General features: G+C 45.5%; 1 protein-coding gene across 5 annotated transcripts; it reads right to left on the bottom strand.

The window, feature by feature from the left end:
- Positions 1 to 53657: 53657 nt before the first annotated feature.
- On the bottom strand, positions 53658 to 139213 carry st3gal5 (ST3 beta-galactoside alpha-2,3-sialyltransferase 5). 5 transcript variants are annotated; one of them, XM_038793306.1, is made up of 8 exons: positions 138853 to 139213; positions 125589 to 125683; positions 112542 to 112665; positions 108976 to 109096; positions 92250 to 92592; positions 74729 to 74915; positions 72187 to 72345; positions 53658 to 55718 (listed from the first exon to the last, which is right to left on the bottom strand). In XM_038793306.1, exons 5-8 carry the CDS (start codon positions 92525 to 92527, stop codon positions 55443 to 55445), a joined length of 900 nt encoding a protein of 299 aa, XP_038649234.1. In that variant the 5' UTR covers positions 92528 to 92592; positions 108976 to 109096; positions 112542 to 112665; positions 125589 to 125683; positions 138853 to 139213; the 3' UTR covers positions 53658 to 55442. The 5 variants fall into 5 exon arrangements, with proteins under 5 accessions (XP_038649234.1, XP_038649236.1, XP_038649233.1 ...); XM_038793308.1 differs by lacking the exon at positions 138853 to 139213 and adding an exon at positions 136668 to 136795; XM_038793305.1 differs by lacking the exon at positions 125589 to 125683.
- Between the last annotated feature and the right edge of the window lie 4966 nt (positions 139214 to 144179).

Here is a 144179-nt window from a genome sequence, read left to right as displayed (position 1 = left end):
GGGGAGCACCGGGGGCGTGTTGTGAGTTGCCCGGCCCTCCCGCGATTCTCCCACCCGGCGTGAGGAGCGGAGAATTCCACCAATCTTTTATTGCCTCTACCGATTACAATTGAGAGAAACTTAAATCTAGCTCAATAAAGTCTTGCCAGCAAAAGACTTAAAGAGAAGTAATTTATGAAACAATTTTAACTTTCAAAAATAATACAGAAATGGTTTCTTGCTTAAAGCAAAACAGCTTGCGCAAACTTCAAGAGTTAGAACATAGAACATAGAACGATGCAGCGCAGTACAGGCCCTTCGGCCCTCGATGTTGCACCGACATGGAAAAAAAACTAAAGGCCATCTAACCTACACTATGCCCTTATCATCCATATGCTTATCCAATAAATTTTTTAATGCCCTCAATGTTGGCGGGTTCACTACTGTTGCAGGTAGGGCATTCCACGGCCTCACCACTCTTTGCATAAAAAACCCACCTCTGACCTCTGTCCTATATCTATTACCCCTCAATTTGAGGCTATGTCCCCTCGTGCTAGCCACCTCCATCCGCGGGAGAAGGCTCTCGCTGTCCACCCTATCTAACCCTCTGATCATTTTGTATGCCTCTATTAAGTCACCTCTTAACCTTCTTCTCTCTAACGAAAACAACCTCAAGTCCATCAGCCTTTCCTCATAAGATTTTCCCTCCATACCAGGCAACATCCTGGTAAATCTCCTCTGCACCCATTCCAAAGCTTCCACGTCCTTCCTATAATGAGGCGACCAGAACTGTACGCAATACTCCAAATGCGGCCGTACTAGAGTTTTGTACAACTGCAACATGACCTCATGGCTCCGGAACTCAATCCCTCTACCAATAAAGGCCAACACACCATAGGCCTTCTTCACAACCCTATCAACCTGGGTGGCAACTTTCAGGGATCTATGTACATGAACACCGAGATCCCTCTGCTCATCCACACTACCAAGAATTTTACCATTAGCCAAATATTCCGCATTCCTGTTATTCTTTCCAAAGTGAATCACCTCACACTTCTCCACATTAAACTCCATTTGCCACCTCTCAGCCCAGCTCTGCAGCTAAAGTGGAAAAGTGAAAATACGAAAATAAAGATAGCAAGTAGTTGGATCAAAGTATAGAGTGATCCTGGATAGAAAATGGCTGTGCAGACCCTCATGTTTAAGGAGAGTGTTATCAGACTGGAGCCATCTGTCCATACCTTTATGTCGCCCTAATTGGTTTGGGTGAGTTTCAAATACATTTGATTGGATGGTTAACTGTCAATCCTCAATGTGTAACATAAGTTTTAAATGTGTCACATTTAAATATTTGTGTGTGCTATGGAATGTGATTTTGTGCTGTAATCAAGTCTGGTTTTTACTGGTTTTCTGCTGACTTTCACTTTATCTATATTCCAAATAATGGTGGTTTCATATTGCTATGGTGCTTATTTCGACCTTGATCTTGATTACTGGTACAGCTCATTTCTTAATATGAAACTTACTTTGAAATCTGTTCATTAGAACAATAGTCCGTTCATATTGTCAGTAAAAACGTTGTTTTTATCTTAGATTAGTTTGTGGATGTGTCAGGCTTTGTATCTCTGTTTAAGGTATGTGTTTTGTCATGACCTAAGGTTATGAATACTGAAATCCTTATTTTAAAATGGGTATTAAAGACTGGGCTTTAATATTTACGTTAAAATGGCCTTTTACCTATCAGAAATAGCTGATTTCCTTCATTGTTCTAATCCTAAACTAAGGCGGCACGGTGGCACTGTGGTTAGCTTTGCTGCCTCACAACGCCAAGGACCACGGTGCGATTCTGATCTTGGCTGACTGTCTGTGTGGAGTTTACACATTCTCCCCATGTCAGTGTGGGTTTCCTCCGAGTGCTCCGGTTTCTTCCCACTGTTCAAAGATGTGCAGGTTAGGTGGATTGGCTATGATAAAATTGCCCCTTAGTGTCCAACAGTTAGGTGGGGGTGACAGGGTTATGGAGATATAATGGGGGAGTGAGCCTGGGTGGGGTGTTCTTTCAGAGGCTCAGTGCTGATTCGATGGGCCAAATGGCCTCCTTCTGCACTGCAGGGATTCTATGATATTTTCCAGCATTTGATCCTCAGCCTTGTGTGCTATGGTGTTTCAAGTGCTCATCTAAATACTTCTCAAATGTTGTGAGGGTTCCTCCCTCTACTATCCTTTCAGGCAATGAGTTCTAGATTCCTCACACTCTCTGGGTGAAAAGGTTTTTCCTAAAATTCTCTCTAAGTATCCTGCTCCTTACCATAAATCTATACCCTCCATTATTGACCCCTCTACTAAGGGGGACAGTTTATTTCTATCTACCCTATCTATATCCCTTATAATTTTGTACAGCTCCATGAGGTCCCCCCTCAGCATTCTCTCCTCTAAGGGCGGCAGTAGCACAGTAGTTAGCATTGCAGCCTCACACCACCAGGGACCCAGGTTTAATTCCTCCCACAGACCAAAAATGTGCAGGTTAGGTGGATTGGCCATGCTAAAATTGTGCCTTAGTGTTCAAAAGATGTTACAGTGTTATGGGAATAGGGTGGAGACTGGGCCTAGGTAGGGTGCTCTTTCAGAGAGCCGGGGCAGACTTGATGGGCCAAATGGCCTCCTTTCTGCACTGCAGCGATTCTATGATTCTATGAAACCAATCCCAGCCTATCTAGCCTCTCTTCATAGCTGAAATGCTGCAGCCCAGGCAACATCCTGGTGAATCCACCTGCACCCTTTCTAGTGCAATCACATCCTTCCTAAAGTGTGAGTATAGTCATGTACAGTATTGTCATGTTTGACCGACCTGTTAGAGTTTTTTGAAGATATTACTAGATAGCGGAGAATCCATGGATGTCGTTTATTTGGATTTCGATAAGGTCTCACACAAGAGATTAATAAACAAAATTAGAGAACATAGGTTTGGGGGTAATATATTGGCATGGATTGAGAATTGGTTAACGGACAAAAACAGAGTGCAAGAATAAACAGGTCATTCTCAGGTTGGCCGGCTGTGACTAGTGGATCAGTGCTTAGGCCCCAGCTAGTCATTATTTCTATCAATGATTTGGATGTGGCAACCAAGTATAATATTTCCAAATTTGCAGGTGACACAAAGCTTGATGGGAATGTGTGTTTTGAGGAGGATGCAGAGAGGCTTCAAGGAGATTTTGACAGGCTAAGTGAGTGAGCAAGAACATAGCAGATGGAATATAATGTAGAAAAATGTGAACATTAAAAGAAAAAAAAGGAATGCAGAGTATTTCTAAAATGGTGAGAGGAAGTGTTGATGTCCAAAGGGACCCGGGTGCCTTTGTTCATGAGTCACTGAAAGTTAAAATGCAGCTGCAGCAATTACGAAGACACTTGGCATGTTGGTCTTTATTGCCAGAGGATTTGGGGACAGGAGCAAAGAAGTCTTGCTGCAATAGACCTTGGTGAGACCACACCTGGAACATTGTGTGCAGTTTGGTCACCTTATCAAAGAAAGACTATACTGGCCATGGAGTTAGCGCAGCAGACTGATCCCTGGGAAGGCGGGATTGTCCTTTGAGGCGAGATTGAGGAGGCGAGACCTATATTCTCCTGCATTTAGAAGAATGAGAGGTGATCTCATTAAAGCATAGAACATTTGTACAGGGCTCAACAGGGTAAGATGTTTCCCCTAGTTAGGAGGGTCTAGAGCTAGGGGACACTCTCAGAATAAGGGGTAGGCCACTTGACTGAGATTAGGAAAATTTCTTCACTCAAAGGATGGTGAATCTTTGGAATTCTCTATGCCAGAGGGCATAGAGAATTCCAAAGATTCACCATCCTTTGAGTGAAGAAATTTTCCTAATCTTAATACCATTAGTGGCCCTTTTCTCAATAGAGCATGTAGGGGTGTTAACATTATTGATAAGTTGGGAATGAACTGCCCATTGTAATTTGCCATTCCGAGGAAATATTTTAGTTTTGATGTATTCCTAGGGACTGATGCTTCCTTAATAGCTCATACATTATCTTCCATTTGATGTAACCCTTGTGCATCCATTCTATAACCTAGAAAAGACACCTCATTCATTTGAAAGGTGCACTTCTCTCTCTTTATCCACACTCCAGCATTCTGGAACCTTTTCAAAACTTCCTTCAGATTATATAAATGCTCCTCCTCCTCCCTGGCTCCTATTATCAACACGTTGTTGAAATAAACGACTACTTTTGGCAAAGATTGCAGCAGACTTTCCATAGTACGTTGAAAAATGACACAAGGTGACAAGACCCCAAATGGTAATTGTGTATACTGATATTGCCCCTTGTGCATATTAATGGTGACAATTTCTCTGGATGCATCATCCAATTGCAGCTGTTGGTATGTATGACTCATACCTAACTTGGTATATGTTAGACACTCAGCCAACTTCACATACAGGTCCTTGATTTTGGGGATGGTGTGCCTGTCTAATTTCACCGCCTGGCTTACAATCAACTTGTAGTCTCTGCAAATGGTCTTGTCAGGTTTGACTACAGGTACAATGGGTGCTGCCCACTCTGCAGATAGAATGGTTTTGATGATGCCCAATTCTCTAAGTGCCTCAACTTGGTGTCCACTTTTTCATGCAGAGTAAGGCACAAGTCTGGCCCTATAGTACCTCGATGAAGCTTCAGGATATACATGAATTTTGGCTTTTACGCCGCTAATTTAATCCAATTCCTCCTGGAATACTTCTTGGCATTTCCTTCGGACTTCATGCAGGCTCCCTTCATCTATCTTAAAATTTCCAGCCAGTTTAACTTGATCTCTTGGAGCGAATCGTGCCCCATCAAACATGTTTCCTGGCCTAAAATTACAATTTCTCTGGGCAGATTGCTGCCTGTAACTCACAGGGGTTGCTGTTGTCCCCACGATCTTGATAGCCTCACCCAATTATGTCGCCAGCCTGGCTGCAGTGTCCTTTAATCTCAGAGGTTGAACTCCTCCCTGGAGACATCGATGAGTTTGTTCTCCAACTACTATGGTGGAGGCTCCCGTGTCTACCTCCATTGGCCATTAACATTATTTTAATTGAGGCTACTCTGCCCACATTCATCTTATTCAATCCAATGGCATTTGGTCCATTTCTGAGTTACGTTCCATGCTGTGCACTGAAGCCGGACTGCTGAACCTGCTTTCACTGGGCAGACCCTGTTTATTATTGCACTTGTGCCATATGTGCCCTTTTCAACCACAGGCAAAACATACAGCTTCTTTAAATCAGCATTTCTCCTGGGAGTGACTCCCCCCTGATCTATAGCACTCTTCACTACTCCTGGGCTGAGTGAATCTTTTATATCTCTGCATTCTCCCACTTTCTGCATTTATCTGCACATTAAACCCTGCACCCTCAATTGTGACGCCTCTGCCACTAGCAGCTTGTTTGGCCTTAGCTGCCTTGCATGCTTTGACGCTCACAAGTGCCTTTTTCTGCACTTTCCATAGCTAGAGCAACCACCAGTGCCTTCTTCAGGTAATCTCAGACTCTGCCAACAGTTTCTTCTGTATCACAGCGTTATTCACCCCACACACTACGGTCTCTTAGCATGTCATTAAAGGCAGGCCCATATTCACATTGCTCTGCTATTTGCCTTAATCTGGCCACAAAGGCTACTATCACTTCTCCAGGGTTCTCGTGGTCGAATTGAATTTATACTGTTCCGTAATTATCAAGGGCTTTGGATGGTAATGGCCTTTCACAAGACCAAGTCGGGTCTTGGGGAAGTCGGGTTTTGGGAGGAGGCACTGCAGAGAGTGAACGCATCCTTGTTGTGTGCCAGGCTTAGTCTGATCCAGTTCAATGTGTTCCACAGGGCTCATATGACTGTGGCCTGAATGAGCAGGTTTTTTGAGGAGGTGGAGGACAGGTGTGGGTGGTGTGGGGGAGGTCTTGCGAACCATGTGCATATGTTTTGGGCATGCCTAAGGCTGAGGGGATTTGGCATGGGATTCTTGGATGTTGTCAGAGGTCCTGGAAGGGAGGGTGACTCCGAGTCCAGAGGTGGCAATATTTGGGGTGTTGGAAGATCTGGGAGCCCAGGGGGGAGAGAGGCCGACGTTTTGGCCTTTGCCTCCCTGGTGGCCCAGAGATGGATTCTGTTGGGATGAAGGGACTCGTAGCCTCCAAAGTCGGGTGTTTGGGTCAGCGACATGGCAGGGTTTCTTAGGTTGGAGAAAATTAAGTTCGCCTTAAGGGGTTCACTACAGGGGTTCACTCAGAGGTGGCAGGCGTTCATTGACTTCTTCAAGGAAAATTGACCGTCAGCAGGGGGGGGGATAGGGGAGTGGGGAGGGGGAGGCATGGAACTGTCGAATACCAGTAGGAAATCTAGTGAAGGGGGAACCATGAGATGGAGTCATTACATGGACAATGGTAGTTAGGGTTTATGCTTGGGGAAAATGGGTATGTTATTGTTGTTTTTTTGTGTTTGTTGGATCTTTCTGTTTAAAATGTTAAAATTTTAAATGCCTTAATAAAATATTTTCCAAAACAAAAATGAACTGAAGTGGTTCAAGAAAGTGGCTCACCACCACATTCTGAAGGGCAATAATGGTGACCAACAAATGCTAATAATCGCTTATGGTCACAAGTAGGTTTCAATGAAGTTGCTGTGAAAAGTCCCTAGTCACCACATTCCAGCGCCTGTTTGGGGAGGCCGGTACAGGAATTGAACCCGCGCTGCTGCCTTGTTCTGCATTACAAGCCAGCTGTTTAGCCCATTGTGCTTGCTGGGCTTGTCAATGGTGCCCACATCGTATGAAAGAGTAAAACAAAACCTGTCATCATGTCTAACAGGATTGGCGAGGTGACATAACTAGTCCTGCCAAATGTGCTTCTGATGCATTCAAGCATTCAGCGGTATTGAGGAGGCGACAGTGGGATCCAGCAGATTCTGAAAGACCAATCTGTTTACAGTAGCTAATATTTCATTCCAACTCCAGTAGGGCCGGGTGCGCAATGCCACACTACATCATGGTGGATCATTGATCTTTGTCACCTGACATGCATTGAATTAAAGCTTTATATTGTGATGCATTTAGAAATTGGTACAATTCTAAAATTGAATCTTTTAATAATGTAACTTAATTTCTTTGAAAAAGAGCTGACTAGCATCTTTATTATGAAGGAAATGTTGTCATTTTCCGTCCTATTATAAACCTCATGTTAGCTTGCTTTAAAGCCTTTCCAGCACTATAAAGTGAAACATCTGGGCAAAGGATAGGATATATGAGACATTCCTCACGACTCTCCTTGGAAATGCATTGAATTTTCTAAAATATTTTAGCATGTGACTGATATTTCAACAACGTGACCAAGTTATGAGAAAATAACAAATGGCTTGAACAGCTAAACAATTTGATAGTCGTTTTTGAGTTCAAACATGAGTAATCCTGAAAAAAGACATTTTGTCGAAGCTTTTTTGTCTTGCACTTATCAGGATATTTCACAAAAATACCAATGTCAAGGGAAACAACGTTGGGTGACCACCTCCGGTTATTCACAACGACGGGATTTTCTGGTCCGGTCGACAGCGCACCCCTACCATGGGTTTCACAAAGGAATGGGGTGGATTCAATGCAAAATCCCGTTGACAGAGGCGGGCTGCCTCCCGCTGCCTGGAATCACGCTGCAGGTAGGCCAGAGAATCTCACCCAACAACTTTATACTATATGTGAAGAGAGAGCTGATTGATTGGCAAGTGGACCCTAATTGGTAGAGGTATTGCCATGGAGAATGCGTTGGTAAGTTGTGATTGACAGCTAACTGCGAATCATTGGGGAGGCGGTATTGTCACTGGACTAGTAAACTAGAGACCCAGAGAAATGATCTGGGGACCCAGGTTCAAATCCCGCCACTGCTGATGGTGAAATTTGAATTGAATAAAAATCTATAATTAAAAGTCTAATGATGACCATGAAATCATTGTCGATTGTCGGGAAAACCCATCTGGTTCACTGATGTCCTTTAGGGAAGGAAATCTGCTGTCCTTACCTGGTCTGGCCTACTTGTGACTCCAGATCCACAGTAACGTGGTTGACTCTTAACTTCCCCCCTCAAGGGCAATTAGAGATGGGCAATAAAGGCTGGCACAGCGTGCGACGTCCACAACCCATTGACGAATAAATGAAATTTGTTTGAAATTTAAACCAGGCAATTAGACGCTGATTGGTCAAGGCATTGCCCTGAGGAACATAGAACATAGAACATAGAACGATACAGCGCAGTACAGGCCCTTCGGCCCTCGATGTTGCACCGACATGGAAAAAAAACTAAAGGCCATCTAACCTACACTATGCCCTTATCATCCATATGCTTATCCAATAAATTTTTAAATGCCCTCAATGTTGGCGAGTTCACTACTTTTGCAGGTAGGGCATTCCACGGCCTCACCACTCTTTGCGTAAAAAACCCACCTCTGACCTCTGTCCTATATCTATTACCCCTCAATTTAAGGCTATGTCCCCTCGTGCTAGCCACCTCCATCCGCGGGAGAAGGCTCTTCCTGTCCACCCTATCTAACCCTCTGATCATTTTGTATGCCTCTATTAAGTCACCTCTTAACCTTCTTCTCTCTAACGAAAACAACCTCAAGTCCATCAGCCTTTCCTCATAAGATTTTCCCTCCATACCAGGCAACATCCTGGTAAATCTCCTCTGCACCCGTTCCAAAGCTTCCACGTCCTTCCTATAATGAGGCGACCAGAACTGTACGCAATACTCCAAATGCGGCCGTACTAGAGTTTTGTACAACTGCAACATGACCTCATGGCTCCGGAACTCAATCCCTCTACCAATAAAGGCCATCACACCATAGGCCTTCTTCACAACCCTATCAACCTGGGTGGCAACTTTCAGGGATCTATGTACATGGACACCGAGATCCCTCTGCTCATCCACACTACCAAGAATTTTACCATTAGCCAAATATTCCGCATTCCTGTTATTCTTTCCAAAGTGAATCACCTCACACTTCTCCACATTAAACTCCATTTGCCACCTCTCAGCCCAGGTCTGCAGCTTATCTATGTCCCTCTGTAACCTGCAACATCCTTCCGCACTGTCTACAACTCCACCGACTTTAGTGTCGTCTGCAAATTTACTCACCCATCCTTCTGCGCCCTCCTCTAGGTCATTTATAAAAATGACAAACAGCAACGGCCCCAGAACAGATCCTTGTGGTACGCCACTCGTAACTGAACTCCATTCTGAACATTTCCCATCAACTACCACTCTCTGTCTTCTTTCAACTAGCCAATTTCTGATCCACATCTCTAAATCACCCTCAATCCCCAGCCTCCGTATTTTCTGCAATAGCCGACCGTGGGGAACCTTATCAAACGCTTTACTGAAATCCATATACACCACATCAACTGCTCTACCCTCGTCTACCTGTTCAGTCACCTTCTCAAAGAATTCGATAAGGTTTGTGAGGCATGACCTACCCTTCACAAAACCATGCTGACTATCCCTAATCATATTATTCCTATCTAGATGATTATAAATCGTATCTTTTATAATCCTCTCCAAGACCTTACCCACCACAGACGTTAGGCTCACCGGCCTATAGTTACCGGGGTTATCTCTACTCCCCTTCTTGAACAAAGGGACCACATTTGCTATCCTCCAGTCCTCTGGCACTATTCCTGTAGCCAATGATGACCTAAAAATCAAAGCCAAAGGCTCAGCAATCTCTTCCCTGGCTTCCCAGAGAATCCTAGGATAAATCCCAGCCGGCCCCGGGGACTTATCTATTTTCACCTTGTCCAGAATTGCCAACACTTCTTCCCTACGCACCTCAATGCCATCTATTCTAATAGCCTGGGTCTCAGCATTCTCCTCCACAATATTATCTTTTTCTTGAGTGAATACTGACGAAAAGTATTCATTTAGTATCTCGCTTATCTCCTCAGCCTCCACACACAACTTCCCACCACTGTCCTTGACTGGCCCTACTCTTACCCTAGTCATTCTTTTATTCCTGACATACCTATAGAAAGCTTTTGGGTTTTCCTTGATCCTACCTGCCAAAGACTTCTCATGTCCCCTCCTTGCTCATCTCAGCTCTCTCTTTAGATCCTTCCTCGCTTCCTTGTAACTATCAAGTGCCCCAACTGAAACTTCATGCCTCATCTTCACATAGGCCTCCTTCTTCCTCTTAACAAGAGATTCCACTTCTTTGGTAAACCACGGTTCCCTCGCTCGACCCCTTCCTCCCTGCCTGACTGGTACGTACTTATCAAGAACATGCAATAGCTGTTCCTTGAACAAGCTCCACATATCCAGTGTGCCCAACCCTTGCAGCCTACTTCTCCAACCAACACATCCTAAGTCATGTCTAATGGCATCATAATTGCCCTTCCCCCAGCTATAACTCTTGCCCTGCGGGGTATACTTATCCCTTTCCATCACTAACGTAAAGGTCACCGAATTGTGGTCACTGTTTCCAAAGTGCTCACCTACCTCCAGATCTAACACCTGGCCTGGTTCATTACCCAAAACCAAATCCAATGTGGCCTCGCCTCTTGTTGGCCTGTCAACATATTGTGTCAGGAAACCCTCCTGCACACATTGTACAAAGAACGACCCACCTAATGTACTCGAACTATATCTTTTCCAGTCAATATTTGGAAAGTTAAAGTCTCCCATAACAACTACCCTGTTACTTTCGCTCTTTTCCAGAATCATCTTCGCCACCCTTTCCTCTACATCCCTAGAACTATTAGGTGGCCTATAGAAAACTCCCAACAGGGTGACCTCTCCTTTCCTGTTTCTAACCTCAGCCCATACTACCTCAGAAGAAGAGTCCCCATCTAGCATCCTTTCCGCCACCGTAATATTGTCCTTGACTAGCAGCGCCACACCTCCCCCTCTTTTGCCCCCTTCTCTGAGCTTACTAAAACACCTAAACCCCGGAACCTGCAACAACCATTCCTGTCCCTGCTCTATCCATGTCTCTGAAATGGCCACAACGTCGAAGTCCCAGGTACCAACCCATGCTGCCAGTTCCCCTACCTTATTTCGTATACTCCTGGCATTGAAGTAGACACACTTCAAACCACCTACCTGAACACTGGCACCCTCCTGCGAAGTCAAATCTGTGCTCCTGACCTCTATACTCTCAATCTCCCGTACCCCAAAACTACAATCCAGGTTCCCATGCCCCTGCTGAATTAGTTTAAACCCCCCCAAAGAGCACTAACAAATCTCCCCCCCAGGATATTGGTGCCCCTCAGGTTCAGATGTAGACCATCCTGTCTATAGAGGTCCCACCTTCCCCAGAAAGAGCCCCAGTTATCCAGAAATCTGAATCCCTCCCGCCTGCACCATCCCTGTAGCCACGTGTTTAATTGCTCTCTCTCCCTATTCCTCATCTCACTATCACGTGGCACGGGCAACAACCCAGAGATAACAACTCTGTTTGTTCTCGCTCTGAGCTTCCATCCTAGCTCCCTAAAGGCCTGCCTGACATCCTTGTCCCCTTTCCTACCTATGCCGTTAGTGCCAATGTGGACTACGACTTGGGGCTGCTCCCCCTCCCCCTTAAGGACCCGGAAAACACGATCCGAGACATCACTTACCCTTGCACCTGAGAGGCAACATACCAAACGTGAGTCTCTCTCGCTCCCACAAAATCTCCTATCTGTGCCCCTGACTATTGAGTCCCCAATTACTAATGTTCTACCCCTTTCCCCCCTTCCCTTCTGAGCAACAGGGACAGACTCCGTGCCAGAGGCCCGTACCCCATGGCTTACCCCTGGTAAGTCGTCCCCCCCCACAAGTATCCAAAACGGTATACTTGTTACTCAGGGGAACGACCGCAGGGGGTCCCTGCACTGACTGCTTCTTCCCAGTCCCTCTTACAGTTACCCATCTATCTCCAGTCTTTGGTGTAACTACTTCCCTGAAGCTCCTATCTATGACCCCCTCTGCCTCCCGAATGATCCGAAGTTCATCCAGCTCAAGCTCCAGGTCCCTAACACGGTTTTTGAGGAGCTGGAGTTGGGTGCACTTCCCACAGATGAAATCAGCAGGGACACTGACGGCATCCCTCACCTCAAACATTCTGCAGGAGGAGCATTGTACTGCCTTCCCTGACATCACCTCTAGATTTAAAAAAAACAAGAAAAAGAAAAAGAAAGGAAGAGCTTACCTGATATTACCTCAAACCCTGCTCCCGCTGAAAGTTAAGCAAATTTAAAGGCCTCACTCACCTTCACGACAGGCCCCTGCTCCCGCTTCCCAACCACCGTGGGGTGGGGGGGTTGGTTAGAGGAGGAGGTAGGGTGGGAAACACTCACAAAGTGTTTTGGGTTTAACTGTCACTTGCCAACAGCCCCTCCACAAACCACCTTCAACTTAGGCTGACCGCACTGCACGTATGCAAATTCCCCCAGAACAGCTGATCAGTAGCTCTGCTCTGCTGCCCTCTGCTGGATGCTTGTCTTCACTCAAACTCCTTGGGTCTCCTTCGCCGGTTCCCCTTCAACTTAGGCTGACCGCACTGCACGTATGCAAATACGTATACAAATAGGAAAGAAACTGTGAATGGCTATTTTTTGCTTAGCACTTAGGCACTATTAATGTACATGTTTGTTCTATCTGCAAAGATTAGGGTCCCGTGTATTAGTATATGTAGCTTCCAGTACACGCAAATGTGCTGAACAGCGAGCTGGACTGAAAATCTTAAATTGGTTGTCAGTGTATTTTGTTTAGCACATTGAAGATTATTTAGCCAATGTTAACCAATTACAGAATCACATCTACAGTTAGGCACTGCGGTTTGAGTTTTGCAAGCACGAGTGCAAGCATGGGTGTGGTCCGTACTTGTACCACATTGATCACCTATGTGACAGACAGAATGTCCTTTTGGCTTAATGGCAGCATCCGGAATATCACTCTTGTTGCTACTGCAAAGTAGCAGCGTGGAACAGCTCGTTTTACTTGTTGCTCAATTTTTTTAGACACCTTGCCCTTCCAGGGTAATCTGGGGTGGGATGGGAATTCTTCAGGGTCAAATGTGACAAGCCTGTTCATGAGATTGTGCTATATAAAGCTCAAAATGATCTGATTTGGGTAGCCATTATCCCACAGGATATACCCCTCACCATGCAAGCTTGAAGCTGGGACAGGGATTCTTTGCTTAGTGGGAGGATTCTTTGCTTCATGCTAGGTTTACTGATGAAGAGAACATAACATTATAAGAAATGGGAGATGGGCTAGACCATTCGAACCATTGAGCCTGAACTGCCATAAGAGGCTAATCTGGTTGTGGCCTTGACTCCACTTTCCTGCTTCATCATCTTAACCCTTCACTGCCATGTAGATCAAAGGTTTGTCTAACTCAGCCTTGCTGCATTTGTTGTGGTGATGCCGGCGTTGGACTGGGGTGGGCACAGTAATAAGTCTTAGGTTAAAGTCCTACAGTTTTGTTTGGAATCACTAGCTTTCAGAGTCTCCCGAGGTGTGGTACATTGGCAAGACCATGCAGACGCTGCGACAACATCACAAATTTTGTCACCATTCAGGACATAGCAGCCTATTGTTGCTACCCCATCCACAAACATTCACTCCTTTCATCACCAATTCATAGTGGTAGCCGTGTGTACCATTTACAAAATGCACTGTAAGAACTCACCAAAGCTCTTTCGTCAGCACCTTCCAAATGCACAACCGCCACTATCTAGTTGCCCAGTTTGCGGGGAGATGTCTGGAGTAGGCATGGATAAAGCATCTCAGTGTGCCTCAATATCTGGCCAATCCAAATGCTCCCAAAACTTCAATGTCATATCATAGAATCTAATAGTATATATAGAAGTTATTCAGCTCATCATGTGCCAACTATTTGACCTTAGGCCTACTCCCTTGCTGTTTCCTGTCCAAGTATTTATCCAATTCCCTTTTGAAGGATATCATTGAATCTACTTTCAATACCTTTTCAGGCTATTCATTCAAGCATGTAACAACTCACTGTGTGAGCAGGAAATCTTTCCTTTTTCCATCCATCATCCATTCCATGATATTGCAGAAAGCAGGCAGGACATCAGACAATGCGGCTCAGGATTGTAGCACCATGTGGAGTTCAACTCATAATCCAGTATGTGTTTGAAAAGAGCCATGCCAGTCCACAGGGAACAGTAAGAAGTCTTACAACATCAGATTAAAGTCCAACAGGTTTGTTTCGAATCACTAGCTTTTGGAGCACTGCTCCTTCCTCAGGTGAATGAAGAGGTAGCTTCCGGAAACATATATATAGACAAAGTCAAAGATGCAAGATGCAAAGATGCTGATCTTCAGGTAAGCGTTCTCCAAGACAGCCTTCAGGACGCACGACAATGCAGAATCGGCGAGCAGAAATTTATAGCCAAGTTCCGCACACGTGTGTACGGCCTCAACCTGGACCTTGGATTCATGTCGCATTACATTCACCCCCCCACCATCTGGCCTGGGCTTGCAAAATCCGACCAACTGTCCTGGCTTGAGACAATTCACACCTCTTTACCCTGGGATTGCCCCTCTCTCTGGATCTGTAAAGACTTCATTACCTGCAAATACTCGCATTCAAAGTATCGTCTTGCATCTTTGACTTTGTTGGAAGATTTCCAGTGGCGGCCATGGAGGAGTAGGTCGCACATTTGATAGCTTCTGCCTGTGACGGGCTTTTGGACCTTTCCCCCCCCCCCCGTTTTTCCCTGGATTTTATGGGATAAACCGGTGAAAAGTGAGACAGTGAGGAGAAATCACCCTCCAGTGTATGGAGAATTGGACCAGAAGTGACCGTGTGCGAAGACAAACTCCTATGAGGAAGACGCAAGCAGAGCCGGCAATGTGGGAAAGCATGGCGGAGAGCAAGGGCCACGGGGAAATGGCACAGTGGTCAATGGGGCAGCTGGTGGAGTTTTTTGAAGATTGCTTCTCTAAGCTGAAGAAGGACATGCTGGACCCGATTAAGGCTTCGATTGATCAAGTTGTGCCGAATCAAGAGACCCACGGGAGAGCGATCCAGGAGATGGAGAAAAAGGTGTCTGAGCACGAGGAGTACATAACCGTGCTGGAGACCAAGGTGGAGATGATGAACAACCACCAGAAAAGAATGCAGGAGAAGCTGGAGGACCTGGAGAACAGGTCCAGGAGGCAGAATTGCCAGCTTTCCTGAAGGCAGTGAGGGATCGGATGCGAGGACCTATGTGACGGACATGTTGGAGAAGTTGATGGGGGCTGAGGCGTTCCCTCGGCCCCTGGAAGTGGATAGAGCGCACAGAGCCCTCGCAAAGAAGCCCCGAGTGAATGAACCGCCGGGGGCCATGGTGGTACGCTTTCACCAATTCCTGGACAAGGAACACGTTCTGTGATGGGCCAAGAAGGAACGGAGCAGCAAATGGGAGATTTGTGAGCTGCGTATTTATCAGGACCTGGGTGCAGATCTGGCCAAGAGGCGAGCTAGGTTTAATCGGGCAAAAACGGCCCTCTTTAAGAAGGGGGTGAAGTTTGGGATGTTGTACCCAGCCCGTCTGTGGGTCACACATGAGGAACGGGACTTCTACTTCGAAACACCAGACGAAGTATGGACTTTTATTAAAGAAAAGAGGCTGGAGGTGAATTAAAAGACACTGAAGCCTTAGAGAATACTGTGACGGCGATTTGTTGTGCTGAGCTGTATAAATAGTGCTACGTGTAATAAGGGGCTGTTTGGATGGCTAAAGGTTTGTCTTGCACAGTGTTGGTTAGAGGGGGGATGGTCTTTGGGGTTGGTTCTGTTTTTTGGGTGTTTTTATTTTCTAAAGTGGCTGTTTTTTACTGATGTTTGTTTACTGGGGAATGTGATGCTTTTAATGGGCGCGATTCTCCGCAAATGCGGCGAGTCGTAAAGGCTGCCGTGAAACTGGCCGTGTTTCACGGCAGCCTCCGCGCCCCCTCCCGGGACCCGATTCTCCCGCCCGGGCGGGGCTAGCAGCACGGCCCCGTGAAGCGACGGTCGCTAAGCCCGCGCGCCAAGCGTCACAGTGGCTGATGCGCACGATGACGTCAGCCGCGCTTGCGCAGGTTGGACGGCTCCAACCCGCGCATGCACGGATGACGTCATCACGCAGATGCATCAAACCCGCGCATACGCGGGCCGTCATGCCCCTCAACCGCCCCGCGGACTGATCCTGCGGGGCGGCGGAGGAACAAATAGTGCGCGGGTATCGGACCTGCTGCCCGCGATCGGTGCCCACCGAACGCAGGCCCATGCCACCCTTGGCACGGCTGTGGTGCGGCCGTGCCAATCGGTGCCATGGTTGTCCGGGACGGCACTTTGCGGCCGTTTTCACGAACGGTGAGAGCAGGTGTGATCGCGTTCGTGAAAACGGCCGTAAAGGCCTGGGAACTCGGCCCATCGGCCTGGGGAGAATCGCTGTTCGCCGTAAAAAACGGCAAGCAGCGATTCGTGTCGTGGGGCGGCCGTGGGGGGGGGGGGGGGGGGAGAATAGCGGGAGGGCGGGAAAAATGTCGGGAAGGCCCTCCCGCTATTCTCCGACCCGTCGTGGGCAGCGGAGAATCGCACCCACAATGTTTGTCCAAGTGGCGGGAGAAGGGAGAGAACAATGGGGAGACAGACTGCTTGGTGCCAGGGGTGGGCACCATCAAGCCAGCATGGGTCAGCTGACTCTCTGAAGCGCAGTGGGGGGTGAGCAGGTGTTAAGCTGGAGCTTGACTTGGGGGGTTGGGTTTCTAGTGTTGTTGCTAGAGGGGCAGAGCTGCTTTGCTGATAGGGGAGGAACTGTTACTGGGGGACAAACGGGAGGTCGGGAACGGCGAATGCCCAAGGGGGGGGCTCGAGGAGGCGGAGGGCGCGAGCTAGAAGCTGGCCTAAAAAGGGTGATGGCTAGTTGGCAGGGGGTGGGGGTTGGGGAGCCCCCCGACCAGGCTGATTACATCAGAGGGCTGAATGGGCCGGTCAAGAGGGCTCGTGTGTTTGCGCATTTGAGGGGGCTGAAGGCGGACGTGGCAATGTTACTAGAGACACACCTAAAGGTTACAGACCAGACGAGATTGAAAAAGGGGTGGGTTAGCCAAGTTATTCCACTCAGGGCTGGACTCAAAGACCAGGGGGGTAGCGATCTTGATCAACAAACGAGTGGCATTTGTGGGCAGGGAGAATCGTGTCAGACAAGGGGGGTAGGTACATAATGGTGAGTGGGAAGCTGGAGGGGATGCGGGTGGTACTCGTGAACATATATGCTCTGAATTGGGACGATGTGGAATTTATGAGGCGGGTTTTAGGTAAGATCCCAGACTTAGAATCACATAACCTGATCCTGGGAGGAGACACAGTCATTGATCTGGAATTGGATGGGGCAAAATCCAGGAGGGGAGGAGGCCGACTGCAGCAAAGGAATTGAAGGGGTTTATGGAACAGATGGGGGGAGTAGCCCCATGGAGGTTCGCACGGCCAAGACAAAGGAGTTTTCTTTTTTCTCACATGTCCACAGGGTATACTCTCGCATCAACTTTTTTGTTCTGAGCATGGTGCTAATGCCGGAGGTGGTGGATACTGAATACTCGGCAATCGCAGTGTCGGATCATGTCCCACATTGGGTGGATCTACGGGTTAGTGTGGAGAGAGGGCAACGCCCACTGTGGAGACTGGATGTGGGGTTGCTAGCGGACAAAGCGATCTGTGGGCGGGTTAACAAGTCCATCCAGAACTACTTGGAAACAAATGATACGGGGGAGGTCACCGCAGCGACAGTTTGGGAAGCTCTGAAGGCAGTACTCAGAGGGGAATTAATCTTGATATGGGCCCACGGGGAAAAGGCGGAGAGGGATAGGTTAGTGGAGGTGATACTCCAGGTGGACAGGAGATACTCGGAGACCCCAGACCCAGGGCTACTGAGGGACCGGCGGAGGTTACAGGCGGAGTTTGGGCTGTTGACCACAGGGAAAGAGGTGGAACAGTTGAGAAAGCCAAGGGGGGGGGCGATTTATGAGTACGGGGAAAAGGCAAGCAGAATGTTGGCACACCAGCTCAGGAAAAGGGAGGCGGCCAGGGAGATAGGTAAAGTAAAGATTAGAGGCGGGAATACTGTCCTGGACCCGGCGGGGGTGAACCAGGTGTTTAAGTACTTCTATAGTAAATTATATGAGTCAGAACCCCCGGCTGGAGTGGAGGGGATGAGACAGTTTTTGGATCAGTTGAGGTTTCCGAGGGTAGATGAGGATCTGGTGGAAGTGCTGGGAGCCCCAATTGAGATTGAGGAAATAATCAAGAGGCTGGAGGGCATGCAGTCGGGCAAGGCACCGGGGTCTGATGGCTACCTAGTGGAATTCTATAAGAAGTTTTCAGAGATATTGAGCAATGCGGGTCATACAGGCCAATTTCTCTACTGAATGTGGACGCCAAACTGCTGGCTAAGATACTGGCCACAAGGATAGAGGACTGTCCCGGGGGTGAGAGGAGAAGACCAGACGGGATTTGTAAAGGGCAGGCAACTCGAGGCCAATGTTCGAAGGCTTTTGAATGTTATTATGATGCCCATCAGAAGGAGGGGAGTTGGAGGTGGTGGTAGCGATGGATGTGGAGAAGGCTTTTGATCGGAGGCGTTGGGAAGGTTTGGGTACCTGTGGGAGGCATTGGGAAGGTTTGGGTTTGGTGAGGGCTTTATTGACTAGGTACAGTGGCTCTATCAGGTACCAGTAGCAAGTGTGTGCACAAGGTCAGGGTACTTTAAACTACACCACGGGACGAGGCAAGCGTGCCCCCTCTCCCCGTTACTGTTTGCTCTGGCCATAGAGTCATTGGCCATGGCGTTAAGAGCCTCTAGGAACTGGAAAGGACTGGTTCGTGGGGGGGGGGGGGGGGGGGGGGGGGGGGGGAGCACCGGGTCTCACTTAACGCAGATGACCTGCTCTTGTATATATCAGACCCGTTGGAGGGGATGGGGGAAGTAATGCGAATCCTGGGGAATTTGGCAATTTTGCGGGGTATATATTGAACGGGTCGGGTACGTTTTGGCGCCGGCCTTTTGGCACCAATCATTTGACACCGCCATTTTGGCGCTAAATTGATTTGGCGCTCGTTATTTTGGCGCCCAGCTGTTTTGGCGCCTAATAACAAGTAAAATGGTAGCAACTTCCACACCCACTGCTGAAGCACCATGAGAATGTCCGTTCACTTCCTTCACTACTTCATTGTTTTTAGTGTGAATGCGACCTTTACACTCATTTTTTAATTCGCATCTCCAAAACATTAACAATGGGTCGCTTTTGCTACATTTATCAAACACATATTAATATCCACCATATAAATGTGTTAATTTTGGTTTGTCTCTCTTGCTTAGAATTTTTTCAGCCATTTCTGGTATGGGGTGTATGGGCAATTTCTAGCTTCTAGCTACTTCTAGCTTTCTAGTGAAAAGAGAACAGGCTTATGTAGCACCAAGGCTGTAGATTGCCAATTCAGAAATTGGCGCCAAAACAGATGAGCACCCAAAAGGCCAGCGCCAAAACAGATGAGCGCCAAAAGGTCGGCGCCAAATGATCGGCGCCAAAAGGGCGGCACCAAATAGTCCCATTCCCATATTGAACATGGGGAAAAGCGAGATGTTTGCGATCCAGGCAAGAGGACAGGAGAGGAGACTGGGAGAGCTGCTGCTTAGAATGGTAGGAAAGAGCTTTAGGTATCTAGGAATTCAGGTGGCCCGAGAATGGGAGGCACTGTATACGTTAAACCTATCCCAGCTGGTAGAACAAATGGAAGGGGACTTTAAGAGATGGGACATGCTCCCGCTATCACTGGCGGGGAGGGTACAGACTGTGAAAATGACGGTCCTCCCCAGATTTCTGTTTGTCTTTTAGTGCCTTCCCATCTTCATCCCGAAGGCCTTTTTCAAGCGAGTGAATAAGGTTATTTCAGGCTTTGTGTGGGTGGGTAAAACCCCGCGAGTGAAGAAAGTGTTGCTGGAGCGCAGTCGGGGGGAGGGTGGGTTGGCACGGCCAAACTTCTGCAATTACCGCTGGGCGGCTAATATAGCCATGATTAGGAAGTGGGTAGTGGGGGAGGGGTCGGCATGGGAGCGGATAGAGGCAGCGTCATGCAAAGACACCGGTTTGGGAGCACAGATAACGGCACCTCTTCCGTTCTCGCCGGCCCGATACTCCACAAGTCCGGTGGTGGTGGCGGCTCTGAGGATCTAGGGACAATGGAGGAGATATAAGAAAGTGGAGGGAGCATCAGTTTGGACCCCGATTTATAATAATCAGTGGTTTGTACCGGGTAGGCTAGAGGGTGTGTTCCGGAGATGGCAAAGGGCAGGAATTAGAAGGATGGGGGAATCTATTTATAGACGGGAGCTTTCCCAGCTTGAAAGCCTTGGAAGATAAATTTGAATTGCCAGCAGGGAATGGTTTTAGGTATTTGCAGGTGCGAGACTTCCTGAGAAAGCCGGTGCCGGCCTTTCCGCTGCTGCCGCCATGTGGGATACAGGATTGAGCAGTCTCCAGTATCTGGGTGGGAGAGGGGAAGGTATCGGATATTTACCAGGAGCTTTCGGAGGCGGAGGAAACTCTGGTGGAGGAGCTTAAGGGCAAGTGGGAAGACGAGCTAGGAGGAGAGATAGAGGCGGGTCTATGGGGCGGATGCTCCTCCTCATGCGCCAGGCTTAGCCTGATACAATTTAAGGTAGTCCACCAGGCACACATGACAGCGGCCTGGGATGAGTAAGTTTTTTGGGGTAGAGGGTAGGTGTGCGAGGTGCGCGGGAAGCCCAGCAAATCATGTCCACATGTTTTGGGCATGCCCGAAGCTTAGAGGGTTTTGGCAGGGTTTTGCTAAGGCAATATCCATGGTGCTAAAATCACGGGTGGTGCCAAGTCCGGAGGTAGCGATCTTTGGAATGTCGGAAGATCTGGGAGTTCAGGGGGCGGAAGAGGCCGACGTCTTAGCCTTTGCCTCCCTGGTAGCCCAGAGACGGATCTTATTAATGTGGAGGGACCCGAAGCCCCCCGAGTGTAGAGACCTGGGTTAGTGACATGGCTGGGTTTCTCAGTCTCGAGAAAATAATGTTTGCCTTAAGAGGGTCAATGGTCGGGTTCACCCGGAGGTGGCAGCCGTTCGTCGACTTTCTAAGGGCGGTGGGGGAAGGGGGGGGGGGGGGTGGAGAGGGCTGGACTGTTGTTTTATGGTTGGGGTGTGTGAAGATTGGGATGGGGGGAAATGTTTATTATACCATGTTGATGTCATTGTTAATGATATTTTTATTAAAATGTTCAAACACCATAATAAAAAATCTTTAAAAAAAATCTTTGACTTTGTCTATATAAATGTTTCTGGAACCTACCTCTCCATTCACCTGAGGAAGGAGCAGTGCTCCAAAAGCTCCTGATTCGAAACAAACCTGTTGGACTTTAACCTGGTGTTGTAAAACCTCTTACTGTGCCCACCCCAGTCCAACGCCGGCATCTCCACCTCAGTCCAAAGGGCAACCAGTCATCTGGTTTATACCGGCTTGTAGAAAAGTGCTTGGAAGTAGCCCTAAGTTTGTTTATGGAAAAATCACATCAAACACTGTCACCAAATGGAGGTCCACGCGCAAACTGTCACTAGGCACATAGATTTATCAATTTGATATTATAAATTTGAGTGCCTTCATTTTAATGTTGTTGAGAAGATCTAAAATAAGATAGCAGCAGATCAAAGAATAGCTCTCCATGAGGTAGTGCAGAGGACAATTTTGCATAATACACAGGGGAAACTCATGCACTTTGGTACAGGTCTCATATGTGAGAGCATGGAAAATGACTCTTGCTATCTGGGGCTCCCTTTTTGGTCAGTGTTTTCATCCTATACTGCTCTTGTTGGAGAATAGGCATATTTTTCAATGGAAAACTTCTGCAACAGAAACCGGGAACTTTTCATTACATTCATCAACCTGACCAAAGCATTTGACCCAGTTAATCACATGGCAAGAGCTGGATGTCCAAGAAGCTTCATCACAATCCTGCATCTGCTTCATGATGATATATAACTGCAACTGTCTTGAGTGGTAGATCTCAAATCTGGAGTCAGGCAAGGCCAGGCGATAACCCCGTTACTACTTACAATCTACCTGACAGTGTCTATTCATCACATCAAAGATCAACTGCCCTCTGGTGTGAGTATTAAGTGCGTCTAGATGGAAAACTCTTTAACTTCAATTGTCTCCGTGCCAAAACAAAACTGACCACCATAGAGATATATGATCTACATTTTGCAGATGACTGTAGTGTTACTCACTCTACCCAAGATTTGAAAGCCACTCTCAATTTCTTCAATTCCGAATAGAAGAAACTTGGCCTGAACTTGAATGTTACCAAACCAAAACTCATATCAACCCACACCTGGTCAGCCAAATATTCCACCTCCCATATATGTTGAAGGCGAGATTCTGGAATATGTTGAGGACGTCCCATACCTTGGCAGCAGCTCCCTCAAAAAGCCATCATTGGCGAGTAAATCCAACACAGGATCAGCTGCACCGGCTCAGCCTTCTGTAAACCACAGCAGCGAGTGTTTGATAACAAAAACCTCCTCGAGTCAGCAAAAGACGTAGGGCCGGGATTATCCCTTCTGGGGACTAAGTCCCCACGCTGGCAGGAGAACCGGCGCCAGCCACTCAAGGCGTCAACAGCCCCCGAAAGTGCGGAATTCTCTGCTCTTTCGGGGCTAAGTGGACGGCGGAGGGGTTGGCACCGCTCCAGCTGGCGCTGAAGGGACAGCACAAGTTCGGGCACGCGCCAAAGGGCTGGCGTGAACTCACGCATGCGCGGAACCGCCGGCGTGGTTCCGCACATGCGCAGACTGGCCAGCGTATTTTGACGCATGCGCAGCGGGTTCTCTTTTCCGCACCGGCCCTGGTGGTGCCCTACAGTTGTGGCGCAGAAGGAAGAAGCGCCCCCACGGAACAGGCCTGCCCGTAGATCGGTGGGCCCCGATCATGGGCCAGGCCACCGTGGGGGCCCTGCCCTGGGGTCGGACCCCCCCCCCCCCCAAGGACCGACCCACCGACTTACCTGCCAGGTCCCGCCGGTGTCAGAGGTGAGTGATTAACGCCGGCGGGACTGGCCAAAAACGGACAGCCGCTTGGCCCATCGGGGCCCGGAGAGTTGCCAGGGGCGTGGCGTAAATCCCACCCCGCCCGAAAAATGGCGCCGGAGAATACGGCAGCTGGCGTCGGGGCGGGGGGTGGGATTCGCGGCGCCCCCCGGGGATTCTCTGACTTGGCGGGGGGTCGGAGAATCCCGTCACTAGTGTACAGGGCAGCTGTCATCACCACGCCTCTGTACTGCAGTAAGCCCTGGACTGTGTACCAGAGCATTCGGGAAATTCCATCAGCATTGCCTCTGCTGCATCCTCAAGATTCAACGGGAGGATAGTCAAACCAAAGCTGGTGTCCTCCTTGAAACCAGCTCCACGGGCGGCACGTTGGCACAGTGGTTAGCACTGCTGCCTTGTGGCGCTGAGGACCCAGGTTCGATCCCAGGCCCTCGGTGACTGTCAGTGTGAAGTTATAATAAATAATCTTTATTGTCACAAGTAGGCTCACATTTACACTGCAATGGAGTTACTGTGAAAATCCCCGAGTTGCCACACTCCGACGGCTGTTCAGGTACACAGAGAGAGAATTCAGAATGTCCAATTCACCTCACACAGTTTGCACATTCTCCCTGTGCCTGGATGGGTCTCACCCCCACAACCTAAAAATATGTGCAGGTTAGGCGGATTGGCCATGCTAAATTGCCCCTTAATTGGAAAAAATAATTGGGTACTCTAAAGTTATTTTAAAAAACCCAGCTCCACAAGCATTCAGACAAAACCCCTGGAAAATCAGTTGCAGTGGATTGGGCCCTGTGTCCAGGTGACTGAAAAGTGTCTCCTCAGCCAGCTTGTTACTTCTTAACAGCCAGCATTCCAAAGGAGGACCAAGAAAATGTTTCAAAGTCTCTCTGAAGCTCTCCGTCAACTGCGGCAGCATTGACATTAATGACTAGGAAGAGTTTGTTACCGATCATTCAAAATGGCGACAATTTGTCCATCGAGCTGCATTATGCTTTGAGTTTAAAATCCTTAATGAAAGAAAAAGAAGCAAATCCTGCCTCCTGAATCCCATAACATCTTCTGCCCCATGTGCCCAAAGATTTATGGTCGAGGATTGGCCTGTTCAGTTACGTGAAGACCCATGGCAGAAACTCACCGACCCTGTGTAGACATCATCCTTGAATTGAGGGACAGCCAACAATGAGGTCTCTGGATGGTAAAATTGTTCAGCTTGCCAACCGTGATGGGCTTCGAGATCCTGCTGGGGCTGCATTGCAAGATGGCCTGAATTGTCCTGTTAGGAAGCCTACCTACCTAAAGTTTAGATCAAATTAGAAGATTGCCTTTAAATGTTGTGCGTGTTCCCGCCTCTTCCATCCTTTCAGGCAATGAGTTCCACATTCCTCCCACCTTCTCGGTGAAAAGGTTTTCCCTCAAATCCCATCTAAACCTCTTCCTAATACCTGAAATCTATGACCCCTGGTTATTGACCCCTCAACAAAGGTGAAATGTTTATTCCTATCTAGCCTATTTATGTCCCTTATGATTTTGTACAACTCGATCAGGTCCCCTCAGACCTGTCTGCTCTAAAGAGAACAAACCCAGCCCATCCAGTCTCGCTCCATAGCTGAAACACTCCAGCCCAGGCAACATCCTGGTGAATCTCATCTGCACCTTTCTAGGCCAATCACATCCTTCCTGTAGTGTGGTGACCAGAACAGCACACAGTGCTCTAGCTATTGCCTAACAAGGGCAGCATGGTAGCACACGTGGCTAGCACTGTGGCTTCACAGCACCAGGATCCCAGGTTCAATTCCCTGCTGGGTCACGGTCTGTGCGGAGTCTGCACGTTCTCTACGTGTGTGCGTGGGTTTCCTCCGGGTGCTCCGGTTTCCTCCCACAGTCCAAAGACGTGCAGGTTAGGTGGATTGGCCATGGTAAATTGCCCTTAGTGTCCAAAATTGCCCTTAGTGTCCAAAAAGGTTAGGAGGTGTTATTGGGTTTTGGGGATAGGGTGGAAGTGAGGGCTTAAGTGGGTCATTGCAGACTCGATGGGCTGAATGGCCTCTTTCTGCACTGTATGATCTATGTAAGTGTTTTATACAAAGCTATATTGTTTTTATGTTTTTTAAGTTTGTTTATCTATATTTTAGCTTCTATATTAAGAAGCTTAACAATTTATTAACACCCAGGACAAAGCAACCAGCTTGACACGGTAGTATAGTTGTTAGCACAGTTGCTTCACTGTCCCAGGTTTGATTCCCAGCTGGGTCACTGTGCGGAGTCTGCACGTTCTCCTCGTGTCTGCGTGGGTTTCCTCCGGGTGCTCCTGTTTCCTCCCACAGTCCAAAGATGTGCGGGTTAGGTGGATTGACCATGCTAAATTGCCCTTAGTGTCCAAAAAGGTTAAGTGGGGGTTACTAGGTTACAGGGATAGGGTAGATATGTGGGCTTGAGTAGGGTGCTCTTTGTAAGGGCCGGTGCAGAGTCGATGGGCCGAATGGCCTCCTTCTGCACTGTAAATTTTACGATTCTATGATTTGCACCCAAACCACAAACATTCACTCATCACTGCCGCACAGTGGCAACAGCGTGTATCATCTACCAGATGTACTGCAGGAATTTGCCAAGCCTCTTCAGAAAGCACCTACCAAACACACAACCATTGTTATCTAGAGATCTAGACGGACAAGGGCAGCATATACCTGGAAACACCACCACCTGGAAGTTCCCCTCCAAGACACCACCATCCTGACTTGGAAATATATCGTCGTTCCTTCACTGTCACTGGGTCAAAATCCTAGAACGCCCTCCCTAACAGCACTGTGGGTGTACCTACACTTCAGGGGCTAGAGCAGTTCAAGAAGGCTGCTCATCATCACTTTCTCAAGGGCAATTAGGGATGAGCAGTAAATGCCGGCAGAGCCGACTACAGCACAGCCCAAGAATTAATTTAAAAATAATCATAATACATTATTTTGTGACCTGAAAATTTATATCAAAAGTGAAAGATAGGGCGGCACAGTGCCACAGTGGTTAGCACTGCTGCCCCACATTACCAGGGGTTCAATTCCGGCCTTGGGTGACAGTCTGTGTGGAGTTTTCACATTCCCTTCGTATCAGCGTGGGATTCATCCGGGTGTTCCGGTTTCCTCCCAGAGTCCAAAGGTGTGCCGATTAGGTGGATTGGTCAGGCTAAATTCCCCCTTAGTGACCAAAGGTGTGCAGATTAGGTGGATTGGTCAGGCTAAATTCCCCCTTAGTGACCAAAGGTGTGCAGATTAGGTGGATTGGTCAGGCTAAGTTCCCCCTTAGTGACCAAAGGTGTGCAGATTAGGTGGATTGGTCAGGCTAAATTCCCCCTTAGTGACCAAAGGTGTGCAGATTAGGTGGATTGGTCAGGCTAAATTCCCCCTTAGTGACCAAAGGTGTGCAGATTAGGTGGATTGGTCAGGCTAAATTCCCCCTTAGTGACCAAAGGTGTGCAGATTAGGTGGATTGGTCAGGCTAAATTCCCCCTTAGTGACCAAAGGTGTGCAGATTAGGTGGATTGGTCAGGCTAAATTCCCCCTTAGTGACCAAAGGTGTGCAGATTAGGTGGATTGGTCAGGCTAAATTCCCCCTTAGTGACCAAAGGTGTGCAGATTAGGTGGATTGGTCAGGCTAAATTCCCCCTTAGTGACCAAAGGTGTGCAGATTAGGTGGAGTTACGGGGTTTCAGAATAGGGTGGAGGAGTGGGCCTCAGGCCCACTTTTGGACAGTCGGCGCAGACTCGATGGGCCAAATGGCTGCCTTCTGCACTGTAGCAATTCTTTGGATTAAGTCCCCTTAATTCGGTGGTTTGTGATGTATGAAGACTTCAATGTGATTTCCTGCTTCCCTGTTCACTGACATTGCTTTTGCTGCACACCAAGATATATTCTTGACTTGGTGCTAGATTTAAACTGCCGTTGAGAAGGGGAAAACTGTGTCACGGTGGGCACTATGGGCAGCTTTCTTAGAGGTCAGTGGCAAGACACCTTCCTTTGTCACTGACTGCAACATTTGAATGTGGCTCATGTCATGTCCAAGTCTGTTGTTGATTAATTAATAGTTGCTATGATTAGTCAACAATTTCATGATAATTGAAACCAGCAATTCCTCTGTTCCTATATTTCACCAAAGAAGGGAATGTTTCAGTGCACTATGCTGGTTCACAGTGGACTTACTCCAATTCCATTTAACTTTTACTTTCTGTCTGCCTTTCAACATTTTTCTAATAATTAATTCCTTTTTAATTGCCATGATTGGCTCTGCTTCAATAGTTATCTGCGATAATCCATTCATATTGTAATAAATTGGGTAAACGCGCTGTAAGGGCCCCTCCTGTTGATTCCCTTTTTTGCCCTTTCTTTATTTTTGATCCATGAATGCTTAATGGGCATATATCATCAAGTCGAGCAGGGGAAGAAAAGAACTCAAAAGTTACAACTTAATACACACTATGCGAGCTTTGGACAGCAGAACTCAGACTTTCTGGCACCCGAGAGATCGGTGGGACTCGGTTCGATTGGTTGGCTAGTGGCCAAAGAATTCGTCAAAAGGTTGTACTCTGCCAGGTAACAGGCAGTGATTGGATCCTGCCTGAGTGGGATGATTTTCACCGAGCCAGGGGAAAAACATTTGCCGTCCTGGATGCTCAGCAGAACTAACCTGCTTTCTCTCCCCCTTGTGTTTTCTCTTGAAAAGCTGCAGAGTTGTACACAGAATCTGCATTAATCTGCAGTGCAAATCTCAAACTGAAAGCCTAGGTTTGAAGGAAGGCGTGCTATGAGATAACCATCTGAAACAAAGACTTTTATCCCTTTTACTTACTGTTTATGCCTCCCTCTTCTCCCTTGTCTTTGTCCATCTTCCGTGTGTGTAGAGGGCGGGATGAGTTTAAGTGGTTGGGGGAAGTGGGGGTTAGGAATTAGACAATAGTTAACTTGTTGTATTTGTTGCACATTTAATTATAATTATTGATATTAATAAAATGAATTCTGTTTAAATTTACTGCAGTGACTGCAGTTAATGGGCTGCCAAAGGCCAAAGACTTCGGATGTTTATTAAGAATTATTTATCAATTTCAATTGTGTTGCAACTCTGGGTCAAGTGGAGCTGGAATTGACCGTGCATTAGCTCAGGGGGTCAAAATAGTGCACCATGAAACAACGAATGACAGAAGTTTCTGTTAACATGTACATATCATATGCCAATTAACTTTACAACTTGCACAGGGAGAAATGACAGGTCTAATTGTAATGTAATAACAGGTTTCAGACGATGGTTCAACTAGGGTTTCTGCATGGGTTGTGGGTGGGTGTCGGCAAGGTCGCGGAGCGATCGGTCGCGCCATTCCCGCGGTGGCAACTATCACGGGCGAAGCGCCCATGATACCAGCTTTTACAGTGAGAATGGCAGCTGCTGTCATCTTTTAAATGAAAAGAAATGAGGCTGTGAGGTGTCATCCGGCCAGAAGTGGCAGCAGAGAGCAGGTTATATGCCCTGCACATACACTTGACGTCAAGCATCGTGAACATTCTTTTGGCACAAAATCACAGAGCAGAGTGGTTTCCATTTCCTAGCTGCTGGAAAGAGGACTGTGAAGATGGGTTGTTTTCTGAAAAGTAATAGGCGGCAGGAGACTCAAATAGGCAGTGTCCCTACTGGGCAGAATGCCACACCAGAATCTGTTGGAGAGAGCTGTCGGGAGAGTCCAGGAAAGTCAGAGCAGTGCTAGTGATAGCTCTGTATAGAGATCCAGGGCCTCTGGTTAGGTGCCTACAAAGACAAAAACTCAAGAGCAAAGCAGTATAAAGATGATACGTCCGGAACACATTCCTCAATCCTGGAGGACAAACATTTGGCCAGCAGTTTGGCATCCACATTCAACAGTGATATCAGCCTATAGGACCCACACAGCTCCGGGTTCTTGTCCCGCTTCAGAATCAGCGGAATCGTGGCCTGTGACATCGTTGGGGGCAGCACCCCTCTCTCCCTTGCCTCACTGAACATCCTCATCAACACCGGCCCCAATATCCCCGAGAACATTTTATAAAACTCCACTGGATACGCATCCGGCCCCAGGACTTTACCCGTCTGCATGGCCATCAGTCCCTCCACTATCTCTTCCAACCCATCGGGGTCCCCAGCCCTTCTATCAGCTCCCCGTCCATCTTTGCAGAATTCAGCCCCCGCAGGAAGTGCCTCATCCCCTCCGGCCCTGTTGGGGGTTCCGACCCATACAGCCTACTGTCAAAATCCCTAAACGTCTTATTCACCCCTGCTGAATCTCCAACCAGGTTCCCAACCCCATCATTTACTTTCCCTATCTCCCTGGCTGCCTCCCTCTTTCTAAGTTGCTGTGCAAGCATTCTGCAGGCCTTCTCTCCATACTCATAGATCGCCCCCCCTCGCCTTTCTCAGCTGCTCCACCACCCTCCCTGTGGTTAACAAGCCGAACTCTGCCTGTAGCGTCTGCTGTTCCCTTAGAAGCCCTGCCTCTGGAGTCACCGCATACCTCCTATCGATCTGTAGTATCTCCTTAACCTGTCGGTCCGTCTCTGCCCTGTCCACCTTCTCACTATGGGCCCGTATCAAGATCAGCTCCCCTCTGATCACCGCCTTCAGTGCTTCCCAGACCATCACTGCTGAAATTTCCCCCGTGTCGTTGAACTGCAAGTAGTTCTGAATACATTTCCTCAGCCGCTCACACACCCCTTCATCAGCTTAAAGTCCAACATCTAACCTCCAGTGCGGGAGCTGGTTACTGTCTTTAATAACCTGCAGGTCAACCCAGTGCGGAGCATGGCCTGAGATTGTGATCGCCGAGTACACCACCTCTGCCAGTAAGGCCCTGCTCAAAATGACAAAATTGATCCGGGAGTACACTTTATGCACGTGTGCGTAGAAGGAGATCTCCTTCACCCTCGGCTGCCCAAATCTCCATGGATCCACCACCATCTCTCTCTCTCTCTCCCCCCCCCAATCTGCTCCATGAACCCTTTTAGTTCCTTTGCCATTGCTGGCACCCTGCCCGTTTTCGAGCTTGACCGGTCCAAGCCAGGGTCAATAACTGTGTTGAAGTCCCCTCCCATGACCAACCTGTGAGAGTCCAGGTCCGATATGTTCCCCAGCATCTTCTTTATAAACTCCACATCATCCCAATTTGGCTCATACACATTTACTAATACCACCTGCACCCACTCCAGTTTCCCATTGACCATAATGTACCGACCTCCCACATCCAAGACTATTCTACCTCCTCAAACATCACCCACTTATTGATCAGGATCGCAACCCCTCTAGTCTTTGAGTCTACTAAGACCTGACTGACCCAGCCTTTCCTCATCTAATCTGGGCAGTTACTCTAAGGTGCATCTCCTGCAACATTACCATGCCCACCTTCAGTCCCCTCAGATGCGCAAACACATGTTCCCTCTTGACCGGCCCATTTTACCCTCGAACATTCCAGGTGATCAGCCTAGTTTAGGACTTAGACTTAGAACACTACAGCGCAGTACGGGCCCTTCGGCCCTCGATGTTGCGCCGACCTGTGAAACCATCTGAAGCCTATCTGACCTACACTATTCCATTTTCATCCATATGTCTATCCAGTGACCACTTAAATGCCCTTAAAGTTGGCGAGTCTACTACTGTTGCAGGCAGGGCGTTCCACACCCCTACTACTCTCTGAGTAAAGAAACTGCCTCTGACATCTGTCCTATATCTCTCACCCCTCAATTTAAAGCTATGTCCCCTCGTGTTGGTCATCACCATCCGAGGAAAAAGACTCTCACTGTCCACCCTATCTAACCCTCTGACTATCTTATATGTCTCTATGAAGATAGTTGGGGGGCTCATTGCCCCCCCTTCGCCGATCAGCCATCCCCTTTTTTGGGTCCGCCTCCAGCTCATGCTCCACGCCTCCACCGGTCCGCCCCCAGGCAGCATCTGCCCCCAACCTCCTCTCTGTCCCTTAGCCCAAGTCCTCCCCTCATCAGCAGAACATTCCCCCGCTCCAGTCTAGAGTCAGTTTTTAACTTAGAGCTGAAAATCGCTTATTGTCAGAAGTAGGCTTCAAATAAAGTTACTCTGAAAAGCCCCTAGTCGCCACATTCCGGCGCCTGTTCGGGGAGGCTGTTATGGGAATTGAACCGTGCTGCTGGCTTGCCTTGGTCTGCTTTCAAAGCCAGCGATTTAGACCTGTGCTAGCTGACTCCAGATTAAAAGATTACGTTGCTGTGATACCACATTAAAAGCAGGCCAAAAACCCATGAGACTGTCAGCATTCTGGAGTAGCATCTCCCACGAGTATCCAGTGCTGAGTAAAACAAGCAGTTTGTTGCTATTGCCCTTCACAGCGACCTACATGTGCAAGGTTGGATTATTCATTTTTGTGAAGATGAAGACGGCGCAAAGGAATTGGTTGAAGTCTGCACCTTACATGCGCATTGCCCCCTCCTCCTTTGAACCTGATTCAAGTGGGATCTTGAGGACCTAGCAGGCTCCCCTTTCACATTAAAGGCAAGCAATTGGGGCGTCTGCCACAAAGGTCAGCCCTCGTGGGTCGCAAAGGTCGGCCAGCATGGGTCACATAGGTTGGCCGGTGTGAGTCACAAAGTTTGGCCGGCTTGGGTTGCGAAGATCCGCTGGCATGGGTCCCAAAGGTTGTTCAAGAAGGGGAGTAGAGACAACCATGGTAACTATAGACCAGTGAGCCTTACTCCTGTCATGGGCAAAGTCTTGGAAAGGTTTATAAGAGATAGGATGTATAATCATCTGGAAAGGAATAATTTGATTAGTCAACAGTTTTGTGAAGGGTAGGTCGTGCCTCACAAACCTTATTGAGTTCTTTGAGAAGGTGACCAAACAGGTGGATGAGGGTAAAGCAGTTGATGTGGTGTATATGGATTTCAGTAAAGCGTTTGATAAAGTTCCCCACGGTAGGCTATTACAGAAAATATAGAGGCATGGGATTCAGGGTGATTTAGCAGTTTGGATCAGAAATTGGCTAGCTCGAAGAAGACAAAGGGTGGTGGTTGATGGGAAATGTTCAGACTGGAGTCCAGTTACTAGTGGCGTACCACAAGGATCTGTTTTGGGGCCACTGCTGTTTGTCATTTTTATAAATGACCTGGAGGAGGGCGTAGAAGGATGGGTGAGTAAATTTGCAGATGACACTAAAGTCGGTGGAGTTGTGGACAGTGCGGAAGGATGTTACAAGTTACAGAGGGACATAGATAAGCTGCAGCGCTGGGCTGAGAGGTGGCAAATGGAGTTCAATGCAGAAAAGTGTGAGGCGATTCATTTTGGAAGGAATAACAGGAAGACAGAGTACTGGGCTAATGGGAAGATTCTTGGTAGTGTGGAAGAGCAGAAAGATTTCGGTGTCCATGCACATAGATCCCTGAAAGTTGCCACCCAGGTTGAGAGGGTTGTTAAGAAGGCATACGGTGTGTTAGCTTTTATTGGTAGAGGGATTGAGTTTCGGAGCCATAAGGTCATGTTGCAGCTGTACAAAACTCTGGTGCGGCCGCATTTGGAGTATTGCGTGCAATTCTGGTCGCCGCATTATAGGAAGGATGTGGAAGCATTGGAAAGGGGACAGAGGAGTTTTACAAGAATGTTGCCTGGTATGGAGGGAAGATCTTACGAGGGAAGGCTGAGGGACTTGAGGTTGTTTTCGTTAGAGAGAAGAAGGTTAAGAGGTGACTTAATTGAGGCACACAAGATGATCAGAGGATTAGATAGGGTGGACAGCGAGAGCCTTTTTCCTCGGATGGTGATGTCTAGCACGAGGGGGACATAGCTTTAAATTGAGGGGAGATAGATATAGGACAGATGTCAGAGGTAGGTTCTTTACCCAGAGAGTAGTAAGGGCGTGGAATGCCCTGCCTGCAACAGTAGTGGACTCGCCAACACTAAGGGCATTCAAATGGTCATTGGACAAACATATGGACGATAAGGGAATAGTGTAGATGGACTTTAGAAGGGTTTCACAGGACGGTGCAACATCGAGGGCCGAAGGGCCTGTACTGCGCTGTAATGTTCTATGTTCTATGTTCTAAAGGTCAGCCGGCGTGGGTCACAGGTTTGGCCAGTTGGCAAAAGTGTATCCCGGGAAAAATTTTGAAAAACACTGTTCTGTGGTTAACAAACTCAGCCTTGTAATTATTTCTTTGTATGCACTATTTAGTATTTGTTTCAACTGTGACTTAGAGTTACCCTACAGCAGTATTTCTGCATCACAACTGAAATATAAAGTGGCATTCTAACAATCCCTTAACTGCAGGCTGCACTGTCAGTGTGGTTATGGTCCATCTCTGTCTCGCTCCCTGTGATGTGGAGATGCCGGCGTTGGACTGGGGTGAGCACAGTAAGAAGTCTTACAACACCAGGTTCAAGTCCAACAGGTTTGTTTCAAGCACTAGCTTTCGGAGCACTGCTCCTTCCTCAGGTGAATGAAGAGGTATGTTCCAGAAACATATATATAGACAAAGTCAAAAATGCCAGACAATGCTCGAATGCGAGCATTTGCAGGTAATTAAGTCTTTACAGATCCAGAAGAGGGGTAATCCCAGGTTGAAGAGGTGTGAATTGCCTCAAGTCAGGACAGTTGGTAGGATTTCGCAAGCCCAGGCCAGATGGTGGGGGATGAATGTAATGCGACATGAATCCCAGGTCCCGGTTGAGGCCGCACTCACGCATGCAGAACTTGGCTATAAGTTTCTGCTCGGCGATTCTGCGTTGTCGCGCGTCCTGAAGGCCGCCTTGGAGAACGCTTAGACGGAGATCAGAGGCTGAATGCCCTTGACTGCTGAAGTGTTCCCCGACTGGAAGGGAACATTCCTGCCTGGTGATTGTCGCACGATGTCTGTTCATTCGTTGTTACAGTGTCTGCATGGTCTCGCCAATGTACCACGCTTTGGGACATCCTTTCCTGCAGCGTATGAGGTAGACAACGTCGGCCGAGTCGCACGAGTATGTACCGCGTACCTGGTGGGTGGTGTTCTCACATGTAATGGTGGTATGCATGTCGGACGATCTGGCATGTCTTACAGAGGTTCCCATGGCAGGGTTGTGTGGTGTCGTGGTCACCGTTCTGAAGGCTGGGTAATTTACTGCAAACAATGGTTTGTTTGAGGTTGCGCGGTTGTTTGAAGGCAAGTAGTGGAGGTGTGGGGATGACCTTGGCAAGATGTTCATCTTCATCGATGATGTGTTGAAGGCTGCGAAGATGTCGTCGTAGTTTCTCCGCTCCGGGAAAGTACTGGAAGACGAAGGGTACTCTGTCGGTTGTGTCCCGTGTTTGTCTTCTGAGGAGGTTGGTGCGGTTTTTTGCTGTGGCGCGTTGGAACTGTCGATCGATGAGTCGAGTGCCATATCCCGTTCATACGAGAGCACCTTTCAGCATCTGTAGGTGTCTGTTACGCTCCTCCTCGCCTGAGCAGATCCTGTGTATACGGAGGGCTTGTCCATAGGGGATGGCTTCTTTAATGTATTTAGGGTGGAAGCTGAAGAAGTGGAGCATCGTGAGGTTATCCGTGGGCTTGCGGTAAAGCGAAGTGCTGAGGTGACCATCCTTGATGGAGATGAATGTGTCCAAGAATGCAACTGAATTTGGAGAGTAGTCCATGGTGAGTCTGATGGTGGGATGGAACTTATTGATATCGTGTAGTGATTCTTCGCCATGGGTCCAAAGGAAAAAAATGTCATCGAGGGGGCAGCACGGTAGCATTGTGGATAACACAATTGCTTCACAGCTTCAGTGTCCCAGGTTTGATTCCGGCTTGGGTCACTGTCTGTGCGGAGTTTGCACATCCTCCCCGTGTGTGCGTGGGTTTCCTCCGGGTGCTCCGGTTTCCTCCCACAGTCCAAAGATGTGCAGGTTAGGTGGATTGGCCATGATAAATTGCCCTTATTGTCCAAAATTGCCCTTAGTGTTGGGTGGGGATACTGGGTTATGGGGATAGGGTGGAGGTGTTAACCTTGGGTAGGGTGCTCTTTCCGGAGCCGGTGCAGGCTCGATGGGCCGAATGGCCTCCTTCTGCACTGTAAATTCTATGTAAATGTATCTGGTGTATAACGTCAGTTGAAGGTCCTGTGCGGTGAGGCGGTCTTGTTCAAACTTGTGCATGAAGATGTTGGCGTATTGAGGTGCGGATTTGGTTCCCATGGCTGTTCCGTGCATCTGGATGAAGAACTTGTTGTCGAATGTGAAGACGTTGTGATCCAGAATGAAGTGGATGAGTTGCAGAATTGCGTCTGGAGATTGGCAGTTGTCGGTGTTGAGTACTGAGGCTGTTGCAGCAATGCCGTTGTCATGGAGGATGCTGGTGTAGAGTGCCGAGGCGTCCATTGTGACGAGGAATGTTCCTGGTTCAACTGGTCCATGGGTGCTGAGTTTGTGTAGGAAGTTCGTCGTGTCGCAACAGAATCTGGGCATACCTTGTATGATGGATTTCAAGATGCCCTTGATGTAGCCAGAGAGGTTCTCACATAGGGTCCCATTGCCGGAAATGATAGGATGGCCTTAGGGCGATGTGTCACATGATAGTTGTATTTTTAAACTTTGTTTTAAAATCAACTATAATTTCCGATTTTCCAGCACATTTCTGACTTCAGTATGTGCCTCTTTGCAGTCTTTTCTCCAAGTCCATTGTTAGTTTGCACGTAATAGTATCTGAAGTATTTGAAGATGATATCGAAATTTGTAATAAATTATCTATAGTAATTGTTGAGTTATAAAAAGATCTCAATTCAGATATGTTCCGCAGTCTTGGCACATCTAAAATCGCCATCATTTTCATAGGTTCCTTGATGAGCCCATTCCTGTCAATTACATGGCTAAGATTGCTTATTGGTGACTGGAAACTTTTGCATTTCTCTTTCTCTTGCTGCAAAGAGTGTGGGCTGGATTCTCCATTTGGGAGACCATGGGCTGGATTCTCCATTTGGGAGACTGTGGGCTGGATTCTCCATTTGGGAGACTGTGGGTTGGATTCTCCATTTGGGAGACCATGGGCTGGATTCTCCATTTGGGAGACTATGGGCTGGATTCTCCATTTGGGAGACTATGGGCTGGATTCTCCATTTGGGAGACTATGGGCTGGATTCTCCATTTGGGAGACTATGGGCTGGATTCTCCATTTGGGAGACTATGGGCTGGATTCTCCATTTGGGAGACTATGGGCTGGATTCTCCATTTGGGAGACTATGGGCTGGATTCTCCATTTGGGAGACCGTGGGCTGGATTGTCCATTTGGGAGACTATGGGGCTGGATTCTCCAATTTTGAGGCTATGTCCAGAGCATGTGTCTAGTCTTATGACCAAAAAGGTCAGCGCCGTCCCCTCACTGATGCTCCGCCTGGTGGGGGGCTAGCAGCCACGCCACGTGAAGCTCCCCGGCCTTACCTGCAGATACGGGTGGAGAATTGCCGGGTCCGTGGCTGCACATGCGCAAGGTGGCTGATGTGTTGGGTAAGCTGGGTCTGCGAGGACTGCGTTTACTGCAGCAGTGAGAGAGACAGGCTTCCAACATTTGAAGAAATGCAACTTGATTTTATTGAACTCTTAACTATTAAACATACTTTAACTGTGGGTTGACACTATGCTGAGTTGATTGGAGACCTGAGGCTAACCTGACCAGACTATCTTACTACCACATGATGGATGTTCTAGTTGTTGCTCACAGGCTCTGGCTGTCTCAGAGGCTGCATCCCAAGAGAGCGGGAAAGCTAGGACCCTCTGGCTTTATAGTGGCCGTGTCCTGTCTGGTGATTGGCTGCTGTGTTCTGTGTGTTCATTGGTCATCCTGTGTGTCAATCAATGTCTGTCTGTGCACCATCATATACTTGTGTGTATATTATGACATCTCCCCCCCTTTAAAAAATGTGTATATGTCAATAAATAGTGAGTGCGTGTATGAGCCTGACTATATACAAAGTATGTGAACGTATTTACATGGGAAGGTTCTGGTGCAGATAGAGGGCATACAGCAAATTAGGAAGAAACAATATGTACAGATGTGTAAATGAAGCACAAGGCAATGCAACATTCAGTCTATAAATTCAGTCTCTGTGGCGGGCGAAGAATTCTGGTTGACCGCCTCAAAGGTGGGTCAGAGGCCGCCTGCACTGGAATGGGCGGAGCTGCGTCCAATGTAGAGGGTGGCAAAAGAAGCGGCAGATCGGTGACCTTTTGGAAGGGTGTGTCCTGAGGAATCATCAGGCGAGGCGGGGTATCACGTTCAGGTGGCGAGCGTGGAAGCAGCCGCAGTGCCCGCCTATTGCGCCGAAGAAAGGAGCCATTGTGTATGCGAACGAGGAATGATCTCAGGACCACTTGCTTAATCACCACAGCTGTGGCAGACCAGCCACCGTCAGGTAGCTGAACACGAACTCGGTCAGCAGGGACCAGAGCAGGGAGATCTGTGGCGTGGGCGTCATACGGCGACTTGAATTGGGCCCGAGACAGTTGCTTTCCTTGAAGGACCGGAACATTGTCAAGGTCCGGGATGTGGATAGCCGGCACCATCGTCCGTAGTGTGCGGTTCATTAGCAGCTGTGCTGGGGGACAGGCCAGCGGACAAAGGAGTCACCCTGTAGGCTAACAGCACCAGGTTAAAATCTGAACCCGAATCAGCAGCCTTACACAACAGTTGTTTAACAATGTGGACCCCTTTTTCAGCTTTTCCATTTGACTGGGGGTAGTGGGGGCTTGAAGTGAAATTGTACTGTCGTGCAAAATCCGTCCACTCCTGACTGAAGAAGCAAGTGCCATTATCAGTCATGACCGTAAGTGGTATGCCATGACGGGCAAAGGTCTCTTTGCACGCCCTGATGACTACCTCGGGGAAGTTAGAAAAATAGTCCACGAGGAGGACGTAGTCCCGGCCTTTTGTGTGAAAGAGATCAATGCCAACCTTGGTCCATGGGGTCGACACCAGTTCATGTGGCTGCAAAGTCTCTTTTGGCTGAGCCGGCTGGAACCATTGGCACGTTGGGCAATTGAGGACAGAGTTGGCGATGTCCTGATTGATGCCAGACCAATATACTGCCTCTCGGGCTCGCCGGCGACACTTTTCGACCCCCAGGTGACCCTCGTGGAGTTGGCCGAGGACGAGCTCTCGCGTACTCGGTGGTATTACTATCCTGTCCAGTTTCATTAGTATGCCATCGACCACTACCAGACTGTCTTTTATATTATAGAACTGTGGGCACTGGCCCTTTTGCCAGCCATCTGTGAGATGGCGCATGACCCGTTGGAGTAAAGGATCCCTGGCCGTTTCCTGACGAATCTGCACGACCCTTGCATCAGTGGCCGGAAAGTTGGATGCGCAGAACTCAACATGGGCGTAGATCTAGCAGACGAAGTCCGACTGCTCGCACGGCGTGGTGATGGAGCGAGAGAGTGCATCGGCCACAATGAGCTCCTTGTGTAGACCAGGTTGAAATCATAGTGTCGGAATTTGAAGAGGATACGTTGTAGGCGTGGCGTCATATTGTTGAGGTCCTTCTGTATGATGTGAACCAGTGGCCTGTGGTCCGTTTCGACCGTAATCATGGAATTTGTCAATCCCCGTGAGGAGGCCCAGGCACTCTTTCTCGATTTGAGCATAGCGCTGCTCAGTAGGTGTCATGGCTCTAGATACATATGCGACTGGGGCCCAGGAGGTGGATTCGTCGCGCTGGAGGAGTACTGCCCTAATGCCAGCCTGGCTAGCGTCAGTGGAGATCTTCGTCTCTTTAGTAAATTCAAAAAACTCCAGCACCGGGGCCTTGGTGAGTTTCGCCCTGAGCTCACGCCACTCTCGCTCAGGAGCGGGGAGCCACTGGAAGTCGGTGGTTTTTTTAACAAGATTGCAGAGAGCTGTGGTGTGAGTTGCAAGGTTGGGGATAAACTTCCCAAGGAAGTTGACCATCCCTAGGAAGCGGAGGACTGCCTTCTTGTCCTCCGGTGTCTTCATGGCATTGATCGCCGACACCTTGTCTACATCTGGCTGCCCACCAAACTGCAAAATATGGTCGCCGAGGAATTTTATTTCTGCTTGACCGAAAGAGCATTTGGCTCTGTTGAGTCGGAGGCCATGCTCGTGGATCCTGTGGAACACTCGCTTGAGGCAATCAATGTGTTCCTGAGGAGTTGTGGACCAGACAATGATGTCATCAACGTACACTCGCACCCCCTCAATGCCCTCCATCAGTTGCTCCATTATTCGGTGGAAAACCTCCGAGGCGGAGATGATGCCAAAGGGCATCCGGTTGTAACAGTAACGACCAAACGGGGTGTTAAGTGTGCAGAGCTTTCCACTGGATGTGTCCAGTGTAATTTGCCAAAACCCCTTGGAGGCATCCAGCTTCGTGAAATACTTGGCGTGAGCCATTTCGCTGGTGAGCTCTTCTTGCTTAGGGATAAGGTAGTGTTCCCTCATGATGTTATGGTTCAAATCTTTGGAGTCGATACAAATGCGAAGTTCCCCTGATGGTTTTGTGACACAAACCATGGAGCTAACCCAGTCCATGGGTTCCGTGACCTTAGAAATGACTCCTTGGTCCTGGAGGTCTTGCAGCTGCTGCCTGAGGCGGTCCTTAAGGGGCGCCGGCACCCGACGCAGTGCGTGAACCACAGGTGTCGCATTCGGTTTCAGAAGTATCTTGTATGTTTAGGGGAGTGTGCCCATACCCTCGAAAACGCTGTGGTATTGTGCTATGATGTCATCTAATTGGGTTTGGAAGTTGGCATCTGGCGAGGCTGATGCCCCAGCGGGCGACATGGAGTGAACCCGCTGCACAAGATTCAGGATTTTGCAGGCCTGAGCACCGAGCAAGGGAGCTTTGTTGGACCCTACAATTTCGAAATGATGAGATACCACAAGCTGGCATGAGCCACTGGCAGCAATGGCATTGCCATTGTAGTCGAGAAACTGGCAGGCCAATGTAAAAATGCTTGGCTTGACGTGGATGGTATCCAGGTCAGACTTCGAAATGAGGTTCGCTGAAGAGCCTGTGTCCAGCCTGAAGTGTATGCGAGATTTGTTGGCCGTAAGGGTGGCACACCACTTGTCGTCCAGATCAATGCTCATCACTGGGTGTGGTTTAGCCTTTTTGCGGGAAAGCATTGTATGCTTGGTGATGATGCCTACCTGGAATGGGGATGTGAGATCCTCGGTGTCGGAATCTGGAACCATGCTGGAATCGGAGTCTGCAGCAGGTTGCTGTACTGACTGGACGTTCCTGCACTGGAGCTGGGATCGCTGTGTGGTGGGCAGTTGAGCAGATCTGCACAGGGCTGTGTAGTGGCCACGCTTGCCACACTGGAGACAGCGTCGAGATTTCGCGGGACATTGAGGCTTTAAGTGGGCGGAGCCACAGTTGTTGCACGTCATGGCGCCGACGTCAGGACGCACCGTGCCCCACCACGCATGCGCAGTGCGGTCGAACGATGTGCGCACCTGCGCAGTTCGGTCCTCGGCCTCGCTGTCCCCTTGGTCGTTACGCGCATGCGAAAAGTGCGAAATGGCCGCCCTCATCCAGACTCAGGCCCTGGAGCTGTTTTATGGCCTGCACCCTCTCCGCATTGTGGGGACCTTGCCGCGCCGTCTCTGCCGCCTTGATATGGGAGTACCGGTTATTAGCGTGCTCATGTAGGACGCAGGTCTCGATGGCGATGTTGAGGGTGAGCTGCTTAACTTTAGGGAGCTGCTGGCAAAGGGGTTCGGAGTGGACCCCGAAAACGATCTGGTCGCGGATTATGGAGTTGGAAGTGGAGCCGTAGTTGCAGGATTGCGCGAGGATACGGAGATCGGTTAAGAAGGACTTAACCTGAAGCCTCTTCTGGAACACATAGCGTTCAAAGCTCTCGTTGACTTCGATGTCACAGTGGCTGTCGAACTTCAGCAGGACTGTTTTAAACTTTGTCTTGTCCTCACCTACAGCAAAGGTGAGGGAGTTAAAGATGTGGATAGCGTGGTCCCCGGCTGTAGAGAGGAAGAGAGCAATCTTTCTGGCAACCGATGAGGCTTCGAGGTCGGTGGCTTCAAGATACAGCTGAAACGTCTGCTTGAAAATCTTCCAGTTTGCACCGAGGTTGCCGGCGATGCGGAGCGGCGGAGGAGGGCGGACGCTGTCCAGGGGCTGGTTTAGCTCACTCAGCTAAATCGCTGGCTTTTAAAGCAGACCAAGGCAGGCCAGCAGCACGGTTCGATTCCCGTACCAGCCTCCCCGGACAGGCGCCGGAATGTGGCGACTAGGGGCTTTTCACAGTAACTTCATTGAAGCCTACTCGTGACAATAAGCAATTTTCATTTCATTTTCATTTCATGTTACCGGATGGCTGATGGCTGGTTAAAGGCAGACTATCTCAAGGTAGGTCCGTCAAACTCTAACATGACTCACTGGTACCATGATGTGTTGGATAAGCTGGGTCTGCGAGGACTGCGTTTACTGTGGCAGTGAGAGAGACAGGCTTCCAACACTTGAAGAAATGCAACTCTATTTTATTGAACTCTTAACTATTAAACATACTTTAACTGTGGGTTGACACTATGCTGAGTTGACTGGAGACCTGAGGCTAACCTGACCAGACTATCTTACTACCACATGGTGTATGTTCTAGTTGTTGCTCATGGGCTCTGGCTGTCTCAGAGGCTGCATCCCAAGAGAGCGGGAAAACTAGTGCCCTCTGGCTTTATAGTGGTCGTGTCCTGTCTGGTGATTGGCTGCTGTGTTCTGTGTGATCAATGGGCATGCTGTGTGTCAATCACTGCCTGTCTGTGCACCATCATATACTTGTGTGCATATTATGACAGTGGGAACCTGCGGCGGCCGTGCCATACAAAATGGCGTCGGCCGAGCGCGGACCCAGCCTGCCAGATAGTGCTCCACTGTAACCCCCCTCGCCACCCCGGACTAACCCCCACCAGAGCTCTCCGGCCAGCAGAACGGCTCCACCCTTGACTGTGGCGGCGCTGCACACAGTCCGCAGCCGCCACTCGAGGTCGCCGAAAACTGTGAGCGCACGTGTCCCACGCTGTCGGGAAGTCAGCCCATCGTGGGCGGATCATCGGGGGAGGGCCTCGGGTGACGTCCTGAGGCCGTCCCAATGGCGTGCGCCGTACTCAGCGCTAACGCCTTTTTTTGAGGGGGCGGAGCAGCCGCAAACCAGCGTCGCCCCCGATTCCTACGTAATAACGGATTCTCCAGTCAATCTCCGAACGCGATTTCGGCGTCGACAATCGGAGAATCCAGCCCATCATTCTATGGGACTAGGAGACTATTGGAGAGGCCACACCTGGAGTGAGGCACAGCCAGAGTGAACTCGGGAATTTGAAGCCGAATGGGGATTCGGTGCAGAGCGGTAAGAAGTCCTCTTTGCTTTTTTTCCTTGCTTTGTAACTTTCAAATCTTCAGAGAGTTCTTGCCCTGCTGCAGCGGAGGCTACAATAATCTTTATTATTGTCACAATTAGGCTAACATTAACACTGCAATGAAGTTACTGTGAAAAGCCCCTAGTCGCCACACTCCGGCGCCTGTTCAGGTACACTGAGGAAGAATTCAGAATGTCCAATTCACCTAACAGCACGTCTTTCAGGACTTGCGGGTGGAAACCGGAGCACCCGGAGTAAACGCACCCAGACACAGGGAGAACTTGCAGACTCTGCACAGACAGTGACCCAAGCCAGGAATCAAACCTGGGACCCTGGCTCTGTGAAGCAACAGTGCTAACCAATGTGCTGGCCAAGAGCTCAGTGGTGGTGAAGATGTCAAGGGATCCGCTGCAGTAACAGCACAAATAAACTAGATTCTCCTTAAATAACTTCAGCACAAAATCGATTACATTACAGTAACGGTGATAAATGTCACCACAACTATGTTGGAGAAAAGATTTTCCAACTGCTGGGTGGGACAGTTTGCGAAGTAAGAAGTCAAATTATTTCTTCGGCTGGGAAGGAACCCAGTTGGAGAAATGAAAATGGAACCAGCCTTCGATGGAGTTTCTGTTTCCTTCCAAATCCAACAATAGGATATTGTGGCAGGAAATTATCAAAGAATTGATTTCTGTAGAAATGTAAGTCAATGTAAAAAAAAAATCCACTAAAATTCTGGAACGGGTGCACAAAATATTGTAATTAAGAGAGCTGGGCACTTTTCAGAATTAAGATTAAGTTGCAGTGTCATAATCAGGCAACTTGCTCGTGAAGTAACACATTCAAAAATGTATTTTAAAAAAACAAAGCCATGTGCACACAATGTGCTAAGAAGAGAAGATTTTCCACAGGGTATGCTGGTGGTTTGGTTTAAAGGCTGCCCGAGTGTCTGACTAAATGTCAAGCTACATCAAGATGCCAAATCCGCAGGCTTCCTCCTCCTCCAGCTTCTTTTTTTTCCTTCGCTGTCTGTGATCTGATACTTTTCCCTCTCCTGGGAACGCCAGCATCTGACAGCAGCAGCTGTCCCCAAGGCACCGGTTCAAAAAGAAATCTTCAATTCATTACACATGATTGAATTCTTTGCTAATGTAATCAGGGACATGCGTCGAGAGATAGGCAAACAAGGCTGTCGACTTTACAGAGCCACAGAATGATCACAGCACATCAGAAGGCCATTCGCCTTGTCGATGCTAGCCCTCTGACAGTAATTTATCTAGTTCCATTCCGCAGCCTTCTCCACGTATCCCCGCGCATTCTTCCCTTTCAGATAATAATCCAATTCCCTCTTGAATGATTCAGTTGAACCTGCCTCCATCACAATCTCAGGCAGTGTATTCCAGATCTTAATGCTTGCTGCATGAAAATGTTATTTTCACGTGTCGTCATTGCTTCTTTTTGGCAATTACTGCGAGTCCGTGTCCTATGTTTCTTGGTTCTTCCACCAAGGGGAACAATTTCTCTGTCTACTTTGTCCAGGCCCCTCATGATTTTGAATACCTTTATCAAATTTCCTCTCAGCCTTTTCTCCTCTGAGGAAAACTTCTCCAATCTATTGTAGTTCCTCATCCCAGGAATCATTCTTGTGAATCTTTCCTGTACTCTCTCCATTGTCTTCACGTGTTTCCTAAAGTATGGCGCCTAGAATTGGATGTAATACTCCAATTGAGACTGAACTAGTGTGGTACACAAGTTTAGCATAACTTCCTTGCTTCTGTACTCTATGTCCCGTTTTTTATAAATCTCAATTCTTGGATGCTTTATTTTTTTAATATAAATTTAGATTACCCAATTATTGTTTCCAATTAAGGGGTAATTTAGCGTGGCCAATCCACCTACTCTGCACATTTTTGGGTTGTAGGGGCGAAACCCACGCAGACATGGGGAGAATGTGCAAACTCCACACGGACAGTGACCCAGAGCTGGGATCGAACCTGGGACCTCAGCGCCGTGAGGCGGTTGTGCTAACCACTAGGCCACCCGTGCTGCCCTTGGATGCTTTATAAACCACTCTCTCAATCGGTCCTACCGCCTATATAGACACACAGTTCCCATTATTTTATATTTGCTTTGCTCTCTTTGTATCAAAATGAGGCAATTCACACTTTTCTGCATTAAATTGCATCTGCCATTTATCTGTCTATTCCACCATGTCCTTTTGAAGTTCTACATTCGCTTCTTCACAGTTCATAATAGCTCCAAGTTTTGCATCATCTGCAAATTTTGAAATTGTGCTTTACACCAAGGTCTATGTCATTAAAAATCTCATAACATTGAGCCCATGGGATCTCCTCTATAAACCTGCTTCTAGTCTGAAAAGCATTCATTAATCACTGTCGCTCAGCCAATTGTATCCACATTGGTACTGTCCCTTTTAATCCAGGAGCCCTAACTTTGCTCATAGGTCTCTTGTGTGTCACTTTATTAAGTGCCTTTTGTAAGTCCATGTACACCATGGCAACAGCACTGCCATCATCAATCCTTTCGGTTATCACTTCAAAAAAACTCCAGCAGGTTAGTTAAACACAATTTGCCATTAACAGGCCGATGCTGACTTTCCTTAATTAGCCTGCATTTGCCCAAGTGACCATATCCGCAGCTAAATCACCATAGGAAGATTTGCAAAACTTCTGAAGGAGGTGCCGGTAGGACAAAAGAAGAGGCAAAATCATAGTATCCGTACAGTGCGGAAGGAGGCCATTTGGCTCAAGTTTCATCGCCGTCTTCCTAGCCACTGTCCAAGGTTGAACCACTGTCCACAAACCCGGCATTCTACATGATCCTGTGCTAAGGTTCGGACCCCACATCCTCTCCAGTACGAAGAAAATACTTACTTTCATCTTCCTATGATGAAATTAAACTTGTCTAGCTTCCCTCCATTCCATTCAGATTAGAGAGAGTGATTTCCATTGGAAATTACGCTGAGAGAAAACCCGATCACTTCTTAAAACAGACTCTTGAATGGTTATGCAGGATTAATGCAGGCCTGATCCCCCCCCCCCCCCCCCCCCCCTCAAACTCACCTTGCCTGCTAATTTAAATGGCAGTCGTGTGCAGCCCAGTGTTAACGTAGTGCAGTTTCCTCACTCCTTAACAGGTATACTTACTTGCATCCATATGAGTTGGGACCTAGTGTTTAAGACCATAAGATATAGGAGCAGAATTAGGTCATTCAGCCTATTGAGTCTGCTCTGCCATTTAATCATGGCTGATATGTTTCTCATCCCCATTCTTATGCCTTCTCCCCATTATCCACTGCTGAAATCTTCCATCTATGCTTTTGTTACCTTCAGACTTGACTACTCCAGCACTCTCTTGGCTGACCTGTCATCTTCCCACCCTCCGTAAATTTGAGCTCACCTATTTAGCCCTGAACAGAGCTTCTGACTCCATATCCTCTACATTACAAAGACTGCCTACCTCCACCTGGAAGATTGCTGGAAAGTGAATAGTTTATACAAACTTCCAAACATTGAACAATTGTCATAAACTTGTCTGGCTCATGTTCAAGAAAGAAGCTTAAGTTACAATTCCCTCATGTTGGGCCTTTTGTTAAAAGGTATCAAGGTAAAGAAAGGTTAGAAAAGTGGAGCCGACCTGTCTGGAGATCCTTGCTTCAGTACTGACTTATTGGGAGTGAGCTTGAACCCTCCTAAGCATGGGTCACTCAGAAGTAGAATTTACCCGTTTCCTATTGTATAAGTGGTTGCAATGTAGGTTCTTTTTGCTATAGTGGAGGTGGCTTACTCTTCTTCAAGATCTCATCAGTATGTTTAAACATGAACCTTTATTGTTAGTCTTTCACCTATTTACAGTTCCATGGTACGGTCATGCAGACTGGCTGCTTATTAAGTGTTGCTTCTCAAGTGTTCTCTCTAAACCAGTATTGTTCAAACATTTTTTGCTGACCCAATCTTCGTGACGCACCATTTTCTCTTACCTTTAATGCAACAGCTGAGCCTGCATGGTCTTCATGATCTCAATTGCTTTATCATTTAATGTTAGATTTCTGCTAAGGTCTTCAGCAGATGATTTAAGTTCTCGCTGCATCCTTTGAAAAACATCATGAGGTTAGTCCTCGAACTTCTCCTTCAAATGCCTTTGAAGTTTTGAGGGTCTTTAAATTCTTATTCGCCAATACTTCCCTGCATATAACACACTTGGGTTTGCATCAGGATTTACATTGGCACAATTAAAAAAGCCATACCTCAAGAAATTACCTTTGTACTGCTTTGTTCCCCATTTGTTTAAAATGATTCATCTTCAGCTCTTCACCGCCTTGTTGACGTGCTTGCTAGCAGCGAAACAATGGAGGAACCTCTCCTGATTTTGCACCAAAAGCACAGATGAACAGGATGTGTGACATCAGTGTGCATGACCTCTCTGTCATTGCTCTGGGCGCAAGACTGCATCATTCCATTTAAAAGCAAGTCACAGCATGCATTCTCAATTTAAAAGCTTGCTGGAGCATGACGCTCCCGCGATGGGGAACTCCACAACCAATTGCTCCTCCACCCTCCCAACACCCTACCCCGAACCACCCAGTCGCAACCCGCAGTTCGAAAAACCATACTCTAGACTGTTCTACCAGTCTCTAAATATGTGACTTTATGCATCATAACAGGTGGTGACACTTTCCTGTTCCATGTTAACTCTTCCTCTGCTAAGCACCGTTACAAGGCATACAGGCACAATATCATAACCGATGTAATACTTTCTTATTCTGTCTCTGTAGATTAGATTTTTAATCCTTCTCTTGTCCTTATAAGCATTTTTACCCAGCAGGGTAAGAGATATCCTTTACCAACACAAGGTCCTCGTCAGAGTGTTAATCTCTCTATCCTTCTTTAGGATTTTTACCTGGCAGGTGTCAAGAGATATTTTACAAATAAAAGGTATCTTTGGGGACCATATTGGATAGTTCGAATAAAAACTGGCATAGGGATGGCAAAGCACAATTAAACTCTTCCAATCGTTTCCAGTGCACACAGCCTATAAATTGTGTTGCCTGCTAATTTACAATTGTTGTGCAGCCACTGTTAAACATTTTGCTTAACAACTATGCGCCTAGGCAGGTGGCTTGCGTTTGTGCAAGGAGAGCACCATAGCCTCAGTACTTAGCCAGCTACCTCCTATGCCTGCCTGGTACTCTTTGCAGATCTTCCCCCCCCCCCCCCCCCCCATAACACTTGCTGCTGGGATCCTGGTCCTACATAACCCTTTGAATCTTTTCCTTATTGGTACCTTCCCTCCCATTCTTCGCTTCACATCCATTCACAGTCTGGTTTCACTGCAGATTGCAACCAGCAAATGCAGGGAGCAATGAGCCTGTGATCAAATGTCAGGTCAGCTGAGCATTCCAGGATGCACCCCACTCCACACCCAGTCAGCCACCAAATGGACAATCAGGAATGGTGATACATCTCAAGGTTGACATGTGGAACCCACAAAACTAGATGCAGTCAATTGCTTGCAATCCTTGCCAAGCCATGTGTACATGCTTTCTGTTTCTCACCAGCGAAAATGAAAAGTACTCATCTCTTTTGAAATAGAGCTTCAGCAACTGCCCTTATTGAGCAACGTACAGCAAACTGGGAGACTTTGCCAATATTACCTGCTCCCAATGTGGTGATATGCGTAACTGTAGATACACAAGGGGTTAATGTAAATACACGTAGACTAGCTAGACACTAGAGGGAGCACCAGAGACATGACACACAGACATTCAATCAATAGGTCAGTAAGATAGGACACGACCAATGGGCATTCACACACAGAGGTGACACCACCGCAGGAGGGCATTACATCAACCCATATAAAAAGGACACAGCGCACATGATCTTCCTCTTTCCAGTGGAGACAGTCAGTGTGTACAGAGGGCTGATTTGAAACACATCACACCCACCACCTGGATTGTAGCAGACTGGTTCTTCAGTCTGAGTAGCTATAGCAGGATTAACGGGAGAGTCAAATCCAAGTAGGAGAATCGTTAACAGTTTAATAAATGTGTTAAAGCTATCTCCAAGTCTGAACCTTCCTTTGTCAGAGTGCACATCAAGGAAGCAGCTTATGCTACGTCAAGAGCAGTGGTTCTCAACCGGGGTCCACATGGAGCCTGGGGGTCCATGTAACATTACTGGGGGTCCACACAAAAAAAATACCGAATTGGGGGTCCATGGTGATATTTTAGTGGTCCATAGAGCAATTCTACTTCAGAACAATTGTTATTACTGAGAATCAAGTAGAAGAAAAAACTGTTTGTTTTCATGATGAATATTCACCTTTCTCTCTCTCTCTCGCACTGACAAAGGTCAAAGAGAGATTATAATCTATCTAATTTACCTTGAGGTAAATACCCACGGTTGACCTGACGCTTATGCCACGCTTCTCCTTGACAAGTTTAATGAATGATTTAACACAGTAATCACTAGAAACTGTGTATATTTGATATGAATTGGGTATTTTTAGAGTAATTTAATTCAATTTAGTCAGTAAAAAGTTTTTTTCATTACTTTTCATATTAGAATAAGTTTGGCAACGTACGAAAATACCGCTAATCCGTTTCCAACCCTCACGGTAAGGTAGATGGACTTTAGGACTAGTTTACCATGCATATAAGAAGCTTTTTTTTCTGTGGAATGGCTATGGGGGTCCACAAAAAAAAATTAAGAGGAAAAGGGGTCCATGGGTTAAAAAAGGTTGAGAACTCCTGGTCAAGAGTATAACAAAACACCCAACACCACATAAAAGTTACAGTATTGAATTGTAATCTTATTTTTGGAAACACCTCCCACTCATGGCTTATCTTGTCAAGCCAAATGCTCTTTAGCCTAATACCAATTTATATCTTATATTGTTCTCGGGAAAGCAAGAGAGGGAGAGAGAGAGAGAGAGGAGTCCCATGCAGAACTCGGTCTGGGTGTTTTAAATAAGTTTGAAGTGGTTATTTTCCTCTAGGTCTTTGGGAGTAACTATTGCATTTAAAATTGGCAGAACCATCTGAAGTTCACGATTTAAATTGCATTGTCAGATGGGTCCCAACGCAGTGCAATTGCCATGGGGAAATTAGCATTTCCGGACAATTGCCACATGAAGCCTTACCTGGGGACCTCCGAGTGGGTTTCCATGGGGCACCCTCCAAATCCAATGCTGGGGAGCCAGGCAGTTACTGGCCATTATGACAGCAATGTCAGCACCCTGTTTCACAGATGCTGTGATTCACCCTGTTGCTTACATCGTACCAGAGGTTGAATAAAAAAAAAATTTGAACCAGACAAGAAATTAGCAGAAACCACTTTTTAAACTGAAGAAATTTATTGGTACATCGCAGTATTCTTTCCTTACCTTCCCCCTACAACATGTCAAAGCAAGAGTTACACAACCAGATTTAAATTCCCCTGTTTTGGAACCCATTATAAAAATAAATCTGCATCAGAGCTTAGTGCAAAACAAATTGCGATTCTCAACATTATCCTTCTATACTCTAATTTGTTCACAATGAGTGATGTCAGTGCTAAGTGAATGCTCTGCTCAGGTCAATACCCCAAATTAATCAAAAGGCATTCAATAATGCACTTCCTTCTACATTATAGAATAAAATACTGTATATTTTCTGCTTCAGACAGTTCACATGAATCTGACAGGAAACATCAAAAACGTACACAGCGACTGCTAATGATTTGTGTCATGAAATCACAAGAGTATTTAATTACAAAACAAATCTCATCCCAAAGTCCAAACTCAAATGTTGTGAAATAATCATGCTCTTGATCCAATGTCCTCTACTGAAAGCAGGTAATCCACCATTCAATCTGATCATTATTGAACAGACTCGAGGACTGAATCAATTACTCTGTCCTGCTCCTCTGCTATTGCCCATCAAACAAACTGTAGCAATGGCATACATCATTAATGCACAATTTCACAGAAATACTAATTTTTACAAAGATAATATTTTTGTACCATACCATTTGGGTACATTTGCTGTAAATTCTATTTTAAAAGGTAATTTAAAAAAAAACTGCCGCTCAGTGGACACCATTCTTGGTAGAGCCAGAGGGCAGGCTAGGGTAAGTATAAAGCCAGAGACTGGACCACAAAATACAGGCAGACAATCCAAGGATTGCTAAACTGTTGAAGATGTTGTCTTTCAGATGAGCTGTTAAACTGAAGATGTGTCTGTCTTCGTAAGGCCATGGCACTATTTTGAAGTAGGGAGATCTGGTCAATATTTATCTCTCAACCAACATCACAGCTAAAACAGATTATTTGAACATCGAAACATTGCTGTTCACATGTCCTTGTGTGCAAATTGCCATATTTCCTTCATTACAACAGTTACTACACTTGAGAATTACTTCATTAACCGTAGAGTGCATTGGGACATCATGAGGTGGTGAAAGATATATTAAAAATGTAGTCTTTCTTTCAGATGTTTGTATTACACGTGTTCCTACATAGCAATGCTGTAAAGCTTTGAACACTACCTGTATATGCAATGTACATAGAACCAAATCTGATCATTTTTGATTCAGTGCTGTTTTAACAATATTAGTTTGACGATTACATTACATGTACATTTAAGATGTGGAGATGCCGGCGTTGAACTGGGGTGGGTACAGTAAGAAGTCTCACAACACCAGGTTAAAGTCCAACAGGTTTGTTTGGAATCACTAGCTTTCGGGGTGCAGCTCCTGCCTCAGCCCTTTGGAGTGCAGCCCTGAGGCAGGAGCTGCACTCCAAAAGCTAGTGATTCCAAACAAATCTGTTAGACTTTAACCTGGTGTTGTAAGACTTCTTACTATGTACATTTAAAATCAATATTCTGTTTTAACAGAAAAATTAAAACCTAAATTACAAAAATACAATATGCATAAATGAAGGTAGAATCTAATAACTCACTAGAATCGAAACACAAATATGGAATTTTATGAAGAACGTGCAATCAGAAGTTGAACAATAACAGAGTGCTGCCAAATGCCCTAGAGGTTAAATCAAGTTCCTTCATCTTAACTGCATTTCCAATATTCAACTTGGTATAATTATGGCACCGGATTTGCTGCTCGCTGTTCACCACGAGTGCAAGAAGCCATGAAGTCAGTTAGTAGTTTGTAATAATTGTGAATTAGACATTTCTGATTTGTGCAATTTCATTTCATAGCATTTACAGTGCAAAGGAGGCCATTCGGCCCATCGAGTCTGCACTGCACCCTACTGAAGCCCACATTTCCACCCATTCCCATAACCCCACCTAACCTTTTTTGGACACGAAGGGCAATTTAGCATGACCAATCCACCTAACCTACACATCTTTGAACTGTGGGAGGAAATCAGGGCACCCAGAGGAAACCCACGCAGACACGGGGAAAACTTGCAGACTCCACACAGACAGTGACCCAAGCTGGGAATCGAACCTGGGACCCTGGAGTGGTGAGCAACTGTGCTAACCACTGCACTACCATGATTAAAAAAGACATTTGGACAATTTGAAACTTGTTTTCATTAGAAGTAAATTTCTTAAACAATTTCAGTGCTTTGCAATCTTGTCCATTAATAAGTAGCTTACCAGAACTTCAGCAACCTGCTATTTTGTAAATATTGGGGGCGATTGTGCCCACAACCGCTGAGAGTGCAAACAGCGATGTGGGAGAAATATCTTGCAAGAATCAGAAAACGAGATTCTTGCCAGCGGTGACATAATGAGCTCCCGCCTCATTTAAATAAATATCAATATTATTAAAGGGCTTCCCCACCATATGTTTCCCCTACCCCCCCCAACAAAGAATTCTCCCATGCTCCTTCCCCAGGTTTCTAACTCCTTCTGCAAAATGAGAAGTTGTTGAGGGGAACCCACTTGGGGCGCAAAGCAGGGGTTGGGGGGGGGAGTAAGTAAGAGAAATGCCAGGGCAGTACCACCCTTGGATGAGGGAAGGGTTTGCCCCCATACTCATGGGGGGGGGGGGGGGGGGGGGGGTATTGATTTCAGCGTAGATTGGGCAGTGTGATGGCAAAAGTTACACCAGATTATTATTTCCCTCAGAATTTTTTCCCCAGTAGTTTCCCTACCACAGATGTTAGACTCACTGGTCTGTAATTTCCTGATTTTTCCCTACTTCCCCTCTTGAATAATAACACTATTATTAGCTGACCTCCAGTTCTCTAGCACCTCTCCTCTGGCCAGAGAAGATTTGAATTATTTTGTCAGAGCCGCTGCAATCTCCTCCCTTGCCTCCCACAGCAACCTGGGATACATCTCATCTGGCCCTGGGGACTTATCCACTTTTAGGCTTGTTAAAACTGTTAATACCTCCTCCCTCTCAACGTTAAGTCGTTCAGGTAAATCATAATGTGCCTCCCTGATTTCTGTACCTACATCATCCTTCTCCTTACTGAACACAGATGTAAAATACTTTGATAACCTCACCAATATCTTGTTCTACACACAAATTGGCATGTTCATAGATCATAGAATTTACAGTGCAGGAGGCCATTCAGCCCATCAAGTCTGCACCGGCCCTTGGAAAGTGCACCCTACCTAAGCCCACACCTCCACCCTAACCCGTAACCCCACCTAACCCAAGGGTAATTCGGCATGGCCAATCCACCTAACCTGTACATCTTTGGACTTTGGGAGGAAACCGGAGCACCTGGAGGAAACTCACGCAAACACGGGAGAATGTGCAGACTCCACACAGACAGTGACCCAAGCCGGTAATCGAACCTGGGATTCTGGCGCTGTGAAGCAACAGTCCCAACCGACAAAGCCGGTTATCCCCCTCAAAAAATTGGGGTAGATTTCAAAAATTAGCATAGCATAACAGGAGCAATAGAAATTCTTACTGGCTTTACATCATAATAGTATCTCCTATTGCAGGAGACTCCATCATAAACATTTACTTGAAAATTCTATCCAAATATCATCCAAATAGAAACAGAGAGAAGCAAACATCACCATGAAGTTGGTCCCTTAAATCTCCCTGAACAACAATCTAAAGTTATTTGACTCTTTAGGTAGTTTTCTCATTAGAAGTATTGCTTTTGATAGGCCAAATGAACATTTAAGCTCATCATGTCTATCCAACTGTGAGGTAATGCTTCACAAACCATTAAACAAAATGAACAGTGGAATGCATAAGATTTATTTTAAATAGAAAAGAATGGTGCAACACTGGAAAACTAGTGGATAGATTTTTTTTGTTTCTGCCAAATTAGAACCAAAGATCAATTATTTGGAGCTTTATAAAACATTTTGGTGCATCACCATTAGTAGCTTTTCCATGTCTATGGATTCCAATAATAACATCTCACTATACTAAGAATCTTTAACATGTCATTGACAATACACTTATTATAAACGTATTGCAATAGATTTTTTTTCAATTTGCGTGCATTAGCAAAAAGGTGAATACAATGCTGTTTTTTCTGCAAACTACAGGAGAAAAAAGGAACATATATTTCATGGAGTGAGGCAGTAATCTTTTAAGTTATGCAGTACTCAAATTACTTAAATTCTGTCAAAACTGACCAGAATTTCATGGTTCCAATGTGGATGAATCACTTCCACAACTGAAATACGATATTGACAGTGCCTGAGCCAATAAAACAGGTGACCCAAAAGATTACCTATATTTTCTCCAAGCTTAAATATTTAAAATGCAATCACTAGGACCTTCCATTCAATTAGCAAACATTCATTTCTGGAATAAAACTGTAAAATACAATTTTGTAAATCAGTAAGACTCCATACATTTGACATTACTTAATAAGCACAATCAATGGGCTACATGTCTGTACATATAAAAATACAAATAATCAGACTAGTATTGCGTTTTACAGTAATATACATCAGCATGTCTGTGACTAACTTCACACAATTAAAATTCCATTAATGACACTTCTGCGGAAAGCAGAATTTAGTGCCACCTTATCTTCTACACAACGAGTATCACCCAACATCCACTAGATGTGTTTGGTAAATAAAAACTTCTCAACAACATAAGCCTGAAACTGACTTATCGGTAATGTAAAATGGATGACAGAGAATCGTGTAACCTGTTCTACACCTGAAATTCTTTAAAGACAAAAATCAAAAAGGTGTAAAATAAACTATCCGTTCACTGCCAGCTCTTTCATACTATCACTGAAATCGAACCACAGCCAATAGTAGTTATATAACAAAATCAACATCATTCTGGGGGAGGAACAATTGATATTTCCATACATCAACTTGTACAGTACTATCATACAGTAAATTTAATCTATAGATCACAAATTGCCATCTGAAAAGTGTGGCCGCCACACTTGCCGTTTTGTCATCAGAGTCAGAAAGACATGCACAGTTTCAAAAATCAAATACATAACATTTGTAGCATTACACCTCATTTAAATTGTCTTGTACCTTCCACAGCACAGAGATGCCTTTCTCTAGAACAATTAAGTTTACATCCAAAATAACATGTTTTACAAGATGCCAACTTCATTAGTGCAATTTAAATAAATTAATATGATCTTGAATTATTATTAAATTAGGCTTAATGTCCACGAGCAACATTCAAGGGGCATGAAATTATTTTAAGAGAATGATATGCAGTGGTCATTGCAATCTCAATTTAACACATCATAAATGCTCTGGGCAGACAATATTACCCAGTTATTCAAAAGCCACAGCTACATTACGGACTCTAATTTAGCTGAATGCTCAAATTAAGTCAGTGAGTCACATTTCTTTTAAGTTACACTTCCATGTTTGATAAATGATTGAAAAATATTCCTGTCGAAGTCTTCAGCAGATTCATGCATGAATCACAATATTTCCTTAATGGCAGTACCAAAGAGCTTAGCTAATGGTCTTCAAATGATGTCTACTCTGGAAGAGCATTTATTATTTTTAAAAGTTGTAAACTTCAAATAGTCATACTATTGCGCTCATTGCAAAATTTGCAGTGAATCCCTCCACTGAGGTCTGTCACAACACCTGCTTTAACTAAATCTTCCAGGAATTTCCTCTCAGTTTCCACATTGTGCATAGTTTGGGCCTTCATTGCGTTCATCCGGACATTTTCATAGTAGTGCAATGGTGTTTGTGGTTGGCTAAGGTTGTATCCAAATCCTGCCAAGCTGACCTCATCGCATAGATGTGTAGCCAGAACAACAGCGCTGACTCCCAATGTAGGAATATTCTAAAATATAAATCAGATAACATTCATGTTACTAATGCAAGACTGATTTATTTTTAAAAGTCTACTACCATATTAGTGCAGTAATAAAAAGCCTGAAATTTTTGATAGTTGCTTCAACAAAGAATACAAAGTATAACAAACAAGCCAATAGGAAAACATCAATGAAACCTGTCCCATATTCACCAAAAACATCATGACCCACCACTCCTGTGCTCCCATGACATTTGCCACCCACCACAGGCTATGTAATCTCCTTGGAGAGATAAAGATCAGAACAAGAAAAGGGCATGGGGCAGGAACCAAATCTCCAAGGACAGCTGCTGGTAGGTGGGTACCTTAGTTGGAGGGCGGGGGGGGGGGGGGGGGGGGGGGGGGAAGAGACACAGCACATACTTTACTATTTTCTAAAATGTCAAATTTCAGAGGGTGGAATTTAATTGCACTAAGAGTCCTGCTTACCATTTGGATAACCAGTGGGAATACTGAATCATCTTTCCACAGGCAGCCTTATGCCATTCAGTTCAATCAAGCTATTACCTTGACAGCACTGAGCCTTGCACTGAATCAAGGCCTCAGTGGAGTAGAAATCCTCTCCCCAGAACTACCAGCCAATTTAGACAGTGTGCAGTACCAGCAACACCATTGGGGCGATGGAAGCTGCCAGTATTGCACTGGGACCTACGCAGACGATTCATCAATGGATTCTAGTCAGGTGAAAGGAATCCTAGCAGGGTTTGCTGGGCAACCTCCTCAGATGTAGGGTCCGTGTCACCCAAGGGCCTTATTTGGCCTCAGGAGGCCACCCCAAGCTTTCACATGCTGGACTTAATCGCAAGGCAGAAGAAAACTGCTGTAAACCTCCCTCCACTCTGAAAAACAAACTTTTCTACTTTCTGCCCTTGAACCAACTGAAAACGAAAATCGCTTATTGTCACGAGTAGGCTTCAATGAAGTTACTGTGAAAAGCCCCTAGTCGCCACATTCCGGCGCCTGTTCGGAGAGGCTGGTACGGAATTGAACCGTGCTGCTGGCCTGCCTGGGTCTGCTTTAAAAGCCAGCGATTTAGCCCAGTGTGCTGAACAGCCCCTTACAAATGAAAATCACTTATTGTCACAAGTAGGCTTCAAATGAAGTTACTGTGAAAAGCTCCTAGTCACCACATTCCGGCGCCTGTTCGGGGAGGCTGGTACGGGAATTGAACCATGCTGCTGGCCTGCCTTGGTCTGCTTTCAAAGCCAGCGATTTACCCCTGTGCTAAACAGCCCCTGTAATTTTGTAACCATGCAGCACTACCCTTTTAATCTCTCAGACTTGCCAGCCATGTTAAAACCTGTCTTGTGCTACTATATTACCTAGCAATCATTTCACTAAGTTAGTCAAACAGGATTTTTCTTTTAAGAAATCCATGTTGATTTTGATTTATTATCCATTGTTTGCCAAACGGCAGCTGATTTTGTCCCAGATTACTGATTCGAAAGTTTCCCACCACTGATGAAGTGAACCGCAGTGAAGCCGATTGCATCTGCTGAGCTTTTGAACAGGAATGTAACATTTGCAATCTACCCCCACCGAAGGAAGATGTGCTTTTATAAAGTTAAATTAAAGTTTGTGCATCTTTATATTAATATCTCAGTTGTCTTACAAAATATATTCGGTAAATCAATGCTCTCCCCCAATTTTCCTTTGTTTTAGTGCATCATTTAGGTCAGCTGACGCTGCAGTTTACCTTAATCACAGCACCCAAGTTGTCAAAGCCAGAGACAGTCAGCACGAGAACAGATTTAAACAAGATAATGTAGATTGATATTTATGCAAATTTCCAGAGACACTGTGCAAGCTACCAATGGAATTGCTTAGAGGTAGTATATATTTTTGCTTGGAGGGGAAAGTCATGTAATCCTCAATTTTGTTTTGCAGCAGATATCGATTCAGCTGACAATCATAGAAGACAGGATATCATTTGGCCTATTGTGCCTGCACCAGTTCCATGGTTGAGCTATCCAAATACTCTGAACTCCCTGGATCTGTCCCCACAGCCCTATAATTAGTTATTCCATTCAACTATTTATCAATTCCCTTTGGAAAGTTACTACTGAATCCTTGCAGACAGTACGACTTCAGTTTAAAGGTAGAAACAGACTCTTAATTGACAAAACAGTCAACATGTCACTTGACAGATCTTTCAGGATAGTTATTTTCATTCATCTTATAAACTGGTGAGATACAGCATACTTGTTGGGTAGCGGTTCATCTGACATACACAGGACATTGAACCAGGAGGCGGACGCGGCCCTTCGAGCCTGCTCTGCCATTCATTACAATCATGGCTGATCATTAAGTTCAATAACCTGATCCTGTATTTCCCCCCCATATTCCTTGATCCCTTTAGCGCCAAGAGCCATATCTAATTCCCTCTTGAAATTACACAACGTTTTGGCCTTGACTCCTTTCTGTGGTAGCGAATTCCACAGATTCACCACTCTCCAGGTGAAGAAACCTCTCCTCACATTCCTTATCCTCAAACTATGAACCTACTTCTGGACTCCCCCCATCATCAGGAACAAGAATGTTTCAAATACATCTAATTATTTTAAAGTGCAGTTACTGTTATGTAAGCAAATTGTGCAGCCATTTTACAAACAGCAAGATCCTATTATACATTATGGTATGGATCTGTTTCAGAGGTATTAGTTGAGGGAACAATGCCAGCGAGGGCACCAGGAGAACATGCTGTTCTTCGAATGGTAGGATCTGAACAGGCAGATTATGCTATTAAGCATTGACCTAGTTTGTGTACAAGTCCCCCCAAAAAATCTTATTCTCTTTTCATGCAGTGCTCCCATTGTCTGCAGGTTTATAATCATGGCTCTTGCCATTACATCCCTCTGTAGCAAGGTGAGGAGGCCATGCAAGACCACCTCAAGACAGAATAGGGATTGAACTTGCATACTGGCATCATTCTGCACACCACTCTAGTCATGTAATCAACTAAGATAACTGACCCTCTATGCTCTTACTGGTTAGTCATAAAACCAATATTGGCACCAGGCCACTTGGTGGTTCTCAGAGGCAGGGATTCTTGTACTCTGCAAAGAGCTACTAAGCTAATTTCCTGTCTTGATGGTCAAGACAAGGAACCCAAAAGGAACAAAACAAAACGGTAGTTGCAGAGACTGAATAATAATTTAAAAGATGCTGGAACTACTCAGCAGCCATGTGTAAAGATGAATAAAAGCAATAACAATCTTTATTGTCACAAGTAGGCTTACATTAACAGTGCAATGAAGTTACTGTGAAAATCCCCTATTTGCCACACTCCGGCGCCTGTTCGGGTACACAGAGGGAGAATTCAGAATGTCCAATTCACCTACAAGCACGTCTTTCTGGACTTATGGGAGGAAACCGGTAAACCCAGAGGAAACCCACGCAGTCACAGGAAGAATGTACAGGTTCCGCGCAGACAGTGACCCAAGCAGGGAATCGAACTTGGTCCCTGGCGCTGTGAAGCAATAGTGCTAACCACTGTGCTACTGTGCCACCAGTGAATAGAGATATGAGACACGATTTAACAGCTGGTAAATCTCACGAGAGGCAATCTAACGTGATCTTGTAAGACATCGCTGTCTGGAACCGCCGACAATGGGTGGGATCCAGATCAGGCAAATTTGCATACTGAAGTATTGCAGTAAGCGGAGTTCGTTAGTGCAGGAAATGGGATTGAGTGCAGCCTCGGCAGGGCACCCCTCTCCGAGGCCCCAAAATGAAGCAGAGTCCTGTTCCATAGCGTGGTCTTTCACAGCGCTGAGCGCGCCAGGAAACACGCGGCTAAAGAGCTCGAAATGGGCTCAAAAGTTTCAGGTCTGCAACCATTCCTTAAACGAATGATATTAGTTGGGAATTTCTTGCAACAACAGCAATCCTGGTATCAGACGTGAAAAGTTAGACCATTGTGCATTCCTCTTCACCAGTGATGTCAGAATCTACTGGAGTACTTATTTGGATATGGCACAGCAAGGACAATGACCACTCAGAAGCAACATGGAAGCCAATGGTGCCAACTTTTGAATACTTTACATAGTTGCAATATACAAAGGAAAAATAACATTCATAAATGTACAAAGTATTTTAAAAAATCAGTTTGGCTTGTTTCAGTCTCAATGAAAACAGTGTGTGTGCCTTTTAGCAGCATGCAGCTGAGAAATCAGAAAACTAGCAAAGAGAAACTTGTCAATGACAGTTTTGGATGGGGCAGAGCTATTCTAATTAACTTCTACCTGTTTCAGAATAGCTCTCTGAAAACGTCACAGAAGATTCTGATGTGTCAAAAACCTAATATACTTACTGACAGCACAATTTCCTGGGACCTCTGCACTAGAATAATGTTGCACACACACATTTCAAGACATTCCAGACCGTTATAACAACTCTATAATAAAACTGTAATTCAGTAAACGACCACTAAGTGGAGGCAAACAACCAATTAACATTTTATATGCACAACAATGAGAATTGTATTTTACAAGTTCAGGACGGAGGCAGACAGCAATACTAGATCCCAGAACATCGCAGCAGTGAGTAGGAGAAGCATCCACAGGTGGACCATCCAGGTTCTGTGTCCTGAAGGGGGTCCATCTCCCAGCCTTAATGTTCCTGGAGATCCATCTTCTTTCTCAGGAGCTCCATCATCTTTTTCCAATGGTGAGTTAGTGATGTTGAGCACCTGGATAGGATGCAGACTATATGCCACCATGCAATACAGTGCAAAACCTTTCTGCAATTTTGTGAGCAAATCCTTTTAAGTTAAAGGATGCAAAGCCAAGCTTAATTAATGACAGACATCCATGAGGCATCTAATTACAGAAAAATCTGATCCATATGAAAGACTCGAGGTGCAATTCTCAGGCAGTGTTGCGCTCTTGCTCAAGCGGAAAGAGGCTGGTGAACAGTGAGAGAGGTCAATAACGAGATCCATGCTAGGCACCAAATAGATGCGATGCAACCGGCCCGTTCCCACAGGCAATTTTAGAATCTCGCCGTCGTGTGGCAAGAAACCAATTATCACCACTTAAGCCCCATTTCCATACGACCCCATATCTAATGGCCTTCCGTCATACATCGGCCTCCCCAGCAAGTGCTCACGCTGGCACCGATTAGTACTCCTTTTGAAAAACGTGAACCTGGCAGAAGGGCTTATATGGGAAGCTATCTTTGCTCACAAGGAAAGAGCCCGGGGGCACTGGGCTTGCCACCTCAGTGCCCAGTGAGGGATGGGGACAATCGCTCATGGCACCACCATGCCAACTGCTGGATAGTGTACCTGTTCTGGGGACAATCCCGGTCCCTGCCCGTGTGTCCCAACAACCACCCGTAACCCTCACCGACTGCTGATGCCTTTGGCTGCGCGGCTGAAGGTTATTGCCAATAGGGAATTGGCAATTGTGGTTAAGAGAGCACCTCATAGATGCCAACTGGATTTCTGTAGGCCAGGCAGCATGTTGGTTGGTTTATTGTCACATGTACTGAGGCACAGTGAAAAGTATTATTTGCGTGCAGCTCAAACAGATCATTCCGTACATGAAACAAAACTACATAATAGGGCAAACGTAAAGTACACAATGTAAATACATAGTCACAGGCAGTGGGTGAAGCATACAGGAGTGCAGCACTACTCCGTAGAGAAGATGTCTGAAGAGATCAGATCAGTCCATAAATCCGTCAGTCCATAAGAGGGTCGTTTAGGAGTCTGGTAACAGTGGGAAAGCTGTTTTTGAATCTGTTAGTGCATACTCTCAGACTTTTATATCTGTTGCTCGATGGAAGAAGTTAGAAGAGCGAGTAAGCCAGATGGGAGAGGTCTTTGATTATGCTGTCCGCTTTTCCAAGGCAGTGGGAGGTGTAAACAGAGTCAATGGTTGGGAGTTTGGTTTGTGTGATGCACTGGGCGGTGCTCACGACTCTAGTTTCTTCCGGTCTTGGGCCGAGCAGTTGCCATACCAGGCTGTGATGCAGCCAGATAGGATGTTTTGTATGGTGCACCTGTAAAAGTTGATAAGAGTCAACGTGGACATGCCGAATTTCCTTAGTTTCCTGAGGAAGTATCGGTGCAACAACAGTCCTTGTTGTCGTGATGCTCCAGGGATGTGTGTAGGCCAGGGAGATGGCATCTGCTGTGGACCGATTGCGGCGATATGCGAATTGCAATGGATCTAGGTATTCTGGGAGTATGGAGTTGATGTGCCTCATGACTAACTCTTCGAAGTACTTCATTGCAATCGATGTCAGGGCCACCGGACGATAGTCATTGAGACATTTGCCTGGCTCTTCTTTGTCTTCTTGAAGCACGTGGCAACCTCAGAACGGAGAAAGGAAAAGTTGAAGATGTCCGTGAACACATCTGCTAGCTGGTCCGCGCAGGATCTGAGTGCACGACCAGGGACCCAGACCGGGTCCTTCACCTTCAGAGAGTTCACTATCAAGACGGCCGATCCAAATTCAGAAGCTGTGATGGTGGATGTGTCTGGGTGGGTCCAGGGCTGCTAGGGCAGTCGACAGCGGTTTGATGATTTCCTGCTCGAACGAAGCATAGAATGCGTCGAGTTCATCAGGGAGGAGTGCGCTGCTGCCGGCGATTCTGCTCAGCTTCGCGTTGTAGTCTGTTATGTTGTTTATGCCTTGTCACAACCGACGAGAGCCCGTAACTCTAGCTTGGTTTAATATTGTCTCTTGGCATCTCTGATGACTTTGTGGAGGTTGTACCTGGATTTCTTGTATGGGTCAGGGTCACCTGACTCGAACACCTCAGATTTGTCCTTCAGCAGGGCGTCAATCTGCCGATTAAGCCACGGTTTCCGGTTGGGGAACGTACATACTATTTTCTTTGACAGGCAGTCGTCTACACACTTGCTGATAAAGTCTGTGATGATGGGTGGCACAAATGGATAGCACTGTGGCTTTACAGCACCAGGGTCCCAGGTTCGATTCCCCGCTGGGTCACTGTCTGTGCTACACGCTCTCCCTGTGTCTGTGTGGGTTTCCTCCGGGTGCTCCGGTTTCCTCCCACAGTCCAGAGATGTGCAGGTTAGGTGGACTGGCCATGATAAATTGCCCGTAGTAACCAAAAAGGTTAGATGGAGTTATTGGGTTACAGGGATAGAGTGGAAGTGAGGCTTAAGTGGGTCGGTGCAGACTCAAATGGGCCGAATGGCCTCCTTCTGCACTGTATGTTCCATGATGGTGGCATACTCGCTTAGGTTGGTTACTGAGTTCTTAAATATGGACCAATCCACCGATTCCGAGCAGTCACTTAGGAGATCTTCTGTTGCCTCGGACCAGCACTGCACAACCTTCTTAACCAGATTCTCCCGCCTCAGTTTCTGCTCGTCTGCCAGGAGAAGGAGCACAATCTTACTGTCCAATTTTCCGAAGTGCGGTCGGGGGATGGATCGGTCGGCGTCCTTCATTTGTGTAGCAGTGGTCAAGAATGTTGTCGCCCCTGGTGGGACAGATGATGAGTTGGTGGAATTTTGGCAGTACACTCGAGGATGACCTTGAAGTCGCCGGCCACGATGAACAAGGGTGTTCCGCACTTCCGGTGGCTGCCATGCGTGGGTAGGTCGCGTTATCGGCAGCTCCCGCTGCTAACGGACTAACAGGTCCTTTCAAGGCGCTTTGGCTGCCCCTTTTCGACGAGAACGGTGCTAGAAGGCTCCCACATTAGTTTATGGAGGGGACCAGGAGCAGGACAGCCAAATAAACGACTACTGAGAAGCGGCAGGAACGGGTGCGGGAACAGAAAATGGCAGCTGGCTCGGATCAGGCAGCGTGGGCCCACTGGTCGCGGGAACAGCAAGAGTTCCTCAGAAGCTGCTTTGCTGACCTGAAAACAGAGATGCTGCCCCAATGAAGGCCTCAATGGAGAAAATGGTTCAGGCCCAGAGAATGCAGGAGAAGGTGATCAAGGAGACTGAGAAAAAGGTCTCAGATAATGAAGATGAGATCCTGGGTCTGGATGTCAGGGTGGAGGCACATGACAGCCTGCATAAGAGGTGGCAGGAGAGACTGGAAGACCTTGAAAACAGGTCCAGGAGGCAAAACCAGCACATTCTGGGCCTACCTACGGTTGCGGAGGGGTCGTACGCGAGTGCATTCGTGACCACGTTGATGGGAGCAGGAGCATTTCCTCGGACTCTGGAACTGGATGGGGCGCACAGAGTCCTTGCAAGGAAGCCCAAAACTAATGAACCGCCAAAGACTATGGTGGTACGGTTCCACCGCTTCTCAGATAAGGAACGAGTCCTGCGATGGGCTAAAAAGGAGTGGAGCAGGTGGGAGAACAGCCTAATCCGCATTTACCAGGACCTGGGAGCAGAACTGGCTAAAAGGCACGCTGGATTCAACCGTGCTTGAACTGTGGATTCAAGGCTGCCCTCCACAGTAAAGGGGTGAAGTTCGGGCTGTTGCATCCGGTGAGGCTTTGGGTCACGTATCAGGATCGCCACCATTACTTTGATACACCGGCCGAGGCGTGGACTTTTATCAAGCAAGAAAAGTTGGACTTGACCTAAAGGACAGGCACACTGGGACGTTACTCTGGTGGGGATGTTAATTGCCGGATAGCCGGAGGGAGCGACATTATGTTGTTCCCTCTTATTTTTGTTTGTTCCCTGCTCTTTAGCCATGTTTTCGGCTTTTGTAGAGTTCGGCTGATCACGTGGAATGTGCGGTGCCTGAATGGGCTGGTCAAGGGGGCTCGCGTGTTCTTGCACCTAATGGGGATAAAGGCAGACGTAGCCATGCTACAGGAGACACACTAAAACCTGCGCACCAAACAAGATTGAGAAAAGGGTGGGTAGGCCAGGTGTTCCATTCAGGGCTGCATCCAAAGACCAGAGGAGTAGCAAGGTCAGCAAACGGGTGGCTTTTGAGGCAGGGAGTATTGTGGCTGACAAAGGTGGCAAATACATAATGGTTAGCGGGAAGCTGCAGGGGGCTCGGGTGGTGCTAGTGAACATTTACGCCCCGAACTGGGACAGCGTGGAATTCATGAGATGCATGCTGGTGTAAAAATCCAGACTTAGACTCACACAATCTGCAAAGCGACCAGCGGCGGCTAATGAACTGGGGGATTCATGGAACAGGTGGGGGGTGTACACCGATGGAGATTCGCCCGGCTAAGGACGAAGGAGTTCTTTTTTTTCTCCCACGTCCACAGTTTATTCCCGTATAGATTCCTTTGTGATGAGCAGGGCGTTAATCCACAGCCATTAACAATATTTAACATAACTAAATATGTGCTCCGGTTTCCTCCCACAGTCCAATGATGTGCGGGTTGGGTGGATTAATCATGCTAAATTGCCCCTTGGTGTCCAGGGATCTGTAGGTTAGGTTAACGGGTTATTGAGATAGGGCGGGGAAGTGGGCTTGGGTGGCTCAGTGCAGGCCCGACGGGCTGAATGGCCTCCTTCTGCACTGTAGGGATTCTATAAGGATTACTGCCAAGGCCAATGATTTTTAGTGTTTAGGCATATCACTTGGAATGGAATGAAATGAAATGAATGAAATTAAATGAAAATGAAAATGAAAATCGCTTATTGTCACGAGTAGGCTTCAAATGAAGTTACTGTGAAAAGCCCCTAGTCGCCACATTCCAGAGCCTGTTCGGGGAGGCTGCTACAGGAATCGAACCGTGCTGCTGGCTTGCTTGGTCTGCTTTCAAAGCCAGCGATTTAGCCCAGTGAGCTAAACAATATAAACAAGGAAACAAAATCTTCGCTTAATTTATTAAATGAAGAGACTGGAAAAATATAGTTAGCAATGGCAATAGAAACGAAATGGCAGAAACAGAATTAACATTTTAGGTAATTACCGTTCACCAGAACTGGTGAAAGGTCGTAGGACTGAAATGTCAACTTTGTTTCTGCCTTCACAGGTGCAGCCAGAACGGAGTATTTCCAACATTTTCTGTTTATACTTCAAATTACCACCATTCACAACATTTCACTCCAGTGCAAGCTAAATGGCACTATTTATAGGACATATGGAGGGAGGTGGTGGCTTGGTGGCATTGTCACGACACTCTGGTTCCTGGTTTTAAATCCTACCACAGCAGATGGTAGAAACAAATCCAATAATGCCTGGAATTAAAATGTCTAATGTCAATTGTCATTAAAAAAACCTTGCTAGTTCACTAATGTCCTTTATCTTCCCCAAGTCTTCACCTGGTCTGGCCTACATGTGACTCCAGATCCACAATAATTTGGTTGACTCTTAAAGTAAGCCTAGTAAGCCACTTAGTTGTATCAAACTACTACAAAGTCAATAAAAGGGAAAGAAACCGACATCAACCTCAGCAAACCCTGCCTGGTCCACCTTGCAAAGCCCTCCTTACTAACATCTAGTGGCTTCTGACAAATATGGGAGAGCAGTCTCAGCCTAGTCCAACATCTACAAGTTTGCTGACGATACGACCAGTGGGCCGGATCTCGAATAACGATGAGTCAGAATACAGGAGGGAGATAGAGAACCTAGTGGAGTGGTGTAGCGACAACAATCTCTCCCTCAATGCCAGCAAAACTAAAGAGCTGGTCATTGACTTCAGGAAGCAAAGTACTGTACACACCCCTGTCAGCATCAACGGGGCCGAGGTGGAAATGGTTAGCAGTTTCAAATTCCTAGGGGTGCATATCTCCAAAAATCTGTCCTGGTCCACCCACATCGACGCTACCACCAAGAAAGCACAACAGCGCCTATACTTCCTCAGGAAACTAAGGAAATTCGGCATATCCACATTAACCCTTACCAGCTTTTACAGATGCACCATGGAAAGCATCCTATCGGGCTGCATCACAGTCTGATATGGCAACTGCTCGGCCCAGGACCGCAAGAAACTTCAGAGTCGTGAATACCGCCCAGTCCATCACACAAACCTGCCTCCCATCCATTGACTCCATCTACACCTGCCTGGGGAAAGCGGGCAGTATAATCAAAGATCCCTCCCACCCGGTTTACTCGCTCTTCCAACTTCTTCCATCGGGCAGAAGATACAGAAGTCTGAGAACACGCCGAACAGACTCAAAAGCAGCTTCTTTCCCACTGTCACCAGACTCCTAAATGACCTCATTAACACTACACCCTGTATGCTTCATCCACAGACTCAAAAGCCGCTTCTTTCCCACTGTCACCAGACTCCTAAATGACCTCATTAACACTACACCCTGTATGCTTCATCCGATGCCAGTGCTTATGTAGTTACATTGTATATCTTGAGTTGCCCTATTATGTATTTTCTTTTATTCCCTTTTCTTCCCATGTACTTAATGATCTGTTGAGCTGCTCGCAGAAAAATACTTTTCACTATACCTCGGTACACATGACAATAAACAAATCCAATCCAATCCAACTGGTTTAGCTCAGTAGGCTAGACAGCTGGTTTGTGATGCAGAAAAAGGCCAGCAGCGTGTGTTCAATTCCCATACCAGCTGAGAATTCTGAATTCTCCCACTGTGTACCCGTACAGATGCCGGAATGTGATGACTAGGGGATTTCCACAGTAACTTCATTGCAGTGTTAATGTAAGCCTACTTGTGACAATAAAGATTATTTATTTAACAACAGCCTGACAGTCATAATCAGGGAATCATGCCTTTCAGTAACGTCACCACTTTCACCATCCCTGGGTATGTCCTGTCCCACCAGCAGCAGAGACGGCAACACAGTAGTGGTATACAATTGCCCTGGGGAGTCCTCAACATCAACTCTGGACCCAATGAAGTCTCATGACTTTAGGTCAAATGTGGGCAAGGATAACGCCTGCTGATTACCACGTACTGTCCATCTTCAGCTGATAAATCAGTACTCGTCCATGTTGAACATGGGCAGCACGGTAGCATTGTGGATAGCACAAATGCTTTACAGCGCCAGGGTCCCAGGTTTGATTCCCCGCTGGGTCACTGTCTGTGTGGAGTCTGCACGTTCTCCCCGTGTGTGCGTGGGTTTCCTCCGGGTGCTCCGGTTTCCTCCCACAGTCCAAAGATGTGCAGGTTAGGTGGATTGGCCATGATAAATTGCCCTCTTAGTGTTAGGTGGGGTTTCTGGGTTATGGGGATAGGGTGGAGGTAGGGGCTTGGGTAGGGTGCTCTTTCCAAGAGCCAGTGCAGACTCGATGGGCTGAATGGCCTCCTTCTGCACTGTAAATTCTATGAAAAAAACACTGCTTGGAGGAAGCTCCAAGGGCATAGAATGTACTCTAGGTGGGGAACTTCAATGTCCACCACCAAGAATGGCAACTGATCGACCCCTAATGGACATAACTGCTAGGTTGGGTCTACGACAGGTGGAGAGGGAACTAAGACTGGGGAAAAACATACTAGACGTCATCCTCACCAAACTGCCTCCTCCATCGTGTTGTGTGGCACTACCATTGTGCTAAATAGGATAGATTCAGAACAGTTCTACAAACTGACTGGGCATCCATGAGGCGCTGCCAGCAGCAGCAGAATTTACTCAGCCATAATCTGTAACCTCATGGCCCAGTATAACCCCCACTCTACCAAGCCAGGGGATCAACTCTGGTTCAATGAAGAGCGCAGGAGGGCATACCAAAAAAATGAGGTGTCAACCCGGTGAAACTACACACAGGACTGCTTACTGCTCATGTCATTTGGCATGCAAGTGATAAGACAGAGCCAAGTGATCCCACAACCAACAGATCATATCTCAGCTCTGCAGTCCTGCCACATTCAGTCATGAATGATGGTGGACAATTAAATAATTCACTGGAGGAGGCAGCTCCTCAACTGTCCCCATCCTTAATGATGGTGGAGCTGAAGCTTTCGCAATAATCTTCAGCCAGAAGTGCCAAGTGGATAATCCATCTCTATGTCCTCCAGTGGTCTCAGACATCACAGATGCCAGTCTTCAGCCAATTCATTTCACCCCACGTAATATCAAGAATTGGCTGAAGACACAGGATATGACAACGGCTATGGGCCCTGACAGTATTCCAGAAATAGTGCTTCAGAACATGCTGTGCCCCTAGCCAAGCTGTTCCAGAACAGCTACAACATTGGCATCTACCTGGCAATATGCAAAATTGCCCAGGTATGTCCTGTACACAAAAAGTACGACAGATCCAACCCAGCCAACTATCAGTCTATTCATCATCAGCAAAGTGATGAAAGGGGTCATCAACAGTACTATCAACTGTCGGTTAGCAACAACCTATTCACTGATACTCAGTTTGGGTTCTGTCAGGCTCACTATGCTCCTGACTTCATTACAGCCTTGTTTCAAACATGGATAAAAGAGCTGAACTCCAGAAGTGAGGGGAGGTGCGCTTGGCATCAAGGCAGCATTTGAGAGTATGGCATCAACGAGCCTTAGAAGAATTGGAGTCAATGGGAATCATGAGGCAAACTCTCCGCTGGTTGGAGTCATACCTAGCACAAAGGAAGTTGGTTGTGATTATTGGAGGGCAGTCATCTCAGTCACAGGACATCGCTGCAGGAGTTCCTCTGGGTAGTGTCCTAGGCTCAACCATCTTCAGTTGCTTCATCAATAACCTTCCTTCCAACACAAGGTCAGAAGGGGGATGCTCGCTGATGATTTCAACGGTTCAGCACTGTTCGCGACTCCTCACACACTGAAGCAGTCCAAATGCAAATACAGCAAGTCGTGGACAATATCCAGACCTGAGTTGTATGTGGCAAGTGACATTTAAATCACACAAGTGCCAGATAATGACCTTCTCCAATAAGAGAGACATTCAATGTTATTGCCATCACTGAACCACACTATCAATATCCTGGCGGTTACCGCGGACCAGAAACTCAATTGGACCAGCCACTACTGTGACTACAAGAGCAGGTCAGAGGCTAGGAATCCTGCGGCAAATAACTGACCTCCAGACTCCCCAAAGCCTATCCACCACCTACAAGGCACAAGTCAGGAGAGTGATGGAATACCCCCCACTTGCCTGGATTGATTGCAGCTCCAACAACACTCAACAAGCTCAACACCATCCAGGATAAAGCACCCACTCAATTGGAACCCCTGCCACAAACATTCACACCCTCCACCACCGAACAGTAGCAGCAGTGTGTTCCATTTACAAAATGCACTGCGGAACTCACCAAGGCTCCTTAGGCAGCATCTTCCAAACCCACTATAACTACCATGTAGAAGGGCAGTAGATACATGGGCAAACCACTGCCTGCAAGTTGCCCTCCAAGCCACTCACCATCCTGACTTGGAAATATAATCACCATTCCTGTACATTCCTGGGTCAAAATCCTGGAACTCTCTCCCTAACAGGACTCTGTGGGGGTACCTATACCACATGGACTGCAGTGGCTCAAGAAAGCAGCTCATCAAGAAAGCAGCTCATCATCACATTCTCAAGGGCAATTAGGAATGGACAATAATGGCATAATCAGAGACCCCCTCCCACCCAGCTTACTCACTCTTCCATCGGGCAGGAAATACAAAAGTCTGTCGAACAGACTCAAAAACAGCTTCTTCCCGGCTGTTACCAGACTCCTAAATGACCCGCTTATGCAGTGTTCTTCAAAGTCGCGGGCATGTGTCGGGAGGGTCGCGGAGCCATTGTCTGCGGCGCTCCCGATCTCGCAAATCTCCGCGCAGCAGCCGGCTTTTCATAACGCTGGCTGCAAGCGGCCGCGAACATGTTAAAAAAAAAAATTTGGCTGCATTGCGCACAATGATCGGCACGCATGCGCATTCCGCCGCGAACATGTAAAAACATTTGGCCGCATTGCACATGTGCGCCGATCGGGCACGCATGCGCAGTGCGGCAGCTATATTTTTTTTAAACGGTTGCAGCTTTTTGTTTTACAAGTTCTGTAGTGGTTTTTATTGATTTATTTTATTCATTTCATTTTTATTTTTTTCATTTATTTTATTCAGTTTATTTTTTTTTACAAGTTCGGGGGGGGGGGGGGGGGGGTTTATTTGATAAAATTTTACAGGAAACAAATTCTGAACTTTGGACAAACAGATGGAGACTCCATACTTTTCGACACCGGAAGGCTACACCTTCATCCAACAGGTTCCATTGGAGGAGTGTACACGAGGGCCAAAGGGACCCAAAACCATTTCCTCCATTTCTGTCAGCAGCAAACAAGGTAAGAAGGTTTGTCGGTTGGTATAAATGGGTCCCCGGAAAAAAGTTTGAAGAACACTGCTCTTATGGACTGACCTGATTAACACTACACCCCTGTATTCTTCACCCGATGCCCATGTCTATGTAGTTACATTGCATGCCTTGTATTGCCCTATTTTGTATTTTCTTTTCAAGTACTTTATAATCTGTTGAGCTGCTCGCAGAAAAAATACTTTTCACTGTACCTCAGTACATGTGACAATAAGCAAAATCCATCCAATAAATGCTGGCCTAGCCTGCGAAGCCTGCACACTGTAAAATTGATTAAAAACACAGCTGATCAGCTTGGGAATACTCTGGATATAATCAGTGTGCAACAAAAAAATGGTTAAACAGGGCAGCACGGTGGTGCAGTGGGTTAGCCCTGCTGCCTCACGGCGCTGAGGTTCCAGGTTCGATCCCGGCTCTGGGTCACTGTCCGTGTGGAGTTTGCACATTCTCCCCGTGCTTGCGTGGGTTTCGCCCCCACAACTCAAAGATGTGCAGGCTAGGTGGATTGGCCACGCGAAATTGCCCCTTAATTGGAAAAAAATGAATTGGGGACTCTAAATTTTTTTTTAAAATGGTTAAACAGGATACTCAGCCACAGACATCACAAATCATAGGAAGTGGCAGAGTTTGTGTAGAGTATGAATCTAAACCTACCCAAGCACAGACTGGTCACATAACGAGAAAGATAATCTGGCACTAGAAAGGATGCAGTGAAGGGAAGCCCTTCGGTTCATAGATAGCATAAAATAATTTTGAAAAAGCTGCAGAAGCACAGAATGATTACATTGAAGGGAAGATTAGGGATGAAAGATCTCTAGATTCTAGTAATTCAGGACCCTTAAGCGTACAGTCATGACGTAAAGTCTAATATAGCAACACTGGAAAGGAATTAAAAAAAGAGGCCTTGTTGGAAATAATGCAGAGAGAAACGGACACAAAGCATAAAACATAGGTGTTTGGCCAAAATTTGATACTATCCATTCTCACAATAGAAGTGACTATACTTTAAAGGTACTTGATTGGCTGTGAAGCTCTTTGAGATGTCTGGTGGTCACTAAAACAAAATTTCCCAACGCGGCAATTTCCCAATTTATATAACATTCATCATACTGGATACTTAAAAAAATAATAATATTGTAGAGCGAGAACTACATTTGCACTTCCCCAAAACATTGCAGTCTAGGGCAACACTTTATCAAACATTCATAATCATGTTTCATCATGCCGTAAATCCATGTTTCTCTAAACTGTATTTTTCGACAACAATCTTTGGTCAAATAGCGCATATTCAGCCCATACCTGGTCCCAGCCCCAGAGTTTTGATCGAGGTTCAGGTAACTGCAGCAGATCTACAGCCGTTTCTCTTATAACCTCAGGGTTCAGAACTCGAAACTGTGCTGGTTGAATTGGTATTTCTTCTGTCACTTTCTGCCAGAACCAAATTCTTTCCCAAAATGACTAAATGGTAAAGAAAATACTATAAATTAACAAAATATACAGCTACGTCATTGTTACAGAATGATTTTTATGCTGATATCATTAATTCAGCAATCTCTACATATTGCTTCAGCCGAACTTCATTGAAACCAACAGCGGATGACAATTTTCCACATAAATACAAGATGTCAACATTTATATTTCTTTCTTACAAATAAATTAGCAAGAGTGCTGATAATGGGGGATTCAACAATACTAATGTCATTGAATGTCAAGGGCAGGTGGTTAAGTTCTCTCTTATTGAATTGGAAACCTACAAATTCACCACTATTCAAATAAAAAAAAACAACAGTGAAGAGAAACAAACGTTAGTTAGTCTAATATCGCTCATTGGGAAAATGCGAGAATTCCTTATTAAGGAGGTAGGACATTTGGAAGATCATTATACAAGCAGAGTCAACATGGTCTTGTGAAAGGGAAATGGTGTTTGACAAGCTGTGTTTTAAGTTTGTATTAAACAGGGTGGAAATGCTGATTTATATAACATCAATAAAGATTACGTAAAGTTCTGGCTGGAGTCAAATTGTGCTTGACACAAAGAAAAATCAGTTCCAGACTATGTCTTAGATGTAACTTTTAGTATTTTGGTTGGGAGAGGACTGCAGGCTACTGTAGTAGGAAACTGTTAACAGAGCATAAAGAACTTCCTACAAAGGAGGGAAGATCAGCAACAGATCACATTTCTGTCTTTATAGACCAAGTGACCACACACCAGGCAGTTCTTCCTTACCTGATCAATGACATTTGTATCCTCAGCTTAATATCATGTTTTTTAGGAGAAAAAAAGAGGTTGAGAAAAAATATCCTCTGACTAATAAAAACCAAATGGAGCTACCGTAAAGGCTTAAGAACACATAAATAATTTCCTCCTGATGGTTCAATCAGGTCTGATATGAATGCATGTCTCATTAGGGCAGCACAAGTGGATAGCACTGTGGGTTTCCTCCGGGTGCTCCGGTTTCCTCCCACAGTCCAAAGACGTGCAGGTTAGGTGGATTGGCCAGGATAAATTGCCCTTAGTGTCCAAAAAGTTGGGAGGGGTTATTGGGTTGCGGGGATAGGGTGGAAGTGAGGGCTTAATTGGGTCGGTGCAGACTCGATGGGCCGAATGGTCTCCTTCGGCACTGTATGTTCTTGTAAGGTATCATCTTAAACATAGTAGCTTTATTGTTACAACTACCTTGATGTTATACCATCACTGCCTCATAGGTTATTGATGTGGAGATGCCGGCGTTGGACTGGGGTGAGCACAGTAAGAAGTCTTATAACACCAGGTTAAAGTCCAACAGGTTTGATTCAAACACGAGCTTTCGGAGCGCAGCTCCTTCCTCAGGTGAGGAAGGAGCTGCGCTCCGAAAGCTCGTGTTTGAATCAAACCTGTTGGACTTTAACCTGGTGTTGTAAGACTTCTTACAGTGCTCATAGGTTATTGGCAGAGACGAACAATACAAAGTAGTTAAGACTAGACAATGGGCTAGGTTCAACCAAATAGGAACAAAGTCCCATAATGAGCGTGTTTAGCCTAGTGTTTCCCGGTGCTCGCACTGCCAAGAAACATTAGGCTATTTAATGCGACTTGCATTGTATAAAGGGGCCTGACAGGTTACACGCAGCCAAGGCTACACATAGCACGTGTTCCCCACTGTACAAAACGGGGCTGTGCCAGGGCACCACCCTGTCCTAAGGGCATGCAGCTGGGGGCCTCCAATCCCCTGGGAGGCCCCCACGAGTGCCGTTCTGTCTGGTCCCCGCTGAACGACTCTCGTCTGAGATTTCCGAGGCAAAAGGGATGAATCCCCAAGCCTTAGGTTCCTCGGAAATCTGCACATGAGTGAGACTTACTTACTGCCTCGTTCTAATATGCAGATTTGCCAAAAAGTGACCCCACCACAATGGGCAGGATTTACATTGCAAGATCCTACGAGCTTGCGTTGGATCTCGCGATGCATTGCGAGCCAGGTAGATCTTGGGATCAGGGACCAGAATATTTTTGGGACAAGGGATATTTTGCAGCATTCAGGACGTATAAATATGGGAATGGGGTTAATTCCAGAATAGTGTGTGTGCGCGCAGCCATTAAGAAAGTTAAGTGCACCTTTATTTTCGATTGTGGTCTTTCTCATTGAGTGTTTCACTTGTTAATTAACCTTCTTTTATTTGATTGGTTACAAGACTGGACATTTTCCCTCACTGATTTTGCATATCTATCCTCACATGATACCAAATTGAAAAAACACTCCTTCCAGGCTTTGGGATACTCTTGCATCTAACATCAGTGAGGTTAAGTGTTTTGCAAATATAGTGCACCAGTAAGAAGTGTTGAAATTTTAGTAAAGCTACTCACCACTCTTTCTTTTTTAATCATAGCTTTCAGCCAGCTGAAATCTACTCCCTTATACATTACGGCGACAAACAGCATGTGAGGATCATAGTCAAGCTGAGATTTTGGTGCTCCCTCTGGATAGCTCATTCTTATAGTGGTTCTGTTACCAACATCTTTAGTGAATCCTTCGATTGGTGCATTGTTCAACCTGGGAAGAATATAAATTTCTTGGTAAATTAAAACTACAAAAATAATTTAAACACTATTTTGTTTTGGTTTGCATGCATAGTGAGTTTCTAACATTAAATACCTGAATTAGGATGGCATGTCATAAGGAACAAGGGAGTAGGACAGGCCATTCGGCCTGACGACTGATCGGATTAGGATCTGGACTCAGTTTCCTGCCTGTACTCCCACTGCCCTGGACTCCCTTGTCTATCATAAAGCTATCCAACATATTCAATGACCCAGCCTCCACTGCTTTTTAAGGAAGAAAATTCCACAGGTTAACAACACTGAGAAAAATATTCTCCTCGTGCATTTAAAGGGAGGTCTTTTATTATTAAACTGTGTCCCGTACAAGGGAAAATATCTTGCTATCTACCCTATCAAGTCCCTCAGGATCTTGGGTAATCTGATGCAATTGCTTCATTCTTCTAAACTCCAGTGGTTAACGGCCTATCTTCATAAATTCTTCATCCCACGAATGAAACGCCTGAACTTTCTCTGAACTGCTTCTAATTTTCAAAAGGAGCCCAAAACTTTGCACAGGACTTTTAAAGTGGTCCTGCACAGCTGCAGGAAAACTTCCCTACTTTCAGGAAGAAATCCCCTACTTAGGGGCTGGTTTAGCACAGTGGGCTAAACAGCTGTCTTGTAATGCAGAACAAGGCAGCAGCGCGGGTTCAATTCCCGGACTGGCCTCCCCAAACAGGGCCGGAATGTGACGACTAGGGGCTTTTCACAGTAACTTCTTGTGAAGCCTACTTGTGACAATAAGTGATTATTATTGTTCCATTCTCCTTGCAATGATGCCAGCATTCTATTTGCCTACCTAATCACTTGATATTACTAACTTTGTGATTCATGTGCCAGGACACGCAGATCTCCTTGTACCACGTTCTGCAATCACTCTCCATTTAAATAATATGCTGCTTTTCTATTCTTCCTGCTCAGTTCACAAATTCACATTTTTCCACTTACAAGCCATTTGCCAAATTTTTGCCCACTTGCTTCTTTTGACAACTTACTTGCCGACCTATTTTGGTACAATCATTTAGCTACCATGCATTCAGTCCCTTCACCCAAGTCATTGATGAAGATTGTTAGTAGTTGAGGTCCCAGCACCGATCCATGTGACACTCCACAGCTTGCCAACCTGAAAATACCAATTTATCCCCTACTCTTCTTCCTATTAGCTTACCAATCCTTTTACCATGCTAATAGGTTATCCCTGGTCTTTTGGAAATCCCATACACTAGACTTGCAGGTTCTCCTTTCCACCTTACTTGCTACTCCCTCGAAGAACTTCTAATAAATTCAGCACAATTGCCCTTTCACAAAACCACATTGACTGCCTGATCCATTGATAATTTTCTAACTATCTCGCCAAAACCTGAAAAATGAATTGCAGACAGATGGCAGGCAAACTTGCCTATAGTTTCTTGCTTTCTGTCAACCTCATTTCTTGAATAAAGGTTTGATATTTTATTATCCAATCTGCTGGGACTCTTCCAGAATCAGAGTCATTTTGGAAGTTTATGGCCAACCTCTGCTATTGCTACAGCCACTTCTTTTAGACCTTAGGAGTGCTGTCTATCAGCTGTTAAGTCTACTTGTTTTCATTTTCCCCTGATGACAGTGATTGTTTTAAGTTTCCCCCCTTCCTTTTGCCTCTTAATTTTCAGGTGTTTTTGGGAAGTTTCAAGACAGACTGCCATTTCCTTGTTTGAGACAGACTGCCATTTCCTTGTTTCCATGATTAATTCCCCAGACACACACTCTAAAGGACAAACACTCTCTAGTTTTTCCTTTTTAAATACATGCAGACACTACTATTTATTTTTATTTCTAGCTGGCTTTCTCATACTTTAATTCCTCTTTTTGTTTTAAACTCATTGTTTTCTGGCTCTTAAAATCTGTCCAATCTTTAGATTTGCCACAAATCTTTTCAGAATTGGCTGGTGTTTCTTTCAATATATGTATTATACTTTAACTTCCTTATTTAGCCACAGATGATGCATCTATCTCAAATAATCTTTTTTTCTTACTGGGATAAATATTTTCTGCATATTATTTTTTATCTCCTCAAGCGGTCAGTCACTGTATCTCAACCTTTAAACCTACTTTTTCAGTTCACTTTAGCCAACTCTGCCTTCATGCCCTTGTTTAAAAATTAGTCTGAGACTGAAGTTCTTACCTCCAAACTGAATGTGCAATTCTATGTTATAACCAAAAAAATAAATAAATAAATAAAAAAATCGCTTATTGTCACGAGTAGGCTTCAATGAAGTTACTGTGAAAAGCCCCTAGTCGCCACATTCCGGCGCCTGTCCGGGGAGGCTGGTGCGGGAATTGAACCGTGCTGCTGGCCTGCTTGGTCTGCTTTAAAAGCCAGCGATTTAGCCTTGTGAGCTAAACCAGCCCCTATCAATCACCTATCGGCTCCTTTACTACGAGGTTATTGATTAATCCGGTCTCATTGCACATTCAGAAGTCTACAATGGCCTGCTCCCTGGTGGCACTTGTTGTGAAAAATCAGAAGAATATGACATTTGAAACAGAAAAGTAACAATAAGAGTGTCTGAGACTATATGAATCAAAGGGAGCAGTCCCACAAGGGTTAACAGCAGCAGCCTGTTTTTGAAAACAGACAACATCACCGTAGCAGCCTGTTTTGAAAGCAGACAACTTCACAAGCAGGGAAGAGAACAGATAAGAACTACATTATAATTTACAAATTAGAAAAGTCCTTGGATTGACTTAAACTCTTAAAAGTTATATGAAAGGAAACAGTATTTCACAAATCTTGAAGCAATGGAATTCATTAAGCAATTAAGAAAGACAGCTAGAATTTAAAAAGTGTAAAGATAAGGAAGAACCGGCAAGTACGAAAAGTTACTGATACCGGTAATAAAGTAAAACAACTGATTTACAAATTAAGAAAACTAAAAGGTGATAAGGCCACACTATAGCTTACATCATTTGTGAAGTTAAAACCTTGTAGAAAATGACAAGGCAGATAAAGTTAAGAGTCGGAAGTGATAATCCTAATATGGCATTAGCTTAACCTAAAAATGACCAGAGTCAAATCTAAGAAAACTCATTAAAAGACACATACATCCAAAAGAAATGCTAACTAAGACACAAGCAGATTAATTACATATCAAGAAAAGCGAGAAAGTTACAATCCGGAAAGGCGAGCTGCTGAGGAGATAACTGCACAAGGTAGCACCATGCTTCTGAATCGCTAAAATTTAATGTTCAAACTGTCAAGACACCAGGCAACAGGATGCCAGGTGCAGTTTTTAGGTGGCCCCAAATTCCTATAAAAATTGGGGGAGATGAGCAGAGAATTCAGATTCTTCCTCAGTGATGGGACGAGCAACATCTACAGACCGAGCAGCCCAGAGAAGCGAACAGAAGACCAAAAGTTAAAGAAAACTGATTGTCAAGAGAGACTTGAAAGTCTGCAACTGGTCTGAACAGGAAAAGATCTTTTTACCTTTCTGTAAAAGTAGTTATTCTCTTTTAACTTGAAAATAAAGTTAAGTTCAAATTGATAACCTGAAAAAGTGGTTATTAGTATTTTCTTTAAAGTTTACTTTACTTCACTTAGCAAACTGGACCCGTGTGCAAGTTACCAGGTAGTAAGTAAATAAAAGTCTTCTGCAAAGATAGGGGTTATACCGGGGGATAACTTGAAATATTAGTTTGACCTGAATAGCACCCCGCTAAGTCTGCATAGGAGTCGGGGAGTGAGAATCCCTGCTCACCATTTAGAATAAACCGGCCCTTTTTGGTGTAGGGGGAATTCTAAGAATAGTGGTGAGGCACAAACTACACACTAGAAGGCACTGCGCAAAGAAATTGTGCTAAATGCGCTGATTAACTCTTTTCTAGGCTACCCTTCCCAATCTGATGCCAATATAAAGTCATCCATGATTATAAAAGTACACATTACAGGCCCCAGTTATTTCTTCCTGAATACTGTCCTACAATGTAATTACTATGGAGGGGGGCCTATAAACTATTGAAAGATAACACTTGGCTTTCACTTTTCTTCGCTCGGCCCAAACGGTTTTGACATCTTGCTCAAGCCAAGGTCACCCCTCACTACTATACCAATGTCATCCCTAATTTAATAACTAACCCACCAACTTTTTTTTCAGCTTCCTGCATTTCATAAATGTCATATGTCCTTCAATAATAAAGGTCCCAGTCATTGACCCCTTGCAATCGAATCGGCGTAATGGCCATCAGATCATACATATTTATTTCCACCTATGCTAAAAATTGATTTGTTTTGTTACAAATACTGCATACATTCACATATAAAGCCTTGAACTGACTTTTCACCATTTTCATAATCTCCAGCCTTATTTGCTGGTGCACTCTATACAAGTTTGTGTCAGAAGTAACACTTTATAGTGAGTACAAGAAATAGGAGTGGACCACATGGGCCATCGACCCTGCTCCACCATTCAATGCAATTAAGGCAGATCTCTCACTACAATTCCACTTTCTGCCAGCTCTCGTATACTTCAATTCCGAGACCCCAAAAAATCTGTCCTGAAGGAATGGCCCCTTATCCTGAGAATGTGCCCCATGCTTTACTGCCCCTTTGCTTTAGACTCCCCAACCAGTGGATACAATCTCCAAGTGTTCATCCTATCAAGTGCCTTCAGAATCTTGAAGGTTTCAATAAATTAGATTTCAATTCTCCTAACTTCTAGAGAATATACACCCAATTTACTCAGTCTCTCATTAGTACAACCCCCTCCTCCCAGGGACCAATTTAGAGAAACTTCAAGTGTGCTACCTCCAGTGCAATTATACTCTTTCTCAAATGGTGACCAAAACTGTACATAGTGGGCAGAATGTTTTGGTTTCCCAGAAATTGCTGCCCAAAGCCAACAAACCTTGGGTGGTCCATCGCGTTTTCAGTCCTGCCCACGATTCCTGCAGCAGGTGGGACTAGAAAACTTAGCAAATAAATCTGAATAGCTGTGTTCTCATCAAAATCCTGTACAACTGTACCAAGACTTATTTATTCTTGTACTCCTATCCCCTTACAGGTTTGATTGAGGCATTCAAGAGGGTATTAGATCAACAATGTGCAAGGATATGGAGAATGGCACTAGCAATGATGCTTGTGTGGAGAGCCAGTGCTGACATGATGGGCCAATTCGCTGCCATCTGCACTTGACAAAAAAGTTTTCCTGTCTCTCCATCAAAGGACTATTTACTTTAGCTATTCTCTTGCTCTTCATATACTTGTAGAATATTTTGCAACCTGTTTTTATATTGCTAGTGTGATAAATGTAGGCATTTCGGATATATCGAACAGAATTTAACTTGGGTCCCTGGTCCTGTGAGGCAGCAGTGCTAAAAAGTATTCCTGAGTGCTAACTTTTTAAAAGTGGATTGGGATCTGAGATGGTTTGGTTGTTTGAGTGGAAGTAAAGGTAGCAGTTTGGTTTGTCACTGTATTGATTAGCATCGTCGAAGGGGTAACTGTAAGCTATTTTCTTGTCTGATGTTAAAGATATTTTAATATCGTGTTCGGAATATAGTTTGTTTTAATATACCATATTCCTATTTGCAAAACAACACTCCTGAAATCATAGAGTCTAGGGCACGGAGCCAAGCCCTTTGGCCCAAACTGGTCCATGCCAACCAAAAAGCCCATCTAAAGCTAACTCCATTTGCCTGAATTTGGCCCATATCCCTCTAAACATTTCCCATCCACGTATCTGTCCAAATGCCATTTAAATGTTGTCAATGTACTTACCTCAACCACTTCCCTCCGGCAGCTCATTCCAAATATGTACTACCCTCCATAAAAACAAAAACGTTGCTCCTCAGGGTCCCATTAATTCTTTCCCCTCTTAACTTAAACCTACACCCTTTAGTTCTCGATTCCCTAACCCTGGGGAAAAATACAGTGCATATCCATGTCTCTTATGATCTTATACATCTCTATAAGATAACCCCTCAGTCTCCTACGCTCCAAAGAAAAAAGTCCTAGCCTGTCCAATCTCTCCCTATAACTCAGTTCCTCGAGTCCTGGCAACATTCTTGTAAATCTCTTTTGCACTCTCTCCAGTTTAATATATTTTTTCTATAGCAAGGCAACTGAAACAACATAATACCCCAGGTGCAGCCTCACCAATGTCCTGCACAACTGCAGCATAAACTTCCCAACTTCTATACACAGTGCCCTGACTGATGAAGGCCAGATTGCCAGAAGCCTTCTTCACTGCCCTATCTACCTGTGACTCCACGTTCAGAGAACAGTGCATAGAACATAGAACAGTACAGCACAGAACAGGCCCTTCGGCCCTCAATATTGTGCCAAGCTTTGTCCGAAACCAAGATCAAGCTATCCCACTCCCTGTCATTGTGTGTGTTCCGTGTGCCTATCCAATAACCGCTTGAAAGTTCCTAAAGTGTCCGACTTCACTATCACAGCAGGCAGTCCATTCCACACTCTAGCCACTCTCTGAGTAAAGAACCTACCTCAGACATCCCTCCTATATCTCCCACCCTGAACCTTATAGTTATGGCCCCTTGTAATAGCTACATCCACCCGAGGAAATAGTCTCGGAAAGTCCACTCTATCTATCCCCCTCATCATCTTATAAACCTATTAAGTCGCCTCTCAGCCTCCTCCGCTCCAAAGAGAAGCCCTAGCTCCCTCAACCTTTCCTTATAAGACCTACCCTCCAAACTAGTCAGCATCCTGGTAAATCTCCTTTGCACCATTTCCAATGCTTCCACATCCTTCCTATAACGAGGTGACCGGAACTGCACACAATATTCCAAATGTGGTCTCACCAGGGTCATGTATAGTTGCAGCATAACCCCGCGGCTCTTACCAGGGTCATGTACAGTTACAGCATAACCCCACGGCTCTTAAACTCAAGCCCCCTGTTCATAAACGCTAACACACTATAGGCCTTTTTCACGGCTCTATCCACTTGAGTGGCAACCTTCAGAGATGTGGACAGAACCCCAAGATCTCTCTGTTCCTCCACATTCCTTAGAACACTGCCGTTGACCCTGTAATCCACATTCAAATTTTTCCTACCAAAATGAATCACCTCGCACTTATCAGGGTTAAACTCCATCTGCCATTTTTTGGCCCAGCTCTGCATCCTATCAATGTCCCTTTGCAGCCTACAACAGCCCTCCACCTCATCCACTACTCCCTCAATCTTGGTGTCATCAGCAAATTTACTGACCCACCCTTCAACCCCCTCCTCCAAGTCACTGATAAAAATCACAAATAGTAGAGTACCCAGCACTGATCCCTGTGGTACACCGCTGGTAACTGGTCTTCAGTCTGAAAATTTTCCATCCACCACCACCCTCTGTCATCTATGTGATAGCCAGTTACTTATCCAATTGGCCAAATTTCCCTCTATCCCACACCTCCTCACTTTCTTCATGAGTCGACCATGGGGAACATTATCAAACGCCTTACAAAAATCCATGTATACGACATCAACTGCTCTACCTTCATCTACACACTTAGTTACCTCCTCAAAGAATTCAATCAAATTTGTGAGGCAAGATTTACCCTTCACAAATCAGTGTTGACTATCCCGGATTAAGATGCATCTTTCCAAATGGTCATAAATCCTATTCTTCAGGACCTTTTCCATTAACTTACCGACCACCGAAGAAAGACTAACCGGCCTATAATTACCAGGGTCATTCCTATTCCCTTTCTTGAACAGAGGAACAACATTTGCTACTCTCCAGTCCTCTGGCACTATCCCCGTGGACAGTGAGGACCCAAAGATCAAAGCCAAAGGTTCTGCAATCTCATTCCTTGCCTCCCAAAGAATCCTAGGATATAGCCCATCCGGCCCAGGGGACTTGTCGACCCTAAGGTTTTTCAAAATTGCTAATACATCCTCCCTCAGAACATCTACCTCCTCCAGTCTACCCGCCTGTATCACACTCTCATCCTCAAAAACATGGCCCCTCTCGTTGGTGAACACCGAAGAAAAGTATTCATTCAACACCTCTCCTATCTCTTCTGACTCCATACACAAGTTCCCATTACTGTCCTTGACCGGCCCTAACCTCACCCTGGTCATTCTTTTATTTCTCACACAAAAGTAAAAAGCCTTGGGGTTTTCCTTAATCTGACCCGCCAAGGACTTCTCATTCCCCCTCCTAGTTCTCCTAAGCCTTTTTTTAAAAATAGCTCATTCCTTGCTACCTTGTAACACTCAAGCGACCCAACTGAACCTTGTTTTCTCATCCTTACATATGCTTCCTTTTTCCTCTTACAAAAAACAAAGAAAATTACAGCACAGGAACAGGCCCTTTGGCCCTCCCAAGGGCAAGGGCAATGACAAGACATTCAACCTCTTTTGTGAACCATGGTTCCCTCACACGGCCATTTCCTCCCTGCCTGACAGGGACATACCTATCATGGACACGCAGTATTTGTTCCTTGAACAAGCTCTACTTTTCATTTGTGCCTTTCCCTGACAGTTTCTGTTCCCATCTTATGCTCCCTAATTCTTGACTAATCGCATCATAATTACCCCTCCCCCAATTATAAACCTTGCCCTGCCGTATGGCCCTATCCCTCTCCATTACAATAGTGAAAGACACCGAATTGTGGTCACGATCTCCAAAGTGCTCTCCCACAAACAAATCTGACAATTGACCCGGTTCATTACCCAGTAGCAAATCCAATGTGGCCCCACCTCTTGACGGCCTATCCACATATTGTGTCAGGAAACCCTCCTGCACACACTGTACAAAAACTGCCCCATCCGAACTGTTTGACCTATAGAGGTTCCAATCAATATTTGGAAAAGTCGCCCATGACAACTACCCCGAGACCTCCACACCTATCCATAATCTGTTTTGCAATTTCTTCCTCCACATCTCTATTACTATTTGGTGGTCGATAGAAAACTCCTAACAACGTGACCGCTCCTTTCCTATTTCTAACTTCAGCCCATATTACCTCAGTAGGCAGATCCTCTTCGATCTGCCTTTCTGCAGCTGTTAAACTATCCTTGATTAATAATGCTACTCCTCCACCTCTTTTACCACCTTCCCTACTCTCACTGAAATATCTATACCTTGGAACTTCCAACAACCATTCCTGTCCCTGTTCTAACAATGTCTCCGTAATGGCCACAACATCGTAGTCCCAAGTACCAATCCACGCTCTAAGTTCACCTACCTTATTCCAGAGATGCTCCTTGCATTGAAGTAGACACACTTCAACCCACCTTCCTGTCTACCGGTACACTCCTGCGACTTTGATACCCTCCTCAGTACCTCACTACTCTCAACACTGGCTTCTGGACTACAGCTCGTCTTCCCATCCCCCTGACAAATTAGTTTAAACCCCCCCCCCCCCCAAAGAGCCATAGCAAATTTTCCTCCCAAGATATTGGTGCCCCTTTGGTTCAGATGCAAACCGTCCTGTCTGTGCAGGTCCCACCTTCCCCAGAATGTGCTCCAATTATCCACGTAACCGAAACCCTTCCTCCTACACCACCCCTGCAGCCACGTGTTTATCTGCACTCTTCTCCCTGTTCCTCAACTCGCTCGCACGTGGCACTGGCAACAAACCAGAGATGACAACATGGTTTGTCCTGGCTCTCAGCTTCCACCCTAGCTCCCTAAATTCCGTTTTTAAATCCCCTTCCCTTACCTAAGTAATCGGTACCGATGTGTATCACGAGTTCTGACTGTTCCCCCTCCCCCTTAAGGATTCTGAAAACACCCGGGAGGCAACATACCATCCACGAGTCTCTTACGTTGCCACAGAACCGTCTATATGTCCCTCTATCGAGTCCCCAATAACTATTGCTCTCCTGCACTCCCTCCTTCCCTTCTGAGCCACAAGGACGGACTCAGTGCTGGAGATCCGATCACCGTGGCTTACCACTGGTAGGCTGTCCCCCTTAACAGTATCCAAAGCGGTATACTTGTTACTGAGGGGAACGACCACAAGGGATCCCTGTACTGACTGCTTCCTCCCAGCCCTCTCACCATCACCCATTTATTTACATTCTTCAGAGTAACTACATCCCTGACTATCTAGGACCACCTCTGCTTCCCTAATGATCCGAAGTTCGTCCAGCTCCAGTTTCCTAACGTGGTTTCTGAGGAGCTGGAGATGGCTGCACTTCCCTTGGGTGAAATCAGCAGGGACACGGATGGCGTCCATCACCTCAAACATTCTGCAGGAGGAACTTCCCGTTCCTGGAAATGAAGACCGCTGGAACCTGGAAGTAAGTTTAAGCACCTACCTGATTCCCAAGCTGTACTGCGGCTCCCTCTCTCTCTCTCCCGCTCCCGGACAGTGCACCTGAACTCCAAGGTCCCTCTGTTCCACAATACTCCCCAAGGTCCTACCATTCAACATGAAAGTCCTACCTTGATTTGACTTTACAAAATGCAACACCTCACACCTATCTTTATTGAACTACATATGCCATTTCTCAGCCCACTTTCCCAGCTGATCAAGATCCTGCTGCAACTTTTGATACCTTCCTCGTCTACAATACCACCTATTTTAGGCGACCTATTTCAGTGGCATCTGCAAATGTACCGATCATGCCTTGTACATTCTCATCCAAATCGTTGATATAGATAACAAACGGCAATGGGCCCAGCACTGACCCGAGGCACGCCATTAGTCACAGGCCTCCAGACCGACAAGCATCCTTCCACCACTACCCTCTGCTTTCTACCATCAAGCCAATTATATATCCAATTTGCCAGCTCTTCCTGGATTCTATGTCATCTAACCTTCCAGAGCAGTCTCAGGGCACAACATTTGCTACCCTCCAGTCCTCTGGTAAGTCAGCCATGGCTAAACATGATGCAAATATCTCAGCTAGGGCTCCCACAATTTCTTCTCTAGCCTCACGTAGTGTTCTTGGATACACCTGGTCAGGGCCAGATTTATCCCCCTTCATACGTCCTTAACCCCTCTACTGTAATGCAAACTGTCCTCGATATATTGCCACTAACCTTCCCAGGTTCCCACGGTATCCTTTCCTCAGTCTTACAAAATTAAAACATTGGGGTTTCTGTCCAGTATCATAGCCACCTTTGGAGTCTGGTGGAGAATCTGAATAATGACTTGTTTATTTGTATTCAATTCCTTCCCTTCTAATCAATTTTTGGTAGCCCTCTGCTGGCTCATATAACACTCCCAATCCACAGACTCAATACTGTTTTTTTTTTACTTTTTATTGTCAATTAACTAGACCAAGAGTTTTTTTTTTAAATGATTACAATAAAAGCTTTACACAAGTCAGAAGAAACAAGTCTGTTGTAGTGATATCATATAATCTTAAGATGTAGTGTATCACATTTGTCAGAACATCCCTCTCCAGGTCTAACCCCCAATTTCCACTTTTGAAGTAGTTCAGACCCACAATGATTCATTTACATTGAATTAGGGATTAGTTAAATTTGAAACTAGAAACTTAAATGAAACCTGTGGTAGAACAGGTAAACTGTATGCAGAACAACACTTTTCACTGTACCTCAGTACACATGACAGTAAATCGAAATGGTCTAAGGTAGATTGGGAGACTAGATGAAAAGATTTGACTGTCAATAAGCAATACTAAATATTTAAAAGTAGCAACCTTTAAATAATTAACTAAATTCACAAGATTTATACATTCCCTTAAGGAGGTCCACAGGAATATTGCACTGTAGTAAATTAAAGATCACATGAAGGAAGAAGCTGCTTCTGATCTTGCCAAAAAGAGTAAGAAGCCTTAAGATTGGAAGAATTTAGCAAAGAATGGATAATGGGAAAAAATTAAAAAGGGAAAAATTAGTGTAAAGTAGCAAATGAAAATGAAATGAAATGAAAATCGCTTATTGTCACAAGTAGGCTTCAAATGAAGTGAGTGTGAAAAGCCCCTAGTCGCCACATTCCGGGCTTGTTCGGGGAGGCTGGTACGGGAATTGAACCTTGCTGCTGGCCTGCCTTGGTCTGCTTTAAAAGCCAGCTATTTAGCCCTGTGCTAAAATATGCAAAAACAGATTTTGAAAGTTTGTACAGATATGTAAAAAGGAAGAGATTAGTGAAAATAAGCCTCCGCTCTTCACTGGAAGGGGGTCAAAGAAATTATAACAGGAATAAGGAAAGGGGAGAGAGAACACATACCTCAGGCTGGATTTTTTTTTCAACTGAGGCAGAAGGTCCAGAGACTGATGACTGTAATTTTTCTGCTACCAGCCAGTGTATGGTCTGCCATCATGTTCCCATCCTGGCCTTGTTTTCATTGAGGTTGTTTTTGGAGCGTGACTGTTACCATTTCAGCAGTTGTGAGAAGCAATTAACATCAATTGAAGTGGCTGTTGAGGACACGCACTGGAATTTTCCAAACAGCAAACAGGCCCTCCCAAGGCTGAAGAATGGATGCTGACTCAAGTGGCAGATTGGATTATCATAGAATTTACAGTGCAGAAGGAGGCGATTCGGCCCATCGAGTCTGCACCGGCTCTTGGAAAGAGCACCCTACCCACAGTCAACACCTCCACCCTATCCCCATAACCCAGTAATCCCACCCAACAGTAAGGGCAATTTAGCATGGCCAATCCACCTAACCTGCACATCTTTGGACTGTGGGAATAAACCGGAGCACCCACGCACACACGGGGAGGATGTGCAGACTCCGCACAGACAGTGACCCAAGCCGGAATCGAACCTGGGGCCTTGGAGCTGTGAAGCTATTGTGCTTCAATGCTACCATGCTGCCCGCTGCTGGTGTGCGTGGGTTTGGGAGGAGGAGGGGGAAAAACACAGAGCCCCCCCCCCCCCCATGACAGCCAGGCAGCCAAATCTTATTCAACTTTCTAAAGTCTTCAGAGGGCATCTCCAGTGGAGGGTCTTTCTCATTTCACTTATGTCAGCAATTCCCACCTCTCCAAATGAGGCTGCCAGTCACATAGAGCCACAGGCTCTACAGTTATCTCTCCCAGTTTTGGATGGGATGAGATCCTGAAAGCAGAATATAGGGAGCTAGGAAATAAATTACAAAGCAGGATCTCAAAAGATAAGCAGCATTGCTCTCAGTGCCACGCATTAGCAAGAGCAGGAATAGGAGACTAGACCAAATGAATGCATGGCTGGAAAATGGTGAAGGAGGAAGGCATCAAGACCAATTCTAGGGAAGATGGGATCTGTATAAACTGGGCCGGTGGCCGGATTGCACTCCAGCAGCAATATCCTCACAGGAGTATTCGCTTGTGCTGCTGGGCAGTGGTAGGGGGATTGGAACTTTGAGTGCGAAGACACAAAGTAGAGAAACAAAGATAGAAAACACAGAAAAGTAGGAAAAATAGTGGAAGGCAGAGGAAACAAGGGTTGGGCAGCAAATAGAACAATAACACAAAACACTGCAAAAAGTTAAAATGATGATTCTAAATGCACAGTGCTTGAATACACTGAGCATTTGCAATAAGGTGTACTAATTAACAGTGCAAAGTGATATAAATGGATACGATATGGTTGTGATTATGGAGACATGGCTCCACATGGCAGGGTGACCAAGGCTGGGAATGAATACCCAAGGGTATTCGATATTTAGGATGGATAGCCAAAAAGGAAAAGGAGGTGAATTTGCATTTTTTTTTATTCTCCTCCTCATTTTTCACATTTTCTCCCAAATTTACACCCAACAATAAACAATAATCAGTAACAAATGTAATGTCAATCCCCATATCAATAACAAAGATCCCATCCTCCCACCAAACCCCCAAACATTAGCCCGCATATTAACATAAACAAATGACAAAAAGGAATCAGGAATCACCCATAGTCACCATTAACACCCACAGCCCCCCTCCACCCAACCCTCCCAGCGCCCAACCTCCCTAATGTTCAATGTGATCCAATTCTCGAAAGTGCATAAAGAATAACACTTATGAATTGTAGAATCCCCCCATCCTTCCCCTCAGTTCAAATTACCTTTTCAAGCGTCAAGAATTCAATCAGGTCCCCCGCCATCCCAGGGCACAGGGTGAAGAGGGTGATCTCCACGGTAACAGGATCCGCCTTTGGGCGATCAACGAGTCGAAGGCGACAACATCTGCCTCTGCGCCCATTTCCAGCCCCGGCTGGTCCGACACCCCTAATATGGCCTCCCGAGGGGCCTGCATCCAGTTTCTCGTGCACCACTTTAGAGATTACCTTAAAAAGCTCCTTCCAGTAATCCTCCAGCTTTGGAAAGGACCAAAACATACGAACGTGGTTTGCGCGCCCCCCCCCCCCTCCTCAACATTCACATACATCTTCTACCCCCTCAAAAGAGCCGGCTCATCCTCGCCCTTGTAAGGTGCACTCTATACACCACCTTCAGCTGTATCAGCCCCAACCTCGTACACAAGGTGGAGGCGTTCATCCTCCAGAGGTGCATTTGCATTGTTAGTCAAGGATGAAATCAGTGCAATAGTGAGAGAGGATATTGGCTCAGAAAATCTAGATGTAGAATCAGTCTGGGTAGAACTAAGAAGCAACAAGTGTGGAAAACATTTAGTGGAAGTTGTGGTAAGGTAGAAGTTAGCATTAAACAGGAAATTAGAGATGAATGTAACAAGAGTGTGACAGTCATCATAATTTACATCTCAATTGGACAAACTGAATTAGCAATAACACTGTTGTGGATGAACTCCTGGAGAATGCAAGGGATGGTATTTTAGACCTGTATGGCGAGGAATCAACTAGAGAGCATATTATCCTAGATTTGGTATGAAGCAATGAGGTGGGATTAATTAATAATTTTGTTGCACAGGGTCCTTTAGGGAACAGCAACCATAACATGATAGAATTCTTCAATAGGATGGAAAGTGAAGATATCCTAAATCAAAACCGAAGAAATGATAAAGGTACAAGGCTGGAGATGGCCAAGATAGATTGGGGAACTTCAGTAAAAGGTAGGATGGTGGAAAGTCAATGGCCTACTCCTGCTCCTATTTTCTACGTTGCTATATTTAAAGAGTATTGGAGAGATGAATGGGACAGAAAGCCATTTGTGTTTCTTTTTAAAAAAGTGGCTAGGGAGAGAGTGGATATATTGGTTTTGACTTCAAGAATTCCTTGGATTCCAGAATTATTGCCAAAAATACAAACATAGAACATAGAACAGTACAGCACAGAACAGGCCCTTCGGCCCTCAATGTTGTGCCGAGCCATGATCACCCTACTCGAACCCACGTATCCACCCTATACCCGTAACCCAACAACCCCCCCCTTAACCTTACTTTTATTAGGACACTATGGGCAATTTAGCATGGCCAATCCACCTAACCTAAACGAGGCTTAACTTTTCAAGAAACAAACAAGAAATAGAAAATAAACTGGTTGGTTGCCTGATGACGGTTGCATGGAAATTTCTTTAAATTATTTGGGACATGATAGCAGGGTACTTGTAGTGTGAACTCTCAAAAAAATGTTGGATAAAAGTGCCAAACAAGAATTTGTGGGATTTGTGGTATCAGCATGAATTAAGGATTTCCTTTTTTTTTAAATTAATTTACAGGGTGTGGGAGTCACTGGCTCCAGCATTTATTGCCCATTCCGAGTTGCCCTTGAGAAAGTGTTGGTGAGTTGCCTTTTTAACCACTGCAGTCCTCGAGGTGTCGGTACACCTGCAGTACTGTTGGGGAGGAGTTCCAAGATTTCAACTCAGCAACAGTGAAAGAACAGTCAGGATTTGAGTGACTTAGAGGGCAGCCTCCAGGTGATGTTTCCAGGTATCAGCAGCCTTGTCCTTCTAGGTGGTAGTGGTCATGTGTTTGGAAGGTGCTGCCAAAGGAACCATGGTGATTTCCTGCAATGCATCTTGTAGATGGTACACACTACTGCTGTGTGTTGGTGATGGAGGGACTAATGGACTGAAAACAAAATAGGAATAAATGGGTTAATGTAAGGTTGGTGGGGGTAACTGATGGGGTACATACGTAGTGCTTGGGTGTTAGCTATTTAAAATCTATATCAATTATTTAGATAAAAGACCATATGTAATGCATCTATGTTTGCTGAGCAAAAGTTAGATGGGAAAGTAAGCTGTACAGAGGATGCAAAGAGGCTGCCAAGGGATATAAATAGATTAAGTAAATGGCCAAGGAAATGGCAGATGGAATACAATGTAGAGAAGTGAGGGGTTTGGAAAGAAAAATAGAAAACAGCATATATATATTTAAACTGACGAAGGACTGGGAAATGTTGGTATTCAGAGGGATCTGGGAGTGCTTGTACATGAATCAAAGTTAACATGCAGACACAGCAAGAAATTAGGAAATTATGTTACAAAATAGTATGATGGTCTTGATTAAAAATCAATGGATGCATACAGCAAGTCTTCCTGCAATTCTATATGGCCTTGGTGAAACGACACCAGCAGGACTGTGTACATTTGGTCACCTCCCCCAAGAATGGACATATTTATCTTAGATGGAGTGCAACAAGGTTTCACTAGAATTTCTGGGATGAAGGGATTGTCCTACGAGGATAAATTGCATAGACAAGGCTTCTTATATTCCTTAGAGTTTAGAAGAATTATAAATAATCTCATTGAAACAAAGTTCTTAAGGGGCTTGACAGAATGGGAGTATGCTTACTCTAATTGGGAAGTTTAAAACTGGGGGTGACAGTTTAAGAAGCTGTGGGCCATTTAGATGGAAGTAAGAAATATCTTCAAATGATTCATTCAAAGTGATCTGCAGATGCTCATTGAATATATTTGTCAGAATCAATAGTATTTTGGATATATGGGATAATGTGGCTAAGTGCAAATGAGGTAGAAAATCATCCACAATCTGAATGGTGAAACAGACTCAAAAGGATGAATTGTGTTATGACGGGGAAAACACACATCTTGGTAGCTGGTACTTGAAGCTAAAAGGCAGCATCACCTAACCTGTGATAGCTACATTATATTCTCAGCAAATGCTTACTTTCACATGTAGGAAACTTTCTATTACCACAATCACCTTCCTAGGATGTCAGACTATATTTAAAAATCACATGATTGTAAAGTAACATATCTTTGCAGAATTTAGCCATTTAAAAATCTGAATTAAATTTTAAAGATCACATGATTGTACAGTGACATCTTTGCAGCACTTAGTTCTCAAAAACCTTCAAATTAAATGTTTTTTTTCCATTTCATTGAAAAAAAGATAGTGATATTACATTTAAGCAAACAGACATTCAAACCCAAAATAAATATTTTCAAAGCATCACAAGTTATTTGAGCAACGCTCTCTTGAGGAAATAGGACTGGTATACACAAATATTAAGTACCTGATGATAACATCAAATTTGTTCAAATAGGGTCCAAGACCGAGTCCTCGTAGAATTCCACCACTCCCCAAAACAACACAGCGTTTACAAAACTTTCTTTCTATTTCTTCTGGCAATGATATCGTGGGCATGAGGTCAATGAGTTGGTTAAAACTATTCTGGTGTGTTTTAAAACCAAATGGTGTGTTATACTGGAATACAGAGTCACGCAAAATAGAATTTCTTTCCAGGAAAGGACGCATATGGATGTCATATTTGTGAGGAAACAAAAGAGCCATCTCTCGATGAACAAAGGACTTCCGGCATTTTGCCCCAGCACTTTCAACGCATATATCTGGGCATTCTGTAAAAATAAAGACAAATATAGTTAATATGTCAGAAATAGGAACAGGAGTAGGATATTTGGCAACTTGAGGCTGTTCCATTATTCAATAAAGATACAGGCCACTAAGTGTGGTGGATTTGTTAACCTTAGTTCAATTGATACCTTTAGTATAATTTTTAGTACAGATTTCCCCAAGTTCCTGATGTTTAGTTCCCCACTATTTTCAGAAAGTTGTGTGCCTTCCACTGTGAAGACAGATGCAAAGTATTCTTTCCATTATAATTTCTTCTGATTCTGCCTCCATCGATTATTTTCTCTTCCATAAAACATAGGAGCAGAATTAGGCCACTCAGCCCGTCGAGTCTGCTCTTCCATTCAATCATGGCAGATATTTTCTCATCCCCATTCTCCTGCCTTCTCCCTTGTCGTCAGTGGAGATTGGACCACTTTTCACATAGGGTTTTTCTTCCTCAAGGGAACATAAGACTTGTGCACCAGAACTAGCCGTGGCCCTAGTCAATCTGTTCCAGTACAATTACAACACTGGCAGCTACCCAGCATTATGGAAAATTGTCTAGATACATCAAGCAGGACAGATCCAACCTGGCCAATTATCACCCCATCAATCTTCTCTCAATCATCTGCAAAGATGGAAAGTGTCATTGTCAGTGCTATTTATCAGTACTTGCTCATCAATAAACAGCTCACCAATGCACAGTTTAGGTTTCACCAATCATTTCAGCCCAGGACACTGTGCAGGAGTTCCTTCAAGCAGTGTCCTCGGCTCAACCATATTCACCTGTTTCACCAATGATGGTTCTTAATTAAGTCAGATTTAGAAAGAAGATTTTAGATAAAAGGTACCCTGGCTTAGATGCCTGTATAAGAGACAATTGTAGGAATAGATAGTGTATAAACAATGCATGTGATTTTATAACCTAATAATTACAAATATCAGAAAGGACAGACACACAATTAAAAGCTACTCAAAATGGCTGTTAGCTGAGTTGACAATACTAAAGACACAAAATGGCTTTTAGCTGAATTAGCCACATTCCTGAACAACCATTAGCTGGGTCAAGTTGCAAAATGGTATTAAAAGCATCATTTAATTACAGATAGCAGAGATAGTCAGGGAAACGAGGATTATTGATATTAAGGCACTGAATGGGAAACAGACATGGGAGTACTTCACCGGCGAGTGACAACAGCTGCACAAAACAAGGAGCATTATATATCCTCGCCAGCCCAAGGTCTCCAGATGCAGACAGAAAGATAACTTTTACAGTTAGTATGAGTGACTTCTTCATGAAATTAGGGGCTGGTAAGGTACCAACCCACTTTATGTAATGTCAAATTTCATTTGATATATAACTAATCTATGCAATCTATTATCCATAGCATTGGACAAGGTCCAGCCAAAATGGGCTGTGTTGCTGTTTAGAAAAATGTATAAGAATGGATGTTTTTGTTTGTTCGATGAGGCATGGTCTGAGTCTTTAACAGACGTCATCTCCCGCCCAAGCGAAATAAACCGTTTGATCAGAGGACCAGTCCTAAGTGTTGAGTGATTTCTTTGAGATTCTTTCCCACTAATTGGGCAGCACGGTAGCATAGTGGTTAGCACAAATGCTTCACAGCTCCAGGGTCCCAGGTTCGAATCCCGGCTTGGGTCACTGTCTGTGTGGAGTCTGCACATTCACCCCGTGTGTGCGTATTAGCCATGATTGAATGGCAGTGGAGACTCAATGGGCCGAGTGGCCTAATTCTGCTCCTATGTCTTATGTGGATGCAAAGGGCAAACAGCGGAAGGAGAGCACAGAGTACAGAGCGTACCACCCATCTACTTCATCAAATACCAGCTGCCAAACCAGTGGCAGAGTCTGCGGATCCAGGATTGGACTATTCAGCCACAGCAAGTCCCACTTCCCCGTAGTGGAAGTAGGTCAACCTCGACCCTGAGGGACTGCCCAAGAAGAATTAGTTTTAAAAACAGCAATGTTTAAATTTATGATTGAAGCCAACATTATCAGCTAAACTGAAGCCATCGTATTATCAAAAAGGGTAGATACCGCTGGTCCAATGCTTTTGGCTTTATTGATTTTGTAATCCAGCAGTCAAAAAGGTATTTGACAAAGGTTCTACACAATATAGCAGTTAAGCTCAAAACGGTGGGGATTAAAATAAAATCTTGGCAACAGACAAGGCAATGACTGAAAGGTGCAGAATAGATATTTGTTAGGGGCAATATTTTGGAACAGGTGGCTGCATGAATGCTGCATACTCAGCCAGAGCGAAATTCTGGGAGCAATACTGTTCCCAATTATGACTTGGATTCATAAATACATGTAAATTAGTCACATTTTACCAAACTAGAGTGAAGGATATACCCACTTCTATCTTGGTGCACCTTGCATGTAGCATTTTCCAGTCTGACAGCAATAGTAGGAAAACGTTTAACATGCTACTGCAAGTTAGAATAAGGTGTAGCACCTCCCTATCTTGTCCTTCTAGATGGTAGTGATCGTGGGGTTGGAACATGCCTTCTAAGGAACCTTGGTGAGTTACTGCAGTGCATCTTGTAGATGGTACACATGGCTGCCACTGTTCCGTCGTTGATGGACGGTTTAAATGTTTGTGGAAGGAGGAGCAATCAAGCTGGCTGCTTTGTCCTGGACGGTATCGAGCTTATTTAGTGTTGTTGGAGCTACATTCATCCAGGCAAGTGGAAAGTATTCCATTACACTCCTGACTTGAGCTTTGTAGATGGTTGAAAGGCTTGGGGTTCATGAGGTGTTACTCACCATAAGATTCCGAGCCTTTGATCTGCCCTGGTAGCCACAGTTTAAAAAAAAATTTAATTTTATAAATTTAGAGTACCCAATTCATTTTTTCCAATTAAGGGGCAATTTAGCATGGCCAATCCACCTACCCTGTACATCTTTGGGTTGTGGGGGTGAGACCCACGCAAACACAGGGAGAATGTGCAAACTCCACACGGACAGTGACCCAGAGCCGGGATCGAACCTGGGACCTCAGCGCCGTGAGGCAGCAGGGTGGCACAGTGGGTTTGCCATGCTGCCCTAGGTAGTCCAGTTCAGTTTCTGATCAATGGTAGCACAGTGGTTAGCACAGTTTCTTCACAGTTCCAGAGTCCCAGGTTCGATTCCTGGCTTGGGTCACTGTGTCTGCACCTTCTCCCCATGTCTGCGTGGGTTTCCTCCGGGTGCTCCGGTTTCCTCCCACAGTCCAAAGATGTGCATGTTAGGTGGATTGGCCATGCTAAATTGCCCTTCGTGTCCAAAAAGATTAGGTGGGGTCACTGGGATAGGGTGGAAGTGTGGGCTTAGGTAGGGTGCTCTTTCCAAGAGCCGGTGCAGACTCGATGGGCTGAATGGCCTCCTTTGCACTGTAAGTTCTATGATCCCATAAGACGGAGGAGCAGAATTAGACCATTCGGCCCATCGGGTCTGCATCGCCATTTAACCATGGCCGATATGTTTTTCAACCCCATTCTCCTGCCTTCTCCCCGTATGGCCTAAACCCCTTATTGAAAAAAAACTATCTATCTCTGACTTGGCCTCCACAGCCTTCTGTGGCAATGAGGTCCAGATTCACCAACCTCTGGCTGAAGAACTTCCTCCTCATCTCAAGTTTTAAAGGATCATCCTTTCAGTCGGAGGCTGTGCCTTCAGGTTCTAGTCTCTCTTACTAGTGGAAAGATCTTCTCCACATCCACTTTCTAGGCCTCTCAGTATTCTGTAAGTTTGAATGAGATTCCCCCTCATCCTTCTGAACTCCATTGAGTAGAGACCCAGAGTCTTCAACCGCGCCTCATATGACAAGCCCTTCATACATACATAGAAGATAGGAACAGAAGGAGGCCTTTTGGCCCTTCGAGCCTGCTCCACCATTCATCACGATCATGGCTGATCATCCAACTCAATAGCCTAATCCTGCTTTCTCCCCATAGCCTTTGATCCCATTCTGCCCAAGTGCTATATCCAACCACCTCTTGAATATATTCAAAGTTTTAGCATCAACTACTTCCTGTGGCTCACCACTCTGTGTGAAGTGTATCGTTATCTAAATGGTTCACCATCCTCAGACTGAGACTCTTGGTTCTGGACACACCCATCATTGGTGACATCTTCCCTGCATCTACTCTGTCTAGTCCTGTTAGAATTTTAAGTTTCTATGAGATCTCGCCTCATTCTTCTGAACTCCAGTGAGAACAATCCCAGCCTTGTCAATCTCTCCTCATATGACAGTCCCGCCATCCCAAGAATCAGTCTGGTAAACCTTCGCTGCACTCCCTCAAGAGCAAGAACATCCTTCCTCAGAGAATGAAACCAAAACTGCACACAATACTACAAGCGTGGCCTCACCAAGGCCCTGTACAATTGCAGCAACACATCCCTGCTTCTATACCCGAAACCTCTCGCAATGAAGGCCAACAAATCATTAGCCTTCTTATTTTTTTTTTTTTTTTTTTATAAATTTAGATTACCCAATTATTTTTTCCAATTAAGGGGCAATTTAGCGTGGCCAATCCACCTACTCTGCACATTTTTTTTGGGTTGTGGGGGCGAAACCCACGCAGACACGGGGAGAATGTGCAAACTCCACACAGACAGTGACCCAGAGCCGGGATCGAACCTGGGACCTCAGCGCCGTGAGGCGGTTGTGCTAACCACTAGGCCACCGTGCTGCCCCTCATTAGCCTTCTTTACCGCCTGCTGCACCTGCATGGTTACCTTCAGCGAATAGTGCACAAGGACACCCAGGTCCCACTGCACACTCCCCTCTCCCAATTTACAACCATTCAGGTAGTAATCTGCCTTCCTGTTTTTGCTTCCAAAGTGAATAACCTCACACTTATCCAAATTATACTGCATCTGCCATTGATTTGCCCACTCGCCCAACCTGTCCAGATGTTGCTGTAGGATCCCTGCATTCTCCTCACAATTCACCCTCCCACGTAATTTGGTATCATCTGCAAGCTGAGATGTTACATTTTGTTCCCTCATCAAATCATTAATATATATTGTGAATAGCTGGGGTCCCAGCACTAATCCCTGTGGTACCCCACTAGTTAATGTCTGCCAATTTGAAAAGGACCCATTAATCCCTACTCTTTGTTTCCTCTCTGCCAACCAGTTTTCTATCCACCTCAATACATTTCCCCCAATCCCATGAGTTTTAATTTTGCATAATAATCTCTTATGCGGGACTTTTTCAAACGCCTTCTGAAAGTCCAAATATACTACATCAACTGGCTCCCCCTTGTCGACTGTACTGGTTACCTCTTCAAAGAATTCCACCAGTTTTATCAAGCATGATTTTTCCTTCATAAATCCATGCTGACTCTGGCTGATCATGCCACTGCTTTCTAAATGTTCCGCTATAAAGTCCTTGATAATGGATTCAATTTCCCCACTACCGATGTTAGGCTTACTGGTCTATAATTCCCTGTTTTCTCTCTATCTCCCTTTTTGAATATTGGAGTGATATTAGCTAGCCTCCAATCTGCAGGGACAGTTCCAGAGTCTACAGAATCTCGAAGGATGATCACCAATGCATCCACTATTTCCGGAGCCACCTCCTTAAGCACTGTGGGATGCAGATTCTCAGGCCCTGGGGACTTATCCGCCTTCAATCCGATCAGTTTTCCCTGCACCATTTCTCTACTAATGTTGATCTCCCTCAGTTCTTCCCTCTCACTAAACCTTTCATTCTCCAACATTTCTGGGATCTGATCTGTGTCCTATTTGTGAAGACAGAACCAAAGTATGTATTCAATCGCTCAGTCATTTCTTTGTCCCTATTATGCATCCCCGTTTCTGTCTGTAGGGGCCAATGGGCGGGATTCTCCCATTCGGCGGCAGAGTGTCCACGCCGTCGGAAACACCGTCGTGACAGCCGCTGGGAGTACCGATTCTGGCCACTACAGGGGGCCAGCATAGCGCTGGAGCGGTTCACGCCGCTCCAGCCTCCCATTCCAGCGCAAATTGTGCGCCATGGTATCCGCGTATGCGCATGCTGCCAATCCGCGCATGCGGGGTGGCCTACCTGTACCCGCCGGCCCCGACGCAACATGGCGCGGAGGAAAATAGGTCCGGGGAGAGAGACCGGCCCGCAGATCGGTGGGCCCCGATCGAGGGCCAGGTCACATCGGAGGCCCTCCCCGGGGTCAGAGCCCCCCCCCCCACCCTCCCCCACACAGGTCGCACCCCCGACCCTGCGCGCAGAGTTCCCGCCGGCTGCAACCATGTGTGGACGGCGCCAGCGGGACTCGCCTTTTTAGAGCGGCTGCTCGGACCATCCGGACCAGAGAATCGGCAGACCGGTCGCGTACAGCGGCCTGTGACCAGCGCCACGCCAAATGCGCCGATTCTCCGCTCCGCAGAGAATCGCGTGCCGGCGTCGGAGCAGCGTGGATTCTCCGGCCCGGCCTGACCTGGCCCCGGGCTGGGAGAATCCCGCCCTACATTTCTCTTTACCAATCTCTTTTTCTTCACATATCTATAGAAACTCTTAGTGTCAGTCTTTATGCTCCCTGAAGCTTACTTTCGTACTGTACTTTCCCCTTCTTAATCCCTTTGTGCTTCTTTGCTGAATTCTAAACTTCTCCCAATCCTCAGACCTATTATTTTTCTTGGCCAATCTGTACGCTTCTTCTTTGTATCGGATACTATTTCTAATTTCCTTTGTAAGCCATGGATTGGACCCCTTACCCCCTATGCTTTTGCACTGGACAGGAATGATCAGTTGCTGTAGTTCCCCCATGCATTCCTAGAATGTTTGCCATTGTCTATCTACTGTCATCCCTTTCAGTAACTCTCCCTAATCTATCAAGGCCAACTCACACCTCATGTCCTCATAGTTCACTTCATTAAGATACAGCACCCTAGTCTCCGAATCAACTACTTCACTCTCCGCCTTGATAAAAAAATTCCATTATGTTATGGTCATTCATCCCCAAGGGATCTCATACAGCCAGATTGGCAATGATTCCCTTCTCATTACACAGTACCCAGTCTAAGATAGCCTGCTCTCTAGTTGGTTTCTCCACATATTGGTCAAGAACACCATCCCCTATACACTCTACAACATAGTGGCTAATTTGATTTTTTTTCATAGAATTTACAGTGCAGAAGGAGGCCATTCGGCCCATCGAGTCTGCACCGGCTCCTGGAAAGAGCACCCTACCCAAGGTTAACACCTCCACCCTATCCCCATAACCCAGTAACCCCACCCAACACTAAGGGCAATCTATCATGGCCAATCCACCTAACCTGCACATCTTTGGACTGTGGGAGGAAACCGGAGCACCCGGAGGAAACCCACGCACACACGGGGAGGATATGCTGACTCCGCACAGACAGTGACCCAAGCCGGAATTGAACCTGGGACCCTGGAGCTGTGAAGCGATTGTGCTATCCACAATGCTACCGTGCTGCCCAATTTGCTCAATCTATGTGAAGATCACCGATCCCCGGGGAGGGTCTCCGATGCGGCCTGGCCCTCGATCGGGGCCCACCGATCGGCGGGCCGGTCTCTCGCACCCCGGACCTATTTTCTTCCGCGCTGGCCCCTAAACTCCCGCGCCATGTTGCATCGAGGCCGACGGGTAGAGGGAGGCCACCGCGCGTGCGTAGGTTGGCAGCACTGCGCATGCGCGGATAGCGTGGCGCATAGTTTGCACCGGGGATGGGAGGCTGGAGCGGCGTGAACCGCTCCAGCACTATGCTGGCCCCGTCGGGGCCAGAATCGGTACTCCCAGCGGCCCGTCACGACGGCGTGTCCAACAGCATGGACACTCTGCCGCCAAAGAACTGAGGGAGATCAACAGTAGTAGAGAATGGTGCAGGGAAAACTGATTGGATTGAAGGCGGATAAGTCCCCAGGGCCTTCACCGATATTCCCTTGTTACGTGCATCTCTAATTTCTTGTTTAATGCCATTCCCAACCTCACCACTGCAGTTTGAGGTCTATATATAACACCCAGTAATGTTTTTTGTCCCTTGGTATTTCTCAACTCTACCCATACAGATTCCACATTTTCAGAGCTAATATCCTTTCTCACTACTGTGTTAATTTCCTCTTTAACCAGCAGTGCCACGCCACCACCATTTCATTTATGCCTGTCCTTCCTAAATACTGAAAACCCTGGGACATTCATGTTTCCGTAATCCCAATTATATCATACCCGTTTATATCTATCTGCGCGATTAGTTCATCCACTTTATTGCAAATGCTCCGTGCATTAAGGCACAGGACCTTCAAGTTCGTCTTTTTCACAATGTTTGTCTTGCTCCCAATATTTTTCTCTACTGCCCTGTTTGAGTTTTGCCTTTGGTTTCTCCACCTATCACTTTTCTTTCAGTTTTCTACCTTTTGCTTTTGTCCTTGTTCCCTCTTTCTCTGACTTCTTGCATAGGTTCCTGTCCCCCGGCATATTAGTTTACAACCCCCCCCCCCCCCCCCCCCCCCCCAACCGCTCTAGCAAATAGACCTGTAGGACATCAGTTCCAGTCCTGCCCAGTGTCATGTGAGAGTACCTTTAAGAAATGGATGTTTGGGCAATGTACCTTTAAGAGATGCAGCAGCTCATATTACTGAAGTGATGTCAGAGGGTGGGGGTAGCTGAGTTGAGCTCACTTCTGCTTTTAGTTTCAGTTTGAGAGAGCAGCTGAAAAGTGCCTGGCTGGTTTGCTGAGAGCTGCATGAAGAAAAAGAGTTTGGGTGTATCTGTGTTTGCAGTAAGCTGGTCTGCTGTGATCTCTGCCAGGAAAGACTATCTCTGAATCATTTGGGTGATTTAAACTCATAATACTAATGTCTTTAACCTGATTTGTTTCTGTTTAAAGGTGTTTCTGTTTAAAGGTGTTAAGTCTTTTGGAGGTTTGAAGGAACACTTTGAGGGATTATTTAGTGTTGTATTATTTTCGGGGTTATCTTTGAAGTAAGGGATGTTAAGGGATCCAATGTTTATTTAAAAAGGTGAAGTTGAATTCATGGAATAAACATGTTTAAAAACCCACGTGTCCATAATTGTAATACCACACCTGGAGATCAAGCCGTGTGCTTCAAAACCAACAATACATTAAAGGGAGAGGTTGGTTGAACTCCATGATACATTTTGGGGTTCTGAAAATGCCGCTCCCATATCACCAGGTGTAAACCATCCAGTTTGTACAGGTCCCATCTCCCCCAGAACCCAATGCCCGAGGAATCAGAAACTCTCCACCTGACACTATCTCTTCAGCCACATATTCACCCCATATATCCTGTCATTTCTACTCTGACTAGCACGTGGCACCGGTAGTAATCCTGAGATCACTACCGTTGAGGTCCGATTTCTTAATTTCCTTACTAGCTCCCTGTATTCTGCTTTTCGGACCTCATCCCTTTTTTTGTTTACCTATGTCGTTTGTACTGATGTGTACCATGACCACTGGCTGTTAACCCTCCCTCTCCAGAACGTCCTGTACCCGCTCCGAGACATCCCTAACCTGAGCACCAGGGAGGCAACAAACCATCCTGGAGTCTCATTGCAGCCACAGAAACACCTGTCTATTCCCCTTACAATTGAATCCCCTATAACTATTGCACTGTCACACTTATTACCCCTCTCCTCTGCAGCAGAACTAACGAGTGCCACGAGTTTGGCTGTTACTCTTTTCTTCCCCCCCCCCCCCTCCCCCCAAGAAGCCATTCCCCTCAACAGTATCAAAATAGTAATATCTGTTCTGCAGGGCCACAGGAGATTCCTACACTAGCTGCCTCGCTCTCTTGCTGTCTGGTGGTCACCCATTCCATTCCTGCGTTTGTTAAGGAATGGGTTAAGAAACATTCCAATTAGATGTCTCATTGATCCAATAATTGGCACTGATATGTAAAGAGGCAGAGGTGGCCTTGGGAGCATGTGATGTGATGATAGAGTTTGGTGCTGAGTGTGTTCAAAGAAAAATAAAGGTGTTTGGGAAAAGGAGCAGAACTCTTGACTCTTTACTCAACAGCAGCCTGAGGCTAGCACTGGTAGCAGAGTATGGTTGCTGTATAAATGTAAAGGGTTGAAAGACACTTTTCCAGGGGGAAAAAAAATTCAACCAATGAGTGAGTGAGAAGGAAAAAGAAAATATGGCTGAACCTAGGATGAAGATGGCTGGATATGACTGTCCACCATTATTTTCTGAAAGGGGATCGTACAGCCAATGGAGAAGTGCAGTTGTTATGTGGAGAGCAGGCCTTGGGAAAGAGGAAATAAGGTATGGCATTGGCTCTTTCTCTACTTTATGAGAGTAAAATCTAAAGCAAAGTATTTTCTGAACTGGAATTGATAGAGTTAGACTCAGAAGGAGGTCTGGAGACTCTATTACAGTTTATGGATAAGATTTATCAAAAGGATGACTTGTTAAGTGCGTATGAAATCTGGTCAGAATTCGATAGATTCCAGAAAACAGAGGATATCTCTATTGAGGACTATATAATGGAATTCAGCAGACTATACAAAAGGTTGCACAAACACCACCTGGAATTTCCACAATCTTTGTTGGCATTTAAGTTATTAGACTGTGCTAGAGTGTCCAATATGGATAGGCTCCTGATTTTGACAGGAGTTAAGTTTGCGGATAATGATACCTTATTCGATCAGATGATAGAGGCTTTAAAGAAGTTCCTGGTGAAACATTCTATTCCTATAGCTCTCACGTCACAAATGGGTCATGCAGCGATAAAGCAGACTATGGGAGATACACTACTGACAGGAACACTACTGACAGGATGGCGAGATCGAACACCTACGAACAGGTTACGAGAATATGGAAGGAGATCAGGACCCAGAAATTATGAGGACAGAAACTCATTTTAATTAGAAGGAGGGACATAGAGACTGGAAATAGGAAAATGAACCCCAGAAATGCCCGGGGTATGATAAATCAATGTTTTCGGTGTGACTCTCAATACCGTTATGCTTTCAACCGTCCAACACTTTATAATAGTGTTTGAAGCTACACGTGACATGGAAGAGTCGGAAGACGAAAAAGATAGTGACGAGAGAGACGGCATTGTCCTCTTAACAAGCAGTTTTACTCTGCTAATGAGGGTGTTGGTTGCAGAATCCTTCAATATTGGACAGTGACTGCACATCTACTGTATGTGGAATTGACTGGTTAAAATGTTACCTGGACTCTTTGAATGCTGAAAATCGTAACAAGGTTAAGGAATGTGAAAGCTCCACAAATTTCAGGTATGGGGGTGATAATACTCTGAAGGTGCTGAAAAGAATGGTGATTCCTTGCAAGATTGCCAGAGTGAATCATTTCATTAGCACGGATGTTGTATCAAATGAGATACCTTTGCTTCTGAGCAGATTGTTGATAAAGAAAGCACACATGAAACTGGATATGGAACAGTATAAGCAACAGTTTTTGGAAAGACGGTGGATTTACAATTTACACAGTCGGGACACTATTGTATTCCATTACTGACAAATAATATTTCAGGTGCAGCTGTTAAGGATGTGTTATTGGCAGCTGGAAATGGGACCTTAGCTGATAAAAAGCATGTTGTATTAAAACTGCATAGGTAATTTGCACATCCGTCTCCTCGGAGGTTCAAAAATTTATTAAAGGATGCAGGGGTAAGGGATGAAGATTATTCAAAACTGATCGAACAGGTTAGTGATCACTGCGAGGTTTGTAGGAAGTACAGAAGGACACCATCACAACCGATAGTAACCCTACCTTTGGCCAGGGATTTTAATGACATTGTGGCCAAGGGTGTTAAGATCTGCGATAAAGCTAACAATGTATTTATTTTGCATTTTGTAGATTTAGCAACCAGATTTAGTCAATCAACCATTGCAGAGTAATCCTGGATCAGAGCGTGGAAAAACGGATAGGGACAGGAATGGGACTACCTGCAAAACGGGGAGAATTTGCTAATGAGGAGTTTTGGGATATGTGTGAAAACCTAAATACCAGTTATGAATACGGCTGCGGAAAGCCTATTTTGTAATGGTGTGTGTGTGAAAGAAACCATGCAGTAATAGATGAGATGCTCCGGAAAGTTTTGGCAGATAGACCAAATTGCAAGTTAAATTCAGCCTTAGCATGGGCAGTACATGCAAAAAACTTGTTGCAGATGGTTTGGGGCTATAGTCCCTATCAATTAGTGTTTGGTAGAAATCCTAAAATTCCATCCATTTTGGACGACCAGCCTCCAGCTTGGGAAGGGACCACAATTAGCTCTGCCTTTGCTGAGCATTTAAATGCATTACATAGCAGTAATAAAGCTTTTTTGGAGGCAGAAGTCTCTGAAAGAATTTGCAGAGCTTTAAGGCATAATAATGTACAACCATCAAATACAGTTTTTCAGCAAGGAGACATAGTATACTATAAGAGAGACAATTTTAATAAATGGAAAGGCCCAGGGAAAATTACAGGCATAGATGGCAAAACAATTATTTTGAAACATGGAATCAGACTGTTAGGGTACATTCATCAAGGATAATGGGTACAGATTACAAATTTTCAAATTTAGAGACATGAGGAGGAACCAGGGTCATCTGGTTACGTGTTACAGAACTATGAGGACCAGTTAACTGATATAGACAGGGTTGCTGTAGAGGAACACAATACTTCTGATGAATTAGAACAGGCCATTTTCCCCAAAAGGTCAACTGCCAAAAACTGGTACAAAAGTGACATACTTGCCTGAAGGGTCTAGTCAATGGAAGAATGCAACTGTTGTTAGTAGAACAGGGAAGGTCACTGGAAAGTATAAACACTGGTTGAACGTACAGCATTCAGGGGAGGGTGTCAAGACAATGGATTGGGAACACAAAGTTCAAAAATGGAGGGCACAGAAACACAGTGCCAATTCAGATAGTACATCGGATAGTGAACAGGTTCGCAGAAAAAGATTGAGAACTATTGAAAGGGCATCCCACAGCAGAAGAGAAAGATCAAGCAGTAGCAGTACAGAACGAGATACCAGGCGGGATAGGGGATGTCGTTTGTCAAGGTCTCAGAACATGGATAAGGACTATGAATGCTACTCAAGAGTAGAAGCCCACGTGCACGTGAGATTTTGGTGGCCTCCAACAAATTGGATGAAAAAGTTATCAAAGATGCCAAACAGCAAGAACTGCAAAGTTGAGTGAATTTGGGGTATACACGAAGTACCAAATAGGGGACAAAGAGCTCTATCCCACAGATGGATTTGCACGGAAAGGGTTCTTCCAGGTGGAATTTATAAGGCAAAGGCCTGGCTTGCGGGAAGGGGATTTGAAGAAAACTTAGAAGATCAGGATTTAAGGGTAGATTCACCTACGACAGGAAAGATCTTCTTGGCACTATTAGCCGCAACGGCATGGGAATGCAAATCTATAGATATAAAAGCTGTCTTTTTGCAGGGGCAGCGGCTTCAGAGACATTTTTCTCCATCCTCTTAAAGAGGAAGCTAACACAGAAGAGATACTCTGGAAGTTGAACAAATGTGTATATGGATTAAATGATGCGTCCAGGGTCTGGGATTTTCCGGTAAAGTCAGTTTTGTTAAAGTTAGGCTGTTGCCAGTTGACAGCAGATCCGGCAATACTGGCGCCAAAGGGAAATCCTTCTGGCATCTTTCTGATGCATGTCGATGATCTTTTGTGGGGTAGGATTAGTGATTTCAAAGCTTTTGTAATATCTGGGTTGAGGAAAGAATTCAGGGTTGGAAGTCAGGCTTCCGGTGCATTTAAATATATTGGACTGGAAATTGGACAGACTAAGTTAGGGGCAACTTTACGTCAACAATCTTATTTGGAGAGCATCAGCCCAATAGCAGTTAGTTGTAGTCAGATTTCACAAAAAGACGCAGTGGTTTCAAAGATGGAAAAAGAGCAACTGCGAAGTTTAATTGGGCAACTAACTTGGTTAGGTAGACAGACTAGACCGGATGTTAGCTTTTATGTCTTAAGAGTGGAGTGCATAAATGAATAATCCTAAAGTAGAAGACATAATGAGGGCAAATAAAACGTTGGTGAAACTAAAAATGCAGGAGTGTCTTTTGAGGTTCCCGGTTTTAGGTGATCTTAGGTACTTGAAACTCGTTTATAGTGATGCGTCCTATGCAAATTTATGTGATGGGGTTTCAATCGCAGGTTTGGGACACAAAGAAAATGAGCAGAGTGGTCAAAAGCACTTTGGCTGCAGTGGATATGGCCTTTTATATATCTCAGATATCGACAGACATTTTGGGATTAGGGGATTTAGGTAACATACCCATTGAGTGTCACGTTGACAATAAATCCCTGTGGGAAATGTGCACTCTACATAAAGTGTCAATGAAAAAAGGCTCAGGATAAACATCGCAAATGTTGTATAGAGGGGAGAGAGCAAGAATTAAATGGGTCGACAGTCGCTATCAATTATCTGACTGTTTAACAAAGAGGGGCTAGTTCACAGAAACTTTTGGATATTGTTAATAAAAGGCACCTGTTTCTGTGACTGTTTCTGTTTTTTTTCCTTCCAAAATGGAAAAAATAGAGGGGGGAAATTGCGTGTGTGTTTTTGAGTTTCTTGTACTTTTGTTTTCACCAAATTATTTTTTTTCTCTGATGGAGAGACTGTTAAGGAATGTGTTCATTCCAATTAGATGTCTCATTGATCCAATAATTGGCACTGAAATGTAAAGAGGCTATATGTGGCCTTGGGAGCATGTGATGTGATGATAGAGTTTGGTGCCGTGTGTTCAAAGAAAAATAAAAGGCGTTTGGGAAAAGGAGCAGAACTCAACTCTTTACTCAACAGCAGCCTGAGGCCAGCAGCCATGTCTCAGCCTGCGATGTGACCACCTCTCGATACGTGCTATCCACGATGCTCTCCGATTCACGGATGCTCCAGTGTCTACAGCCGCCGCTCCAGCTCTGAAACAAGCTTCCAGGAGTTGTAACTAGAGACACTTCCTACTCCCCATCCTGCGACATGGAGCAAGAGGAACAGACCACACCTTGGAGCTGTCCTGCCATGATTTAGTCCTTTAAATTAAACTTTTGAAATTCGACTTTAGAAAGAAGTTTTTGTGTCAGACTATATCCAATCTCCCTTAAGCTACTTAATAAGCTTTTTTTTTTTAAACCAAGTATTTTATCCCTCTTGATCTGACAACAAATTAAAAATAGTTATTTAATTTAATTCAAATCAACCCAAAAGTCATTGAAGTCAAATTAAAATATAGTAATTCAAATTAACTGAAAATAGTCATTTTAATCAAATAAAAACTGGTATTTAAATCAGTAACTCTACGATATTCAAATTTATCCAAGTCTCCCTGTAGCAGTGTCCCATCACAGATCCGACTCCTCTCTGCTCCCAGATGGGTGAAGGCCCCCGAGCCTGGCTGTATTTATTCTCTCCCTGTAGCAGTGTCCCTCGCAGGTCCAACTCCTCTCTGCTCCCGGAGGATGAGTGAAGGCCCCAAGCCTGGCATTGGATTTATTCTCTCCCTGGAGCAGTGGCCCACGCAGGTCCACGTCCTCTCAGCTCCCGGAAGATGAGTGAAGGCCCCCCACCCCCACCACCCCCGAGCCTGGCGCTGTATTCATTCTCTCCCTGTAGCAGTGTCCCTTGCAGGTCCGACTCCTCTCTGCTCCTGGAAGGCAAGTGCAGGCCTGGGATCATTCTTGTGGATGTCCACTGGACCCCTTTCAAGGCCAGTACATCCTCCTTAGGTACCAATCCCAAAACTGCTCTGAATATTCCAAATGGGTCTGACCAGAGCCTTATGCAGCCTCAGCAGTACATCCCTGCTCTTGTACTCCTAGCCCTCTCTGTCTTCTTAACTGCCAACTGAAAGCATGTTCACCTCAAGAGAATCCTGAACTAGGACTCCTAAATCCCTTTGTGCTTCAGATTCCCAAAGCCATTTCCAATTTAGAAAATAGTCTATGCCTCTATTCTTCCTACCAAAGTGCATAACCTCACACTTTTCCACATTGTATTTGTGGTGGTCCCAACAGTGACCCCTTGACTCTTGCAGGAACACCATTAGTCATCAGCTGCCGTCCTGAAAAAGTCCCCTTAATCCCAACACTCTGCCTTCTGCCAGTCAGCCAATCCTCTATCTATGCCAGTATCTTTCCCCTAACACCATGGGCTCGTATCTCTTATTTTGCACCTCATCAGAGGCCTCTGGAAATCCAAACAGATCCTGTCCATTGCCTCTACTCTGAGGAGGTAACAAGGAGGTTAGACAAAGAATTCAAATAAATTTGACACGCTACATCAAAATAAAAAGTTGCAGAATTTTTTTGGACAGTTTTAAAATGCAATATCGCAAAATCCTACAAATGGTTACAGAAATTTTGATCACAGTGGATAATGTCTAACGGTAAATAAGAGCGCAGACCTCTATTTTTTCAGGATTCACCATGTACAAGCTCCATATGTCCTCTTTCAGAGAATCCTGGTGCAGAAACGCGTTGAGAGTTCGAAGGCCGAACAAACACAATGCAATAAAGCTAGTGAGCCTGAAAAGATAAACCACAACCAATTAAATGCATATCTGTATTAACAAAGGCTCCACGGATATTTTTCAGTTGGCTAGATAGAATGATATATTTACCTTTTAAAAACTTCAAATATACATGGTACAGGGGCATACTATTTTGCAAAAGCTAGTGGTAAACTGGAGGATTGGGAGAACTTTAGGGGTCAGCAAAAAGCTACTAAAAGTAGAATCAAAAAGCTAAAATGAATTACAAAAGAAAGGCAGAAGAAAACATAAAAACTGATACCAAGAGCTTCTATAAGAGAGGAAGAAAACAGCTAAAGTAAATGTTGGCCCTTTTAAAGAATGGTACTGGTGAGGTAATAATATAGAAGATTATTGCACAGAGATGGCTGAGGCACTGAACCAATACTTTGCTCTGTCTTCACGGTAGAGAATAATAAAAAATTTCCAAGAACTGCAGTTAATGCATTAATGCAAAGGAACTTAGTGCAATATCCATCACCAGAGAAGGTATTCAATAAACTAATGGGACTAAAGTCAGATAAGGCTCCAGGACTGGATGGCCTCCAGTGGATGCATTGGTTATGATATTTCAAAATTCCCTGAATACTGGAAAGGTCCCGGTGGATTGGAAACGTGCTAATGTAACTCCCCTACTCAAAAAGGAAGAGCGGCTAAAGAGTAAACTATAGACCAGTTAGCTTGACCTCTGTGGAGGGGAAGTTGCTGGAATCAATCATTAAGGAGGAGATGGCTGAACATTTGGAAAGACGAAGTTCAGTTTGTCAGCATGGTTTTATGAAGGACAAGTCACGCTTGACAAACTTGCTTAGAGTTCCTTGAGGACGTAACCAGCAAGGTGGATAATGGGGAACCGGTGGACATGGTATATTTAGATTTCCAGAAGGCATTTGACAAGGTGCTGCATTAAAGATTGATCCAGAAGGAGAAATCGTAGGGGTTTGGGGCAGAATTCTAAATTGGATGAGGATTGGCCCACTGACAGAAAGCAGAGGGTTGGGTTGAATGGATCTTCTCTGGCTGAAGTGTAACCAGTGGGGTGCCGCATTGTTCAGACATCGAACCTCAACTGTTTACAATCTATATAAATTATCTGCAAACAGGGATAGAGTGTAACATATGAAAATTTGGGGATGATACTAAAATAGGTGGGAAAGATGCAGTGAAGAGGAGATACAGATTTGAAAGATGGAGATAGATAGGCTAGGAGATTGGACCAAAATTTGGCAGATGGAGTTTAATGTGGATAAATATGAGGTTATCAATTTTGGCAGAAAAAAAGTCAGATTCAAAATGCGTCTAGGCAGAGGGATCTAGGTGCCTTTGTTCATGAATCGTAGAAAAGTCGGTATTTTCTTTTAATTAATTTATGGGATATGCTGTCATTGGTTGGCCAGCACATTTATTGCCTATCCCTAGTTGCCCTTCAGAAGGTAGTGGCCGTTGCCTTCTTAACCGCTGCAGTCCTTCAGCTGTAGCTACCCCACTGTGCTGGGGGGGTTGATCCAGCGACAGCACAGGAAAGGCGATATATTTCCAAGTCAGGATGGTGAGTAACTCAGACCATCGGGTCTGCTCCGCCATTCAATCACTGCTGATATTTTTCTCATCCCCATAACCCTGATCCCCTTATTTATTAAGAACCTATCTACCTCTTTCTTAAAAGACATTCAGTGATCTGGCCTGGTGAATCCAGATTCACCACCCTCTGGCTTAAGAAATTCATCCTCATCTTGGTTTTGAAGGATTGTCCCTTTAATCTGAGATTTTGCCCGCTGGTTCCAGTTTGTCCTACTAGTGGAAACATCCTCTCCACGTCCACTCTATCCAGGCCTCAGAGTATCCTATAAATTTCAATAAGACCCACCTTCAAAACTCCAAAGAGTACAGACCCAAGAGTCCTCAACCGTTCCTCATATGACAAGCTCTTCATTCCAGGGATCATTCTTGTGAACCTCCTCTGGACCTTCTCCAAGGCCAGCACATCCTTCCTTAGATACAGTGCCCAAAATTGCTCACAATACTCCAAATGGGTCTGAACAGAGCCTTATACAGCCTCGGAAGTACATCCCCGGTCTTGTACTAGCCCTCTCGACATGAATATTAACATTGCATTTGCCTTCCTAACTACTGCCTGAATCTGCACATTAACCTCATGAATAAGGACACCCAAATCCCTTTGTGCTTCTTATTTCTGAAGCATTCCCCCATTTAGAAAATAGTTTATGCCTCCATTCGTCCTTCAAAAGGGCATAACCTCATACTTTTCCACATTTGTATTTCATCTTCTTTGCCCACTCCCCTAGCCTGTCCAAATCCTTCTGCAGCCCCCTGCTTCCTCAATACTACCTGTCCCTCTACATACCTTCATATCATCTACAAACGTAACAGTGCCTTCAGTCCCTTCTTCCAAATCGTTAATGTATATTGTGAAAAGTTGTGGTCCCAGAACCGACCCGAGGCACACCACTAGTCACCGGCTGCCATCCTGAAAAAGACCCCTTTATCCCATTCTGCCTTCTGTCACTCAGCCAATCCTCTATCCATGCCAGGATCATACCCTTAACACCATGGGCTCTTAACTTATATAACAGTCTCCAGGCACCATGTCAAAGACCTTCTAGAAATCTAAATGAATCACGTCCACTGATTCTCCTTTGTCTAATTTCCTTGTTACCTCCTCAAAGAATTCTAATAGATTTGTCAGACATGACCTCCCTTTGACAAAGCCGTACTGACTCAGTCCTATTTTATTATGCACTTCCATGTATTCCACGATCTCATCTTTAATAATGGACTCTAAAATCTTACTAATGACTGAAGTCAGGCTAACCGGCCTATAATTCCCCGTCTTCTGCCTCCCTCACTGCTTAAACAGCAGTGTTACATTAGCCACTTTAGTCCTCTGGGACCCTTGCTGCCTCCAATGATACCTAAAAAATCAACACAATGGCTCCACAATCTCCTCAGCTATCACTTTTAGAACCCTGAAGTGTAGTCCATCCGGTCCAGGTGATTTATCCACCTTCAGTTTCCCCAGAACATCTCCTTAGTGATGGTCACTGCACTCACCTCTGCCTCCGGATTCTCCTGGAGCCCTGGCATCCCACTGGTGTCTTCCACCATGAAGACGGATGCAAAGTAACTATTCAGTTCCTCTGCCATTTCTTTTTTTCCTATTATTACTTCTCCAGCTGTCCAATGTCTATTTTTGCCTCTCTCTTACTATACATATATTGAAAAAAACTCTTTCTATCTTCTTTTATATTACTAGCTAGCTTACACTCATAATTCATCTCCCCCCCCCCCCCATTGCTTTTTAGTTGCAAAGATATTCTTTACAAACAAGTAAAATTTGCTTTTATCCACAAAATATTTCCGCTAACAATTTTAGGTTAGAGGGTGGTGTTAAATCGGATTGCCAAATATACATATCTTACTTTAGAGCTCCTTTGAAGGTCAGTTTAGCTTTCCTCATTTTTCCAGTCATTGGCAGATGTTCTTACAGAAAATTGTAAGCATAGTAATATTTTAGTGGCCCAGGAAGATTTCAAACATGGACAGCTGCAAAGAAAACAAATAAATTATAAGACACAAGAACTGTTTTGTTTTCCCACAGCTTGTAACAGATGTCAAGATCTGGAATCAATTTCAACATCTGGAATACAGCTTGGCACAATTCCTGAAATGCTTACAGTCACAGCCAACGTGACTACAAAGATTTGCCAATCAATATAATAATTGAGATATCATATTTGTCAGAATACAAAACTTATTGCACCGAATCGGAATATCAATCATTTTCAGTGGAACTAGTGATATATTATAATTCCAGCGAATGTGAAACTTTCTTGAATATAAGTCAACTCATATGTATGTCTGCACCAAAATAGCACATTCCTAATGAGCTACATACGTTTTGAGAATGTGATCTTTACTGTTAATGTTGTGATTTCTCGGGGCAGCACAGTGATTAGCACGGCTGCCTCACAGTGCCGAGGTCCCAGCTCTCAGTCACTATCCGTGTGGAGTTTACATATTCTCCCAGTGTTTGCGTGGGTTTCGCCCCCACAACCCAAAGGTGTGCAGGGTAGGTGGATTGGCCCCTTAATTGGGGGGGAAGAAAATGAACTGGATACTCTGTTTATTTTTAAAAAAATATTGTGTCTTCTCCACCCTGAACAAAGCCCCAGTTAAAAAAATTTGAATAGAGTTAACCAAAAAGATCAAGCATCAAACTATACAGCAAAATACAGTACAATACAAGCAATTCATCATGAAAATTGCTATAGACATATACAAATTGTCTCTGGTAAAGAAAAACAAGCTCTTTATTTAAAGTCTCACTCACCTCTCATTTGTTGAAGGATTGCTGTGGCCCGCAGGTTCGAAGTGCTACAATACTAAAGCTAAAGATTATAGACTTTCTGACCCACAGACCATAATCAGTAAGAATAAACAACAGCACCTCCTCCACAATAGTCCTCAATAACGGGGCCCCACATGGCTGCGTACTTAGACCTGACTATACTTCCTCTACACACACGACTGCGTGGCAAAATTTGGTTCCAACTCCATCTACACGTTTGTCAACGACACAACCATAGTGGGTCGGATCTCGAATAACGATGAGTCAGAATACAGGAGGGTGATAGAGAACCGAGTGGAGTGGTGCAATGACAACAATCTATCCTTCAATGCCAGCAAAACTAAAGAGCTGGTCATTGAACACAGGAAGCAAAGTACTGTACACACCCCTGTCTGCATCAACGGAGCGGAGGTCGAGATGGTTGACAGCTTCAAATTTCTAGGAGTACACATCACCAAAGATCTGTCCTGGTCCACCCATGTTGACTACCACCAAGAAAGCACAATAGTGCCTATACTTCCTCAGGAAACATAGGAAATTCGGCATGTCCACACTGACTTACCAACTTTTACAGATGCATCATAGAAAGCATCCTAATTGGCTGCATCACAGCCATGTATGTCAACTGCTCGGCCCAAGACCACAAGAATCTTCAGAGTCGTGAACACAGCTCAGTCCATCACACAAACCTGCCTCCCATCCATGGACTCCATCGACAACTCCCGCTGCCTGGGGAAAGACCCTCCCATCTGGCTTACTCACTCTTCCAACTTCTTCCATCGGGCAGGAGATACAAAAGTCTGGAAACACGCATTATCAGATTCAAAAACAGCTTCTTCCCCGCTGTTACCAGACTCCTAAACAACCCTGTTATTGACAGACCTGATTAGTACTACACTCCTAGGGAAAATGCTGGAAAATCTCAGCAAGTCTGGCAGCATCTGTGGGGAGAGAAAAGAGCTAACGTTTCGAGTCCAATGACTCTTTGTCAGAGTCATCGGACTCGAAACGTCTCCTGGAAAAGTGCTCGCTTACTGTGTGCGCTGTCTGTCTGTCTTTTATACAGACCTCAGCTAACCGATGACTCAAAAAATACCTTAACTTCAAAGAGAAGAATACAATGTGCCCCTAAACAGGCCTCAGGTGATTGACAGATAACTGCCTCTCAGCAATTAGGGTGGGGGCAGCTTCAACCAATCAGACACTAAGCTCCACACTGCACTTTTAACTGAAAAACAGCAGAATTAGATTTTCCACTTACCTTTGCTGATTTACCTCACTGCACCAAATTACCAAGTTTCAATCTCCCACTCTGTATGAGTCTCACTCCGGATGAGTCTCCTGGAAAAGTGCTCGCTTCGGGTAGGACCTCAAAGGTAGTAATCTCAGGATTGCTACCAGTGCCACGAGCTAGTCAGAGTAGGAATGTCAGGATCGTAAGGGGAAGTGCTCGGGAGTCAGTGAATCTTGGTAAATGGGAATTTGCATGGGGCCCTGGGAGCAGAACGCCGGGTAATGTGAACCAGGAAGCTGAAGAATAAAGACCTGCTGTATAGTGTTCTGTGCCTGTTACCTAAATACCTTTAACTTTCACCAATAAACCCCTTTGTTTACTGCTGGAAGCCTCCAGTGTATGTCTCGAGCTACCTACCGCGCTGGCAACGAGGAAAATGTTTTTGATCGCAGACGGCAGTGATCGGAAAGAAGAGTTGAGAAAGTTGAGAAGCTCCAGCAAGAGTCAGAATCATTTAAAACGTGAGTGGAGATGCCCAACATTGGGAAACTAGACCCATTTGACCAAGGGGTTGAGTCATGGAGTCAGTACATTGAATGGCTCCGGTTCTTCCAACATTATAAGTTTAACTCTGCAATGAAGGCTGAGGCAGACTCTTCATGGTCCTTCATTGCAGAATTAAACTTATAATGTTGGAAGAACCGGAGCCATTCAATTAGTCCTGTGCTACACAAGTAGTCCTGTGTTGGAGCTTCATCAGGTTGACACCTCATTTTTCGGTATGCCTGGAGCTGTACTTGCCACATCAATACTGTGGCACCAGGGTAGGTCAAAGGCTAGGAATCCTTTGGCGAGTAACTCACCGCCTGACCCACCAAAGCCTGTGAACCATCCCCAAGGCACAAGTCAGGAGTGTAATGACATACTCTCCACTTGCCTGGATGAGTGCAGCTCCAACAGCACTCAAGAAGCTCAACACCATCCAAGACAAAGCAGCCCGCTTGATTGTTCCTCCTTCCACAAACATTCAAACCCTCCACCACTGATGAACAGTGGCAGCAAGTCACCAAGGTTCCTTCGACAGCACCTTCCAAAACCATGACCACTACCATCTGGAAGGACAAGAGCAGCAGGTACCCAGGAACCCCATCACCTGGAGGTTCCCCTCCAAGTCACTCACCACCCCGACTTGGAAATATATTGCCGTTCCTTCGCTGTCGCTGGGACACAATCCTGGAACTCCCTCCCTACAGGACAGTGGGTGTAGTTGCTATACCTGAAGGATGTAGCGGTTCAAGAATGCATCTCACCACCACCTTATGAAGGACAACTAGGTGGACAAGGACCCCCAGCAGTGTGGGGGACAAGGACCCCCAGCAGTGTGGTTCATACAGGCCCATATCTCCCCTCAACGTAGATGCCAAGGTGCTGGCAAAAATCCTGGCCACCAGGATAGAGGACTGTGTGCCAGGGGTTGTACACGAGGACCAGACAGGGTTTGTGAAGGGAAGGCAGCTGAACACGAATGTGCGGAGATTGTTGAATGTCATCATGATGCCGGCGATTGAGGGGGAGGCAGAGATAGTGGTGGCGCTGGATGCGGAGAAGGCCTTCGATAGAGTGGAGTGGGGGTACTTATGGGAGGTGCTGGGGAGGTTTGGATTTGGTGAAGGGTTCATTAGATGGGTGAGGCTGCTATATGAGGCCCCGATGGCGTGCGTGGCGACGAATGGGAGGGGGTCGGAGTACTTCCGGCTTTACCGAGGGACCAGGCAGGGTTGCCCCCTGTCCCCCTTGTTGTTTGCATTGGCAATCGAGCCGCTGGTGATGGCGTTGAGGGATTCAGAGAGGTGGAGAGGTTTGGTGCGAGGTAGGGAGGAACATCGGGTGCCGTTGTATGCCAATGACCTGTTACTGTATGTGGCGGACCCGATGGGAGGGATGCCGGGGGTGATGGAGCTGCTAGCTGAGTTTGGGACCATTTCAGGTTATAAACTAAATTTAGGCAAAAGTGAGGTGTTTGTGGTGCACCCTGGAGACAAGGAGGAAGGAATTGGTAGGCTCCCGCTTAGGTGGGCAGGGGAGAGTTTTAGATACCTGGGGGTGCAGGTGGCCAGGGACTGGGGGACTCTTCACAAACATAATTTCACCAGGCTTGTAGATCAGATGGAGGAGGAGTTCAAGAGGTGGGACATGCTGCCATTGTCGTTGGCTGGGAGGGTGCAGTCCGTCAAAATGACGGTGCTTCCGAGGTTCTTGTTCCTTTTTCAGTGCCTGCCCATCTTCATCCCCAGGGCCTTCTTTAGGAGAGTGACTAGCAGTATCTTGAGCTTTGTGTGGGCACATGGGACTCCGAGGGTGAAGAGGGTTTTCCTGGAGCAAGGGAGGGATAGAGGCGGGCTGGCGCTGCCCAACCTTTTGGGGTACTATTGGGCGGCCAATGTGTCAATGGTGCGTAGATGGGTGATGGAGGGGGGAGGGGCGCGTGGAAAAGAATGGAGATGGCGTCATGTAGAGGTACGAGCCTGGGTGCCATGGTAACGGCGCCGTTGCCGCTCTCCCCTAAGAGGTATACCACGAGCCCGGTGGTGGCGGCGACCCTAAGAATCTGGGGACAGTGGAGACGGCATAGGGGGGAAACAGGGGGCTCGATGGAGGCTCCATTGGGTGGCAATCATCAGTTCATCCCAGGGAACAAGGATGGGGGATTTAGGGGGTGGCAAAGGGTTGGCATCAGTAAATTGAGGGACCTGTTTATTGGCGGGAGGTTTGCGGGCCTGGGGGAACTGGAAGATAAATTTGGGCTTCCCCAAGGGAACATGTTCATATACTTGCAGGTAAAGGCGTTTGCTTGGCGACAGGTAGAGGGATTCCCTTTGCTGCCCTCGCAGGGGACGATGGACAGAGTGCTTTCGGGGGTGTGGGTCAGAGAGGGGAAGGTGTCTGACATCTATAAGGTAATGCAGGAGCTGGAGGAGTCGTCAGTGGAGGAGCTGAAGGCTAAATGGGAGGGGGAACTTGGGGAGCAGATAGAGGATGGGACTTGGGCGGATGCCTTGGAGAGAGTCAACTCTTCCTCTCCATGTGCGAGGCTTAGTCTCATCCAATTTAAGGTGCTGCACCGGGCCCACATGTCCGGGACTAGGATGAGTCGGTTCTTTGGGGGTGAGGACAGGTGCACCAGATGTTCGGGGAGTTCAGCAAATCATGCCCATATGTTCTGGGCATGCCCAGCACTAGAAGAATTCTGGAGGGGGGTGGCGGGGACGGTGTCGAGGGTGGTTGGATCCAGGGTCAAACCAGGGTGGGGACTCGCGATTTTCGGACTTGCAGTGGACCCGGGAGTGCAGGAGGCGAAAGAGGCCGGTGTCCTGGCCTTTGCGTCCCTAGTAGCCCGGCGGAGGATCTTGCTGCAGTGGAAGGATGCGAGGCCCCCAAGTGTGGAGACCTGGGTCAATGACATGGCGGGATTTATAAAGTTGGAACGGGTCAAATTTGCCCTGAGAGGATCAGTACAAGGGTTCTATAAACAGTGGCAGCCTTTTCTGGACTTCCTGGCTCAAAGATAGGTATCTTGGTCAATAGAGGGGCAGCACGGTGGCCTAGTGGTTAGCACAACCGCCTCACGGCGCTGAGGTCCCAGGTTCGATCCCGGCTCTGGGTCACTGTCCGTGTGGAGTTTGCACATTCTCGCCGTGTCTGCGTGGGTTTCGCCCCCACAACCCAAAAAAAATGTGCAGAGTAGGTGGATTGGCCACGCTAAATTGCCCCTAAATTGGATAATCTAAATTTATTAAAAAAAAGAAAAAATCTTGGTCAATAGCAGCAGCAATTCATCTACTCTACACATCGTTTTGGGTTATGGGGGTGAGTGAGACCCACACAGACACGGGGAGAAGGTGCAAACTCCACACAGAGAGTGACCCGGGGCCAGGATTGAACATGGGTCTTCAGCGCTGCGAGAAGAAAACATACTAATCTCAGCAGCAACGAGTCCATAACATTTTAGGGATTTAAAAAAATTAACACTAAAATATTTAGTGACGAAAAGGAAACTTACGCACCCAAGATGAGTTTCAGGCTCACAAAGCATTTCCCCCTCAAAAAATAAAAATCCCAAGCCAGCTGTTTAGTCCACTGTGCTAAATCAGCCCCTGTGGCTTTAAATAAAAGTATACCACACCCCTTCTCAACTCACTGCCACACTGCTGTGGAACTCCAAGAAACTTTAGCACAAGATTCTTATTTGCAGCTCAAGACTTTTAATGCTCGACTAGATGGCAGATTCAAAATTTACCTTCTGCCAGCCCAGATCTGTTTCCAGGTCTTCCCGCATAGCCAACACGCAAATCGGATCAACATCTTACCTTGAATTTCCTTTTTCTCTTTCATCTTCAATTCCATAGTTCTCTGTATTTGTTTGTTCCAAAATACAAAAAACTTTCATTTCTTCCCTATTGCCCCATTTCTGTGATGAGATAAAATGTAATCACCTTCCTTTGTTTACTAATCAAACTGTTGCAAGCTGCAAAAGCCTTTCCCTTTGAACAGCTGAAAAAATGAAGTCCTTCTCCATCTCCTTTTCTGTACTTTACTTAAAAACCCAGTTGGCTGTAGCTTAATTACAGATGCATGCACTTCGCACCTTTGCTCCTTACTTCCCACAGCTTTTCCAGACAAATGGTCTACATCAACCTTTCCCCAGCTTAATTAAATAATTTACACAGACAGGCTTCTTTACAGACCAACACGAATAGTCCTCAAAAATATTGTTATAAAGTACCATCCACTATTACAATATATTGACTTTCTTCCACTCTTCCGGTCAAAATATATCACTTCACACTTCTGCTAGAATTTGGCGTTACTCTCTCAGCATGGTTTACTACAATTGAATTTCAGTTTATTTGCAAACTTTTAAACCATGTCTTGCAAGTTCAAATACAGGTCTTTAATATACATCAAGATCAGCAGTGTACCAAATACCAATCCCGTGGAGAACACCATTGCAAATTTCCCTCCCTTCTAAAAGCCACCATTCTCTGTTGAGAATCCCTCCAAATGCCCTTTGAGAATCCATTTATAGATCAGCCACAATCATCAACCCTTTCCATTACAAATGAGTCAATCAAGTTAGTCAAAAATGTTAATGAGGGAAGCAAAGGCATAGTAGGTAAGTTTGCAGACAACACAAAGACGGATAAGGAAAGCATGTTGCAAAGACATAAGAGGCTGGATTCTCCCAAGATAGGACTATGTCCCCACGCCAGCGTAAAAACGCTGGAGTTTCCTGCAAAAAGATCAGCTAATTCAATGCCCTGCAGGGGACTAGCGGGGACCCAGTATAATTCACGCAGCTTTAGCTGTGGATAAAGGCCCCCGCACTTCCGGTTTTGAGTCCACGCATGCGCACGGCGGACTCAGACTGCGGGGGGCAAACTGAAACCCCCCCCCCCCCCCCCCCCCAATCGGCCGCGTGCCAGAGGATCTGACCACGTGGATATTAACCCCAGCAGTCTATAAGGCCCCCCCTCCCGTGTCCAATCCCCCTGCCCCCCCACCTGGGCGGCCACGGACTGAGTCCGCAGCCGCCACGCGAGCACCCCGACTGGCAATAGGTGGTTAGTTCCACGCCGTCGGGAACCTGGCCGGTCGGGAGCGTAGGATCGCTGGGCAGGCCTCTTGTCAATGGCCCCCCAGCCACGCAGAGTACTCCGCGATCACACCGATTCTCGGGTCCCGGAGAATCGCCGGTCCAGCACAGAGCCCGATTTCAGCGTGAAAGTGGATTTGCCGTCCCGCGCCAAACGCGATTTCGTTCCTGCAGCCTGCAGGTCCAGGAGTTTGTAGATAGATATAGATAGATTAAGTGGGTGGGTAAAAATCTGGCAGATGGGAGTATCATGTGGGAAAATGTAAAGTTGTACACTTTGGCAGTAGGAGTTAAAAAAAAGCAGAGTATTACTTAAACAGAGATGACCGTACAACGCCAAGGAGCAGAGAGATCTAGGTCTTCCAGTGCATGAGCCACAAAAAGTTAGTACTCAGGCACAGCACATAAGCAAAGCAGCTAATGAAATACTATGCTTTATTACAAGAGAAATTGAACATAAAAGTTATATGGTACATTGGTGAGACTGAATCTCAAATACGGTATGTATTTTCGGTCTCTTTAAGGATGGATGTAAATGCATTTGAGGTTTACTAGATTGCTACCTGGAATGAGCGGGTTGCCTTATGAGGAAAGGTTGGAAAGACTGGGCTTGTTTCCACGAGTTTAGAGAAGCGATGACTTGCCTGATGTATACAAGATCCTGAATGGTCTTGACAAGGTGGATGTGGAAAGGTTGTTTCCTCTTGTAGGCGACTCCAGGGGCCACCATTTCAAATTAGGAATCAATGAAAAGAAACTTTTTCTCTCCGAAGTTTGCACAACTTTGGAACTCTCTACCTCGGAAGACAGTGGAAGCAGTCACTGAATATGGTTACAGGGATAAAGAGTCCTGTCTACTGCACCCCACCTCTTTTCCAGTCCCAGTGGACTCCTCTTTTATATAAACATAAAATCAACGGTTGAGTCATTTCATCAGTCGATAATCTATTCTCGTATTTACTTTACCTCTCATTTCCTCTTGTAGATTCTATATTCTGCTTGGTACTCTACTGCTGAAGAGAATAGACTGGTCAGCTGTGTCAAAGGCAGCAGATAGGTTGAGAAGGAGGAGAATAATTTACCTTTGTCACAGTCAAATGGGACATAATTTGTGACTTCAGGAAGAGCAGCTCGTGCTGCAGGGACAGATGCCCGATTGTTGGGATTCAAACATGGAGCTCCAGGAAACTTTGGCACAGATTTAGGACCAATAAAACATTCAAGACCAGGAACGAGAGATCGGAGGAGATGGTAGTTTAAAAGGATAGTAAGAAGTCTTACAACATCAAGTTAAAGTCCAACAGGTTTGTTTCAACCTGCTTGAAACCTGGTGTTATAAGACTTCTTACTGTGCTCACCCTAGTCCAACGCCGGCATCTCCACATCATGTTAAAAGGATGGCAGCGTCAAAGGTTGGGCTTTTGTTGGAGCGGTGATAATGGCAGATTTAAAGAGGAGATGGGCTAGTACCATAAGTGAGAGAGCTGTTAACAATATCTAACAGGAAAATTATACTGTCAGCAGATTAGCAGAAATAGAGTTGAGGGAGTAAGCGGTGTGTTTATGGGAAAAATTAGTTTGGACAGAGCAGGTGAGGAGATAGGAGAGAAAGGGTAAGGAAATGGAGGAAAGCTGCGGAGGCCCAGTTTTAGTCAGAACAATAGGACTAAAGGTAGAGATGTGGATGTTCGTTAAAATAGTGGCCCGTTTAGTCTTAAACATTATGGATGTGAGAGTTTGGCTCAAGTTAGAATCAGAGCATGATGGGAAATGGAATGAGAGTTTGGTCAAGTTAAATCAGAGCTTGATGAGTAATGGAATGTCAGGTTTGTTTACCAGCTTTGTGAAATGAATTTGTTCCTGTGAGAAGGCTTTATCACGACCTTGACTGTCTGTGAGAATCTGTGGTGGGAACGAAACACAGCCGGAGGAAGATTCACTCCTTAGGACTTTTTGATAAAGAATTACTATGCTATGAAACTAACTGTATTACTAATCATGGGAAGAAAATAATTACTTAAAGGAGGGGCGTAATGAGCTAATTGTATCACTAATGATTGAAAGCTTGATGGGTTTTGTAAGAATATATAGTCAACTGTAACTGAGAGAAGTTTGCTTTTTCACTTGCTGTAACTCAGTTACACTTGTGCTACAGCCCCACGGTAAATAAACGGTTCTTTTAAGTTATCTGGTGTTCGACTGATGATTACCTCTGGACTGCAAAAATTTAGTATTATCATTTGGTGGAGAATGCGGGCATCTCTAGTGCGTCGACTGAAGCAGACGGTGTAAGCAGCAGATCGTCTCCGGATGCATAGGGGAAAATAGGGCCCCTAATTGTGAGTATTTTTTCACTTTGTCTTTTCCCCTTCGCTGTCCCGGTCGCGAGCCTGTCCTAGTGCCTGTTGCTGGAGACGTCCCTACGAGATTCAGGTCAGTCCAGCGAACCACAGAAACTTAAAAAATTACGGGTTTGAGTCCCTGAGGATCAGATCAATTCCTCTAAAAGCTACGGGTTTGAGTCCCTGAGGATCAATTCCTCTAAAAGCTACGGGTTTGAGTCCCTGAGGATCAATTCCTCTAAAAGCTACGGGTTTGAGTCCCTGAGGATCAATTCCTCTCAATGCTACGGGTTAGAGTCCCTGAGATTAAAATTCCTCAAAAGAGTTGGGTTGGAGTCCCTGAGATTAAATTCCTCAAAAGAACCGTTAAAGTCCTCTAAAGAATAAGGGTTGGAGTCCCTAAGAAATAGTTAAAGGAGGTAAAGAGATATCGATGCCAACATGGTCCTTGTTATTACCTAAACCTTCGCGATAAAAGGTTCCCGTTAACTTTATAAGGCGGGTGACATAGAATCTTTACGGTGTCACCTTCGAGCTGTTGATTGGCTTGTCCGGAGCGCGATTACTCCGTGATTTAAATTATAACCTCCTGCAGATGCGGATAACTCTGCTTAACAACACATAAACAGGGCAAAAAGCATGCGGACCCTGACATAAAACACCACACACGTAATTTCCTTAACCAATTGGAAAACGGGGCAGGATAACCCTGTAATAAATTCAAAATTAGATTAGTGATCTAGGATCACTATTAAAATTGTAATCAGAAGGACCATCTGGCATCAGATAAGGGAGTGTGGCCCCTACAGTTATAGCAACAGGCACAGTCAGTGACTAGTGCATTAAGGGAGGGTGTGTAGCCCCTACAGTTATAGCTACAGAAGAGGTTTTGGCATCATCATGATCCTTGCCTTTGTCTAAAAGTGCCCCCGCGATAAGAGGCTTTAGAAGGGTGCGCGATCAACCCCAAGGTAACAACATAACAAGGACGTCATAACCTTGTAGTTAGATAGGCTTGCACACACGGATGAGCCTGCCTAAATCGGCCAACAGGGTAGGATAATCCTGCTTAAATTCATAATTGAATAAGTGGTCCAGGACCATTTCGCCAAATGAACGATAATCGCAAGGATCATTAACTGCCAATAGTGTTAGAGATGTGTAATACGTTAGATACAACCTCTGATAGTGGAAGCCCGCTTCAAACCTTGTGTGAACAATATCCGGAATATTCCAAGCAACTGAGACAATTGTCAGAATTGCATAAAAATTTAGGAGAAGAAAAATGGCCACTGGGGGAAACCTAATGCCTTAAAATTGGGTATAAAATTGACAGAGAAAAGAATAGTTAAAACAGCCAAGGTCTTAAAAAAAAGGAATGCGCATATGGGAAAAGAACCAAGTCATTAGGCTATCCGCCTTGAATCTGTATATTAATCCATGTGAGTTTAAGCTTAAGTGGGATACGGTGCTGTCAGGGACTGCGGAGTTCCCAGATCTTATCTCCCAGAATTCTGACATAATAAACTGCTTTGTTACTGATACTCAGGCCTTCGTGTGAATATTTTCACCCCTAACATTTGGTGTAAGTCTGGAAGGATGTTGCTGAGCTGGACGCCACTCGAGACGGTGGACAAGGCGAGTAGTCAAATCTTTGACCACCAAAAATTAGAGTCACTCGGCAAGGCGGACAGACGGTGAGGTAACATCCAACAAATTTGGTATCAAGGCCAAATAAGTAAAAGAGTCAGTTTAAAATTTCTTTTTTTTTGGTTTTTAAAGAGCAAAATACTCTGGCTAAAAATGATCAAAGATGGGTGTGATTTCTGTGGAACAGAGAAAAATGGTGAGATACACAGAATGAAAGATAAGACAAATAAAGTTAGAAGCACAAATGACATAAATTAAACCTTCACACCATTTGGAAGACAAGGATTTGAGCTCCTTAAAGATAGCAATAAAGCGGGTAAAGATAGCGGCAGTACAGATTGTGCAAACTGGCAAAAGACATCACAAAACTGCCAACAATTACGGTTAACGACTGTCCCAGAATGTCTCAAGGAGAAAAAAAAAAATCAAATTAAGTGAAGTCCAAAAGATCAGAAAGGGGCTAAAACACTCAATTAGTTTTTGTTCAGGAATATCTGAGGATGACTAATCCCCCTCCCGGTTAGAAACTTAACAATGGATACATGTCAAGAATAACTTCAGATCGTTTCAAGCCGTCCAGATAAATTTGGCGGTAATTCAATTCATTTGAAATAAAAGAAAAATAAACATCTAGTAATGTGTCTTTCCAAAAACCGGTTAAATAACGAATATTGAAAATTGAAAGAAAGGATGGATAATGTCTGGGGTCACGTAGCGGATGGAGATGGCATCACGTTCTCCACCACATTCGATTCTGTACAAAAATTTTACCATTTTGCACAAAGAAATATACATCTCTAAGAAAAGCTAATGCCTCTAAAATTAATCAGTGGAAATTGACTTAAATGGAATAACACAGAAAAAGTTTCGGAAGGAGAGTGAAAAACTTTGTTCAGTATTTTCATTGAGCTATTGTGAAAATTCTGTCTCGTTACTCTGATATTTGTGACCTGTGAGAATGTGTATGCTTGGTCTGTGAATGTTAATATCTCTCTGCTACAATTTATCTTCTGAGAAAGTAACCTTGGGTTTATAATCTGGAATTTTAGAATAGGCTCCAGAATTTTTTTTACTTAACTATAGAAGCCCGGTGTTTCTAAGACACCTCATGTAGGAAAGAATAGCTGTTTAAGCGTAAAAATTAATTCCCAGTTTTAAAATGAAAGAAAACACCGTTTGAAATTAGAGTGAATTTAATTCCATGATTATACAAGCTGAAACATTTTAGACTATGATTACCTTGTTTTTGATGGATGGACATCGAGTCAAACGTGTGTTCGAGTCTGGCCCAGGCCAGTTGGGATTGTGCTGGGGTGTGATCAGATCGCTTGGGACTGAAATGAGATAGCATACCATGGACGATTTTGTCGCCATTTTAGAGAGAGAGAGTTAAGAGAAAGCGAGAGAAAGAGAGACAGAGGAAGGGACTGAAGGAGAGAGAGAGAGAGAGAGAGAGAGAACCAGAGACAGAGAGAGGGACTGATAGAGACAGCGAAAGTTGAGAGAGCGAGTCAGGGAGAGGCAGAGACGGAGAGGTAGGCAGATAAAGAGAAAGAGTGACAAGAGTTCCAAAGACAGACAGAGTTACGTAGAGAGGGAGAGAGATAGACAAGAGAGAGAGGGAAAGAATTCATACTTCATTTTTAGACTTTGACTTTAAAAGTTATGTTTCAAGCTGTGATTATTTGAAAGCTTTAAATTGTCTATGCATTGCCTTTAAAGATTATAGTTTGAGTACAGTTAACAATTTTTTCTTTTCAAAGGCTATCATTGGCATTTCCAGAGTAATTTTGATACACAAGGAATTTTAATCAGGGTGCAAAATCACATATGTAAGAATAAAAAAAAATTAGTTTTATGGTGTTCAGTGGAAGTTGGGATAATTGAAATACATATGACAAGTTGCAATGCATATGACATATGATCAAGCCGGTGTTTTATTAGTTCAGGGTTAAAACTTCCCTGACACAAATAATCATCAGTAGGGTAAAACTAACCTGTCTCACAATGCAGATGTTTTAATTATGAGATTGCAGAATTAAGTAGAAATAACAGATGGGTAAATAAAATATGTCCATGATCATGTTAGTCTGGGAAAGAACGATACAGCGCAAAATTGGTTCAGTCAGATATTCAATAACATATTGTGTTTGATATTTCAAAATTAGTTTGGAAATTAAAACTTCAGAAAAGTAACTGATTAAAGCAACTCCATAGAGAGCACATATCATTCTGAGACTTGATAACGGGAATTTGGCAGCAATCCAACTTTTACTCCCAGTCCATTTGAGTGTAAAATATTTTAAAAACGTTTAGAGATGCGAATGGCATCAATCCAATTTATCCACCCACTATACGCCCCTTTTTGTCTCTGCAAGAAAATTAACCCTTTCAACAAGCTTTTGTGTATAATCCAGAAGATGTCTTGACCCCCCATGCTGGGTTTGCCGGTGAGCTCTGGCCTTTTTAATTCTGATAAAGTAATGAAAAGTCCACACAGCTGAAGATGCATTTTAATTGGAACTTACAAATCATAAGTTTTGAATTTTCAGATTTTTTCAGATCAATTAAGCCACTCTGTCCCATGCAGAATGGATCGTTGGTGTTAGAACATAGAACATATAGTGCAGATAATTACAAGTATCCAGCAGAGGGCAGCAGAGCTTCTGATTGGCTGTTCCGGGGAGATTTGCATACGTGCAGTACGGTCAGCGCAAGTTGAAGGTGTACCTGCGCAAGTGACCCGAGGAGTTCGAGGGAAGGCAAGCATCCAGCAGAGGGAAGCAGAACAGAGCTTCTGATTGGCTGTTCCGGGGAGATTTGCATACGTGCAGTACGGTCAGCGTAAGTTGAAGGTGGTTTGTAAAGGGGCTGTTCGAGTGGTAGCTTTACCCGAAACACTACTTACGTAGTGTCTCCCACCCATCCTCCTCTAACCAAAAAAAAATGGTCTGTCCATCGGATTGCTAAACTAAAGTTTTTTTTTAGTTTTTAGTAGTTGGGGAGTTAGTTCAGTGGGAATGGAGGCTAGGACAGTTGAATGTTCCTCCTGCAGAATGTGGGAGGAAAGGGTCACCTCGGGTGTCCCTGCTGACTACATCTGCGGGACGTGCACCCAACTCCAGCTCCTCGAGAACCGCTTTAGGGACCTGGAGCAACTTCGGATCATTCAGGAGGCGGAGGGGGTTATTGAGAGGAGTTATAGGGAGGTAGTCACACCTCAGGTAAAAGAAGAAGGTAGATGGGTTACCGTCAGGGCAGGGAGAGGGAACCGGCAGGCAGTGCAGGGATCCCCTGTTGTCGTTCCCCTCTATAACAACTATACCGTTTTGGATACTGTTGCGGGGACGACTTACCAGGGGTAAGTCTGTACCTGTTGCTCAGAATGGAAGGGAGAAGAGGAACAGAGCACTTGTCATTGGGGACTCCATAGTTAGAGGAACAGACAGGAGGTTCTGTGGGAACGAAAGAGACTCAAGGTTGGTGTGTTGCCTCCCAGGTGCCAGGGTTCGTGATGTCTCTGATCGTGTTTTTGGGATCCTTAAGGGGGAGGGGGAGCAGCCCCAAGTCGTGGTCCACATAGGTACCAATGACATAGGTAGGAAGAGAGATGGGGATTTGAGACAGAAATTCAGGGAGCTAGGGTGGAAGCTGAAAGCTAGAACAAACAGAGTTGTTATCTCTGGGTTGTTACCCGTGCCACGTGCTAGCGAAGAGAGAAATAAGGAGCGAGAGGAGTTGAACACGTGGCTACAGGGATGGTGCAGGAGGGTTTTGGATTCCTGGATAACTGGGGCTCATTCTGGGGTAGGTGGGACCTCTACAAACAGGATGGTCTTCATGAACCAGAGGGGTACCAATATCCTGGGGGGGGAGATTTGCTAGTGCTCTTCGGGGGGGGTTTAAACTAATTCAGCAGGGGGAACCTAAATTGTAGTCCCAGTGTACAGGATGTTGAGAGTAGTGAGGTCAGGGATAGGGTTAAAAGTTCGAAAGAGGGCACTGGCAAGCAAGACTCTGGTTTGAAGTGTGTCTACTTCAACGCCAGGAGCATCCGGAATAAGGTGGGTGAGCTTGCAGCATGGGTTGGTACCTGGGATCTCGATGTTGTGGTGATTTCGGAGACATGGGTAGAGCAGGGACAAGAATGGTTGTTGCAGGTTCCAGGATTTAGATGTTTCTGTAAGAACAGAGAAGATGGTAAAAGATGGGGGGGGGGGGGGGTGTGGCATTGTTAATCAAGGAAAGTATTACGGCGGTAGAAAGGATGTTTGAGGCCTCGTCTACTGAGGTAGTATGGGCCGAGGTTAGGAACAGGAGAGGAGAGGTCACCCTATTGGGAGTTGTCTATCGACCTCCGAATAGTTCCAGAGATGTAGAGGAAAGGATTGCAAAGATGATTCCCGACAGGAGCGAGTGTAACAGGGTAGTTGTTATGGGGTACTTTAACTTTCCAAATATTGACTGGAAATACTATAGTTCGAGTACTATAGATGGGTCAGTTTTTGTGCAGTGTGTGCAGGAGGGTTTTCTGACACAGTATGTAGACAGGCCAACAAGGGGCGAGGCCACATTGGATTTGGTACTGGGTAATGAACCCGGCCAGGTGTTAGATTTAGATGTAGGTGAGCACTTTTGAGAATCACAATTCGGTTATGTTTACTTTAGCAATGGGCAGGGATAGGCATGTACCGCAAGGCAAGAATTATAGCTGGGGGAAAGGCAATTATGATGCTATTCGGCAAGATTTAGGATGTATAGGATGGGGAAGGAAACTGCAGGGGATCGGTACAATCGAAATGTGGAGCTTTTTCAAGGAACAGCTACTGCGTGTCCTTGATAAGTATTTTTTTTTAAATAAATTTAGCGTACCCAATTAATTTTTCCAATTAAGGGGCAATTTAGTGTGGCCAATCCACCTATCCTGCACATCTTTTGGGTTGTGGGGGCGAAACCCACACAGACACGGGGAGAATGTGCAAACTCCACACGGACAGTGACCCAGAGCCGGGATTCGAACTCAGGTCTTCAGCGCCGTAGGCAACAATGCTAACCACTGTGCCACCGTGCTGCCCTTCCTTGATAAGTATGTGCCTGTCAGGCAGGGAGGAAGTTGTTGAGCAAGGAAACCATGGTTTAACTCAATCCCCCTACTGATAAAGGCTAGCACACCATATGCCTTCTTAACAGCCCTATTAACCTGGGTGGCAACTTTCAGGGATTTATGTACCTGGATGCCGAGATCTCTCTGTTCATCTACACTACCAAGAATCTTGCCATTAGCCCAGTACTCTGCATTCCTGTTACTCCTTCCAAAGTGAACCACCTCACACTTTTCCGCATTAAACTCCATCTGCCACCTCTCAGTCCAGCTCTGCAGCTTATCTATGTCCCTCTGTATCCTATAACATCCTTCAGCACTATCCACAACTCCACCGACCTTCGTGTCATCTGCAAATTTACTAACCCATCCTTCTACACCCTCTTCCAGGTCATTTATAAAAATGACAAACAGCAGTGGCCCCAAAACAGATCCTTGAGGTACACCACTAGTAACTGAACTCCAGGATGAACATTTGCCATCAACCACCACCCTCTGTCTTCTTTCAGCTAGCCAATTACTGATCCAAACCGCTAAATCACCTTCCTTATTTTCTGCAATAGCCTACCGTGGGGAACCTTATCAAACGCCTTACTGAAATCCATATACACCACATCAACAGCTTTACCCTCATCCACCTGTTTGGTCACCTTCTCAAAAACTCAATAAGGTTTGTGAGGCATGACCTACCCTTCACAAAACCGTGTTGACTATCGCTAATCAACTTGTTCTTTTCAAGATGATTATAAACCCTATCTCTTATAACCTTTTCCAACATTTTACCCACAACCGAAGTGAGGCTCACAGGTCTATAATTACCAGGGTTGTCTCTACTCCCCTTCTTGAACAAGGGGACAACATTTGCTATCCTCCAGTCTTCCGGCACTATTCCTGTCGACAAAGACGACATAAAGATCAAGGACAAAGGCTCTGCAATCTCCTCCCTGGCTTCCCAGAGAATCCTAGGATAAATCCCATCTGGTCCAGGGGACTTATCTATTTTTTACACTTTCCAAAATTGCTAACACCTCCCTCTTGTGAACCTCAATTCCATCTAGCCTGGTCGACTGAACCCGAGTATTCTCCTCGACAACATTGTCTTTCTCCAGTGTAAACACTGACGAAAAATATCCATTTAACGCTTCCCCTATCTCGTCTGATTCCACACACAACTTTCCACTACTATCCTTGATTGGCCCTAATCTTACTCTCGTCATTCTTTTGTTCCTGATATACCTATAGAAAGCCTTAGGGTTTTCCTTGATCCTATCCGCCAACAACTTTTCGTGTCCTCTCCTCGCTCTTCTTAACTCTCCCTTTAGGTCCTTCTTGGCTAACTTGTAACTCTCAAATGCCCTAAAGGAGCCTTCATGTCTCATCCTAACATAAGCCTTCTTCTTCCTCTTGACAAGTGCTTCAACTTCCTTAGTTAACCACGGTTCCCTTGCTCGACAACTTCCTCCCTGCCTGACAGGGACATACTTATCAAGGACACGCAGTAGCTGTTCCTTGAAAAAGCTCCACATTTCGATTGTAGATGTCAGAGGCAGTTTCTTTACTCAGAGAGTAGTAGGGGTATGGAACGCCCTGCCTGCAACAGTAGTAGACTCGCCAACTTTAAGGGCATTTAAGTGGGTTTTAGGTTAAACATTCAGGAATGGCTGGCATGACAGCAGCACATGTGGAGACTTGTGATGACTCTTGAGATCTCAGAACCACTAAAAGCACTTCAAGGTGCTTGAACATCATTGGCTTGAACATCATTGACGGCATTACTAGGCCAGCTCCAAACTCAGTATCTCACCATGGCTCGACAGAACAAGTATGAGATTTATCTGTTGAACAATCCAAAGCTCCAATTCCACCATTGCACCACTATTAATCCTGCAAATTTTCTCACCAATCCACCCCTTGAGCAAGAACACTCTGGACACGATTGCATGTCACTTATAAAGGAAGATTCACCTTTCAGGGAGGACCTGCCCCTCTTAACGACCCAGACCTGACCATGTTCACAGATGGAAGTGCTTCCATCAGCCTTTGAAACCCCATTCTCAGCCCAACAAGCTGAGTTATTTGCCCTAATTCACGCCTGTGTCCTCGGAAGGAATTTAAGGGTGAATATTTATACAGACTCTAGATATGCCTTTGGAGTCACGCATGACTTTGGCCAATTATGGAAAAATAGAGGATTTATGACATCCACCGGTAACCAAATTTCACACAAGGCATTAGTTTCTCACTTGCTACAGGCCCTGATGTTGCCCAAACAAATGGCGGTTATAAAATGCACTGCCCATACATCGGGTAAAACCCCCAACAGCTATAGGAAATAGACAGGCAGACCACCAAACCAAAGAAGCTTCCCAATGGAAGGAGATGGTGGTGCCAAAAAATGAGTCAGACTAAAAGCTCACCAAGCCAGTCTCCCTCGGAAAAGCCAAAGCCAACTATTACCGACGTTGTTAAGTTGCAGGACGCTCCTAAAAGTCTGAAAGAGTTGTGGGAAGAATTGGGGTGTCACTATGATCACGTAAAGTTAAGTTGTGGGCCACCCCGGCAGGACAAACTTGTCTGACCGACGCCTTGGCAGCCTGGGTCACTGAATGTGTTCACTTTACAACTCATTGTGGTGCACGAGCTGCGGGTGATATATTGCTGAAGACTTGGTGGCATCCAAGCTGCAGGAAATAGCACAAAACATTAGCAGTCGTTACCTGGTATGTCAGCAGTATAACCCTGGAAAAGCAATATCCTGTGAAATGGGTAAAACCCCGTTACCAGAGGGTCCCTTTGAGACACTCCAGATGGATTACATTGAGTTGGAAAGATGCCAATGTTATAAACATGTATTGGTTATTATTGATGTATTTAGTAAGTGGAAAGAAGCTTACCCCACTGTTGATAACAAAGGTTCCACGGTGGTAAAAGTTTTGATGCGAGAAATTGTTCCTAAATTTGGGATTCCACGTCGATTAAACTCTGATAATGGACCTCATTTTGTGGGACAGATCAATAAGGAATTTTGTACTCAGCTGGGATAAAACAACAATTACATTGCATACCGACCCCAGGCACCGAGAATGGTAGAAAGGACTAATCAGACATTAAAAACAAAACTGGCAAAACTATAGGCAGAGACTAGAGCCACTTGGCTCAAATGATTGCCTATTGCCCTCTTCCAGATAACTGCAACCCCGGCCGGAAAGACATGACTGAGTCCCGCCAAAATTCTATACGGCAGACCCTTTCGCACCCCCTGGGATCAAGAAAACAATGACTACTGAAATGGCCAACTATGTGATAACCTTAACCAAGGTGTTGAAAGGCCTCCATTCAAAGGTGCGAGCCGCTTATGAGGAAATACCTCCCTTCTGTCACTATTAATCTGGGAGAGTATGTCCTGTTTCGCAATCGGATTAGGAAAGGACTGGGGAAAAATGCCTGAACCTACATCCATCATTGTAAGGCCTTAAAGTAAAATGAAAAGTAACCTTTTTGTTTCCAAGCCCTAGGTTATAGTTCCACCCAACCTGCAGGATGAAGTACCTACTTACCACCATGATCCTGATGGGACTCTTGGAGACAAATGGGGAGGCCAAGCAAAGAACCTGTGGAGGCAGCGGAAAACGAGTCCATCACCTGTGTCGGGACAACACTTTACGCTGCATCAACAACGACCCCGAGGAAGGAGGATCCTGGAATATGACCTCGGTGGATGGATGTTCGACCTACGTATGACGACCGCACCAAACCCTGCTCCTTAATGGAAGAACTGAAGGAAGATTGCCCTGCCATCGGATTGGATGTAGATGGGACTATAGTTGTAAAAACAGGCATAGTACCGCCAGTACAAAAGTATAAGGGAGAGATGTGTTAGTGAAGAACAACCCTTATAGGCAGGAAAGTGAAAGGGATCAAACATTAACCCTTCAAAGGACAAGGCGTAACGTAAACGAAAGGCAGAAAAGGGAATTACATGTAAACACGTATCTGGGCGGATCATGGGGGTCTTATCTGGTGCATGGATTAATGGTCCTGGAAGTTGTAATACTTATAATAATCATGCTTAGCTTCCTAATGAAATGCTTGTGTAAAAGTGTCAGTGAAGCAGTAATTCCTCAACAGTTAATACAGCAACATGACGTAAGCCTAATAGATGAGAAAGAAGATGCAGAGGGAAGGAGGAAAATTATAGAAGTGCAGTTAGAATGGGAAAGACTGAGGCAAGTGGCTATGGATTAAAAGTTATGAAATGATAAAAGGGGGGAAATGAGAGTTTGGCTCAAGTTAGAATCAGAGCATGATGGGAAATGGAATGAGAGTTTGGTCAAGTCAAATCAGAGCTTGATGGGTAATGGAATGTCAGGTTTGTATACCAGCTTTGTGAAATGAATTTGTTCCTGTGAGAAGGCGTTATCACGACCTTGACTGTCTGTGAGAATCTGTGGTGGGAACGAAACACAGCCGGGGGAAGATTCACTCCTTAGGACTTTTTGATAAAGAATTACTATGCTATGAAACTAACTGTATTACTAATCATGGGAAGAAAATAATTACTTAAAGGAGGGGCGTAATGAGCTAATTGTATTACTAATGATTGAAAGCTTGATGGGTTTTGTAAGAATATACAGTCAACTGTAACTGAGAGAAGTTTGCTTTTTCACTTGCTGTAACTCAGTTACACTTGTGCTACAGCCCTGCGGTAAATAAACGGTTCTTTTAAGTTATCTGGTGTTCGACTGATGATTACCTCTGGACTGCAAAAATTTAGTATTATCAGATGCAGCAATAATTTGTCAGTTAATATACATTCTCAAATATTTCAAATCTTCACAGCTAAACAACATTACTTATATTGTCATATATGCTATTCTTAAATGGCATTAAAGTATCTCTGAATATTTTAGTGATAGAAACACTTTAGGCCAGGCAACAAGCCTTTTATGAAGCATTAAATGTGCTGTGTTGATATTATCAGAGCGTCTTTGAAAAAAAATTGCAGACGCATTTGTACTGTCGAGTGGAGAGTGATGAGCTTTTTGTAATAATATAAAATCCTCATAGCACACCTGATCCATTTGATATTGAAGGTCAACCAACCTGCAAAAGGCTCAGGTGATAATTTGAGAAAGATGAGCAAATGACATCATATTGATAATGGCAAGTTGAAAAATATCCATTCTGGTGGTCACGTAGATCAAATGCTTTTTCAGCAAACTCAGTACATTGGGCAATGTTTATCCATGAATAAATCAAATCAGAATTAATCCTGGCTGTATTTTCTGTAAAAATAAATTCTGACTATATAGATATGCATATTTCCTTAGGGGTCTAATGTCACAAAAGTGCGCTTTCTGTAAATAATTTGATATCTCTGGAGCTGGTTTTGCACACTGAACTTTTAAATGGGACATTTTATAGAAACAAAGGGACTGACTTAAAATGGCTGCCAATTTATATCTCTGTGGCAACATTCCATTTCTATGGAAGCCCCAGTGGTGAGGACTTCCCTGGAGGTGAGAAAAGTTTCCTATTGCATCCAAATGAATGAATGAACCATTGAGGAGTTAATTACTGGAACATTAAAAATGAATCACCTTGGTTATCAGTGTCTAAGTGGAACAGTGGCACACATGAGCTGTCAACTCCCTTTTAGGATACCCAACTGACATGGAGTGATCATGTGATACAAGCTTGTGCATGAACACTTGAATTTAGGATTTGGTACAGCTATACGAGCAGCTGGAATGACGAGCTGTCTCACTCGCTCTGCAACAGTCCATCAAAGCTTTAAATCCTGTTTTGCTGAATTAAAAGTATGCCTACATTCTACAGCAGAAACAAAACTATTGAAATCCATTGAATTTCAACAACTACGTTTCCATTAGAAAAGGGGTCACATCAGCCACGACTAAACAAACTGCCTCAGCTGAAGAACCAATACCTCCAGATAGTGAATATTTATTCCCTTTTTTAAAAAAATCTGCACTTCAACTTGTAAAGTTGTGTTTTTTCTAAGTGTTTGTGGTTTGAGTGCCTGTCAGTGGGAAGTATAATAATAATTTTTATAATAATCTTTATGGTCACAAGTCGGCTTACATTACTGTGAAAAGCCCCTAGTCGCCACATTCTGGCACCTGTTCGGGTATACAGAGGGAGAATTCAGACTGTCCAAATTACCTAGCAGCACGTCTTTCAGGACTTGGTGGGAGGAAACCAGAGCACCCGGAGCAAACCCACGCAGAAAGGGGGAGAACGTGAACAGTGACGCAAGCCGGGAATCGAATCAGGGACCCTGGTGCTGTGAAGCCATAGTGCTAACTTTGCTGCACAAGTAGGATGTAGTTATACATTAACTTTTTAATATTTTTACTTGAGTGGGTTATAGCATAATAAAACTGTGTTTAACTCAAGGAAACCTGCCTGGTTTAATTCTGAGAAACTTACAGTCAAGTCCATACTGAATTGGCAGCACCGCATCCTTTTTAAAATTCAAAACTTATGCTTCTTTTTCTATGGAAATATTTTTATTTTTAAAAAAATATTTTTATTAAGGTTTTGCAGAATTTTTCATAATAAAACAGTAGTAACCATAATAACAAAACAAACTAGAGTGAACATTCACATAGTGCAAAAAGAGAATATACAATAACAATTAAACAGACATTACCCCACACGACCCAGTCTTCCCACACCATCCTAATGAAGCACTCACACCACCCCCAACGGATTGCTGCTGCTGACATTTTAATTTTCCCCGAGAAATTCGCTGCCACCTCCAAGAGAGCCCTAGCGTAGACCCTCTTACGGCAAACTTTATTTTCTCGAGGCTGAGAAACCCAGCCATGTCGGTAACCCAAGTCTCTACACTCAGGGGCTTCGAATCCCTCCACATTAATAAAATCCGTCTCCGGGCTACTAGGGAGGCAAAGGCCAAGACGTCGGCCTCTTTCGCCCCCTGAACTCCCGGGTAGGAAATATTTTAGAGGAATTTATAATTTTAACACTTTTCAACAATAACATCCAACAGAACACACATCGAAAATAACCATAATCTCCCCCAAACACAAACCCCAACCAACATAGTTAATAATGACACACTGCCAGCCCTCCCACCATGGGTTTTCCTACCCTTATTGGCTCCCACCTCCGGGCGAACCCCTCAAAGCGAATTTAATTTTCTCAAGCCTCAAAAACCCCACCATGACACTAACCCAAACACCTGGCTTCGGGGGCTCCGAGATCCTCCAACTCAGTAAAATCCGTCTCCGGGCCACCAGGGAAGCAAAGGCCAAAACGTTGCCTTTCTCACCCCCAGGGCTCCCGGGTCTTCTGACACGTAAAAGTTTGCCACCTCTGGACTCAGCACCACCCTCCCTTGCAGGACCTCTGATATGACGTCCGCAAATCCCTGCCTAAAGCCCCTCAGCCTCGGACACGCCCAGAACATTCGCACGACTTACCCCACAACGCCCACACCGGTCCTCCACCTCCTCAAAGAACCTGCTCACCGGGCTACAGTCATACGAGCCCTGTGGACCCCTTTGAATTGAACCAGGCTGAGGCCTGGCACGCGATGAGGTTCCGTTCACTCTCGACAGGGCCTCCTCTCAAAACCCAGCCTCCAAACCCCCCCCCCAACTCTTCTTCCCACTTTCCCTTCACCTCCCCTATTGGGGCTTCCTCCTACTCCATCAGCTCCTTATAGATCTCAGAGACCTTCCCCTCCCCAACTGCTGTTTTCGACATCACCTTGTCCTGTATCCCCCTTTGCAGGAGGCGTGGAAAGCTCGAGACCTGCTTCCGTACAAAATCCCTCATTTGCAGGTACCGGAACTCATTCCCACCTGGCAACTCAAACTCCTCCTCCAGCTCCTCCAGACTCAAAAAACCCTCATCAAGAAAGAGATCCCCAAATCTCTCGATCCCTGCCTGCTGCCATCTCCGAAACCCCCCATCCAGCCCCCCGCCCCCGCCAGAGCGAACCGGTGGTTATCGCATATCGGTGCCCACACCGATGCCCCCGCCAAACCCCCCCAGCTGCCGCCACTGTCCCCAGACCTTCAGAGCTACCACTACTACCGGGCTTGTGGGCAAAACGTCTGCTCTGACCAAACAGAATGTGAATAGAGGAAAACCCAGTCTATCCCTCTCACCTGGTCATAACACCCAATATGAAAAAAGCAGGGTGGTACATCAGGTGAAGGATGCTGCAAACATGGCGTATACTATTGTTATAGACCACATTACTATCCATGAAGACAGCTTTAATTTTGCTGGCTGCCCTGTAATGTAATACTACAAGAACCACAAAGAGGTTGCTTTAGTTCTTCTTTTGCCACAATCAGGTGGGCGAATCACCAAGCAGTTCCACAACTTAAAAGTACTAAATCCTCAAGTCCTTGATCTATGCCAGTATACCTAGATTTCACACGTTTTCAACCAACAGGACTCCAGACTAAGTCTAACGTTCGTACTTCAAACCCACTGAAATTTAAATAGACCCACCGCACACAATGCTGGTTGCAAGCGAGGAAGTGCAGGTCCTCAAAAAGAATTATTGAAATTACAAAGCACAGGATGAGGCAGCATCCCTATCACATTGTCGGTGATATAAATATTATCTGCTAATTTTGCCAATAGCAATGTGCCAAATTAAAATGCAAGAACAGTATTTTAAAAACGATAGAGTTCATTGGGCACTAGAGGAGGGTTTTGTTTAAGGACAAGCGAATTAAGAGTGTCAATCCAAAAGGATTGCTACGACAAAATTCTCTTATCGATATTTCTGGTTACTGTTCAAACGAGGGTACATAAAAAGCCTCCGGGATTATTTTTTTTTTAAAAAAGCAAATTTTGGAACAACAGGGCTGCAAAGTATGGTCAGTCAGCCCATGTACGACGGACGGCGGGTACAAGAAATGAATCGACCCAGACACAAAACTGGAAGAATTTTAAAGACAAACTACACTGAGCCGGTCTGTGTTTACGGATGCTTTAAAAGACATAGTAACAACCCTCGCGACCCAAAATAAATCCTCACTAAAATTTTAAACTGGATCTTCATGCATCATTTTTCCCTCCGATTGTAGACAAATAAAATAGATTTTTCTAAAAGCAGAGGGTAGAAAACGCGCGACTATTGACACTTTCTGCCAGGCTTGAAGTCTTGCGTTTACTTGCTTTCAACGGGAACGTGTGAAAACGAAGAGGCAATGAATACATCGCGTGGGGGGGGGGGGGGGGGGGGAACATTGGGTGACAAATCCGTTTCACGCGGATGCCTGGAAAAGGGGACGGCGACGGGAGGTTTAAAGAGACAATTTGAAAGTAAAATGCCCCCTCGCCACAATCTTTCGTCCTTCGCACATCTCGCACCTCCCGGCCACCTTTTCTTACCTTCGCTGCCTCTGCTCACTCCCGGTTGTCTGCTCTTCATCACATAGCAGACACACGGCCGGCGGTCTTCGAGCCATCCGTCGCCCGGCGACATTTTCTTCGCGTGTCTTCGTTATTTCATGTGAGTGGGGGGGGGTGGGGGGGGACGGTGGATTTTAAATAAAAATTTCCTCCACTTGCTCAGACGCTCGTGATTTTCTTTTTAACATCGTGCACCACCAAGATCAGAATCCTTTCTCTCCCTCTCCCCTCATAGTGATAAATAAATTATCCTCTCCTTTGGAAATAAAAACTCAAGCACCCACTTCTCCCAATCCATCCTACGCTCTCCTGTCGGGAGCAAACTGGCGGGGGCGGGTGCAGAGGGGGGCGGGGCTGGGCGGTCGAAGTACAATAACCGCTGTCGGTCGGGGTTGGGGGGTTGGGGGGGGGGGGGGGGGGGAAGCGAGAGCCACGCCCGCCCGGGGGGTTGCAGCAAGAGGATTGTGACGCTTTTGTTGACTGGCATTTCCTCGCTCCAATAAGAGTCCCACCTTCCGTTGACGGGGGGGGGGGGGGGGGGGGGTCCTGCCATTCAGGTGGTTGGAAAGGGGGCGGGTCTTAAAGGGGGGCGGTCTCGCGCGGCTGGAGGCGGCAGGGCAGGTAACTGCCGCAGGGTTGCAGTGCGCGCGAGGTCTTCGAGGAGTCGATGGTGGCATTTGAATTTTAAAAAAACGGCCGGACGGCGTGTGAACGACGGCAATCAGTTAAGACGTAAATCACTGAATCAATCGAATAGGAGATTGTTAAACGAAAGTTCATATTGTGGTGGCAGGACTGTTTCCAAGCCAATGATGGAGCGTGGGACAGAGGCTGCATGTGGAGATGCAGCTGAGTTCTTCCACACAGCTGCAGACCACAAGCTGCCTTCTCTTGTGGGGGGAAAAGCCGGCGAATGCTGTTTCCAAATAGCAGGATTTTGTTTCTCGGTAAAGGTATGACTGCAGCGCAAGAACCTGCATTCCATCTCCGTCCTCGGCTCACAACAAATAGGCGCAGCCATTCGGCCCATCGAGCCTGCTCTGCTGAAAAGCAAATTACTGCGGATGCTGGAATCTGAAACGAAAGGGAAAATGCTGGAAAATCTCAGCAAGTCTGGCAGCATCTGTAGGGAGAGAAAAGAGCTAACGTTTCGAGGCCGATGACCGTCGAAGCTTTGACAAAGAGTCATCAGACTCGAAACGTTAGCTCTTTTCTCTCCCTGCAGATGCTGCCAGACTTGCTGTGATTTTCTAGCATTTTCCCTTTCGAGCCTGCTCTGCTGTTCAGCAAGACCCTGGCTGATACGGTCGTAGCTCCACTTTCCTGTCTGCCCCCCCATCATCATGGACTCCCTTCTTCTTCCAGCTTAAATCATAGAATTTACAGTGCAGGAGGAGGCCATTCGGGCCCATCATGTCTGCACCAGCCCTTATCCCAGTAGTCCCACCCAACCCTTTTGGACACTAAGGTCAATTTAACATGGCTAATCAACCTAATCTGCACATCTTTGCAGTGTGGGAGTCAAGCACAGAGTTTTAGATTTCTTTTTATTGGAACGAACAAAACACACACAAAAAAAACGAATGCACTTTAATTCACTTAAAGGGGTTGGGGGGTTTGTTGAAGTCCGAAGATAGGGGATCTAAATGTGTATATCGGAGTACAAGTGAGGGAAGCTTTCCTCCGCCATTTCCTCAGTCTTAGGGTCAGAACGACACTGCAGAATATCGCAAGTACTAATAGTGATTCCACAATATAGGATAGGGAATACCACGTTATGAACCGGTCACACCAGGTCGGTGTACTGGTTATTGTCTCGGGGTACAGTGTATGGCAGGGGTGTATAACATTCACGTCCTGCGTGGTAGGGGTCAGGGGGTAGTGTCCACGTGCAACCGGAGGGATCCCGCTAAGATCCAACTAGAGCATGATATTTGTCTTCAACTTTTCTTCTTTCTTTCTTCCTCTTGAGGCTTCTGTGGTTCCGGAGATCTCTGGACACAAGCATAATTTCTGTTATTATCTTGTTTAAGATCTCATATGTCTGTCCTCTTGTTGCCAATTACCCATTATAATTAGTCACCATCTGTGACTCCCTCATTTTTTAAAAACCAAATTAGTGGGACAAGACATCCAAGAAAAAAACTGACACAGTGCGAGCCATCTCGCAGCCTGTGCGATCTACCATCCCAGTGTTCGAGGATGTAAATAGCATCTGGAAGCAACCTAAGGGTTGCCATAAACGAACGAGCTTTGAACTAAAAGTGCCAAAATGGGGTGCGTATGGGCCGCGGCGGGTAAGAATGGGTGGAATCCCCGGGTAGGACGGTGACTAGTGCCGTATGTGCTCTACCCTAGCGCAGCTGACCAGGGGGTCCTCAGGCAGGGCAGGGACCAGTGCCGTTACTCCACTGCGTGAGTGACCGGACAAGAACTGGTAAGAGTGTGGTTGCAGTTATGGCATCTCCTGCCTCGAAGCAGAAGAGCAGTTATGAACTGTTGTCTATGGACAAAATTGTTCCTTTATCTGCCAGCGGGCGTCAAAGGGGTGGTGGCGTGGGGCCATGAAAACATTAAGCGAACAAACAATATTCAACATTGACAGTAACAAACATTTAACAACATTGTGCAGGTTCCATCAGCAAGGACACCGTAAATCTCCATCGGTTCCTTTTTACCATCATCTGGACACCTTATTGCTCTATAGCGAACAGAGTCGCAAAGGGATTCGTTTGCTGGGAGTCAGACTCTATATCATCATCTTCTCCCGGTTGCCATACTCTCGACTGGAGTAGTTGTGCCAAAGCTGCGTGGGGCGAATTGGGGTCCATCTCATCATTCCGGATGAGCCTGAACGAATTGTCTCGGTGCCAGTATTTTGTATCGAGGTTGGAGCTGCTAGGGGTCAATCCATAATCGTTAGGCGGTGGGTCTGGATCAGGGGCTTTAATATACGTTATCTGCACGATGGTTAGCATAAATGCTTCACAGCTCCAGGGTCCCAGGTTCGGTTCCCGGCTGGGTCACTGTGCGGAGTCTGCACGTCCTCCCCGTGTGTGCGTGGGTTTCCTCCGGGTGCTCCGCTTTCCTCCCACAGTCCAAAGATGTGCGGGTTAGGTGCATTGGCCATGCTAAATTGCCCGCAGTGTCCTAAAAAGTCGCTGGGAGTGGGGCCTGGTGCAGGGGTAGTAATTGTAGCGTGGTGTGCTTGATGTGGCTGTCGCTATCACTGTCGCTGCTGGTTGGGGGAGGGGAGAGTCGGAGCCGTGCCTCAAAGGATGGAGTCGAAGTCCTGTCTGAGGATGGGCTGGACAGGTTGGGGGTGGATAGGAATATGTTGTTTGTTGGCGAGGCGTGCACATCTGCTGCTGCAAACGAGATGTGTGAATGATTGTTCTGCGAGCCATAAGCCTTAAGCTGGTTTATGTGGAACCACGCAGACTTACCATTGGGATATGTGATTTTGTATACGGAGGGGCTAACTTTATCAGCGATGGAGTACGGTCCGACAAATTTGGGGGAGAGGAATGAACTGGGGTTGTATAGGACGAGCATGACTTGCTGCCCTACTACAAACTCAGTACCAGCCTCCCGTACCAGCCTCCACGGACAGGCGCCGCCCCCAGAACCCTGGGGGCCCACTCGCGCCGCCAATCCCGCCGGCACAGAGGTGGTTTAAACCACGTCGGCGGGATTGGCCTGTCAGCGGCGGGTCTTCGGCCCATCGCGGGCCGGAGAATCGCCGCGCGGGGCACGCCGATCGGCGGGGCGGGATTCCCGCTCCCGCCGATTCCCGGGTGGTGGAAAAGTCCGGCTACGGCAGAGGCGGGATTTACGCCGGCCCCGGGAGATTCCCCGACCCTGCGGGGGGTCGGAGAATTCCGTCCTAGATTCCCGGCTTGGGTCACTCTCTGTGCAGAGTCTGTACATTCTCCCGGTGTCTGCATGGATTTCCTCCGGGTGCTCCGGTTTCCTCCCACAAGTCTCGAAAGACATGCTGCTAGGTAATTTAGACATTTTGAATTCTCCCTCTGTGTACACGATCATGCGCCGGAATGTGGTGACTAGTAACTTCACTGCAGTGTTAATGTAAGCCTACTTGTTACAATAAAGATTATTATTATTAAATCGCCGAATCTCTCCAACTCTTTCCCTTCCCACACACCGAACCTGGCGTCTCAATGGTTGAAATAAATGATTAGCACAGATAATCATTTTGACACAGTTCCAAGCTTCAAATGCTGCCTAAATTGTCTTCATATCCTTAAAGTAGACACAATCATCGGGTTCGAGGAGTAGCTAGCCAGAGAAAATGGAAGCAAGGCAGTCACCACGCCCCCAGGCTACACACCCACACGACCTCACCTCTATCTGTCCCCATACTGAATCTGGGTTCTTGCACACCCCCAGCACCTTACTAGACCCCCTGCACAATCTCACCTCTATCTATTAACCTCACACTTATCCCTATTAAACTCCATCTCTCAAATTCTGGCCCATTCACCTAGCCTAACCTCCAGGTGCTCCAGTTTCCTCCTACAGTCCAATGTTGTGCCGGGCAGGTCCATTAGCGATGCTAAAATTGCCCCTTAGTATCCAACGGTGTGCTGGTTAGGTGGGGTTATGGGGCGGGGGAGTGTGCCTAGGTAGGGTGTTCTTTCAGAGGGTCAGTGTAGGCTTGATGGGCTGAATGGCCTCCTGCACTGTAGGGATTCTATGGTTCTATGTCTATTTATAAATTTCTTATTTCCTCATTCCAACTTACTATTCCGCCTATTAGTGTCATCTCCAAATTTAGCTATAATACCTTTTTTCGCTACATCTAAGTCATTGATATTATATTGTCAATAGTTGGGGCCCGAGGATCGAAATCAATGGCACCCCACTCGTTGCATCTTGCCTACCAGAAAAAGACTCATTTACCACGATTGTCTGCCTTCTTTCGGTTACTACCCAGCAAATAAATTACACCTATCCCCATGTGATCTTACTTTGCATATTAATCTTTTGAGTAGCACCTTATCAAATGCCAGTCCAGATACAATATATCTGTAGGATCCTCATTATCCTCCTGGTTTTACAACTTTGAAGAACTCTAGAAAATTTGTCAAATATGATTTACCCTTTATTAAACCATGCAGACTCTGATGGATTGTGTTTTTTTTAATAAATTTAGAGTACCAAATTCATTTTTTCCAATTAAGGGGCAATTTAGCATGGCCATCCACCTATCTTGCACATATTTTGGGTTGTGGGGGCGAAACCCACGCAAACGGGGAGAATGTTCAAACCACACGGACAGTGAC

This window comes from Scyliorhinus canicula, chromosome 3 (genome assembly GCF_902713615.1).
Source record: "Scyliorhinus canicula chromosome 3, sScyCan1.1, whole genome shotgun sequence".
NCBI lineage: Eukaryota > Metazoa > Chordata > Chondrichthyes > Carcharhiniformes > Scyliorhinidae > Scyliorhinus > Scyliorhinus canicula.
The sequence above is the reverse complement of the archived record's forward strand: the minus strand, read 5'-3'. Positions and strand labels throughout refer to the sequence as shown.

Coding starts and splice junctions, on each gene's coding strand:
- st3gal5 (XM_038793306.1), bottom strand. CDS start 92,527: ATGGCTCTTTTGTTTCCTCACAAATATGACATCCATATGCGTCCTTTC. Junction 74,916..92,249: donor AAATTTGATGTTATCATCAG/GTACTTAATATT, acceptor TATTCTTCCCAG/GTTGAACAATGCACCAATCG. Junction 72,346..74,728: donor TGATTAAAAAAGAAAGAGTG/GTGAGTAGCTTT, acceptor TTTACCATTTAG/TCATTTTGGGAAAGAATTTG.